Below are 144179 nucleotides of genomic sequence, written 5' to 3'. Positions count from 1 at the left end.
CGTCCCTTTTTTATGAATCAATAATTGCCAATATATATTAACAGATTCCATTTTTATGGTGGTTATCTCTGTTTGTTAGTTTCTGTAAATACTCTTCAGTTTTTACACTTTTACTGAAGTTCTGGATAAACATGCTCTTCAAGTGGCATCAGATTGCAAAAGAATACTACATATGCTTCAAAATTCTGTCGTGTTCTTAAAAACCAGCCGCCTTAGCCTTTACCTATTTGTTATGTGATTAAAAACAAAATAAATTAAATTCCAGGCAACACCGTGATTACAGCTGGTGAATTAAAAAATAAAAACTAATTTGAATTAACATATAATATTTAGTAAGAAATACATATTTTTGTCTCCTCATTTTTAAGCTGAAGAAAAGCAACAAATATTTTTTATGTAATAAAAATATTCATTTTTTTTATAAAAAAAATTAATAAAAAGGTTACAATAAAGATATAAATTTAGTATAAATTTATATCTATATATAAATTTATATAAATTAAATATAAATTTAACCAAAACTACTTGAACACTAAAATAAATTTGTTTGAATGTGTCTAGTTGGCATAGATATTATTGTTTACACTGTATTATTAACTTCTTTTGATTTCGTGCTTTAGTTTCCTTCATTTTTTATTATTACGATATATTATTATTATATTATATATTATTATTGCGATATAAAATAATCATACTTCAATATTTCTATTAGTTATTACATTGCTATTATTTTAATTAAAGAAAAATTATTGTTATAGCTATTCATGCTTGTTCTCTTTGACTTACAAATTTAATATAAAAAGATAAAACATGTGGATCATTGTTTGATATTATTTTACCAATGTGGAATCAAGGTATTTAATCAAACCAGTATATACATGTACATGTATATACATAACAGTACATACATGTACATGTATGTACTGGTTTAAAATTATTTAGAGAAGTTCTTGACATTGTAGGTCAGAAATTATGTTGCATTTCAAAAATGTTTGCCCGAGTTGTAAGAAGAAATCAGTATTTGTCTTGAAAACAAAAGTGCTCATCACTTTGGAGTCTTCGTCATTATTATTGCAGATGTCTTCTGCTACGATGAGCAGACAATACCAGTGTGTCATGTGGAAAAGTGTCGAGCTGATTGCAAGCAACTCAAAGGATGTGACAACGGTCGATGCATAATGGCCTCAAGGTGTCAATGCTACGACTGTCACACGTGTAAGAGCGACGAACACTGCACGAGTTTCTGTAAAACAGTTGGCTATGATTACGGGCAATGTCCCCGCAATGGATTTTATGAAGACTGCGTTTGTATGGATGATTGTACCAGAGACACCTACTGCAAACTCAAATGTAGATTTAGGATAATGTGTAAAGGTGGTGTTTGTAACAATGGCCGCTGCCAGTGTCTGGCTTGTTGACCATATTCATAAACTTATCTTGTAAACTTTTGGCATTTATTTTGCAGGTAAAATAAAACTGCAGTTATTATCTATTTGAATTGATGGACAATTAAAATAGTTTTGCGCATTATTCAATTATTGTTCAACATAGTCATCAAATTTGGTACTAACAATAAATGCTTGCTAAAGTAATTGCAGTATATCTGCTGCATGCAATATTTCTCAACATTTGACTTCACATGTAGCAGCTGTTGGTAGTCTATTTCAGCTGAATTTAACTACTTTTTTATGTTATCAAAGTACTGTATGTTGTAAGTCTACTACAAATACTACAAAAATGTATTAACTCAAAAACTCAACTTATAGAAAGGGTCTGTTGGCATTTTTTTGCTGCATCAATGTTTCCTATTCATTAGGTAAATACAATTTGATCTGTTTATTTTCATGCTAACGTTGTTCAAATAAGCTTCCTTGAATCTGCAATGATGCTATAAACTGTAAAAATGAATCAGTTTTTAAAATTCAAATCTGCAAAAAAATTTAACACCATACTAGAAAGAGACCAAATCGCACTATAAATAACCATTTTATCAATGCTGTTGGATGTTCTGAGCTTTAAAGAATTGCTGCTGTTGCTCTATTTTGTGTTTCTTTAAGGACAAACTGATTTTACTCTCAGAAAGCTGCTCTACTAATGGCGCCAAGGTCAACGGTCTTCTAAGGTCTTCCGTGTTGTATGTCTAGTTGTACACTAGCAATATGAATAGTTTTTTTTGTTTCAGAGGCATGTTTGAAGAATAGAAAAGACAACTATATTTCTTACCTAGTAAAACCATCATGCAAGCAGTTAACATATTTATTGAGGAAGAACTCACCATTTATGATTTATGTACTATATTACACACAATAATTGTTCTAGCACTTAAAATAGCTAACAAAAGGAATAAACTTTTTCAAAGTTTAGATTTTGTTATTTAAATAATTTATTTTAAATTGGCTTATTGTAGTCAAAGGCAACTAAAACAACATTTAGAAAAACTTTTATTGAAAAAGGTGTTTAAACCTAGCATTTTAAAATCATTGTATAATCTGTTCTGTATTGCTTGGAAACTGAAACTGTAAACTAAATTGAAACTGAAACTGTTGTGTTGCAACTGTCAAGGGAGAAATTTTAACTAATTTAATTTATTATATTTATTTTAAATTTATTATAATAATGAATATAAAAAGTAGGCTAATAATGATAATTTGATATTTAAATAATAATATGAAATTTACTGCTTTTGTGAGTTTCCTTTGAGTAAAATACTACAATGGTTCTATGGTTTTATGGTTTTATGGTTCTATGTGTAATGGTTAGCCTCTGGACCTTGAGTTCAATTTCTCCCAAGACAAATTTTGACCGCAGACAAAGTGGCACTTCTGCCCCACAAAAATCAGACCGTTGCTATAAAGCAAAATTGAAATAGCAACTCAATCAAAAGAGATGGGCACTATTATAGTTATCCTTGCAATTTGTTTTGATAGTAAGGCGTTGCTGTATCGATGAGCCCAAGTATCAAGTATTATTGAGATTATGAGGCCTACTATCTCTTGTGGGCAACTCTTTGCAGGTAATTATCTTATAATTGACAATAACACGCCAGTGGTTTGTTTCTAAGCGTCTGTGAACTCTATTTTTCTCCAAAGGTCAAAATAACAATTATTCTGTCAAGGCTTACTAGCTCAAGCAAAAATAACAATATGCTTTTATACTTAGCCCTATTTGTTATGGCCTTACTAGGTTAAATGAGTACGTATCTGTTAGGCGTGTAGTAGTAGCTCTTACTGTAAACAGGGGCGGCTCTCTTCTCTTAGCTCTCTTCTCTCAGGGCTTTATGGCTTCCTGGCTTGCCACCTCCTTTTGAGTGAATCGTGTTTGTTGGGTCTATCCTCGGCGAGCTGGTTGCTGCTGGCTCCTTGGCTATCTTGAGCTTATGTTAATCCTCCTATCTTGGCTCTTCTTCGTGGCTCCCCTTTGCCGTCTGGCTCACTGCCAGCTTCTCCTGCTCCTGCTTGGCTCGCTGCCAGCTTCTCCTGCTCTTCCCTTGATTTTGCCCCTCTTTTACACTTGTCCTTGAGCCATTGTCGAATGTCATTGGTTGGTTGTGTTTTACTTGCGGTCTTTGCGTAAGCTTTTGTGTAATTTCTATTTCAGATTCCTTACAGTGAGCTAAAATTCCTTACTGTGGTTGGGATTCCATGACGACAAGTGAATGAGAAGTGAAAAATATTCTAAGTCCGGTAACAAATTGTACAAAACTGGCCATAACTCAAAAACTAACAATGGCAGCATTATAAAATTAATTTTACAGTAATCCTCGTTCTAAGACGCTACTAGCTAGCTAATTTATATGAAGCAAGAGAAACTATTATCATATTATGCCATTCTTTTTACAACCATTTCATCAATATTTTCTCATAAAATACAATATCTGAGTTAATGAATAATTATGCTATATTTTTCTACTGCTCTACAATACAACATTTTCTAGACTATAATGATGTTATAAGCTATAACTAAATATACTAAATAAAGTGTTGTAAATGGTTCTTTCACTGATGGCTGGTTACTGATCTGGTGCAGGCCGGCTGCTTCTTCGCTCCAACAAGTCATAAATTTGGCTGGCTCCTGTAATATTGGCGATATACCTCCATTTTTGCCTGATACTCTGTAGAGTTGTTTGCTTCGCTGAATATCCATTAATAATTGTTGTAACTAGTTAGTCTCTTTCATATTAAGTGGTGTTGATCAATAATAATCGTGATTTAGTAACAATTTCATGCTGTTTTTCATTCATTAAGCTTTTCATTATAATGATCAGACAACTCCCAATCGAACTGATGTCCCATATATTTACATTGCATCAGCTGTGATGGTTGGACAACTCCCAATCGAACTGATGTCCCATATATTCACATTGCATCAGCTGTGATGGTTGGACAGCTCCCAATCGAACTGATGTCCCATATATTCACATTGCATCAGCTGTGATAGTTGGACAACTCCCATGCTTGATATTTCCAGCAGCATAGCAATTGCCATATATTTCATGTCTGCTTATTGATGCATCACAGTGCTTGCTGCAATGTTTTGCAGCAGTTGTGGTATTAGGTGATCCCACAATTTATTATTTCTTTTGACTTTTGGTCATCTATTGCTTCAAACCCTGACACAACCCTCTCTTCAGTGGTCATAACTATTTATAATCTAAATGAAAACAAAATGTTTCAAGACAGTATATTGGTCTGCTATCATAGTTGTGAATGAAATTGTAGCATTAGCTGATGTTTGTGTTACAGGGTTTGCTAGTTTGTTTTGTTTCTATGTCAGTTTTTTTACTAATTGCATGCTTGTATGGCAATGATCACAAGAAAAAAATTAATGGCAATAAAAATCTGAACAAAAAGAAAATTTTGTGGTGCCACTTTATTGCGGTAGAAAGCAATCTACGGCAAATCAGCCCACAAACTTCAATTTTACAAAAAAGTTGCTCACATTTAAAAGTTATTAGTGAGTAGTGTGGTGTACTATTTTAATCAATGGTTGGCTTGGCTAAAGGCTTCCAGCTGGTGTAGCACCAGGCTTACCTGGTAACCGCAAAAAAAGTAAAATTACATCTGCTCTCAAAATCAGAAATATGATTAGATTTACTGTTTGTTATAAAGAATTTTTGGTGCTGTCACTACACGCTAATACAACGCAAGGCATACACAGTAATATTATATTATTACAGTTATCATGCTATTGCAATTATTATATTTTTGACTCTACAAAAGAAAATAAACATCAGGGTCGAACAAGACTAAAATACTGAAATGTAGTGAAGTGTAACATGATATTGAGGGAACTAGACTCAAACAGATGGCAAGATGTTGCAAAAAAACACAGCTGAATGGAAGTCAGTGATCAAGCTTAAATTATTTGACAGCCATGGTCAAAATGACCGACTGAGAGAAAGAATAAGAGAGGAAAAAAGAGAGAGAGAGAGAGAGAGAGAGAGAGAAAGAGAGAAAAAGTCAGAAAGATAGAGATAGAAAGAGAGAGAGAAAGAAAGACATAAAGGGAGAGAGAGAGGGAAAGAAGGAGAGAGAGAGGGAGAAAAAGACTGAGAGAGAGAGAAAGAGAGAGAAAGATAGAGATAGAAAGAGAGAGAGAAAGAAAGACATAGAGGGAGAGAGAGAGGGAAAGAAGGAGAGAGAGAGGGAGAGAGAGAGGGAGAGAGAGAAAAAAAGAGAAAAAGATAGAGATAGAAAGAGAGAGAGAAGGAAAGACATAGAGGGAGAGAGAGGGAAAGAAGAAGAGAGAGAGAGGGAGAGAGAGAGAGGGAGAGAGAGAGAGGGTGAGAGAGAGAGGGGGGAGAGAGAGAGAGAGAGAGAGAGAGAGAGAGAGGGAGGGAGGGAGGGAGGGAGGGAGGGAGGGGGAGGGAAGGAGGGAGGGAGAGAGAGAGAGAAGGAGAGAGAGAGAGAGAGGGAGAGAGAGGGAGAGGGAAAGAAGGTGAAAGAGAGAGAGAGAAAAGAGAGAAAATAAGACTGAGAGAGGGAGAAAAAGACTGAGAGAGAAAAAGAGAGAGAGAACGCGACAGAGAGGCGGAGAGAGAGAGGCAAAGACAAAAGCGGAGGCTGAGGCTGAGGCTGAGGCGGAGGTGGAGGCAGAAACGGAGGCTGAGGCGGAGACAGAGGCAGAGACAGAGGCGAAGACAGGGAAGAGGCAAAGACGGAGGCGCAGGCAGAGAGGAAGGCGGAGGCGAAGAGGAAGGCGGAGATGGAGACAGAGACAGAGGCAAAGACGGAGACGAAGGCGGAGACAAAAACGAGGAGAGAGTTGCTGTCAGCAGTCATTCATATAAAGTGTCGTACATTCATCACTATAAAGCACTTCTTTTTTCTATACTACAAGTAGTTTTGATTATCATCATACAATTAATATATGCATTAGCACTCCTCTCACAAAAAAAATTTAGAACAAATGTTTTTTCTAAGGCCAGAGAGTGTATACTATGTGATCAGAGTGTATACCATGTGATGAGAGTGTATACTATGTGATGAGAGTGTATACTATGTAATGGGAGTGGATACTATGTGATGAGAGTGTATGCAGTGTGATGAGAGTGTATACTACGTAATGGGAGTGTATACTATGTGATGAGAGTGTATAAAATGTGATGAGAGTGTATACTATGTGATGAGAGTGTATACTATGTGATGGGAGTAGATACTATGTGATGAGAGTGTATGCTGCGTGATGAGAGTGTATACTATGTGATGGGAGTGTATACTATGTGATGAGAGTGTATACAATGTGATCAGAGTGTATACTATGTGATGAGAGGGTATACTATGTGATGAGAGTGTATACTATGTGATGAGAGTTTATACGATGTGTTGAGAGTGTATACTATGTGATAAGATATCTTTTGAGATTTTGTTGGCGCATATATTAATCAGTGAACCAAGCCTATATCCTTTGACATGCTTTACTAAGTTGTTTACATGTACTTTTTAATAAATAGCTGCACACGGGTCTGCTGGTTATGTACAATAGAGACATAAAATATATTTTTTGAAAACACCTACTTGCTATCAAAGAGGATTCAGCAACGTTCTTTTTCATAGTTGCATACATATAGGTAAGAGTTTTTATTTTGAGATTCTTACGTAGAATTTAAAGAATTTCTCAAAGTTTTGCAAACTTTCTCAATTTTTATTATGCCACCATATAACATCTTATTTACATAAAAAATGAAAGTTTTAAAAATTGGTAATTAGTCCATGATATATTGACGATTTTTTGACATTTTTATTATGTATAATTAGCGTCATTGATGCAATTATGTTGTAGAGTTTATGATGGAATAAAATGTGAAGATTATGGAAATAAACAATTTTTATGTAAAATTGCAGGTTGAAGTGTACCTGCAGTCAAGTTTAATTAAAGGCTCTAAAACCTTGAGACTATCATAATAAAAATATTACCTATATGCTTACCTTTTTTTTAGATAGTATATTTCGGTTTATGTTAGAGTTTTACTTTTTATAAAGTATTTTTTGCAATAAGATATTTTATCTAGCATTCGGCAGCATTATACAATTAGTTTTTTTCAATTCTAGTTTTGTGCTCAAACTGGCAGTCAGGTTTTTCTCTTTTTATCAAATAAGATGAATGCTTGGCATTGCTTGGGTATTAACAGAATTATCCAATGAATTTGAGCCACTTAAACCAGTAACTAGTAGCCAGTAACTAATAACGAAAGCTAGTTTAAACCTTTACTATAATAAGAGCCGTGAAGCAAGTTTTTACATTACACATCATGATCTCTCACACAATCATAGTAGTGAATAATAGTATTTTCGCAAGCGCTGTATAAGTATATGCACAGTTGCTCCATAGTTTAGCAAGGACAACATAGCGTAGTGATTAGGTTGCGAGTTAGCAAAATTAGTGATTGCAAGTTTAATTCCAGTGTGATGCTTAGTTATTGCTGAAAGATTTTAATTACTGTAACTAGACACACAAACAACAGAAGACAGACAAACACTGAACAATAATTATAGACTGACAAGACTTATATATACATATATATATATATATATATATATATATATATATATATATATATATATATATATATATATATATATATATATTTTATATGCATAACTTATGTATATTTATTATTTGTGCACTATATGTATAATATATATAATATACATATAAATAATGTTTATATTGTATATATATATAGGTAACAGTAATTTGAAGATGGTTCGTTTTGTTTTTAGATGTATGACAGTGCTTAGATCTTTTACTAAATTTTGGATTTTATGTTAAAACTAGGTGAATATCTGGCATTGCTCGAGTAATAAAAAGGTTTTTGCACAGAAAATTAATTTTATTTCATACATACAACATTTAGTTTAACTTATATGAAGCTGTTTATTTATAAATTTGAATATTTGTAGACATAAATCATTTTCACACTACCCAAAAGGTAGAAAGTAGAAAAATTGTCGTAGAAAAACTCTTTAGTTCTGTTGTGTGAACGAATAAGTCTGTTCATACACTTTTTAAGTACAATGTATATGCATATATTAGTTTCATTTAAATTCAGAAATTCTATCTAGTTGCTACAGATCTTGAAGTCTACAACTAAGCAATAGTCTCATATATGGTACATCTGCGCTAGAAGATGTGTACTATAATTTGCTAACAAAAATGACATTGGCATTTTCCATTAATGCAACTACCTTTGTGACAGTTTGCTCTATATTTACATTCAAAGTAGCAATAGTAGTCTTTATCGCACCCTCTCATGCACACACAATCTCTAGTAGTTCCAGCACCTCTTGGGCATCGTCCACTTATAAATCCTTGCTTGCGGCAACTTTCGTTGCATGAATAATTGTTACAGGTCGGGCATAGAAAGCATTCGCACCTCTGAAACCTTCCACAACTTCCGCTATGGCAACGAAATTTGCCAGTGCAAGCCGCTTCGCAAGTGTTTCTTCTGCAGTACAGGTATCCTTCAATCTCACCCTGAGACATGTCCAAACCTATTCAACATTCAACTGGAACTGTTTATATCAAGTAGGGTTAATGATAAACTTGCACCAAATATTAGAAGAGTTTAACTGTAAGTTTTGGCATTTTTACTACTTCCGGTTGTTTTTGATGTTTGCAGTGATCTGACAGCCCGAGTCAGGGGCGGATCTATTGTGGTGCATATGGTGCAAATGCACCACCCTATATACGGCAAAAAAAAGATTTAAAATCCATTATGAATTGAATGAATTACATTTCATTTCACTGAGAACTTGCTTTGGGAGGGAAGGAACAAAAAAGCCTAGCAGGGCTTGTTATGGCTTGGGGTGGCTCCGCGCACCCTCTCTCACCCAAGATATATTACACAAAATTTTGCACCACACACGTTTTTTCCTAGATCCTCCCCTGCGAGTGTTTATATATGAGCAATTTTTATTGTGGTAATCAATAGTCATATTTTACATGTTTTCTACAAGGTATCACAGCAAATAAATTAACTAAAAACCAGCGTACAAAAAACAATCAAACAAACAGAGAATACAAAACTATAGTCTAACTAAAAAAACTAATGAGTAGTGGTTCAAGACAAAACTTGATCGTAGTAAAAGTACTCAAAAGAAATTTGTGTGAAATGATGCTACTTGCTTTCATTGCCATGGTTGATATCGTCTATTGCATTCAAGTTGAAGCGTTACGTTCCTCTATTCTGTCGGTCTCTTTGCAACTATAGACATCATAATCACACTTTTGCTTGATCTGAACATTTTAACTGGACCAGGTTTTGTTAATCTTAATCTTGAAACATCTTGGTAGTTAGACCTCAAAGATAAAAGACCATTGCAAATAATTGAGAAACTCTGATATTTCTGACATAATCGACTAAAATAATTTTGTTCAAGCTCATTTTTAAAAGCAGTTCACACAGTATTGCAATGTGTAAGTGTAAGTGTAAGTGTAAGTGTAAGTGTTGTTTTTCAGCCACTCATCAACTGTGCACACTGTAGATTGATGATATCGGCCAGGTAACGCAAATATGTTCGGAAACATTGCCGATGACAAATTTGACAACGTTTTACTGTGTATCCGCAACAGTAAGGTGCACGACTTCGACGATGTTGATCGGCTGTTGCAGATTGTTTGATCTACTCTTCCCTTCATGATGTTTGTTGCATGAGAGAATAGTATTTTACTGGTTCAGCGACTGCTTTGTAAAAGGAGAATTTTATAATGGGGCAAGCAAGTCACTTATATGCAGTCATACTTCAACATTTGAGCCTAATGCATTGTGGCAAGAGCTCGTATGTAAATTGCCTCGCACCTCAAGACACTATTTTTTATATAAAACAACTAAATAAAAATTAATCATTTACCTTATTGCGCAAAACCGCCTAAAGAGGACGTTACGATAAAAAAATATTTTTGATTGTAATAATTAATACTTACAGTAAAAAAGTAACAAGTATCTATTTAGTGGTTATGATCTGCAATAAAGTTTAACATCCCCATGTACACTACCGATTGTAGTTTTTGCTTTCGAGACAGACATTGTGGGTAACGGCAGCCTGAGAGACTTGAGAGCAACACGTTTAGTACACTAAACTTTTTTGACCCTACGCAATAAAAACTTTGAGTTTAACTTCAATGAATTTAGCTTACTGAACACACACTTGAAGCAAAGTATTAATCTTTCACTAAACTTACTTAATATCCAGTTCCGATTAGTTTCTTTTGCCTCTCGTTCGCTATAACTTTTAGTCAACTTTCTAATCAGACTTTTTTAAATGATTTAACAAAAAATACCAGGCGATGCTACTCTCACAAGCAGCCTCTCCAATACTCTACCATATTGTAGCTATCGACAACCACTTTGTATGCTTGTATCTCAAAGATTACTCATATCTCAAGGCAGAAACTTGCTAGAAAGTCAGCTCATATCTCAACTTTCTCGCATGTTGAGGCACTCTTATCTAAAGGTATGACAGTATACGTTTTGTGATGGTTGGAAATGCGGATGGATATGAACACTTTTATCAAAGGCGATCATCAGTCTACCGTATGATTAATACAAACATAATGCTATTATAGCCTACACTAGCTTTCAAGGAAAGCATTGCTGAACGTCTGGTAGCAACAAAAAAAATTATAATCTGCCAGAATTTGAAGAAGCTTTCAAATGGTTTAAAATTTTTTGCTAAAAAATATCAGACAAGTTTTTTTAAAACAACGTAAAGCTAGATTTTGATTTAATAAACTCACTGAAACGTGTGGTAGCATTTAAAATTTACAAAATTAGTAAAATGTTATAAAGGATAAACGATGAATCATATTAAGTTATAAAAAATCAAACAATATAACTGATTAAAAAAATAACCTGAAATTCATTATTATTAAAAAACAAGTAAATAATGCTACTCTGTCAACAAATGATATAATATGTGAAATTTTCAACATTTTGTTTGATTTCATTAAAAATCTTTTAAATGCAAGAGGCTACCTTTTCAAAACAACTTTTTAGCTACGTAATTTAAGTTAAACAGAATTTAGGTGACTTAAAAGCTGTTTAGCCTCATAACCAACCGAAATTATACAAAAGATCTAAGTCTATGTCGTGAAAGGTTATTGTGGTGGTTATAAGTGGTCACCCTGCAGCATTAACAAACATGCAGCCATTCTCTTTCAAACTATTTTCTGTCGGTATGAAATGAATAAAGATTTAATAAGGACTGTAAATTGAAAAAATTATCTTTTACAATTTTTTCAAATATGACCCAAAATTTTGGGTCATATTTTTTACTTACTCATTAAAAATAAGGCCAGCAAAAACGTAGCTAGAAATGAGCCAGCCTTCATTTCAGTCGTGTCCTGTCACTGCGTATCAATATCTGCAACATAAATATCTACAGAGGCTAAAAAGCTACAATTATATACACTCTTTAATGGAGTGAAACATAAGTAAAAACAGCGTGCCTAACTGACAAGAATACACAACCTTAATAGGTAAATCGAGTAAAAAAATTCATTTTCAAAGCAAATCAAAACATTTTTGCTATATCAATGTCTTAAAATTGATAGCCTTTGAGTTTGCGTAGTAAAATATTACAAGGTAACACATAAAAATAAATCAAAGATAAACCTATACAACGTTTTAGTAGATTTTATCAAAAATTGTGAGAATTTTTTTATTATTCGCAATTGTTTTGGATGTTTGAGGTGATCTGCCTACCAGGATGTTTCAAGATTAGAATTGACAAATTTGATCGGGATTAAAATGCTCGGTAGAAAACTAAGAGCAAAATGGCGTCACGAGTCACTAACCTTGCTATAGTTGATATCAGCTAATGCATTTAAGTTTTAGCGGTATGCGTCTCCTTACTGTCCTCATGTTTGAAACTATAAACGTCATAATCACACTTTTTTGGTTTGAGCATTTTAGCGGTGATCAACTTTTGTCGATTTTATTCTTAGAACACCCTGGCAACCATATCATCACAAATATCTAAAACAATCGCAAATGATCAAAAAAATATTCTTACAGTCTGATAAAATTTATTAAAATTTTGCGGAAGTTTATCGTTAATTAAAGCATATGTTATAGCAAAATGTAGCAAAATAAATTTTACCTGCAAATGAATGGGGAAGCAAATAATATTTGTCAAGCAATGCCCTTCTCTTTCTAAAAAACCTTCAAACTCACTGAATCTTGAAACAGATATCAAGCGACTGTTCAAAAAAAAGCTTAAGAAAACAGATGGCCGCAGTACTCAATGACTCATGGCACGAGGGTTCTATAAATTAATGCTTTCTATTAGCAACGCAATGTACATTTAATGAGTTGATGATTTGCCTTTGGGATCTGCGGAATTTCAATTCCATCTGGTTCAATGACCAATAGATGGCAAAAATTCAAAGTTATTGTAGTATATCTACTAGTAGCCATTAACTCAGCGTTGCAAAGCATTGCATTTACTTTCAATCAGATAGCTTACTTCAGGCATGTACATGTAGGTCTTCAACAAAATTGCTATACAGCATTTATGACTACCATCCATTAACTTGGAATTACTTGAAATATCTAAGTATCCAATCATAGCTGTAGCAGAGGAAAGATTTAGTGAAGCAAAAAATTTTACCAGGTCAAAAACTGAGAAAAAGCATTAGTTTTGAAAATTAATAAATGGCAACAGTCCAAAAATATCTGACATCTAACCCAAGGTGACTGTTTACTACACTTTGGCTATCTAAAACTCTAAATATCTCTAAGAGTACATGTAACCCAGACATAAAAATATTCTTTAAAAAAATACAAAAAAACAGTATATCAAATTACTAACAAAAACTATTTTTAGTTTAATCAGGAACAGCAACTGCATTGCTGAAAGCACATGTCAACACACAAATAATGTAGAATGCCTGTTCGATATGCTCAGTAAGTATGCCATCTTATGAGACACCGAAAGGCAACAACTTCGTGATGATGCCAAAAAAACTATAATAACAGAGAAGAAGATATTCCTCAATTGTATATGTAGGTTGTTGCTCACTTTTGAGCAGTAACTACACCACTTTATCCCAGAGGTCAAGGTCAAGTAAGTATTTATCTAGGATAACAGAGAAGAGAGCTGAACTCATTCAAAACTAGCTTGCACAGAATTCTATTAAAAAGTATAAGTATTTTCTCTATTATTTGGAATTTTTTTGATGCTTCAGTTAATCTGACTGCTAGGGTGTTTTACATTAATATCAGCAAAACTTTATCGTTGTTAAAACTCTCAAAAGAATATATGACGGAACGGCATCGCTAGTTGCGCAGCTGTCTGTCTCTGTCATTATACTGGCTCTCTCAGCTAAATTGTGTTCAAGTTGCAGTGTTACACATCTCTATTCTGCCGGTCTTTTTGAAACTACTATAGTTGCAAAACTTTATCTGAGGATGCAAAACGCCTAATCTTGATTGTTGTAAATTGCTTCAGTACAAGCACAAACCCGATTTAGTTGAGCTCGGCAACAGTATTAGCAGTATTTTGATTATTTCTGATTTATAATGGTTAGATATCCAACAATCTTTACCAGAGGAATTTGTTTGTAAACATTCAAAATCAAAAAGGTTATTTTGCTTAGGCCGTTTTGCATTGCCTAAAATGACACTTTACTATGCTGGAAGCTAGGCAATCAAAACGCCCTATCACACAGATAGGGTGTATGACTGGATTATTAAGGGATTACAAGTTTCAATCCTGATTATTAATCCAGTCAGCAAAAGGATAAAGGTTGGACTTCTTATTACTAATCCAGCCAACACAAGGATTAAAGCCTTTTAATAACCATCCTTCAGCTCAAAAGTTAGGAGATGATCAAAAATCTAAATCTCACTTAATTCTGATGTTATGAAATGAAAAGAATAAGTAAGATAAATGGTTTTAATATGATCAAACATTTTTATTGAAATAATTTAAAACAAAAAATTGAGTGAAATAACTTCAGTATTTCAAGAAAGCGAAACCTTTCTATGTACATGTAATTAAAACAAACTTCTCATCAAATCTCAGAGTCAGAAGTTGGAATCTAGACTTATGTCACTTAGAGATCATCTGGTCATAATAAATATATTATGACAAAAAATATAGCAATAGGATTGAACTCTTAGAAGTGTGCTAGTGTGTAAAAGCTGCCTCAGAAACAACAAAACATATCTGCTTCAGATTTGCTTTCCATTGTTATATACTATGTGATTACCTAATGCTGCTCATGCAGATAGGGCTTTTTGATTGCCACTTTATGCGTGGTAAAGGTGGATTGGATGTTGTGCACATGGTGAAACGTGCTATTTCTGGTGGTCTCAGAAATATGTATGAAAAAAAAGAAAAAAGAAGAAAGAAATATAAAATTTTGAGACGTGTTAGATCTCAACCTAACTTACATATAAACACAAAAAAGGAAATTTTGAAAAAATTGTCAGATAGGACGTTTTGCTTGCTTAGAGCAATACAATTAAATAATAGACAATACTAGTAATTGACAGCAATATTAATAGACATCATAATTGCACTTCTGCTTGAAATCTGAGCGCTCCAGGTGAGATATTCAAAAAAGGATATCATTCAAGCTATTATATCTCAGGACTGCATAGATCAAACATTACAGAACATTAGATCAGGATTACAGAAACAAACATTACGTCAAATTGAAGCTTGATGTTTTGGCTTTATATTATTATTATTTTTATTTGCATTGCTCTAAGGGTGTGAGTTTATCTTTAACTTGTTATTTCTATTTCCCAAGCTACGGTTCTTAATTACTAATCAAAATTCTATCTTGTTTGTATATTGCTTTTGAGTATTACGTTTTCACAAAATGGCATCAAGTTGTGATTTTCTCCCCAATTTGAAGTTGCGGGTCAGTCATGAAAAGATGTTTTTTTTTCTCAACTGCTTATAGTTCTGTAATGTCTATACCACACAACTGTCTTAGTTAACAGCCACAGCTTTTACTACCTGCCATTTTACTATCTGTCAAAAGTCATTTAAGATTAAATGGTTCTTTGTCACCATCAGCGGCCTTTTCTGGAAATTTAGTCAATAGTTTATTGTACACAGCATACTGTTCATTGTCTTAAGTCTATTTTCTCCTGTTTTGTATTTGTAGTCTAGAGTCTATAGTTCATAGCTTGCAATCTGTAGCTTCTATTGTTTATAGACTTTAGTTTATGGTCTGTAGTCCATTGTCTTAAGTCTATGGTATATGGTTTGTAGTCTATAACTCATAGTTCATTGCTCATAGCCTTCAGTCTAAATTCTGTGTTATATAGTTTATAAAATTTACTGCATATTCTATAGTCATTAGTCTATAGTTTATAGTCTATAGTTTTCCTAGTCTATCATTGCCTGACAAGCATCAAAGCATTTTTAATCTGTTCATAAAATACAGTTTACATGTACAAACACATAAACAGTTCAATTGAGAAATTTTTGCTTGCAGGTTTCACACCTGCAAGCACTTATCCCGCCTGGTTAATACATGTCCTCATATTGTATAGGCAAATTTATTTCCACAAAAATGCTTACATCCTCCTCCTTGATGAAAGGGTATTCGGCAGTGCATACCAGTGCATTACAATACTACAAAAGTTATTGATAGCAGTAATAAATATAGTTAATAGTCTATCGTACACAATATATTGCTTATTGTCTAAAGTTCATTTTCTACTGTTTCATATTTGTATTCTAAAGTCTATAATTCATAGCTTATATTCTATAACCTCTATCGTTTATAGACCGTAGTTTATAGTCTAGAGTCTATTGTCTCAAGTCTATGGTATATGGTTCGTTGCCTATAGTTCATAGCTCATAGTCTTTAGCCTAAAGTCTTAATTCTATAGTCGATAAGTCTATTTAGTTTAGCGTCTATAGTCGGATAAGCGCAAAAGCCATTTTTTCAATCTTTTCATAAAACACAGTTTGTATGCACAAACACATAGACAGTTCATTCGGGAATTTTTTTGTTGTAAATTTCACACCTGCAAGCACTTACCCTGCCTATTTAATACATGCCCTCAGTTTGTATATGTAAATCAACTGCCAAAAGAGAGCTTATATCACTTCTTCTTGAAGAAAGTAAATTCATCAGTATAAATCAGTACATTACAAAAGTACAAAAGTTTTTGATCCAAAAATTGTAATAATCTTAAACAAAGATTTATTTCACAGTTTGTATTTATAAGTTTGAAATTCTCCCAGCATCTTATACCTTGGTAATAATACATGTAGGAAACAAAAACTAAACAAGTCCAAGTATTTTTTTAGCCCTTCTTTAAAAAACCATGCAAGTATTCGTGTTACTTGCTGAGCTAGCACCCATAACATTTACATTTGTCTTTGCTACAGTGACCTTCCCAACATTTTACTAATCTTCTGCACATGAAAGAGCAGTAGCTGTCATCTTCGTTACAGTCTCTCATGCAGACGCAGTCATTGCTTAAGCTTCCCTTTGGGCATTGTCCATTCATAAAACCTCTCCTTATGCAGTCGGCAGCACATCTGGAATCACTGTTGCAAGAAGGACATTCTGAGCAGTCGCAAGATATCGGTTCAGAACATTTTCCATTATTGCAGCTGTATCGGGTGAGACAATCTGATTTGCATTTGTGATGTTGGCAATTCGGTTCATACCAAGCCATCGCAAGATTCAGAGCTGTAAGAATCAAGGGTAGTTAGTATACCTTAGTATTAATCACTCTGTGGAAAGCAACATGATCTTTTTAGCAAACTATCACCAACACGGCCATTACAATCAGAATATATGTAAATAATCTTGAAATGCTTAATTTATGTTTGGTTTTAATTTGCTTTTTTGGCATATTTATTTAATGGTTTTATTATATCTTTTTTTTTTACTGTTGTGTAACTTATTGTTTTATAAACTATTTCATAGTCTTTATATTTTATTTTGTATTTTATGTTATAAAAAGTACATTTTTATTATATGTAAAATAAAATTTTATAAATATACAATTATATTTTATACATATTTTACATATTTTTCTACAATCCAATTTTCTAATCTATCTAATCAATTTTTTTGGTTTCCATCTCATCCCTTTCATGTTCAATTGTTTTAATCAAAAGTAGCATTTTGTTTAAACCATATATCTTGTTTAAGCTAATTTTAAATTATGGTAAATTTAATGACACTTAATAGAACCATACTAGTTAAAGCCAAGACAACTTTTGAATCCGCGAATATAAACTACATGTATTTGTAAAAGGCTTACAATGATTACAAATAGCTCTGAATAATGAAAGTTGTGGAAGATTTTAGTTCACTCACTTTGACATTAAAATAAAGAACCCTAACAAATCCTTTAAGGAGCAGTTTCATGACACTCTGAGAACAACATTGTACTAAGTAAATATTTTACTTACAATGTTTTCAGGATTTAATCTAAAACATCAAAAAGTACATGAGTAAGTACTTACATATTAATACCAGAATTATGAGAGAAGCCATCTTGATTTTCTGGCGCTGATTTTTCCTCCTTTTCAATATGCTAACAGTCTTGCAGATGGTCTACTGTGTAAGTTGATTATCTCGAGAGACAAAAATGACCCATGAGTTTATAAATTACATGGTTAGTTAAGTTTCAATGATCCTTAAACTGACTTAATATGTTCATAATTCATTTCTTTTACTTGTTCCATTGAACCAATAAAGTGCCAGAAAATGGGTGTAGAAAGTACAGAAAAAAGAATACAGTAGACGCCCCATAAAACCCATAGAACTCTGGTATCTGTGTCAAAAGACAGTTGACGCCCCTACAATGTAAATAATCCATTCCAGGACCATTTACGTTATAGGGAATGTATGTTATAAGAACAATAAAATACATGTAAATTGCCTAATCTATTTCAAAATCTTTCTAAACTCTTGCCTTTGACCATGCAAAAGAAACTTGATTTAACTTTTTTACTTTTGGGCTGAATCGTAACAGACAAATTATTGGTTTGCATCAACAACCTTTCTCCTTTTTAAGATCAGTGTCACTATTTTTATAGACCATGATTGCAATAACTTTACAACCAGTTGATGGGGACTGAACATTTCCAACATTTATTTACAACGAGTTTCTTACTTTTCTAAACAAAATATTGTATTCAGCAAATTAAGAATAATAACAAATATTTTGCACACATACAATAATTCAAAACGGAAAAATATTTATATTATAAAAAGCGGTTTTACCTGGCCATTGTCTATCTGTGTATAGAGAGTCAAGATTAGGATATAAGATAACTTTTGGCATTACTCCAACTCATGACATTCAGGTTGGTAGATTGACACTGTATCACCTGCACCCATCAATCATCTTTGTATGTCCGAACAATTGCGCAGATATCCTATTGCCCTTTTTGTTGACACACTTGACGTCCTATTACAACAAACTAGAATGTCACAAAAGTTATACATAACGCTATACGCACAACGGTTATTCTTCTGCAAATGCAACAATAAAAAATGATATTAAAATCAAACTTGAAAACTCACCCAATTTGACACTTTATGTTGTATGGAACTTTTTACGTTGTAGAAAGCAAAAACTTCTTATAAATCTTTTAGGATATTTGGAATTTACGTTATAGGAGGTATACGTTATAGAAGCATCTACTGTACTAGCTGCCGCTTTGATTTGATGCCACTTACAATGTACATCTCAGATAATAATTTAAAGCAGTCAAAATACTTGCCTCTGTACACAAAGTAGCTAAATCAAACTTTTTATTGCTAAAAAAATGTTAAAAATATAGGGTTTCAAAACTTTGTATGGTTTCTAAGAACAAGTCTTTTAAACATCTACCACAGGCTTTCTAATTGACAATGAAATAAACCTCAGAAATCACCCGGTTTACTGCTAGTTCAGACTAAACTCCATATGACTATTAGAGACTTTTTTTATTGGAAAATAAATGTCGTAAATAGAATTTGTATTTGAGCTTAAATGATTTATAGATAGATGTTTTGATAGATCAATATCTAAACACCCCTATCTATCAATGCTATCTCTATATTAAAACCTGTCCATGGAATATACGCAATATTTAAAGATATTTTTGTCAAAGGAAAGGTCAACGGAGGCAAACAAGTTTAAACAAAGGAGTTGCTTGCTCACGCTAAATGACAGGTTAAAGAGTGGGCAAACTTCAAATAGTTCAAAATGTTGTAAATGGGAAATTATAAAAAGTAAATAAAATTATTTAAGCAACATTTTTATTTACAAAGAAAACTTTTGAATAATTAACAAAAACAGATTACAAGCAAGTTATATTTTCAACTCTGTTCACACCCTGAGCAATCTGTAATGTTGGAAAGAACTCTCTGGCTCTATTTATATCATCTGCCATATATTAATATAAATATATATTAATATATTAAATAATATTAATATATATTAATATAATATTTTAATATATTATAATAATATAATATTAATATAATATATATTAGTATATATTAATATTCAATGTATATTCAAGTATATCAATGCGAGGCATGGGCTCACAACAATTTACATAGCTTACCATAAAGACATAACCTTGTCTATCAGTGTAACCTGCTGTTGCCTCAGAGAGACCTCTACTGAATCGCTGCAACCGCCTCACCAAACCCTTGGAGTTCGATTGAACCCAGGTTAAAAACACCCATTTTAAAGAATTTTAATTGCATCAAATAGTTCAGTTGTAAAGTTATCAGGTAAGTTTTCTCCTTCAAAATTTGCTACATTTTGGCATGGATTTGCTGTTTGTTGACACCTCAGAATTATCCTTTGTTTAGCCAAAAACAATAGAACATTGTTTTGGTTGTTAAGAGAAGACAAGTTTTTTCTGTGAGACTATAAAAAAGTTTTGAAGAAGCTCTCACAAATTAGCTTTCTACGGAGGTAAATTTAAAGAATATATATCTGTGCCTTATTATGAACAAAAACAATGTCAACACTATTTCCATGATCTAACTTTGAAAGTAATTTTACTGTCGATTCATTGCACATTGCAAGAGTGGGTACGCAACTTGATCAAGCCTATCTACGCTTTCTCACTGCAAGGAAGTAAGCAAACTCAGGTTCAATCAACAAATCGAAACCATAAACTCAAGGATGCATATCACCATCCACTTCTGTGCTCAATAAGAAACCAACTCTACAGGAACCTGCCAAAGCATTTTTCATGTTTTCAGTAGTTGCAGAACTCAGTTCAGTTGAGCTTTTTCAAAGTTTTCGTGTGGAAATTTCAAATAAATTTCAACTGAGAACGCCTTTTTGGGTGCGGTCAGCACAAAAGTGATTAAGTTGACCTGATGGGGTATGAATGGGTTACCAAAACTAACATTTATTAATCAAACAAACTGGACAGGTTTTTGCAAGGCAATATGTTGAAAATAAAGTACATCGATTTAAGAGCAAGACCAAATGAGTAAAATATTTCTGTTACATTTAGTTATACAAAACATTTTCTAAAATCTCTATTTCTTGAGTTATTTTGAGTTTAAGGTTTGTTTTTGGTCATATGCTAATTTACACCTTTAGGCTAAAACTTACATGTTTTAAAGGTTGTTGTACAGGTTGAGGCATTCTGTGGACCAAATGAAAAATTTAAAAAAAAATTTGAGCTCAGTAATCAAGTGAAACAAGTGGACTATTATTTAGCAAGTTATTAAATTGTAAACATTTCAGACAATATACAAAATATTATGGGGTTGACAGCTTCAGTTTTTTTGTTTTTGAAGTAGCCGAAAATGTCAAAAACTAAAAAATTATTAAATAAAAATAATGTCAAAATTTATAAATAAACTCAAACGTGAATTTATTAATAACAGTTGAAGGTAATCTTATTGTTCAGAAGTTGGTTCCTCGTCCAATGCTGGCTCAGATGGCCTAGGTCCAGTTTCACCAGTTTCTCCTACATCAGCTGAACTTCTAGTTTCTGTAGCTGCTTCATCAGCATCAGCTAAAGGCAATGGTGGGACAGCAGGCTTATCTGTTGGTTTCACTTCTGCTTTGGGTGTTATCTAAAGGGATATTGCATATATGATTACATACATGTTTCTCTCTGTCTATTAGAGGGATAAATTGTAATATACGCTGTCCAAAAATCTTTACTATTATAAAAGCTCTGTCTGTCCATCTGCGACAAGCCACAGTTCAATAATGGAAAAGATATTGCATCAAATGGGACTCGAACTCAGGACTGTCGGCATCTGCATCAATTAACAACCTACCAGGAATTTGGATAGTTTTGAAGATAATGATGTTTGCATTTTATTGGCCCACCTGATAATCTCTCACAGCACACCAGACTGCCAGGAAACTAGTATATATAATTACTTTTTTTTTTTTGGGAAAGTTTATAGTCACAGTAAAGTGCAATGTTGAAAAGAATTGCACTTTATATTACCTGTGAAGGTTGTTAAATACTAACTCTTGAATTAAAATTACATGTAGACTTTTGTAGCCTAAAATATGTCCAACACTTAGTATTAAAGCTTTCATAATTTTGTTTTTATGTACACGAGTTCAAATGCCTTTTGATGTCATCTTTTTTCCAACCTTAAACCATGTTCACGTGGACAGACACGGCTCTTATTATAGTAAAGATTTTGATAAATTTCCGTAATTTTTTTTTTAAATCAATCCGAATACAGTCAAACCTTGACAAAATATAATGAGCTTTCCAATATATGAAAAAATTTACATGATAGGAAACTCTCGAACAAATTTTTGCTTTGAGATGTTAGAGAACTTTGATAAATTAGTGTATAAGACAATTATCAATGCGGCTGTTAGTGGTCGAGTAAGTGAAAGGCAGCTTTTAAAAACAAAATCGCTCGTTTTTTTCCATCGGATCAAAAATATTTCAAAAAGTCTGACTAAAAGTGAATGGGAAAGCGAGGCAAAAAGCGAAAAACAAACTAAATTTAGTGAAAGGTTAAAACTTTATTCAAGTGTGTATTTAATAAGCATGTTTGACTGTATATAAATACAAAGACATATATACTGTACATATTCTTACGTGTGCATGTATAATTATATTTACTTTTAGATATACATGCATAGATGTACATACATCTACTCTTACATGCATGTATATATCTTTATACACATGCATAAAAATATGCAAGATGGGTTAACATATGCATATACATATTATACACACACACACACGCACGCACACACCCATACGTGTACAAGTATATGTACATGTATTTGTACACATATGTGTACACATACATGTAAATGTAAACTATAAATTCCTAAGAATTATGAACTAGTATTACTAAAATTAGAGCGCTCAACAATATATTGGAGCAGCTATATACTAATAAATTATTTAAAAGCAATACTTTTAAATAATTTATTAGTATACATGTACATGTATATACTTTAGTATACACATGCGTATACATGTACATATACACACGCACATACAATTATTATAAACTTACTGATGGCACAGTAGAAGCTAAACTTGCACTGCTTCCAAATGGAATATTGCTGCTGGCAGCAGGGTCATCAGCAGTAGGGTTATCATCCATGTGAACCATCGCGGCATCTCTTTCTGCCTTTGTTACGTTTATGTACTCCTCATCCTGGTAGTGATGGGTGAGTGGGTAAGCAGCCTGCACTTTCTTGGTCATTATCAGCTACAGAAGACATGAAGATGCACTCAGCTAGATCTTTTAGCAGTATTTAAACTTGACTGACATAAATAGTCGTCATAAAATTATTTCATAAAAATTTGGTCATTGGCGATTAAACCAGCTCCCGATCTGCATTTCGGCGTAAATGAGGGGGTAGGTTAACAACCTTGCAAACCTTAAAACAAAACCTGACAAAGGGCGGAGAAGCTCATCTGAGGTAACGGCCAGCTAGTTAGAGATAGTGTCTCAACAAAACACTCAGTAGAATGCTATGGTACACCACTATTGAAACCTGCCAAAAATGGTCATTGTTATAGGAAGGGCAGATAAACCGTGATTGCCTATGTCTTCACAGAACATGGTACTTAGAGAGATAATAAGATCTTTTTTAGAATAATATCAGATCAAACTTGGGTGCTCAGGCTATCACACCAACGATGCTGAACTTTTGAGCACATAAATAAAAATACATGTTGTATAATAATTGTTTAATTAGCACAAAAATTATCTGAAAATAAAGTCTGACAATGACATTTAAATTTATTCATAGTCGAGTAATATTTAAATAATGCTTGAGGTCGTGTTTTTGCAAAACACATAAATTTTGTTGGTAGGAAAATGCATGCATCAATTAAACTATCTTCATGATATTACGGCAATCATTCAATCATCAGAGGATCATCAAAAAAAATTGTAATTATTTTTACAAAACTTTTTAATTATTCACTATTTTCGAAACTCCACTTGTTCTAAGTTACTAAATCACATAGTTTCTAAATGTGGAGGAAGTCAGTGGTATCCTGATAGTGCTAGTTATCCTGATAGTGCTAGTTAATTTGCAATAATTTTTACAATTTGTAATAACTCTATAGAGTAGCACTCTCAACATGTTACAGTGCACAGCAATCCCTCATGTTTCACAGTTAAACTGTCTCAGCAGTTTAACTGCGAGTTTAACTGACAATTTAACTTTCAGTTTAAATTTTCAGTTAAACTGAATACTCGCAAAGTAGAAACTAATAAACTCGAATCTATTAAAATTTTAATATTATAATATAATATATATATTATATTATAGGCCTAATATTATATATATTAATATAATATATATAATATATTATATATATTATATTATAATATTAAATATATTAATATAATATATATAATATAATATATTATATATATTATATTATAATATTATATATTATATATATTAATATAATATATATAATATAATACATTATATATTATATTATAATGTATATACAATATATATATTATTTTAATATAATATTCACAAAGCATTTTACTTTTTTTTTTAATTCGAAAAACAATCTGGTCAAAGAATTTAAGAAGCATGATAAAGCTGGTCAACAAGAGCTTAGCATGTTTACATTTCAAACTGTAACAGGAAAAACAGATAATCGTGGCAACCGTTATCACATTAATGCTTGCAGAAGGACCTCACTGGGCCAGGTCTGAAAGATTTATATTATGTAGTTTAGTTGCTTATTATTCATTTATCTTTTTTTTAATTTCCATAAGAATCTTTTACCTTGCAAAGTGCTGAAGTCATGGAAGCTGAACCGGGAAGTAGCAAGGAATTACTGTAATTATATGAAATCGATATCTGAATAAGTCACAACATACTTATATTATCTGTGGTAGGACTAAATATGGAGCAACTTCAAATACAGTGCTGTGGATAGTTAGGTTGCAAGAACCAGATTATAATGCTTGAGGTAGATCCTTGGTGTTGATAATATACAAAAATCCTAAAGATCTTTTCAAGGTTATGTAACTGTGGTTCAATTAATTTCATTTCAATACAAACAATTAAAAACTCAGTTTCATTTGAAAATTGTTTAGAATATTTATTATGTTAATGAATAATTTTTTGTAATTTCTGATATGAAGTTCTACTTCAAGCATTATGAGAAAGGAAGGGGTTCAACTTTTATAAGGACAACAACATGACATGGTATGTGTTGACAACTCCAAAGAGGCTTTCAATTCACATTGTATTACCTCATGGGTTACCACTATAGATGCTTTACTCTTTCTTGCTGGTGGCAAGTTATATTCCTGTTCAACACATGAAGTCTTAAACATTAATAGCAACAAATTGGTAATCGATAGCCAGGTAATTCTTGTATTTTTAAAGGCTGTCAAGCAAATCATTTATAAAATATATTACGTCCTTAAAATGTATAAGTAAAAATAAACTTTACAATCAAGTGTTAAAAAATAAAGGTATTTTACCCAATTTAAACATTAAATCCACTAAGTTTGCCCTAAGGCACTTTTTAATGTTGTTCAAATAATTGATTTAGTTAGAAATATAATTAAATTTCAATGCATACCTTTGACAATAAAAATTTTGTCAGAACAGGGTGGCGGTAATTTGAAAGCTTTTGAGCTTACATATTTTTAATGCCAATCTATTTTAATTTTTAGCTTTTTGCAAGTATGAAAAAAATATAAATACAATTTTTGCTCCTTTACGATCTATTTTAATTTTTAACTTTATAAAAATTATAAAGCTAAAAATTAAAATAGTATGAAAAAATATAATATTTTTAAATAGTAAGTATGAGAAAATACAAATATAACTATTACTAAATACTTTGCAAAGTTCAACTTAAAAACTCACTAGGTATTCACAAGCAACATGATATTAAATTCCTCTGATTCAAAAACACTCTCTTACAGCATCGAGTACTTAATGGTTTTGGGTTCTCATGCCGAAACTGGTAATACAGTAGTTTAAGTGGTATAGGGTTTGCACAAATCACTTTTCAGTATATACAACAAACTGCAGCATTGGCTGTTGTTGAGGTCCAAAGTCTCAGGCGTTAGCAGATTCAAAGATTGAAAATTTAAAATTTCCAACTCTTGTAATGAGCCCATCTTTTATTCTGCTTTTACTCTTAGCATTCCACAAGTGTGTCAAAAAGGTCACAGGGTCACAAGTGGCCCCCATCAAACTCTATTTATAAAGTTGTTATAGCATTTCCAGGTACCTAAGTCTAGATGATAACTATCTTACCTTCTTTTTGCTGTAAAGACTGTTCATATACTGCTTCCATTTGTACTTTTTGTAAGCAAGTCGAATAAGTACAACCAGTATTATGAGACCCGCGATAGAAGGGACAGCGATTGTGAGTATCAAACTAATAATGCTTCCAAAATCATTTCCTGCGCTTTCTTCTTCTTCTGTAAGCAGAATTTGTATATACAGCTTCAGTTGTTTGCTTAATATTATATTTTACTTTAACTTTATTTGAAAACGACTATTATTATTGTTATTTTTATATATTATAAAAAATATAATAAAAATTAAGTAAAAAATAAATAAAAATAAAATATTATTATTTAACAGTAATATTCTAAAATCTTAACAATAATAAAAGTCGGATCCGCAAAAACTATGGGTAAAAATTGAGAAAAAAATCTCATCACAAGAAACTTTAGCTCACCACTTTTGACAGAATAGACCATTGTGTAAACATTTGCATTGATTAGCAACCTTCCACCATATCGAAATAATTGGACAAAAGATTCTAACACATGGATAGCTTTCACAGCGCACTAGACAACCAGTCTATTAGTGGATAATACAAGTCAGTACCATTTATCTCCTAAAACTTGTAAAACCATTTGGTGACTCATTAATTGATTACTGATGTAAAATAAGTAATTAAAATGAAATAAAATTGCATGTCATTCTAAACTTTTCTTTATTGCATATGCAGTAGAAAATATACCTACAAAATTAATTAATTTCGGATGCAAGTTCGTAAGCAAAAAAAATTCATAATTAGGAACAGATTTTCTTTTATCAACGCCCTAATTTGTTCCACGTCTCAGCAGAATTCAGCCGTAATGTTTTAATATGTTATAAATAATGTTACTATTAAAAACATTTGTTAAAATTAGATCATTGCAGATCAAATAACAAAGTACACATGGAAAACCAAACAGTGAAATAATGACGAAAAATTACGACCAGTAAGCATGTATATCTTATGTGTTGGCCAAAAAACCGAAGAAATTTTTTTAGCACTAGCCAACAGCAGAGCAGCTCAAATGCGATATTTTCAAATTGAGCTGCCCATTAACAAAAATGGCCAGCAGGAAAATTTTTAACTTATTAATTTTTCGCTCTAATATGTGCCATATCTGCCTATTATTTCAATGCCAAATATTTTATTTTTTTATTTCATTTGCCAAATATTTGCATGCATACTTATTCTCTGTACTTTATCTGCACACTTGACCATCTCTCACAGCACATTAGACTGCCAGGGTACTAGTTTAAAATACGTTTAGTTCTGTTACATGTAGGTGTTTGATTGTTTAGATGCTGAGCTGGATGCTCTTACCTGGTGCAGATGGTACATGACTACATGTGAGTGAAACTGTACCAATCAATAAAGCATCAAATAACAGTGTCACAAGTGTCACAAGTGTCACAAGTGTCACAACTGTCACAAGGTGTGTAAGTTACAAAGGATGTTTTAGGCCCTTTAAACTAGGGGTCCCCAACCGGGGAGGGGTTCCCCCCTAAAAGGGTGGGGATTTTGAATATACAATGGAGGGAACAGAGAGGTGTCAGATTTGTTAGATTTTTACTTTATATCCTGCAGTGCCGTGTGACTTTGGTTTTCATTTTTTAACATTTTGGTTTTATCTTCACACTAGTGGCTAATAATGAGCTACTAGTCAGAACCCAGATATTTGTGATCACATCCATCCATATTTTGATTAGATAGTAAGTTAATCTAGTCATCAAGCAATTCACTTCTATGAAAAATGTCATGTATTGTTGTGTTGTATGCGTGCAGTATGAAAATTATTAATATGTTGTTATATGTTTAGATATGTAAAATAAAATAGGATTATAATTTGTATCGATTTTGTTAAGTCATGTGAGTTAAAAGTGCGTGGGGAATCAAACTTATGAAAAGACAAAAGGGGGAACGGAATAAAAAAGGTTGGAAACCCCTTTTATAAACAAACTCTGTTTCCTTCTCCTTACTTGAACAGGATGACTCATCACTGCCATCTCCGCAGTGATCAAAGTCATCACATTCTGTGGTGTGACTATCGATGCAAATGTTCCTCGTGTCACACAGAAGCTGATCGTCAGCACAAGACGGACCTGAAGAAAAATATACGGTGTTTACCCATAAATGAAGTTTTGCTAGCATTTTAAAAACGATTTAGAGATTTAGAACTTTTTCACATGTACGAAAATTACACAAATTGCCGAACTAATTTACAGGAATTTAAAAAATTTACCCAAGTATGTATCAAATTTTAGTTTTGAAAAATTTGCTTTTTTACCTAATATAATATATAATATAATGGCAAAACTTCATCAACATTTGATATTACTGGATTTCAGTTTTCTAATTGCTAGTAAAATTTCTTTCTAAAACTTCCTTCTAAAATTTGCTAATAAATTAGAAAAAGTTGCATCCGATCACTTCAGAGTGACAACACTGGTAATTAAACATCAATGTAAATAATAAAAAGTGTTTACTTTTAAAGATGAACTTTCACAAATTTTTAATTGATTTTATCAGAAATTATTCGTATTTTTTTATTAGTTGCAATTGTTTTTGATGTTTAAGGTGATCTGACTGCTAGAACGTTTCAAAATTAAAATTGGCAAGACTTTGCCGCAGTTAAAATTTTCATATTCAAGTGAAAGTATGATTGGGACGTTTACAGTTGCAAAGAGAATGGCCGAATAGAGATGTTCAATATTGCAATTTGAATGCAATAGTCAATATCGATAAAGAGAGAGAGGGGCTGCCACAAAACCACCGATGTCATTTTGGTCCATATTGTTGTGCTGAGCATTTTAAATGCAATCATGTTTTGTCACTTTTAATCTTGAAACATCATGAAAGCCAGATCGACTTAAAAATCAAAAACAGTGGCAAATAATGGAATATTATTGATAATTGTGGATAAAGTCAAATAGAATTTTGTGTAATTTCATTTATAATTGGAAATCATGAACCATCTGCTGTTTTACAAAAATACAATAACTAACTGTAAAACATTTTTTAAAACTTTTAGAATTTGCTTTTTAAAGCTACAAAATAGGTACAAAACTTTTTATTTCTTTGCGATTTTCGCAACCTAACTTTTTCTAAGTTACATAGTTTCTAAGTGCAGAGGAAGTCAGCTGTATCCTGATAGTGATAGTCAACTGGAAGGTGACTAACCAAGCATGACAGGGATGCCCTGACCCAGAGTAGTTGGAAGAGCCAAACTCTGCAGGCGGTATAAAGACCAGCTGCAGTTTTAGTCAAAAAGGAGTGAAGCGACCAAAAAAAACACCGGTGTTATTTCTTGATAGACTACTGACTGCTGTATAATTTATTGGAGAACAAGTATATTATTAATACTGACCAGCGCTGGTGCTTTCTTCATGTTTATAAGTAAAAGGTCAGTTTAAAATCATTTTCAATATTTTAGCTGCAAATTTAGCAGCTAGCACCAATAAGTGGAAGCCAGTTCAATATTCTATCAACAAACCTTGAGTGAAGGCGAGAAGGAAAATAGCAAAGCCTCTGTCCTTCGCACTTCCATCAGACTTGAACTCAAATGTGACTGAATCCCCAGTTGTGTTGTATTCTGGTTCACCATTGATCTCTCCACAGAGTTTGCTTTCTACAACCGGGCTGGTGCTTGACAAACCATTGTATATGCTTAGGTAGTCGTAGCATTGGTCTCCGGACTTCTCTGTTACGAATCGTCTGTAAAGAAACATGCAATTACACTGAGCCATAGTGTTTGCATATATTTACCTTTGCACCAGCAAAATGCAGTCACATCATTTTCAATTTATTGTTGTAATTTATTTTGGTGTAAGAGCTGGAGAAAAAGTAAGCGAAAATTAATTGAAATTCGACAGCCAAAAGATTTTTTTACAAAAATTAAAATTTTAGGCTGTTAAAAATAACTTTTACAAAGCTTTAGTGGACTTTATAAGAAAGTATCGGTAATTTTTTTCTTTTGTGTTTTTTTTGTATGTTTGGGTTTTCGTTTTTGTAAGTGGTCTGACCGCAGGAAGGTTCAAGGTTAAAACTGACAAAACTTTTGCAAATAAAATGCTCGGATCAGAAGAAAATGTGATTATATCATCTGTAGTTGCAAAAAGACAGACAGAATAGAGACGCGTAACTCTGCAACTTGAACGCAATTGTCGATATCAATAGCAGCGATAGGAACTAGTGACTTCATTTTGCACTTATTTTTCTTGTGAGTATTTTAACTATGATCAAATTTTATCAATTTTAATCCCAAAACATCTTGGCAGTCAGATCACCTCAAACATCAAAAACAATTGCAAATGTTAGAAAAAATACTTATACTTTCTGATAGAATATACTAAAATTTTGTGCAATTTTATTGTGTTTAAGCTAACACCTACGACTACTCTTTTGCTAGTTTACTATAAAGCGAGTTACATACAGTAGAGGCTCTTACAACATAAACCTTCTTTCAAATACATTTCACATAACATTAAAAATTTTGGTATCATTTTTGCAACATATATCTGGCTGTGTAGCAGAAGGGGAAAAATCTGAATTGATTTGACATCGAAAGTGTGTGCTCCCCATAACTTATCAAAAAACTTCAGTAACTCTAATATCAAAAGAGCCAAAAATATAGTAAACTTGGATTCACAGATTGCAATATGCCTTAGCAAGCAATGAGGAGTTGTTTACCCATCCAATTGTTCAAAAGTTTTAAAGTGTCAGCTATTTATCAAAATGCCAGACGAGCCCTTCTGGTATCAACTAGCTATAGATACAAACACACTAGAAAGTTTTGGCACGTGATTTCGCAAAGAGTAAGACTCAGAGAATGAAAACCCAGACATTCAACTAGCAATGAAGTGCTTTTTTCTAAATGCCTGACATTGCATGGGTATTAAAAATGGTTTTCGCAATGAATCTTTATTTTTAATAAACATATGCAACAATACCATGCTAGCTTTTAAATGAAAGTATTCATTTCTGTGTGAGCTATAAATTTAATCAAATTTATGCTATATACATATATTTTATTTTAAGGAAGTCTGGGTTCGTTTTTTTTTTCTTCTAGTAGCTTAGGCATGGGGGAATGGGGAGAAAGCATTCATTTAAACATATTTTAGATGAGCTGCAAGGGACACAGCATGACCTCGCTAAAGTAGTAGCCAATAGGGGGGATATTTCCATTCACTTCAATGGGCATAAATTAATAAAATATTTCATTAACTAGTCGTATTGCGTGATGCTTCAATACAAAGGGCACTCATACTCTTCCCACAGGCAAGAACAGAAATATTACTTTTTCAACTTGTTTTGATTTACCAAATAAAAGTAGATAAAATCGTTTAAATAAGAAATAGCAGTGAAAGATAACGATTTTGTCAAATAATACCGTTGGTTTTTAAGTATATATCTAAGCAAAGCATTTTATGAAAGCTTTTTATCATTGTCTAACTGGTGCGTTTCAGTGAGCTCTGTTCAGTTGCTCAACTTTACAGAAGTATTTTTGTAGCTAGAATTGGTTAGCTTGTACAAGATCTATACTTTGTCATTATTTTAATAAACCTTGAAATTTCCTGTGTTGTAGTTAAGACATAACATACATTTAGTGTAGGCCTATAGCTATTTATATTGCTAGTGATCAACTCAAAGAGGTTCGCCAAGAAAGTATTATAGATTTTTTTACTTTAAATACTTTTTCTATGACTTTGACTATTTTATTACTGTTTCTTCCTCAAAAATTACTAATATTTTCAAATTTTCAGTCATGAAGTACCTAAATTAATTTTTAGTTTTATCACTTACTGAATTTGAAAAAATAATCTATTTCCTTGAGGAGCTGTAAAGCTGATTGTGCAGTCCATGTTGTTGGGATAAGTGAGAGACTTTGAAGTTTCTACAGAGCCACTATGTATTCCTGAGAGATCAGTTGTGGACCCACATATTTCATCCATGTAGTCTACAATAACACATGATAGTCAGTGATTGTCAGCAAATACATCTGGTGGTAGAGCATCAGCCTATTACACTGAAAGCAGTGATTTCAAATCCTACACAAGACAATCTTTCATCTCAAACTGCTACCATGACTGAAGATTGTGACACACAATGAACAGACCTCATCACATCATGTTTTACTATAATAAGAGCTGTGTCCGTCTTTACAAAATGATGCTAATAACATTGAAAAAAAAAGATTTCACCACACGGGAATCGAAACCATATATGCAGATGTCACACCATGTATGCTACCATTCACATCACTCAACCACCTATCAAACCTTAAGAATAACTGTGCACATAGTTATTACGCTTGGCAATATTTCATTATTATTATTATATTATTATTGCATACTGAGTTGCTAGTGCACCAGGCTTTACTATATTAACAATCGTTTTAGTATAGTAAAGCCACTTTAATTTAATTAGGACACGTTAAGTTTGCAAAAAGGACAGCATGGCATAAAATGTAAACTTATATGTTCAGCTTGCTGTTCAGACGCGCTATCTATACCATTCATAATTCTACTCTGACACTCATGTTCAACAACACTCTTATGCTACTCCTTATTCTTCTTATGCCTTGCCTTACCATAAGTCTACATCTACAGCTGGACATCGACAGGTAACTTACCAGTTGTCCAGTGTCTGGAATGATTTACCAATCTCGATCAGGTACATTTAAACTTCAAATAGTTTTAGGATTGCTTTAATGAGGCATCTATTGACTCATTGGGATGGCTTTAGGTCCTAGTATGTGAATATTATTATATTAAGAAAAATGTCAACTTATCAAGGGCCCTGCACCTTGATTAGTCCTGCTACTGTGCACATGGGCCTTCATCACTCCCTGTTGTATTGTGATTGCTCATTCATATATGTATGTTTATTTACCTTGTCTCTGTGTGCATCTGTTTTTATGATGAAAATAAACTCAAATCAAAAATCAAATACCACACAAGCACTTTGCTGCATGGGGAAATACACTAGATGTGTATAGATACTTATAGTCAATGATGATTGCTCACAGAACACTAGACTACCAGAGTGATAGTTTGGGATAATAGAAAGTGTGAATGTACAAATCATATAATATATGATTATATAATTATAGTTGTATAGTTATACATATTATGTATAACTATGTAGTGGTTGACTAACAGGTAAGAGCTTTTATCTTTTACTAGTGAATGCTTGGCATTGTACGGGTAACAAAAAAGGCTTTTGCACAAAAAAATTATATTTAATAAACATATGCAACGCTTACCATTTTAACTTTTAACTGAAAGTCTTTGTTTATTTAAATGTATGCTATAGATTGAATTAGATTTATGCTATATATGCATATATTCACAGATCTTTGGGGAAATCTGGATGCATATTTTCTTTTAGTAGTTCAAACATGCTAGTGAAAAGTGAAGTATGTGTATTTTAACCAATCATCATTACAGATTAGCAGCTGTAATAAGTATGTGCACACTTGTTCTTTAGCATGGCAAGTAGAACTTGTAGCATAGTGAACCGCATGCCTGTTTGTAAAATTGGTGTATTTTGATTCAATTCTGTGCAAAGCAGTTTTTTATTACTGAAACTTCCTCGCTGTAACTGGGCGTACGGCTGACAGACCGACAAATTACAAGAAAACACTAAGATATATATAAATGTAAGGTATATAAAATGTACAAAAACATTTTTGTCAAATGCCAGACTCCATCAAGTAAAATTAAAATTGTATAATTTATGGTGCTGTTTGGCACGAAAGATATTTATCTTTGAGTGGATATGCAAGGAGAAACCGTTGAGGCATATGCATATCAATGTATTTGGAGTTGTCTTTCACGTTCTGCTGCCAGCAATATTCAATCTGTCTATCAAAAATAAGATGCCTTCTAGACAGTCCAAAAAAGGTGGGTCATCAAACTTCCATTATACAGAGAATGATTAGTAGTTGTAGCCTGAATAACTAGCGACTTACAAAAATCTTAAGCTAAAGTTTTCAATGACGTATCACATGACACATGCTAAGAGGGATTCCACATATACATGTAAGTTATCCGACATCGATGTGTTTTCGGATTGTCACAAAAAGAGTCATAGTTATTTTACATTGTTCAAGGAATTTAGAAACAACGCACATATCTCATTGACCAACCCTTAAAATGTAAGGAATCCAAAACTTCTCATACAAGAATAAATGTCTGCATGCAGAATAAATGAATAAGCGTGTGCACCTTTATTGCATGCAGAAAGGTGAAAAACCTTGAAGAACAAACTGCGTATTTTAAAAATATAGTTACAAAGCTCAGTATATCTGTTTAAACTTGTACCAAAAGAAAACTTTGCCTGAGATGATTCAGGTATTTGTGTGCTGCCTGATTCTATGCCTGAGTTAAATTTGTTGCAAGGTTTCACTCTGGTTGTCCATATTTTCAGTTTACATAGAATTGCAAGACTCTGGTGACTTTATGCGCAAAATGTATTCAGCATAACTTCCAAGTTTTTAGCCAATGAAACTCAATTCTTGAGATATTGCCAAAATACTTAGGGCACTTCCATTCAACGACAAAAAGAAAAATGGCTACCAACAGAACATTATTTTCTGATGTCATAGGGATAGAAATTTGAGTTTAATTAAATTTAATGTAAAGAAAAATTAATAGCAGACAAAGCTAGAGAACTTCTTAGCAGCAAAAGCTTTGAACTAACATTATTTGTTTTTATTAATAGCAAGTATACACAGTCTCTCTCTCCCTCTCCTTCTTCTTTTCCCTCTCCCTCTCCTTTTCCCTCTCCCTTTTCTTCTCTCCCTCTCAATCTCCCTCTCCCTCCCTCTCTCTCCCCCTCTCAATCTCCCTCTCCCTCCCTCTCTCTCCCCCTATCTCTCCCTCTCTCTCCCTCTTTTTCCCTCTCTCTCCCACACTCTCCCCCTCTCTCCCCCTCTCTCTCTCCCCCTCTCTCCCCTCTCCCCCCTCTCTCCCCCTCTCTCCCCCCTTCTCTCCCCCTCTTTCCCCCTCTCTCCTCCTCTCTCCCCTCTCTTCCCCTCTCTCTCTCATTTTCTCTCTCCTCTCTCTCCTCTCTCTCTCTCTCTCATTTTCTCTCTCCTTCTCTCTCTCTCCTCTCTCTCTCATTTTTTCTCTCCTTCTCTCTCGCCTTTCTCTCCTTCTCTCTCTCATTCTCTCTCTCATTTTCTCTCTCCTCTCTCGCCTTTCTCTCCTTCTCTCTCTCATTCTCTCTCCTTCTTTCTCTCCTTCTCTCTCCTCTCTCTCTCTCTCTCTCTCTCATTTTCTCTCTCCTTCTCTCTCTCTTCTCTCTCTCTCATTTTCGCTCTCCTTCTCTCTCCTCTCTCTCATTTTCTCTCTCCTCTCTCTCCTCTCTCTCATTTTCTTTCTCCTTCTCTCTCTCCCTCTCTTCCGCGCTTTTTTCCTTCTCTCGCCCTCTCTCCCTTTCTCTCTCTTCCTCTTTTCCTCTCTCTCTCTCCCTCTTCCTCTCTTTATCTCTCTCTCCCTCTCCCTTTTTCTACCTCACTTCCTCTCTCTCCCTCTCTCTCTCCTTCTCTCTCTCCAAAAATTACATGAGTTAGTCTTTAATTGCTACTAATGCTGACAAGAGAGTGTCTGCCGATGTATATATATGAACACACGTTGTATTGAAAATGTTTAGCAATTGTAGCCTAAATAACTATTAATTTACTACGATCTTAGGCTAATGTTTCCAATCAAGAATCATATGCCAACAAAGATTCTACATATGAGTTATCTTGTATCAGTGCGCTTTCCCTACCTCAATAAATGTCTTTTTTTCCCTTTTTCGAATGGCTTCAAAGAAATACATATATAGTATTCACATACTCTCAATATGTAAAGAATCCGAAAAGGCCTGCAGTCTGCTACTGTCATCGTATTCAAAAATATACAAAATATTGAAGAAGAACAGTATTTTCAAAAGTGATTTCATAATTTTCGTACAAAATTTTTTAAGAATTAAAACAACACATAAATATAATTTATACTGTACTTACATACATCAATTGCTCCTTTGCTTAGCTTAAGGAGCAGGAACAAGACGTGTAGAATACATCTAACGCTAAAACCATTCAAAACTGTCATCCTTCAGCGCCTATCTGTTTCTAAGAATCACATTAGTTAGTTTTTAACAGCTAGTACTGCTGATAAGCTCGTATCTCCACTAACTGCTGAGCTATCGCTAGGCAATGCGTAAACAAACCATTTCACGCTGGTCTAAGCCAACAGCCTTGCATAAAAGGTGTAATAGGCTATACAAGTTGTTTGCTCAGCGCATTATGTCATTTGAAAAGCTTTTGTCTAAATTTCCTATAGTATAAAAGATTTAATTTTGCAGCTGTATTACGAGCAGATTTAATGCCAATCAATTTTAGTGAGTCAACTAGAGCGAGCTGATTTATAGTTACAGCTCAAATACACAAACAACTTTTTTCATTCATCCAATAAAAGGGTAACTTTTGTTCTAAAAGTACGTAAGCAAATGTTTAGTTGGAATGTATATATGTACATCCAAAGCGAAGAGGTGACAGCCAAAACTAACCCTTTTAGTGACAAGCTGCAAAACATATTTTTGTCCCCTTGTCAACTGAAGAGTGCAGTTGCATGAAATAGATTTGTGTATATAAATGCATACTTGTATATAAGCCTATAAACACATATATAATTTATGTATCATTTTGAAAAAATTATATTGAATAAAAAATAACTGTAAACTCTGTTGGTTGAATTTAAAATTAGACGACTTTTGACTAAAACTTTTTTGCTGCTGTTACAACAATGTTTCACACTCAGGGTTCATCAGGCCGTAGCTTATAGCTTAAGAGTAATGGTACGGTGTCGTGGCGGTGCTTATGTAGGGGTGGTGCTTATGTAGGGGTGATGCTTTTGCAGGGGCGGTGCTTGTGTAAGGGCGGTGCTTATAAGCTTAGCTTCCCTAGAAAATAACTCTCCGCACGCCTGCATGCTGATGTCAATTTATTCCTTTTGTTTATTGTTGTTAGTTTCGGTTCAAATATTGTGTAATATCTTCAATAGGAACAAGTTGCAGTGTTTTGTTTTGTTGTAGTGAACCGTTGCTCTTTGTTTCCCAAGCAATTTCAATGTTTTTGTTATTGCCTTTCAAATTCCATGTGTTGGCTAAGATCTGGCTAAATTTGTTCATTTTTCTGATTTTACGATTTTTTGTGGTTATTGTATCTGGATTTGTAACCTGTTGCACATAATGCAAAATATAATTGTGTTTTAAGTCAATTTTATTTGTTACTTCAGCTTGATATATTATGGTCTTGGTGATTTTTTTGTTGTCTAGTGGACATTTGTCTTTTTCTCTGTAACGCATTACGTAAATAAAATTTTCTGTTTGGTTTATTCTGTTTTTTTGGGAGTATTCATAGTTCTGTGCATTCAGCTACCATGCTACCATTCAGCCGATCATGCTTTCAGGCCCTGGCATACCTGAGGTTAAGGGTAAAGGTTAAGGGTTAATGGTGTACTTGTTAAAGATTTTGTGCAAAGAATGTTTTTTTAAGCTTTTGATAGCAATTTATTTTTATGTCTTTCTTATGTTGGCTATGACGCTTGCGTTATATGGGAAGCTGTAACAAATTGTTTTGCATTGTCTCTGTTTTTTTGGCTGTTTTTGTTGTGTATTAAAATGTATGGTTATAGTTGCTTTTTAGTGCATTCTGTTACAGCGGTTTCATTTTGTCAAACTCTTGTTTGCTTGACAAATAAACAATATCAAATAATAGAAAAATAATTTCGGATAATTTTAAAAAATTTCTAAAAAGATAATTTCTGATAAAATCTACAAAATTTTGTGTAACTCCTTCACCCCCAAATTTATTTTTAGCTCTGCCCAAATTTTTTTTCTATTCACACAAATGTTGACATCACGTCACTGAATTTGTGATAACTTGAGAAAGAATGAAGATATCTACTTAATTTAAAAAACAGGTTGTTGAGAAAAGATACTTTATTAAGAAATAAATAAAAATCTTGAATCAATATATTGAAAAACAACAAGAATTTTACAAAATTTACCAACAATATTTTGCTAGCAAAATCGAGTCATATTTTCACTGTCACCGTAATGCTCAGTTACTGTTACAGTTTTTCACATGAAACACAAACACTAGAGAGTTACTAGAGTCCCAATAGCTAAGAATGTTAAAAAACTTCTACAGCTATAAATGATTGCCATATTGTTTTTGTCCATGTTTTTTCCGCGGTGAACATTTTGCTTGATAATTAATGAGCCTAGTGAAAGGCATGCTAATTAGTCTGTATTGTTAGCAACAACTTGATTTCATGGAGATCAAATCTTGTTGGTGTATTTGAAACGAAGACTGAGTAATTATAAATAAAATGAGGCACTGTCTAAAAGCCGATGTATCGGCTTCCAGCCACAATGAGAAACTAACCCAGCCGATACACCGGCTTGCGGTCGTGAAAGAGTTAAGCATTTGTTCTCTATGCTTGATCTAAGGAGGTAATCAATGCAAGTACAATATAGTGATTGTAAAGCATGATGCAATTAATTTGTATAACATAACTATAAATTATATTTGCAAACTATAAATTATTTTTCAAGTGAACATGATGGTAAAAAAAGTAATTATTGAAAATATCCATCGACAAAAATTTTGCAGATTATTGAAATAGATTTTATTATCAAAGTACAACCTTCTAGGAATATTTTTTAATTATTAAACTAATTTAATAATTTTTTCTGATGACTTTTTCAAATGATAAAATTATTAGTATGCTGGTCCTCTAATATGCTGCGAGAGATCGTCAGGTTTGCCGATAAAACCCCGAAAACATCTATCTGCACAATTGTTCATGCAAACTGAAAGGTGATCCATTACTGCAGGCTTTTTTACGGTGTTGGTCTAGCAATCTGAATGTCAGGAGTTCAAGACCACGTAAAAGATTTTTTTCTATTCCAACCTATAACCCTAGCTTTATACAGATTTCAACATTATACAGGGACAGAACCCTAACTTGGGCCTTGTTATTGACCCGAAACCTATTATTGATTATTATTAACCTTGTTATTGATTATTATTAACCTGGTATTGATTAAAGATAAACTTGCGCCAAGTTTTAGAAGATTTTATCAGAAAGTATCGGTATTTTTCTATCGTTTGCCATTGTTTTTGATGCTTTGAGGTGATCTGACTGCCAGGATGTTTCAAGATTAAAATCAACAAACCTGCTCAGATCAAGCATAAGGGCGATTTTGTTTTTCATAGTTGCAAAGAGAGTAACAGAATAGAGACGTGTAATGCTGCGACTTACACACAATAGCTAATATCAGCTATAACAAGGATAGCAACTAGTGAGTCCAGTTCAAACCATTGTTATTATAATAAGATAATTATTCTATTTAATTGAATATAATAGTCACCACAACAGACTGACAGGCACCTGCATTGACTGAAGATGGTGTTTCAGCTACTGAAAGGAGTCAGACTCAAGCTCAAGCCATGTGATCAGCGCTGAAAAATGGTTACTGGACTTGGAAACAAAAGACAGTACAAGAATGGCCAACCTCTAGAGAGCTTAAGCAACTGCAAGGCTTCCTAGAAATGATAAGATACTACCGTCCGTAGGTTCCGAGCTTTGTTGGCACAGCACGGCCTTTAGCCAATTGGCTATGAAACGTGAAAGGCAGGTGTGAAACTGCTCCAGATGTAATGCCTTACATTGGAAAGGTGAGAGGCCATATATGTAGTTTATATAGTAGATTTTATTGATAATAAATTTTATCAGCAACCTCATTACTGCTGCACAGTTTGTATATACCATGTCAAAACACAGGCTATAGACGAAGAACTGCCGAGTCATGATTAGTGTTTCAAGCATGTAGAAGTCTCAATTGAATAAATGCTTGCGATAGCTTAACAGTGCAATAGCAAAATACTTTCTAGAATTTCTTAAAATATTTAAAGTTAAAATATGTAAAACTTTTCAATACTGCCAGTTTGAAGAACTTCAGTTTGCCTAGCAATGTCAACTTCATTATCAGTTCTGTGTACAAAATTAGGACAATTCCAATTTGACTGGTTCGAGACTGATGCATTGTAGACTAGCTGTAAAACACATTGCATATTTTCATTGGTCTCTTTAACATTATTGACATGTACGACTGCATATGTGTATGCAGTCAGGTCAGCACAAAAATTTCAGTAGATTGCATATTTGGAGTTGTTTTACAGTATGAAAGACAACTATCAATAAAACTTGCTTTACATAAATCTGTTTCCGAACACGGGTAATGCAGCTAGTTGGCTATGAAACGTGAAAGGCAGGTGTGCAATAGAGCCTCTGGTTGATTAAAGACTAGCTACCAAATTAGCTAGTGACATTATAGCACTGAGCTAATTTGGTGCTATAATTTTATCCAAATATCTGGTAATTTGGATGAGCTTAACATAGCGCAGAAACTATATCAGGATCCTAAATGAACCAAAGAAAGCAGAGCATCTTGAAGTCTTGTATTGTGCAGTTTATTTCATGTGTATTGCATCTTAAGCTTTACCCATATATATGCATGAAATACATGTAGATATACTCATTGCCTTGTACTCAAGTATTTTGATCTTTGGGAAGCAGCAGCTGCGGACTAGAATGAGTTAAATTAAACGCTCGCCTTCAAATGTAGAATAATTATGTGTATGGTTGTTATAATTGGTTGTTCCCTAGCCTTTATTGACACAGGTAACAATCTCTTGTGGCGCAATTGACCGTCATGGTAATAGTTGGTTTTGAAACTAACAGCATATGAGTTTATTAGCTGCTGAACATTTGCAAACTGTGTTGATAACTTTTTAAACTAATGTTGGTTGATTTTGTAAACTAAAAAAATATTTTAAAATTTTCATAGCAGGTTGCCCAAATTCTGAAAGATGTTTACAAAAGCATGATAACAACAAAGAGTGGCAAGAATAACTAAAGGTGCTGTTTTTATGCTGATAAAACTTAATTTCAAGAAAGCATTAAATAAAAGACATGCTAGACCAGGTTGGGTTATAAGTAGTGCATGCATTTTTTTATTTATCGTAATTTTGAAAATTTAAAAAATCATAATTAAATAAATTGAACATTTTAAAAATTCTTTAAATTCTTACTTATGATTGTGGGCTCTAACTTTATTGCATCTACTGTAACAAAGCGAAAGTTTACCTAAATGAAGAGGATAGTGTTCTTCCCCGGAAAACAACCCTACTCGCTGATCTATCATAAAAGCCAGGATTAGTGGGTAGAGGGCGCGAGCTTCATTTGCACTCGCAGGTGGCATAACAGTCTCACAATGCATTACATTTGGCCAAACAAATAATTTGTACTCTTTCAAATGTGTAGAATTAACTAAGTACCCAGTTAAAATTCTAGATTCATGCGCTGTGTACTCAACTTCTTTATCCGGTACCGTAATGTGATTATACAGCCTTTCTCCTTCTGAGTTGTGTATCTCAAAGCGACCTATTTTACCAACTAGTTCCCCATGGACATCTACACACTTCATGGGGAAGCCTCGATTTTTTGCAACGATTGAAGGTTCTTTCAAGTTGTCTATGCTGAAAAGGTAATTTCCAGCAGCATCCCTTACCGTTGCCTGGTTCAGACCTCGAAAGCCATCGGATGTTGCAGTTGGAGTTATTTCAGATGTAAGCAAAACTCTCCAGTTAGATTTGTCAATGATATGAAGATATAAAGTATCAGTGCTGTTGTCGTAACCACTTTCCCAAAAAGACAGCAGTCTGTGTTTGTTCAATTCAGATAGATCAAAGGCTCCGTGTTGCTGACCTTGGTCATACTTGATATAGTGATGGCAGCAAGAACATTCTGGACACTGAAAATCAGCTATGTACGGCGTGTCTAATAAATTCTTAGTAAATAAGATCATGGTTTTGACAAGCTGAACCACAATAATTTTTTTCTGGTCAGTTGTGAGGTTGGTTTTCGTTATTTCAAGTATTCCAAGATGTTTAGCATTGGTGTGATACTTTGCAACAATGTCAGTTTTTGGAGGACTCAAATTTCGAAACTCACGCTGATTCGGTAGAGGATGCATCATTTGAAGCTCAGCACTTGTCAGTCTATCAAGATGAATCTGATAATAATGTTGAAAGCCATAGCTGTAGAACATTTCTTGCATATAACCATTTACCAGTCCCCTCCATTTGTTTTCTCTAATTAACATGCCAGGATGATGGGCTTGCCAAGAATACTGTGCTCTCTTTTCGTAGTCAGCTTCGCCTACTGTTTGTCCATTTTCATATACCATACTTTTATCCTTTGTTACCGAACACTCTAAAATTAGATTTTGTGCACTATCAAGCAATTGAAATGTCGGATGCATCTTATCATCCGGTTTTGGAAGTCTCACAAGAAACTTAACATCCAATGTGTCGATGTCAAATATGGTTGATAGCCTGCACTCGTCGTAGGCCTTTCCAACCCAACGAATACCCAACTTCGAGATATTGTCAAAAGGGTTTATAAGCCGGTTATTAGTGATTTTGCATTCCGAGTTGAGCAGCTGAACATTTACGTCTGCTGACTCCTCACGTAGTTCTCGCAGCTCGCTGTTTCTCACATTCGTAGGTTCTAAAGCAGAAAAATGTTTGGTCAAAACAAGTTGTATGCTCAGACCAATAACTAAAGCTTTCACTTGCTCCGTTTGACCTTTGCTAAAAGCGATGCCTAGGTAGCCATCTGCTATTTCTATATTGCAACCGTCTAGCAGAGTATACTGTATTGCCTGATCATCATCTTGTAGTTTAGTTAAATTTGTCGAAACAGTTTCATATTTTAGTTCCATGAATGTTTCTCCGATAAAGCCAAGTCTAATGCTGTCCGTTACATATGCTTCTATTAAATGGTCCTCAGTTTTCGCTCCAATCAAGCAGTATCGAGGAATATTGTTATCACTTTCTATTAATAAGTCATACGATCCTTTCACATTCCTACATTGGCACATCCAACCTGCCCCAACCAAAAGGAGTGTAGGAATTTCTTTAATGTTTGGATCTTCATATTCTTTCAAAAATATTTTGACTCTGTTTGTATTCGTGAGAAACTGCAGGTGGCGTTCTGGTCTGCGGGCTATTGGCATCGTTCAATTTTAAAAGTTACAATATTTCTTGCGTATTTTGTCTTAACCAGTAAAACGATTTTTGTAAGTTTAAAAATATTAAAGAATGTTTAGAATGAAAATTATTTTTTAAATATTTCATTTCTGCTTAAACAAGGCAAATATTGTAAATATTATCTAAATATATGTACCCAAGCAAAAGCACAGCAAAAAACGTGGCTTCGTGTTACTTTACAATATAGTAATGACAGGGAACACGCAGAAAATGACATTTGTTAACAAAATGGTTTTGTGTCTACAAAGAAAGTGATTATATTAACTTAAACTTTAAATAAAGTTTGGTTTTATATAATGTTTTATTTTATGTTTTTATAAGCTTTCAAACGTTCATGGCCTAGTTTTTTATATTTGTATGCATAAGCTACCAAAACATTGATGTAATTGTAAAAAGTTTGTTTTATAGCTACCCTCGCCAGTTTAAAATGCGCCTGTTATCTAGTCATACAGTACCAGGCTGTCATACTCTGGATTAGTGCTTCTACACTGCAAGATGTAAAAATAGACATTCAGTCTCAAACTTTGCCTGACCAAGCTACAAACAATTCAGCATTTAGTGAGGAATTATTGTTAGTGATAGTTTTGCATTTCTCAAGAAAGAGACATCATAGTTGGCTGTAATCATTCAAATATACATTTGGCCGAGGCTGACAAGCTTGACCTTTTGACCTACCGCAGAATTTACTCTCTGAATATCTAAATATTGGCTACAAAGCTTGTGTAAATAACTGCAAATGCTTTTAATTAATTTGTGGCATTTGCGGAATAATTTTTGTTAGCTTTAAATAAGTTCTGTGTTTATGGACAACTAGTATTTGGTTTGCATATAATACTAGAAAGAATGTTAACTGACAGATCTTTGTCAAAGAAATAAAATATGTGGTAAAGCCACTATTAAGTTTTTAACAAGTTCTATGTAGTTCATTATGATGTTCCCAGCTTGATAGGTTTGGTGTGTTTAAAAATGAACTTTCACAAAATCTAAGTAAATTTTATTGGAAAGTATCAAAATCTTTCTATAATATTGGATTTGTTTGAGTATTTTAGGGGATCTGACTGTCAGAATGTTTCAAGAATAAAATCGACAAAATTTGATCGCACTTTAAGCACTCCCAAGAAAATTACTTTCAAAATGGCGTCGCTATTCATTACAATGCAACCCCGCATTACGATGTCTCTGTTATAAGTAGTTCTTGCTTTACAGTGTAGAACACAATTTTCTTGCCCTGCCATACGACTTTTTTGCCAAAAGGCTTTCTCGAACATCAAATTTGACAGTCGGTGTGCTGAATACGTCAGAATATCAAAGATGTTGATTTTTTATTCGCTGAAATCTTTTCCACAATGTATGAAAGAGATATTGTGCTTTTTTTTCTCTCTAATTGAGTTGAGCATTCTTCGTGTTTTGCGAATATTTTTATTGCATAATCAAAAAGAAGATTAGTAAAATTAATAAAAGGAAAATGAAAGTTTATTGCACATTTGAGCATCTAATATAAGATTTACTATGAGCTTTAATTCATCAAACATATATAACTATATAACTACATATATAACTTTATATCGTTAGCCGCCGGTCGTAAGTTTGACAATGATGTTAAAAGAAGAAGTAAAAAAATAACTATTGCAACAAAGCTAGAGTTACTAAGTTAACAGAAACTTAATTATAGTTACTAAAGTTAATATCATATTTTGATAATAGTTTTAATAATTACAGTACGTATATAAAATTATGATGTTTTTTACCAAGGTGGGTTTGCATTGCATAATTATTATGAGCTTTTATACTTCCTATACGACATTTTCGCCTTACGATGCCAACAAAGAAACGAATCAATGTCGTGCAGCGGGGTATGGGGTAGGGTGAAGTGGGGTGGTATATAAAAATATATATAAAAATTATATAAAAATTATATAAAAATATAATATAAAAATATATACATATATAAAAATATATAAAAATATATAAAAATATATAAAAATATATAAAAATATATAAAAATATATAAAAATATATAAAAATATATAAAAATATATAAAAATATATAAAAATATATAAAAATATAAATATATATATTTTATATATATATAAATATAAATATAAAAATCAATGTCGTGCAGCGGGGTATGGGGTAGGGTGAAGTGGGTGGTATATAAAAATATATATAAAAATTATATGAAAATTATATAAAAATATAATATAAAAATATATACATATATAAAAATATATAAAAATATATAAAAATATATAAAAATATATAAAAATATCACAGAGTAAACACATTTTTGTTTGAAGGTGAGCTTGCATACAGTTTTATCAACTTTTATCAGAAAGTGTTGGTATTTGTTTCATCATTTGCGATTGTTTCAAATGCTTGGGATAATCTGACTGTCAGGATGTTTTAGATTAAAATCCTCAAGTCTTGATCGTGGTAAAAATGCTCAGACCAAGCATGAGAGCTGTTTTGATTTTTATAGTTGCAAACACACCAACAGAATAGGGACGTGTAATGCTGCAACTTACACACAATAGCTAATATCAACTATAACAAGGATAGCAACTAGTGAGTCCAATTTACATCATTATTATTATAATAAGATTATTATTTTATTTAATTGAATAATAGTCACCACAACAGACTGACACGCACCTGCATTGACTGAAGATGGTGTTTCAGCTATTGAAAGGAGTCAGACTCAAGCTCAAGCCATGTGATCAGCGCTGAAAAATGGTTACTGGACTTGGGAACAAAAGACAGTACAAGAATGGCCAACTTCTAGAGAGCTTAAGCAACTGCAAGGCTTCCTAGAAATGATAAGATACTACCGTCCATAGGTTCCGAGCTTTGTTGGCACAGCACGGCTCTTAGCCAATTGACTATGAAATGTGAAAGGCAGGTGTGAAACTGCTCCAGATGTAATGCCTTACATTGGAAAGGTGAGAGGCCATATATGTAGTTTATATAGTAGATTTTGTTGATAATAAATTTTATCAACACAACCACATTACTGCTGCACAGTTTGTATATACCATGTCAAAACACAGGCTATAGACGAAGAACTGCCGAGTTATGATTAGTGTTTCAAGCATGTAGAAGTCTCAATTGAATAATGACTAAAAAATGACTTCTGAACTTGAGAAAAAGAAGGCAGTATGAGAATGGTTAACTCTCAGAGAGCTCAAGGAACTGCAAAGCCTTCTGGGCACAATAAGATACTATACGGTTGATGCATTCTGAGTGAGAAGGCTCAGAACTAACGCATAATTTTGGCACCTGTTATGTGCTAACCCATTATGAGCCAGCTTTACATATTGGACACAGATGCGAGTGGTTGTGGAGTGGTAGCCGTAGTATCCCAAGTTCAAAGCGGAACCAAGCGAGTGGTTGCTTACTTCAATGAGACATTTGGATCTGCAGAGAATAATTACTTGTTCACTAAGGTGGAGCTGTTGGCCGTGATCTAGGCTGTGAAATATGTCCAGCTTTGTCTCTATGGAGAGCAATTTCGGCTCGGCGCTGACCATGCCTCTCGCCACCGGTTGCACATGTAAAAAACTCTGTTCAATTGGGTAATCACATGGCTGAAAGTTTGGGCCAAAATTAAGTACACTTTGGAGCACCAAACCGGTCTGTGTACACTGCCGGGCTAAACCAACAAATTTTCATGGACCATCTCATTGTGACCTCATCCAATCAAGGTATGGCAGACTCACCAAAGAGGAGCTATCCATATAAAGTCAGGTCTTGTTGAGTAGGCTCGAGAAAACCCAAAAAAAGTGTCAGTTGTCAGAACTGTGCGTGAGACGATCGGTCACACGGGCCTGCCCGCTGCTACTACGGCAATGGAGGAGTTGGTTTTAGATCGGCTGAAGTCACCCTGAGACTCTGTGACATGGCCTGGGTAAAGACTTGAGGGGACGTCGACAAGGAACTGACTTGCATTTAGGCTGTAGATTGGAGGCTCGTGGCCACTATGTATCAAGCACATTTTTGGGCATACTAAGAAGAGCATACTAAAAATCGACTAGAGTTTAAGGATCGAAAGCTTTGATAATTAAACAATAACTGGCCGTTTTTTTAATATGGCTGATTGGAGTATTAGAAGCCGGGATATCTTTTCACAATTGGTTTCGGTAGCGTGCAATCTGCACGCCAGTTATTAAAAAAACCACCGTGTGGCAAACAAAGGTGTTTTTGCCCAGTTTAAAGTGACAAAGATGACCAGTTGTCTCTGCCTTACATTGTACTCGCGTAGGATATCAGCGCCAGTAAGGAGACCGGTAAGAGCTGCGAAGTAAGTCAAACGTTAAACACAGAGAAATAAACACAGCGAACAGTTGGCAGAGACTGTAAACAGAACACCCCTAACAGAAAGCAGGAGTAAGCTTTTTGGTGCCACTGCTGACAACACCCAAAGACAACAAGTACAGACTAGCGCTGATTGACCACTTTTCCACATGGTTAAATTATTTGGCCTTCTCAGAAGTCACGGAACCAGCGGTGGCTGGCGCTTTGAACGAGAAAGTACTCTGTTATATGGTCTTGTTGGAACAGACCTACAAAGACCAAAGAGCAGTTTGAGAATCAGTTGATGATTGAACTGTATCGGCTCTGGCATGTAGAAAAGTCACACACCATCTATTATCTATTATCATCACCTCTATTATCAGCAAGCTAACAAGCTAATGGAGTGGCGGAATGTAAAGATTTACAGCTGGGGACTTACTCCAAGCACTTTGCTGACTCGAAGCCAGGAAGTGTAAGACACAATTTTCTCTCAACTGATGAGGGCATACAGAAGCATGCCTTACTCGGCAACAATGAAAACAGCTATGGCCAGCGAGGAGTTGCTCTTACCTGGCTAACTGAAATATTATCTCCCACCCTTAGAAACTCAACCAACCTATGAGTATATAGAGGAGATGCTCAAGCAGGTGGAGCAAATTTGTGCCATCCTCAAAAAAGTAGGTAGCCATCAAACAAGAGGACCAGAAAGAACATCTTCTCTAAGATCCTGGGCATTAAGTATGGCTGGTAAATAAGCATTGACAGAGAGGAGACAACCTCCAAATACAGTTAGAATTTGTTGCAGCGTACCAAATCATAAAGGCTTATCCTAACTATATGTGTCTGATAACATTGCCAAAGACAATTTACTATTCAGAATAAAAGTTTGCTGACTCACTTTAAGTAGAGTATTGTCCTTGGCATAGATCATCTAATGCTAAAATCATACTATGCCTGTTTAAGGGAGCTATTACCATGGCTCATCAAAGTAAGACTATTGATTTGTTAAAGATAAGTTGAGTCAGCTAGAGCCATTAAAAACCGGAAAAAAGGAATGCTGAGATCTTCCTAAACTTAGACGTGGAGCATGTCACAGTGGTTGTGTGTCAGAGCACAGACTCGGCAGACTAGCGTGAGACAGTGAGATCCTTAACAGCAAAAAAGGAGAGCGTCTTGACTAGCCTGTCTCCGTGTGCAATCATGTTTTTAGTGACAAGGAAACTCAAGTTGAGTCACACTTGGATGGTGCAAAGACTTTTACAAACTGTCTGGCAGCAGTCAATATTGTGGCTTACAAAGAACCTGCCAACGCCACTAACCATGTGAGTGAGAGTAAGTCTTTTGCTCTCAAGATTCACAAAAATCTTAACTGGCTAGAAGAGGTCAAGAAGGCTGAACTTGTTGAAACGGCACTGTTTTCTTGTTTGAACAAGGTCAAGCCAACTAGATAGTTGATTTTGACTTGCACATCTGCTAGTATTAAAACACCAGTAGTAGAGGTGGACAGGATGTCCGACCAACCGGCCAAGAAGAACTTCGTCATGAAGGAACAATTTTTCAACAATGCTATGTGGACCAAAATTAACAAGGTCATGCAGGGCAAACCTAGCAAGTTTAATTTGTGTAGTGTTGCCAACAGCATAAGGAGATTTGACAGCACATTTAACAGCATTTCACCATCTTTGTATGTCCCTGGGGGTTTGCAACAGGTTTCACGCAATCAAGTGATGTCACAGCAAGGGGCATATAATGGTGGCAAGGGAGGAAGTACTGGATACTTAGTTGACAAAAACCAGTGAATGGCATTATTTAATATCAGAGGATGGTTTGCCAACTTTCTAATAAAATTTTGTGCTACACTATGATGGAGGCCCACTAGCCCCACAAGAAGCTAGAAGTCGAACCGATCATTATGGACAGGTATGAGACTAAAAAAATTATCCCCCAAAGCAACCAATCAAACCGCCGGAGCCAAATCTGTCTTGGCAATTGTTCAAGCCAGTTCAAGTCTACTGAGTGGACAGACTGGCCCGTGCACTGCTTTATTAATAAATCTACCATACAGGCACCTAACCCGACACTGGCAAAGTCACGCTCGGACCATCTGGCTTAGATATCAAGATGTCCACTAATTGAACAGCCATTCCATCGTGGTTAAGAAAAATGAATCCGGCAGCTTTTGAAAGATAGCCGTCACTAACAGTAATTGGCTATGGGCACTTTTAGCCTGATTAGACCAAAGTAGATGAGGGAGGATGATAGCGCCTTTGCAAAATCGGAGGTCCACCGCCTCAAGTATTAAGCTCAGAAACATTGGTTCTGGTCTCAGTTGAGCTCCTCCCACAAATGTGATTAGGTGGCTTTCAGGGTTTCCACTGAGGGAGAAAAAGTAGAGTGGCAAATCACCAGTTCCAGGGCTGAGCGAAGAAAGAAAGCAGGAAATATAGAGACAAACGCCAGTACTGAGCTGAACCTTGAGTTGATCCTCAAATTGACCAATGGCTCAGCTCGCAGTAGAGCTTCTGGATGATCAAAGACCAAATAACAAATTAGCTCGGCGACTGAGAGGTGAGTATTAACATAGAAACTGTATAAGAAGCCTAAATGAGCCAATGAAAGCAGAGCGTAGAGTTTGTTGGAAACTCCAAATATTGAATTCATTCAGGATTTTAAGAGAGATGACTTCACTGGTTAAGTGCGCGGTTCACAGTCTTTAATTTCACCTTGTAACCTGAAATAACATTTCAGTAACATTTTTATACCAACTTGCAAAGCACAATAATTATGAATGCAATAGAATATGAAAAGTTACAGTATAATAGCAAGTAAAAGTACTGAAATGTGACAAGAAACAATATAACATGGTATAATAAAATAAAAATAGCACATGCAACTAACCTGTAAGCTCTAATAAATAATCCCTTAGCAATTGAAAACTTAATAATTAAGAGTAATGATTCAAATCTGGCTGCCTTCTACAGAAGTTAGAAAAATGTTACGCTATGAGCTGAGCAAAACTTTAGCATATGACTCAATACCGGCAACTATCATTGGTCATCACGTATTAGGCCGATTTGACTTGGCATCAGCTCCAGGAATGCTAAGCTAATAAACTTTTCCTGCACTCCCAACTAAGTTTTTTTAATTTATTGTAATACACAGTTTTTTGCTGCTTGTTTTTGGTCTATTAATTGTTGATTAATTCACACTAAATTATTGATAATGAATAATCCTACTTGATATATAGTTGCTAATCTAAGTACTTAGCAAAACTACTACACTGTGTACCAACTCTGCAGAACAGTTGGTGGGTGCATGGGTAACCCTTTTTTATCAAGAAATCGGTTCTCTATTTTGATTTTTAGGTTGGGCACCAAGCCGTCTGAGCCTGCAATAATTTCGGTCACTCTACCTAGCTTCCAATCAATTTTAGCTGCCTGGTTGTCTTTGACAGTGACAATGTCTCTTTTTTTGACATTGGGTCTCATCCTTGACCATTTCTGACGAATTGTTATGCTGTTCAGATATTCAGTTTACCATGTTTTCCAGAACACCTCTGCTGCTGCTTGGGCTATCTTCCACCGTTTGCTGCTATACAAATCATCTTCGGTAAAGTTTCCAGGTGGTGGTGACAGTAATGATTGACTTTTCATGGTCAAGATACGATTAGGTGTAGTCACATGATCCTTGGGATCGCTTTTTGAGGTGGCGGTCAGGGGCCTACTGTTGATGATATTTCCTGCTTCATAAAAAAAGTTCTTAGGGTTTTGATGTCCAGTTTGTTTTTCAGCTTGAAGGTCATTGCATTGAGTTCTGCTCTAACCGAACGAATCATTCTTTCCATGACTCCTCCTTGATGACTTGCCTCAGGCGAGTTGAATTTGAAATGAATGAGGTTCTCTAGCAAGTATTGCTTAGTTTCCTTACTGGTTATCTCTAGTTGTTTTTCAATCTCATTCTTAGCTCCAACAAAATTAGTTCCATTGTCACAATATATTGTTTGAACGGGCCTTCTTAAGGCCATAAAGCATCTCAGGGCTTGTATTAAAGTGTCTGCGCTCATGTTGTCTAAGACCTATATATGAACTGCTCTAGAGTAGAGGCAGGTTATCAGAAGTCTCCATCTTTTCAGCTCTGTGCATTTGTCCTTCACGTAATAAGGTCTGAAGGTGTCGATTCCATTGTTCGTGAATGGAAGAGTAGCCTCCTTCCTTTCTTTGAGAAGTTCTCCCATAATTTGTGTCTCTGGTGCCTTTCTTAGTCTAGCACATCCTACACACTGGTTAAGCACATGCTTTACCACACCAGCTCCATTTACCATGAATATTCCAGCATCTCTAATTGCTGCGAGTGTGCTTTTCCTTCCTAAATGTAATATTGGTTTATGGTAATGCACTGTCAAAAGATAGGCTAGGTGAGAGTTCTTAAAAATGATGATAGGGTATTTTTACTGATAACTCAATGTTGAAGCACTGGCTCTCTCACCAACACGAACTATACCTTGGTCATCAATCTTGGGGTTGAGCTTGATGAGAGAATTCTCCGTCTCCCTCATAGAATAACTCTCTGCTTGTGCCATTTTTAAGATAAGTACTTCTGCCTCTTTCAGATCATTGGTCTTCAACTCTTTGCACATCCACTATTTCTGTTTGACAAAGCTCTTCAGCAATGCTATGCTGTGCACTAGCTTCTTCCAACTACTGAATCGAGTGAATTTTCTCGCTATGCTCTGTGTGTGGAAAGTAGCCATGGTAACTAGTTCCTTTTTTCACACTTCTGGGTCAGATTCATTGATTGTTGTGTTGACCCAATTTTTCTTAATGAAATCTAGCACATCAAGGTCTTTGAAGAAGGGGAACCATTCTGCCACATTTCATTATCAATGATTTCTTTAGCACTTATTCCACGAGAAGCTATGTCTGCCAGATTAAACTCTGCCGGAACGGAATTCCATTGTTTGGGTTCAGTTGTCTTCCTAATTTTACTTACCCTGTTGGCAACATACAGATGAAACTTTCTGACATCATAGGATATGTATCCCAGCGCTATTTGAGAATTAATCCAGAAAGTTTATTTGTCTACACTAAGCTTCAACTCCTTCCTTAGCACATTGGCGAGGCGAGTTGCAGTTACAGCTCCCTGCAACTCAAGCCTAGGAATAGTGGGATTTTTTAGTGGGGCTACTCGGGATTTGGCTAAGATCAGATTGCACAAAATTTTTCCGCTCTCATTAACCTGTTTAATATATGAGCAAGCACTATAGCCATTCAGACTTGCATCACTAAAGTGATGCAATTCAGTGCTCACTATGTTGATTTCTGTTTTGAAACATCGTGGTATGCTCAATGCTGTTAGATTGGTTATTTCAGTTCTCTAACCCTCCCATTTTTGCTTGTCATCTGGACACATGAGTTGGTCCAATAGTTGTTCTGAGGCAACTACTCTCTAGAGAATTTGCTTTCCTTTTAAAATCAAAGGTGAAATGAGCCAACTGGGGTCGTAAATTTGAGCTATGGTTGAGCTTTCGGTTGATGGTTTGTTTTGTAGTTCTTGGATGCCAAAGTGAAAGGTCTAACCCTCCCATTTTTGCTTGTCATCTGGACACATGAGTTGGTCCAATAGTTGTTCTGAGGCAACTACTCTCTAGAGAATTTGCTTTCCTTTTAAAATCAAAGGTGAAATGAGCCAACTGGGGTCGTAAATTTGAGCTATGGTTGAGCTTTCAGTTGATGGTTTGTTTTGTAGTTCTTGGATGCCAAAGTGAAAGGTGTCAGTCGCCAAGCACCATTTCACTCCAAGCGTTCATTCCCTAGGAAGCGTTCCTGTGACTAAGTCTATAGCTTTCGTCAATTCACCACGCTCAAAAATAGGTACTGTGGCTAGTAGTTCCTTGTTATTAAAGAGAAATTTGTGTAGTCTTATGTTCCCTTTTGCGCACATTTCTCTTGAGGCTGTGATTAGGCCTTTAGCATCTTCAGCAGTAGCAACGCTTGTTACACCACCGTCGACATATAATTCATTCTGTAGGAACTTTGAGGCAAGTGGTGAGAGGGACTTGTAGTCACTGGCTAACCTTCATAATTCAAAGGTTGTCACACCTGATGATGATGTTGCACCAAACAGGTGAAAATTCATTTTAAACTCTTTAACCTCACCCCCATCATTCATCTACAAAAATCGTAAGCAGTCTCTGTGCTCCGAAACTACCAGAAAGTTGTAGTACATTTGCTGAATGTTGCATGTTATTGCTACAGGCGCTCATCGAAATCTGATTAGTATGCCAAGTATGGAGTTGATGTGATCTGGTCCAGGTAACAGCATGTCATTTAATGAGACTCTATCGAACTTGAAACTAGCATCAAAGGCCACTCAAAGTTTTCGTTTCTGTTTATTTCTGACACCAAAATGAGCTATGTACCATACTTGAACCTCCCCAGCAGCCGATGTTGCCTCTTGAGCATGCCCTGCCTTGATCAGGTTGTTCATAAATGTTGTGTATTTGCATTTGTATTCTGAATCTTTGGAGAACTTTCTCAGCTAGATGTGTAGACGATGTTTAGCTTGTCTCTTGTTATTGAGTAATATAGGCAATGGTGATTTGAATGGCAAAGGGATGACATAATTTCCAGCTGTATTCTGCTGAGTTGATGTCTCTAAAATTTTCGTAAATTTGACATCGTTTTGAGATAAGTATGAATCTTCATTTGTGTCTTGGAAGTCTCTTTCCAGGATATTTAGCAATCGTACATTTTTGGACGTGTCTGCTTTATAAGCTGTTTTTCGAGATTTGTAGATGGTTTCTGGTGTAACTCCACACATAGTCCACCCAAATAGCGTTTTTACTCCATAGGCTTTGCCCATTTTTCCATTAACTGTTGGATTTGTTTCTAAAGGCTGAATTACTTCTGCGGAGTTCATTCCTATTAGAAGTCCAACTGGTATGTCCATCAAGGAAGGGAATTGTGTTGCTATGTCTTTTAGGTGGCCTAGTTTAGCAGCCTTTTCTTTAGTGGGTAACTGATTTCTGTCACAATATATGTATTCACCCTTGTAGGCACTAATATGTGCATAGCTATTTGTTAAATAACCACACAGCATAATGTCATCAAATCTTTCGGTGTCTTCAGTTACTGGTTCGTTAATGGTGTGTATAGTGACGTTTTTCTGTTTCACTAGTTCTTGTTTTGAATGTTGCTACTACATCTTTTGATACATAACATGCGTCCGACATGTTGTCAAGAAGAGCGTAAACTAGCATTTCACAACCTGTACCTGCTGAGATATAAACAGGTACAACCATGCTTGTTAAAGTGTTCGCTTCTGTTATTTGACATTTCAGTGCCTTAGTGGTACTGTGAGCTTTCATTGTTTTTTGTGGCTTTGTTTCAACATCAGTCTGATTAGATCCACCAGTGTTTGAAGTTGCCTTGCCATACTGGTAGTTGGAGTCGTGATTAGCCGTGGCATGTCCTTCTTTACACTTCATACATATTATCTTCTTATCATAATCCTTCAATATGTGGCCATACCCTAAACATTTGAAACACAGCTCATTTGTTCGAAGAAGTTCTTCCTTTTCTAGTTTGGACCTTTTTTTGGAGACGGTAACAGTCTGCAGTGTTGTGGTTAGTTGATTTGCAACAAATACATTTCTTCTTTTGCTCAATAAAAGTTGCAAAATTTTTAATGGCTCCTTTTTTGTGCTAGGTTTATCACTGTGATTATGTTTGCTTGGTTTATGACTCAGTGATATCATTGTTTGTGATATTGGAAGTGTCATGATTTGGGCTTCTTCATTAATAAATTCTGCAAATTCTTTGAAGTCTGGATAAGTTTTGTTAGCTGAATCAGCTTTTGCTGATTTGGCCGATTTTGTTATCATGCTTTTGCAGATTTTACAAAAGCATGATAACAAAAAAGTGTTGCAAAAATATTTAAGGGTGCTGCTTTTATGCTGACAAAACTTACTTCCAAAAAAGCTCCAAACAAAAGACATGGTAGAACAGATTAAGTTATAAGTAGTGCCCGCATTTTTTATTTGGTATAAATTTGAAAACTTATGAAATTGTAATTAAATCAATTGTTTTAATTAGAAATTAAATTCTTACAAATGATTGTGGGCTCCAACTTTATCGCATCTACTGTAGCAATGTGAGAGTTTAGCTATATGAAGAGGATAGTTTTTTGTCATGGAGAACAATCTTACTCGCTGAACTATCATAAAAGTCAGGATTAGTGGGTAGAGGGCACGAGCTTCATTAGCATGTTCGGGTAGCATAACAGTCTCACAGTGCGTTGTAGATAGCCGAACACATACTTTGTACTCTCTGAAATTTGTAGAACCAACCAAGTGCCCGGTTAATATTCTGGTTTGATGAGTTGTGTAGTCAATTTTTTTAACAGGTATCATAACATGCTCATACCGCTTTTCTCCTTCCGAGTCTTCTATTTCAAAGTTACTTACTTTACCAATTAGTTTCCCATGAACATCTACACACGTCATGCAAAAGCCCCTTTTTTCTACAATAGACAAAGGTTCTTTCAACTTGTCTATGCTGAAAAGGTAATTTCCAGCAGCATCCCTTACCGTTGCATGTTTCAGACCCTGAAGGCCATCGGTTTTTGCATTTGGAGTTATTTCAGAAGTAAGCAAAACTTTGGTGTTAGATCTATCAATGATATGAAGATAGAAAGTGTCAGTGTTGCTGTCGTAACCACTTTCCCAAAAAGACAGCAGTCTATGTTGGTTCAAGTCAGCTAGATCAAAGGCTCCGTGTTGCTGATCTTGGTCATACTTGATATAGTGATGGCAGCAGGAACATTCTGGGGGTTGAAAATCGGCTATGTAGGGCGTGTCTAATAAAGACTGAGTAAATATGAACAGGGTTTTGATAAGCTGAGCCATAATAATTTTTTTCTGGTCAGCTGTGAGGTTGGTTTTCATTATTTCAAGTATTCCCATATGTTTAGCATTGACATGATACTTTGCGACAATGTCAGTTTTTGGTGGACTCAAACTTCGAAAATCACGCTCATGCGGTTGAGGATACATCCTTTGAAGCTCAGCATTTGTCAGTCTATCAAAATGAATCTGATAATAATCTCGAAAGCCGTAGCTGTAGAACATTTCTTGCATTGCACCATTTACCAGCCCCCTCCATTTGTTTTCTCGAACTACTGGCTCAAAATCATGGGCCTGCCATGGATTCTGTGTTCTCCTTTCGTAATCAGCTTCAGCTACTTTTTGTCCGTTTTCATATACCATACTTTTCTCTTTTATTACCAAACACTCTAAAAGTAAATTTTGTGCACTATCAAGCAATTGAAATCTTGGATGCATCTTATCGTCTGGTTTTGGAAGTCTCACAAGAAATTTAACATCCAATGTGTCGATGTCAAATATGGTTGATAGCCTGCTCTCGTCATAGGCCTTTCCAACCCAACGAATACCCAATTTCGAGATATTGTCAAAAGGGTTTATAAGCCGGTTATTAGTGATTTTGCATTCCGAGTTGAGCAGCTGAACATTTACGTCTGCTGACTCCTCACGTAGTTCTCGCAGCTCTCTGTTTCTCACATTCGTAGGTTCTAAACGAGAAAGATGTTTGGTCAAAACAAGTTGTATGCTCAGACCAATAACTAAAGCTTTCACTTGCTCCGTTTGACCCTCGCTAAAAGCAATGCCTAGGTAGCCATCTTTTATTTCTATGTTGCAGTCGTCTAGCAGGGTGTATCGTATCGCCTGATCATTGTCTTGTAGTTTTGTTAAATTTGTCATTACAGTTTCAGATTTTAGTTCCATGAATGTTTCTCCGATAAAGCCAAGTCTAATGCTGTCCGTCACATATGCTTCTATTAAATGGTTTTCAGTTTTCGCTCCAATCAAGCAGTATCGAGGAATATTGTTATCACTTTCTATTAATAAGTCATACGATCCATTCACGTGCTTACATTGGCACATCCAACCTGGTCCAACCAATAGGAGTGTAGGATTTTCTTTAATGTTTGCATTTTCATATTCTTTCAGAAATATTTTTACTCTGTTCGTATTCGTGAGAAATTGCAGGTGGCGTTCTGGTCTACGAACTATTGGCATTTTTAAATTTTAAAAATTACAATATTTCTTGCGTATTTTGTCTTAACCAGTAAGACGATTTTTTAAGTTAAAAAATATTAAAGAATGTTTAGAATGAAAAATATTTTTTAAATATTTCATGGCTGCCTAAACATGGCAAATACTGTAAATAGTATAGCCTATAAATATACCATATATTATATATAATATATACCCAAGCAAAAGCACAGCAAAAAACGTGGCTTCGTGTTACTTTACAATATAGTAATGACAGGGAACAAGCAGAAAATGACATTTGTTAACAAAATGGTTTTGTGTCTACAAAGAAAGTGATTATATTAACTTAAACTTTAAATAAAGTTTGGTTTTATATAATGTTTTATTTTATGTTTTTATAAGCTTTCAAACGTTCATGGCCTAGTTTTTTATATTTGTATGCATAAGCCACCAACACATTGATGTATTTGTAAAAGGTTTGTTTTACAGCTGCCCTGTTTAAAAAACAACTGTTATGTAGTGCTTATCGCTTTAGGCTGTCATACTCTAGGTTAATGGTTCTACACTGCAAAATGTAAAAATAGACATTCAGTCTCAAACTTTGCCTGACCAAGCTACAAACAATTCAGCATTTAGTGAGGAATTATTGTTAGTGATAGTTTTGCATTTCTCTGTAAGAAAGAGACATCATAGTTGGCTGTGATCATTCAAATATACATTTGACCGAGGCTGACAAGCTTGACCTTTTGACCTACCGCAGAATTTACTCTCTGAATATCTAAATATTGGCTACAAAGCTTGTGTAAATAACTGCAAATGCTTTTAATTAATTTGTGGCATTTGCGGAATAATTTTTGTTAGCTTTAAATAAGTTCTGTGTTTATGGACAACTAGTATTTGGTTTGCATATAATACTAGAAAGAATGTTAACTGACAGATCTCTGTCAAAGAACTAAAATATTATGTGGTAAAGCCACTATTAAGTTTTTAACAAGTTCTATGTAGTTCATTATGATGTTCCCAGCTTGGTAGGTTTGGTGTGTTTAAAAATGAACTTTCACAAAATGTAAGTAAGTTTTATCAGAAAGTATCGGAATTTTTTTGATAATATAATTTTGATATAATTTGATCCGACTGCCAGAATGTTTCAAGATTATTATTGACAAAACTTCATCGCAGTTTAGGCTCTCACAAAAAATACTTGCAAAATGGCGTCACTAGTTATTATTGTTGTCGCATCATTTTGCGGCTCTGCCAGTCCTTTTGCAACTATAAAAGTCATGATGGCCCTATTGGATAAGTAGTTGAACACAGCTCCTATTATAGTAAAGCATAAAGCTACTCAGTGTATTTTGATCTACAATTTAAGACCTACAATAACTATTGGATAGAGACTGAAGGCATGGCATTTCTTTGCAAATGGCTTTAAAACAACCACATTACAACAATACAATCCATCACCCACCCCCTTCCCCTTTACAATGACCCAGTTATACATGTTTGATAGACAGACAAAAAGGGTGCTGGCTTTGTTTTGGCTTTGACAGACCTTTGTCATAGCAATGATTAGGAGAATAAGAATGTTTAATAATTAGCGTGGAGTTCATTAACCCTGCAAAAATTAATCAATTAATTAATCAATTTATTAGTTCATTAGCTCATACTGATAATTAAGTAGGGTACTCAAAGTTTCACTTTATTTCACATCAGTTTGTAATTATATTTTATACTTTAAAAATCAATTTTACGTTTAATACTATTACACTAGTTATAACAGTGTACTGTTCAAAGTATCGCCCAATCCATTGTTTCCAGATGTTTCCATGTTTTTTACATGGAAACATCTGGAAACAATGGATGGAAAAAACATGGAAAAAACCATGAAAACATGTATAAAGAGCCTATATACTCCAGGGCTGCCAGGAGCACTTGCTCCTGGCAGCCCTGGAGCAAGTGCTCGCAACAAGGCAACTCCAAACGAAAATCTATCACACTAGAGGCGATCCTAGATGCAGACTGTGCAAAGATGCACCTGCGACCATCCAACACATTATCAGTGGATGCAAGCAGCTAGCAGGAAACGCATACACTGAGCGGCATAATCATGTCACAGGTTTTGTGTATAGAAGTCTATGTGATGAGTATGGCCTTAATAAACCACAACACTGGTGGGAAGCTCCTGGTAAGGTCAATGAAAATGACCGCGCTAAGATCCTCTGGGACTTCTACATCCAAACTGACAAGCATGTCCTAGCAAACCAACCAGATATAGTGGTGGTAGACAAGGAGAACAAGAGGGCTACTATAATAGATATAGCAGTACCCAATGACTACAATATAGCCAGCAAAGAAAAAGAAAAGGTAAAGAAATATCTCCCTCGGAGAAGAGATTGAAAAATGCTGGAATGTAAGAACAACTGTAATCCCAGTAGTCATTGGGGCACTGGGCGCAATAACACCGGCGCATAAAATGTGGCTTGCCCAAATACCAACAACAATCAACTCAGGTGAGTTGCAGAAAAGTGCGCTATTGGGAACAGCTAAGATCTTGAGGCGAGTGCTCAAACTCCCAGGTCTCTGGTAGGAGACCCGAATTAGATTAGAAACTACCACCCATACGGGTTAACCGGGGTGAGGAAACAATTTTATATATATATACATATAAATATATGTATATATATAAAATCTTTCAGCTACTGTCAGTTTCCTGCTGGCGCATTCTTCAGGCTGTAAGCTTCAACTTGGGCAAAATGGTGACTTTTCGAACATCCCTTTCTTTTACGTGATTGGTGGGTTTTGTCGCGTTCTGATTAACTTATTACTAAAATTGCAGAGAAGATAACTCTTAGAATGAGGGCAGGATGAGGCAATTTCTGTTCTTTTATTAAGTGTTGACATGTCAGGTTTTTTAATAATGTAATATCTTTCAGAAATACATAAACTGCACCTTTTCCTTAAGTTGCTGTAGTATTTGGCGTGTTTTAGTATATTCCACTCAAGTTTGAAATTAATATCTCGGTCTTTTAGTGCCCATATGTGTTTGCTCATTTCTGTAGCATTTCTTTTTGCGCTATTATTTATACTGCTTTTATGGTTGCGGTACCTAGTCTTAAAGTCCATTTCACAAAGTCCGACGTAGGTCTGAACAGTGTGGCTGTCTAGTTTTTTCACTTGTGCTTGGTAGACTATGCTCTTCTGAAGGCAGTTTTGGTTAAGCGGACAGTCTGATTTTGTTCTACAGTTGCATTTTTTGGTTTCGGTAGTTGGCGGTTTTGAAAGGAGCCTGTTGTTATGGTGTTCTTTTTTGTTTTTGATGTTAGGCATAATTGAGTAGCTCAATTTCAGGGTATTTTTGTTAAATATTTTATGTAGAGGGTTTGTCTTCCGGAAGCACCTGTTGATCAAAGTCAGGAATCTTTTTCCTATGTTAGTTTTTACACTTGAATTAAATGGTGGGTAATACCAGGTTATGGTTCGTTGTCTAGTTTGTCTTTTTCTTTTGTTAGTGAAATTTGTATTTTCATAAGTATGTATATGGTTGTATCCACTGTTTGTCAGAGCTGTCTGGTATGGTTGTACGGCCTTATTAAAAATATGTTTGCTAGAGGAAAGTCTGTTCAGTCTTTTATTAATGTTAAGTGGTAAGTTTTTAATTATGCAATGGGGGTGGTTGCTCAATCTATATACATATAAAATGGTGTTGTTGGGTTTGGTGTATGGGCCGTATGAGCCTTTGGTTAAGTCAAGGGTCACGTCTAAAAGGTTGACGGTTGTCATGTTAGCTTCGATTGTTATTTTCAAATTGTTTGCTTTAAATATATTGCAAATCGTCTTTTTCATGTTTTCAACATATTTAGGTGTGTCGTTGCATATTGCCAGTCCATCATCACGGTAGAGTTCAGTATTACTTTTTAGTTTATCTGGTAGTAGAGATAATATGTAAGTTCCCACGAGTTCACAAGTCTCGGCTCCGTCAAAACTACCCATTGTCACATCGAACATGTTAGTAGAGTTCTTTTTAATCCAGGTGGCATCGTTATGGCTGAGATATATATATATATATATATATATATATATATGCATATATATACAGTCCATACGTTATATATGCAGCATCTACCAAATTTATACACCTTTTATAGATGCTATATAGGCCTACATGATATGTATGTGCTATGTACCTGTTGTATATGTGTTATATATGTGTTTTATACAGGCTAAAGACTTACTATATACATGATAAATATATGCCCTATACTTGTTGTATATGAGTTATATACGTGCTATGTACATGTTATATTCAAGCTACATGTGTGCTCTGCATATAAAGCCAAATATATGAGTTAAGTAAGCAGTATATATGTGCTTTACTATATTTGTCTGATAAAACTGCCAGAGACAATTCTTTATTCAGAATAAGAGTTGCTGCCTCACTTTGAAGAGAGGATTGTCTTTGGCACAGATCGTCTAATGCTAAAATCATACTATGCCTGTTTAAGGGAGCTATCACCATGGCTCAACAAAGTAAGACTATTGATTTTTTAAAGATAAGTTGAGTCAGCTAGAGCCATTAAAAACAGGAAAAAAGGAATGCTGAAAACATCTTAAACCCAGACGAGGAGCCTGTGGTTGTGTGTCAGAGCACAGACTCGACAGACTAGCGCGGGGCAGCGAGATCCTTAACAGCAAAGAAGGAGAGCGTCTTGACCAGCCTGTCTCCTATGCAACCATGTTTCTAGCAACAGGGAATTTTAAGCTGAGTCACACATGGATGGTGCTAAGACTTTTACAAACCGACTGACAGCAGCCAACATTGTGCCTTACAAAAAACTTGCCAACGCCACTAGCCATCTGAGTGAAAGTGAGTCTTTTGCTCTCAAGATCCACAAAAACCTCAACCTCTACTAGAGGAGGTCAAGAAGGCTGAACTTCGTGAAACAGCTCTGTTCTTTTGTTTGAACAAGGTCAAGCCAACTAGATAGCTGATTTTGACTTGCACCTCTGCTAGGATTAAAACACCTGTAGTAAAGGTGGACAGGATGTCCAACCAACCGGCCAGGAAGAACTTCGTCAAGAAGGAACAATTTGTCAGTGACGCCATATGAACCAAGATGAATAAGGTCGTGCAGGGCAAACCTAGCAAGTGCAGGTTGTGCGGTGTTGTGATCAGCATAAGGAGATTTTGACAGCACATTTTACAGCATTTCACCATCTTTGCGTGGCCCTGTCAGTTGTAACAGGTTTCAGGCAATCAAGTGATGTCACAGTGAAGAGCACATAATTGCACATACCGCACATTTTGGTATTTTGGAAGATCAGAGAATGGTTTTTCTCAACTTTTTAATAAAATCCTGTACTACACTCTGATGAGGCTTACTGGCCGCGCGTGGAGCTGGAAGTCAAACCGATCAGAATGGACAGGCATGAGATTAAAAAAGTTGTCAGTCAAAGCAACCGACCGAACTTGAATGTATACGAGTTAGAAACATTATATATTCGTTGTAGAACACCTTACTGAGAAGGATACTGTCTGTTTTTGTCATTCCTAAGTATCTACCTTCATTTAGGGGTTCTCAATACTGTCTGAGAATGTTTTAAACTGCAAGACTTTTAACAGGAACATTTCAATTTTTAAAACTGTTTGTAGCTAACAAAGAAACGATGAGTACAGGTCAATTGGAATTCAAATTATTGATTGTATGAATTTACTGCTTAATCCACCTGCTATTATTGTAATATCAATACATGTAAAGTTAATGACAGATTTACCTAGTTGCGACATTGCATATTGACTTCAAGTTTATGTTTGTAGTTATATTTAAAATGACACCTTCTACAAATGGAACTCCAAACTTTGGAGTCAGGGTTCAAGACTACTTGACAACAAATGTTTTGTCATAGCAAGTTTGTCTCAAGCTACACTTAATGAGTCTTTAATCAAAAGCTCTCAGCTTTCTCGGAGTCTGTCGGAATTTATCAGGAAAGTTATGTCATTGGAAAAAAAGTGGTTCAAAGCTAAATGGTTCCAAGCTCAGTGCTATGGTCTGGTTCCTTGATAAATGGCTCTTCATCAGATTCATCTTCTTCTGTCATTTGTGTGATACCAGAGCAGCACAATCCTCTTTCCAACACCATTTTTACATCATCCTAAAATTTGAAATGATTAGTAACTGGTAGTAAGAACTAGAATTACGCAGGAATTAGAGATGATGTTTTTTAGGTTGTGTTATCTTACGAACAAGGAAAGTGGTTAACTTAGCATGTGGCTTAAAAGCTTCAGTGACTTACTTCATAAATATTAATTTAGTTTTTAAACCATTGTTTTCACTTACTGTAAACATTCCTTGACAAAATGGTGATTACTTTTATTTAAGACATCGAATAGATTTTTAAAGTCTGTAATCGAAAAAATAAAATTTTTTTAGAAGACAATAGACAAATTATATTGATAGTACAAATTTGGTTGATGTGGTGAATGGATGTTACATTACAATAGGTTTAATCAAAATTAAATTTATCAGACTTAAATTTAATTTTAATTGAATTGAATTAAATTAATTTAGTTGCCTATTTAATAATTAATTTATTTAATTATTAAATAATTAAAAATTAAAAGTAATTTTAGCAGAGTTAATTTTTGCTGCAATCTTTACTTTAATAAGAGGAAGGGCTGGTCGGCCTGAAACCGCACTAAGAGTGTAAGGAAAAAAATTGCCTCACGTAAGGATTAAACTTGGTCTCATTTTGCAACCAAGCACGCTGCCATATGCACCACTCACCCACTACTCCACACCTAAGAAAAGCTGTGTGCATAGTGTGATAGATAGTAGTTAGCGATTATACGTGAGGATTTCCACGTCGCACGAGTTTTGTTAGTAGCAATTTTTTTCTAAAAGTACAAAAAACTATAACTTTTAACTCATTGCATAGCGAATGCAGCTATACTCACCCTGAAGCTTTTGTTAGAGATCATATAGACGATTGGGGTGAGGAAAGCTTTGCTATTAGCTATTGCCCCAAATATGACATCAATTTTGAATTCTTCTGTTAGGGTGAAGCTGTAGAGTTGCGGCACCATGTAGTGATAGGAGTTAGCCCCAACAACAAGAGCTGTCATCACAGCATCAATGCCCAGCATGAGTGACAACTGAAAACAGGTTAGAATTGGAATGCAAGATATACATGTAGTAGCTTAAAGATTGGAAGCCCAACCTTGTATAACCACCCTGTCCCTAGACTGTGTTGGCAATTTTCAATTGATTGTGAACGAATTTAGCACTGAATTCCGTTACACTGAATAGCATTTTAAAGCTCCAAACTTTAAAATTAAATTGAAATTATTTAAAAATAAAATGATATTAATTTTAGAATAAACAAAAATTATTTTATTTTTATTCTGAAAATAAAATATTGTTGGAATAAAAATAAAGCAACAAAAATTAAATTTAGACGATTTTTTTCCCCACCTCTTTCAAAGATTTGATGTTTAAAAGGTACATTGAGAATAATCATGATTGATGTAGAGACCTGATAGAGTTTGTATATTTTCTATAAATGGAAAAACAAATAGTGTAAAGCTCTCATTTCTGATAAAAAGAAGCATTTTAATTTTATCTATTTTGATATTAATTACTGAAAATTGCAATCGGTATGTTTTTAGTAACTAATGTTCTAGCAGCTGCCAGAACATTAATTTTTGCAGCTGCCAGAACAGCTGCCTTTAATGTTTGGTTTTTTTCCAGTAATTTTTGGTCAATTAAAAGTACCCTCAACCTTGTGGCAATATTTCAAAAACCAACAGCCCAAACAACTTGAAACTTGGAAAATTTTATCAAAAACATATATAAACAAAAAAAAATTTCATTTTGCATAAAAAGAAAGTGCAAAAAACAGCACAACTTTGAAGCTGAGTTTAATTGACCTCTGAATCAGGTAGAAAAACATTTTCCTGCTTTATCTATGACCTTATGACCTTAGCTATGGCTTCGAAGTTTTAACCTTCAATAATTAGTATGATGATGAAGATGCCTCACAGACTGTTTGAGTTAGTCAGCTAAATTCTGTTTTAATTGCACTTTACTATACTTTTCACATTTTAATCTAACAGTAATACTGTAAATAAAACAAGTTCAAAAATTATGTAGCAGAAATTTAGGTTTGTCGGTGCTAACTGCAAAAAATCATGCATTTCATCCTATTTTTGTTAAATTAAAATTGTGAAAAATAATAAGGCAGCATGGTCTTCATTTTTTCAAATTGAGATATATATTGCCTTCGGTTATTAGTTTGCAGCTATATAAACGGGAGGTATTAACAAGTCTATATACAAGCATATTCTTCACAAACTTATTAAAGTTTGGCATAATTTTTTGAGATTTTAGCATGTCGTCATCAAAAGTTGCTGTTGCAGTTTTTCATTGTGAAATCACCTCCAAAAACCTTTAATACTGAAGTTGATGAAATTGACAGTGATGGTTTTGATTTAGACTATATAGCATGTATATGATTTGATTTGCAGATACAATTACATATGGAATCAAAAAGTCATCCATAAAATTAAACACATGCTATAAGCATGCAAAGGTTTAGCACTCTATTGCAAGATGGACTCACAGATTAATTTATTCGTGTAAGTGTTCCTCCGCAAATAAAGTAGTTCATTAAAATTAAGAAAAAATGGCTGCCCAATAAATATATTACTTACATTCTTAAAAATGGTTTTGGTGGCAGACAGAAGGTCTGTGAAGATATGTACAGTATATATGGTCTGAGATGATATAGATAGTGCGTTTATGTATTACGTGATGCAGAAGACAAAAATAATTGATAGGTGGTCACATAACTGCAATCATCCCTAGAGATACTTCTATACCAAATCATAGCATAAATCCTTTCAACCTTCGAAAGGACATATGTACATCGCTATACGGTAAAGTCTCATCTTTGGAAAAGTGTCAATATTGCAATACATCTATGTTAATATGTACATCTATGTTAACATGTACATCTATGTTAATATGTACATCTATGTTAATATGTACATCTATGTTAATATGTACATCTATGTTAACATGTACATCTATGTTAATATGTACATCTATGTTAATATGTACATCTATGTTAATATGTACATTTATATTAATACATCTATGTTAATAAATCTATGTTAATATGTACATCTATGTTAACATGTACATCTATGTTAATATGTACATCTATGTTAATATGTACATCTATGTTAATATGTACATTTATATTAATACATCTATGTTAATAAATCTATGTTAATATGTACATCTATGTTAATACATCTATGTTAATACATCTATGTTAATACATCTATGTTAATACATTTATTACAAGTTTCATCTCTGGAGAAGTGTCAATATCGCAATAAATCTATGTTAATATGTACATATATGTTAATACATCTATGTTAATACATCTATGCTAATACATCTATGTTAATACATTTATGTTAATACATCTATATTAATACATTTATGTTAATACATCTATATTAATAGATCTATGTTAATACATCTATGTTAATAAATCTATGCTAATACATCTATCTTAATACATCTATGTTAATACATTTATGTTAATACATTTATATTAATAGATCTATATGTTAATACATCTATGTTAATAAATCTATTTTAATACATCTATGTTAATACATCTATTTTAATACATCTATGTTAATACATCTATTTTAATACATCTATGTTAATACATCTATTTTAATACATCCTACTTAGTCATTGTGTATTTCTGTCTGTTAGTCTGCACAAACACTGCGTGTTTCCACAACTTTTGGCCAATATCATCTAAACTTTACGCGTACATACCCTGTGCTTTCTGCCAGGTATCCTAAAAACTTGGTTTTAAAACTATGTAGTTTTTTAGAACCAGCCATTTAAGCACCCAGACACAGGTTATCTGATTTAAACTTAAAGAAGTCCCAAGAACTGCCAGGCTAAGTACTCGTTGCTAATATAGGCACATACATTAGGGGAAGAATCATTTTTTTATAAGTTAATCTACCATTTCAACTGTCAGATTATGCGATCAAGCATAATTGATGAAACCAGGACATAATAAAACTAGTTCTGTATGTTATTGTCACAGCTAAGCCGACTCAGTTTAATGGTCGGGTGGAGATGTCACCACAAGCGTTTAGACCTCATCGCTTGCCTTTAATCTCACCAGAAATCTTCACTGTAATACCAGCCAATTTTGTTCATTCGTCTGCCAAAGCCATGGTTTGAGCTTGCGAAAAAAGATTGCATTGCACAGCAATTGAACCCAGGTATTTGGTTCCAAGGCAAGCACGCTACCATATGCCCCACTGAAACACCTCCACACAATTTAGAATAATTGTACAGTTGGCATATCAGTTCTACACATGATAATTATCTTTCATGATGATTGGGACGGCCAGCATAACAATCTTTACTTAAACAAGACTGCATGATGTCTTTCTATCCATCTGTGTAGAGCCACGGTTTCAAGTTGTGAAAAAAAATTGAATCATGCAGGATTTGAACTCACGGAGTTCTGCTGCTTCATAAATTGCAAAATAGTTTTGCGTATCATTGCACAGTTAAAACATGCTATCAGACTAAGAAGTAGCTATAGAAACAAAACGAGTGACACGACAAACATGAAGTCAAAACACAAAAATAACTATTTAGCTATCTAAAATACCTTCAAACATTTTACTGTCTGTTTTCATCCTGGTAAACTCTATAGCATTCAGGGGTTATTCTGTTTATAATAAGGTAAGTGTTGTATGGTTGTTACATTCCACCAATCAGTGTTTAGGTTACAAATTCTTTATAGTCTCAGCTCTAATGAATACTTTTCTACTCCCACAAGCAGGTAGTTGAACTGGAAACAAGTTCCTATTTCAATCAAAAGGCGATTAGCATTTGCTCTTAGCATTTAAACAGTCATTAATCATATAAACAGAATGATTATATGGTTATCAAATCAATACATATTCAAGAAAACAGCTTAAATTCTCTAGCCTAAACAATTCAGTTCAAAGTGAAAGGAACACTAAATATGGCCAATTTTACGAGTTTTAAACATTTCTTAAACAAATGAGCATTTACAATAATATTTAGTGTTGCCGACATATATCTGAGAAAATCAGAAAAATTAAACTTTTAAAATAGTTTACCCAACATTTGAAAATTGCTTAAAAAATGAATGCAGGCTAGTTGATATTAGAAAGTTTTCAATTATTGGAAATGTAGCTTTTATAATCATCGAAGGAATATACGTATTTGCATTCAATTTTTAATACCATGTTGCTAGAACAAATGTAAATTACTAGATGATCGAGCTGCAAAATATCGCAAGAAAATAATCATCGTCTTAATGAAAAAAAGTTTGTTTTCAAGTTATGATAAAATGCAAAGATGCTCAGTAAGGAATGCTTGTTAATTCTCAACTTGGTATACAGGCTGTGTCTGTAAACGTTTTTTACAGAATTTTATAAAAAATATTTTCAATAATGTTTAATCTATGAACTCCAAGCTATGTTTATCAATACTAGTACATGTCATGAGAGATTCTTAGATGTTTTTAGAATATTCTCAGAATGATGAAAGGAATCCGTCAAATGTGAGAGTGCGAGTTTACAGTGCTCAAAGTCGAGAGTTCGAATCCAAAATGATGCAATCTTTTTTTTCCAATTTTCAACTGTGACTTTCAACTGTGACAAACTAATGAATGGAAAAACGAGTATAATAGTAAATATAATAATAGTAGTAATAATATAAGTAACTAGTAATATAGTTATATCATAATTTAACATAATATTCCTATATATAATAATATAATAGTATAACATATATAACAATAATAATAATAATAATATAGTATGATAGTAAGAAATAACTCTTATAATAGAAAATATTATCTTATGTAAATGGTCTGTGAAAAAAAATTATTGGAGATATTGTTCATGATGACAGATTGTTTTTTTAATTTTCTAAAATGTGAAATAAAAACACACACGCGTTTTAGTAGCCTGTCTTGACAAACTGTTGTTTTTGCGAAGTTGTCCCCCGGCAAGCGCGGCGAGCAAAACAACATTTTGTTCTGCCCGCCCCGCTCAACGGGGGAAATTTCTGCAAAAACAACAGTTTTTCAAGACAGGATAGCGTTTTAGTGCACTGTTGTTTAGCAAGGAGAACTTGTCAATGCAATAGCCCCTATATACAACAGCCAAGTGGATTATGAGGTGCGACTAGTTTTAATGATATATATTTATTTCTGAATATTATATAATATCAGATAATATATTATATAATATATTATCTGAATAAAAAAATGATAACTTATTGCAATGAAGTGCAGATTGTTTACAGTTATTTTTTAAGCCCAAAAAATTACTCATTGATTGTAGGAATAGCTTAAAAAACTCAAGTTTAAACAAACATTAACACACGGGACATAGGGCTAAAGTTTGGCCTAAACACATTAAGTCTGCATCAATATATGCTGCATATGATTTTATATAGAACTTTGGCTATTATAGCTTCATTACTAGATATTAGCTCAATATGAACATCCATAAAATAAATAATAAATAAAAAATCACAATGTTATCGGCGGGGCTGTGTTCCTGATTTGATCTTCCTTAACCCCATACAACTCATATAGCTGTTAAAGCTGCCAGTATTGTGATGAGTCATGCTGTCTATGCAAAAATTTCAAAATGTCTATTGCTAATCTTTTTTATACCACTCTTAATTATAATAAAATACAACATTTTAAATGACATATAAATAAAACTTCAAGTCTTTGACTAATAAAACAATAAAAATAATCTCTAATCATTTTATGCATAAAAACACTAGTTAAGACACTGGTGTCAGCAACATCTACATCAGCATCAAAAATAGCGTGATAAGGGAGACAAACGCAAATTTAATTTATTGGTTCGGGACATTGATGATTTTGTTACTTTTTGAAAACTGTGCAAAAGCTTTATAAAAGCTCTAAAAACTTTCCACATCTGAACTTTGTAGAGACCATGCAACACGCAATAAAAAAGTTCAAAAACTATTTGCAAAGACACATTAATCATGCCCTCAGCGAAATTAAAATATTCAATCAATTTCAGGTATTTAAATACTCTAACAGAATATAGAAATATTTCGTAAAGTGTTTTGTGAGTTTGAAATATTCTATTTAGTTTGAAGAAAATTCTAAAATTGACAAGATGTTTGCTATTTTATTATGGTGATGCAAGTTTTGAGCAAATACTGATATTTGGGTGGAGCTATTTTAAACAGCTAACAAATCTAATACAACACGATTTCTGAAGTTTGTAAAACATATAAAAAACTAAATTCCTAATTAATAATAACCATCAATGAGAACTGTAATTCTATGACTCAACCTTATAAAAACTCTTTCAGTTCCTCTTTTAGTTTAGTTTTTCATTTTTTCAGCATGAAAAATTGTTCAGATTTGTGTTTTTTATACAAATGGATAGCATTTTGACTATGAATGTCGTAGCTGTTATTTCAATGTCTGAGTAGATTGGTGTTATTTATGCATTTATTACGTGGTAAATTGAGTTTAACCGAACCTAAGTTAGATGGCATGTGGCAACAATGGAACCGGTAACATAAATTTGAATTTATCTCCCTTGTTATGCTTTTACGTGTTGCTAGTACTGTGTGGTGAGTATGTCTCTGAATGTAATAGTTTCCAGTTGAGCAGCTGTTTTGGCCATATAATGACTTTTTGTATTTGAACGCTAATTGGTATGGCGTAAATCCACATTTGTCAGTTATAACCAGATTTTGTAAGTTAAAATATTGACAAACCATGTTGATGTACCTGAATTACACCGTTTTGATTTTATATCAAACTTGCTGTTTGTTTTCAATTTAGAATGAGACATGGAGAAGATAACTCTCACCGACTAACATGGACAACTAATTGATACGTAGTGATGAGATAAATGATGACTGCCTTTTTTCATTTCTAAAGTTTAAAAAGTTGACAACTTTCAACAAAGGACAAAGTTTATTTACTTAAAAGCTGAACTTTGATCTGATTCCCTTAGAATATTATTTTTCTACCAATACTTCATAATAAACAACAATATTTTATTATAAATAGCAATAATTTATAATAAATAACAATAATTTATAATAAATAACAATAATTTATAATAAATAATAATAATTTATAATAAATAACAATAATTCATAATAAATAGCAATAATTTATAACAAATAACAAATATTTTCTAATAAAACAACATTGTATAATAAATAGTAATAATTTATATTAAATAATAATATTTTATAATTATTAACATTTTTTTATTATAAGTGACTATATTTTAGTATAAATAATAGTATTTTATAATGACAACGTTTTATTACAACTAGAATTATTTTGTAATGAATTTTTGCAGCTGACAGTAAAGAAACGTTAATTTTAATTTATAGGGTGCAAAGGTATGAAAAATTGTGTTGTTATTGTTTTTGGCTAAAACTATTTGCTTTAAGTCACTTTGCATGAATCACTTTATAGCTTTATAAAATCTTATTTTCTACATGCAGTCTATATGTATTGTATGTAACGAAATCGACAATTACTTGTATCTTAGCAATGCATGTGTCAAACAGTATGGTAGAGTACAGGTTGGCCTGTTCTCAGTACCTGAAGGAATGCATTTTGCAACACCCCCAGTCTGATAGAGATGCCCTATGTGTGAGGGACAGAGGTGGATATTTAACATGCCCACCATGTCAGTGTGGTACACAGGGCCTCCAAGTTATGGTCTAGATCCCAAATACCTAGGATGAAAGCTTCATGAGAGCTTTTTGTCAGATTGGCATTAAGTGGGACTCAAACCACCAACCCCATGGTTGACAATCAAACAGGCCACCTTGACATCCTTCTTGTATAGATATCTTGTATCTATACTGGTAATATAATAACTGTTTAATCAATATCTGTTATTGTTTCTGGAACTTTCTGAATAAACTTTAAGGCACACATCTAATGAAAACTTGATATTTAGACTAGTAAATCTCCCTTTTTCACTTTGCGTGGGCTCGTTTGTGAGAACCCTACTAACTTCTACATTTTTTGCCCGATTTTTTCCAAACTTCTCACGCAAATACGTTGTGCCTTTTGCCACGTCACCAAAACTATTTGGTTTTAAAGCTGTATCTGGTCCGGAGAACTAGTCTATTAAACCCTCAGCTGCTGACTATCTAATTGAAAATGAGTTTAATGCTACGAAATTTTAAACTTTAACAGAGCTTTGATGAAGATCTGAATCTGCCACCTGCATTTAAACACAGTATAATCTTTAACATCAGTGTATCATTAATGTGGCATGTTGAATACGTTCTGTTTTATTACTAGATAAAAGTATGCACAAACTAACCTTCTTAATACGACGATCATCCTTGGTGTTTGATATTTGCTTGGCTTTGTAAAACTTGATGAGTACAGATGCATAGACGACAATGACAATAGCTGACGGAATTAGGTTCTTTGCTGTCTGCAGCCACCCATAAAGATTGTTAGTATTGCTGAACAAGACCCCTTCACAAAATCTCATTCCATCCATGTAGACAAACCTCAATCCAACTGAATTAAGTATTTCTGGGCCAGCAGCCAGCAACCATATTAAAGTGACTGTCAGAACTTTGTATCGTGTTGTAAAACGAGGAGAACGATAAGGACAATAACACATGACAAACACTTGAAGACTTATGGCAGCGATACACCACATGGTAGCATGCAGTACGGAAATGGCGATAAACCGGAATGTTCCGCACAAGAACAGATTTGGTAGAACGGAGATTTTCATGAAGATCAAATAGTTCAGAGTTGAATAGAAAATGGAGAAAACAAGATCTGCTGTCGATGAATGGATGAGCTGGAATTTCAACTCATTCTTGATACTTCTTCCATACCTTATAGCAGCCACTGAGATCAAGTTAAGCACGACTCCGGATACAGCAGCAAAGATGAAATATGCTCCAATGAAAGCCTTCCCTAGTCCTGTAGCTGAGTAATGGCTTGTGGTTGTATGGTTGCTAACTGGCAACTCCATGGCTTTCCTATCAGCTAGCTCAGTTGGTGACTACCGAAGCTCTGTTCATAATCTGACAACATTTCCATCAAGAAGAACTGCACTAATCCTGTATCTCTAATTAATATTATTGGTCAATATCATTGTGTCTCTAATATCATTGGTCAATATCATTGTATCTCTAATATTATTGGTCGAATGATGTATCATTTCTAAAGGGCATGTTGCAATAACCTATTAATCAAAAACATATCACTAGCAAGCCATAAATCATGGGAGCGTAGCACAGCCTTTTAAGCAAAACACATAGAGTTACACATAGCAAACACGATGATTCACATTAAAAGGTATTATACCAAAATATGTCCCTGAAACCTGTCTTCATACAGAAACTGCTTAGCTAGCGTAGCAGTCCTTAAACTCTTGGCAATACATAACTAGCAAGTAGGTTTATGAAACTGAAATCGAACCCAGCTTATTTGAATTTCACTCTCCCAGCCGATGAAGCCGAGCCTGTGCGAAAAAGTGCAAATTTGACCGATAGGGGCTTTTGGGAAAGATGATGCAAGCCATGTGTGCGCATGAGTTTTCCGCCACATCGCTGTACTGTGATTTTCATTTGTAATTATTACTGTTACTAGTATTATACTGCATCCTATTACAGGTACAATCATATTTTACTTTCTCATGTATACTGTATATGCATATTGTACCATATATTAGCCTAGGAATATATGTGCGAGCGAGACAATACAGGCTGCTAATTGCACCGTACTCCATTTTTTATGCCCAGACTGTTTCTATGTCCCGACATGGCCCATTATGTATTTGTCCAAACAAATGAGAGTTGTCTGTACTTGTGTACTGACTAGCGGTGAGCTCGGTGATGCCTGTGAAGCCTTCGCACTCTATAATCAAAGCACCTTCACCTTACGATCGATACAATCCTTTTGACATTTTTAAAGCATACTGTGTAACAAACAACCAATTTGGGTAAACCTTAACTCATGATCAGCACGACATACAAATTTTTTTATGATGAAGACTTTGAGCAAACGTTTTCCTCGACAGCTGAAGTACCTTTACAAACCCAAATACAAAATTTCTTGAAACATTTATGTTTTGTAATTAGAGAATTTGATAAAAATATACCGTGAAAATAGTAGAGCACGTAGTAAGTTATTTGATTCTATAGCTAATATAGCTATCTACGTATTTCTGTCACACACCTGCTGAACCCAAGCATTGCTAGGCCAACACTCTTGTTGACGTCTTCAAAGCAAATAAAAAACCTCATTTTATGAGTTATTACTCTATTCTTTTGCATATAAATCAGGGTTTTACATTTATGCCATCTTTATAAACGACTAGTTTTTTTAATACAGAGTGTAATTACTGCATTTTTTGCTGTTTGTTCTCTGGAACAAAGCAAATAATATTCAGTTTATAAGACTATTTGCTCCCACTTAGCACAATTCCAACATGGAGGAACAATTAGAATTGGTAACTGTGTGTATCTGTATTTGTGTTAGAATTCTGATATTATGTATAGGTGGCCAGCTAAAGAGCCAGCCAAACTGAAATCCTTAGAGAATTTGTTGTTGAGGTTGACTAATCCAACCAGACTAGAAATAAGCAGGTGTCAAGCTTTGAAAGAAAACCTAAACAACAAAAAAGGATTGATTATAGTTTGATACCGCTTAGAGAAAGCCACTTGGATCTTTTTTAGGCAGATTTAAATGCTTTGGATTGACATTGCGCAAGAACAATTTTGGCTGGATGCCTTCCTAAAACCACCGTTGGTTGTTGCGCGAGATACTGAGATGGTTTCCCATGGCATGCATCAGGTTTTTTGTTAGAGTTGCCTCCCTTAGCGCAGGAGTAATTGGACACTCTCTCTAACACCACCACCAGCCCTCGTCCGGCTTGAACCACTGACTTATTGATCGTAAGTCAGCATCCCAGCCTTTGAACCACAGCTGCTAATGCATGGTATAACTAACTTTGGTGGAAGTCGAATCATATAGCTCTAGTAGCATGAGTTCTACATTCTGAAACGTCTATGTGGTAACATGTAAAAAACGCTATGTTGGTACAAGCAAAGACACCATTTATAAGACAAACTAGCAGAATTACTGGCGTTGCATGAGTATTAAAAACAGCTTATAAACAGTTGCTGGGGATGGAGTTGCCTGCTAGTTGCCATTAATTAGTCTGGCACATTGCCAATTTGAGTATTTTAGTACCCCTATTGCTATACTTACTACTAAGAGCCGAGAGGGAAAGCTTTACTGACGCTGCAATGTAATGCAGTGTCGCTATTTTAGTCGACATAACAACTCATATCATCTAATTAATCCATCAGTCTCGCGTAGCTCAGCAAGTTAGCCCATCGCCATTTCAAGGTTCGCCAGATTCTTCATTCCAAGAGTTTAATATCTATAGCTGAACACACCAATTGACAAAAACCCCACAAACTTTGAGATTTACATATATATATATAGATTAAAATACCTAAATATGCACAAAATGTTGTTTCATCAAGAACCAGAAACCTTCATAATTTAGGCTCAGCGGCAAGATATGTTCACAAACCTTCATAATGCTCCAACAACATTTATTTGTGAAATGAATTTAGGTAATTTCAATGTTTGAAAGACTTGCCTAGCTTTGAAAGCAAGTTTTACTTATACGTATATTCTAATCTAGAAGTGAAACTTTTAAAATTAACTTCCACCAAACAATCTTTAAAGCTGTTTGATTTCAATGTCAAACATCGCTTAACGCTCCGTGTCACCAAAAAGAGAAAAGCCTGCGAACTAAGCAACCAGATTGTCTAATTAGTAACCGCAGTTCCACCGAACAAACACTGAAAAACAAAGATGCGAGCTTGATCCACATATAGGAATCAATGAACACCTTAGATTTTCAGCCTAAACAAAATTTTTGTTGATAGCTGGTCAACGGAGAAGTATATTCTACGTAGTACCAATACCCATCCCTAACCAACCGCAACATTATAGGCTATTTTTAACTTTATGGGATTGAATTTATCGGAAGAGACTTGTGAAAATGCGACTATGTTATGCTTGGAATTCAGGCTATCTGTAATTTATTGCAGCAATCATACAAGATCGCAAATTCCAAATATCTTTTGTATATAATATAAATAGTGAAATAAAACTTGGAAATAAATAAAGTATTAAACAAATCGACCAATAGCAAATGCTTTAATAAGCTTAAGTTCCAGGCAGTGATTACTCTATGCGATGTGAAGTAATTATATGGATTTCCAAACTTATGATAAAAGTTTGATGTTGAGCTGTGAAAAAATAAACAAACATCTTTACTGCCGACGTCTGAGACTCGCTTCTGTAAAACTGACCGTCTTCTTCAACAGGATCAGAGGTACCTTATTAGGCCTCACCAAGGTCGGGAGTACCTTATTAGGCCTCACCAGGGTCAGGAGTACCTTATTAGGCCTCAAGATTTGTTCCATATCTGAAACAAACAAAAAGTATAAAATATTGTAATAAATTGAAGACAATGCTGTCAAAATTCTGGTACTTTCAGGCACCACGGCACGTTAATGTGACGCTTGATAGTCAGCTTTCAAATATTAATAGATAGTATTAATTACTATCAAAATATTAAATTTATGCAAAATAATTATCAATTTATTGTTCCTTTATCATTATGGTACCTTTATTGGCAATAATCTCATTTCCAACAGAAATAATTTCCAAATTACGCCCTACAAGAATCATCATACGGAAAAAAAAGAAAAAAGTCAACAGGAACTAAAATATTTTTGCGTAAATTTGTCTTTTTTAAATGTAAACCAATTTTATAACTTAGCAAAGCATTTAAAATAGGGTAAATTTTAAAATCTATTTCAACCATGTATTTTTAATATATTGTCAGCATTCATTTCACATGAGGTTTTACAATGTTAACACTGTGCCGAGAATTTAAAATCTTGGCTGAAATTAACTTTGGAATGACTAGCAAAATTTAAAGTGTGCCACAAAAGGGTTTACTTCCTTGCCATTTTGAATTAGCAATCCATAATCCTTGCTGTACTTTTATAGCAATCTAAAGTACCTGTAATGTACCGTACTTTTCAGACTATTAGCCGCTACCTTTCTGATGTTTCGAGCCAGACGGTTTATATAAGGGTTCGGCTATTCTGTGGTTTTTTTCACCGTTAGGGTGCATTAATCGAAATCTCTGGTTAGTGCGCTTCTAGCGGTGAAAGAAAATACGAAACAGTGCCTAACGGTAGTGTTCCGTTTTAAACAGCAAAATTGCTGCCGTGTTAAAAAGAACCATCATGAGTTCTGCAGCCTATACAAAAGTTACGGCCTATGTATTGTTTTATTATCGTTTTTTTTAAATAAAGCAGATGCGGCTTATATAAGAGTGCGGTTTATAGTTCGAAGAGTACAGTAATGCTCCTATAACATAAATAAATCTTATCAGGGGTAAATTCCACCGTAAAGAACAAAGAATTTATGTACAGTTTTTGCATCATATTACCTAAGAAATTTCATAAAATGTAAGTCAGTCTCAAACTCGATTTAAATAACAAGATTTAAATAACAATAATTAGTAATTAATAATTAGCCTTAAATGTGCTGTTTTCTATTTAGTCGCACTGATACTAATACTAATACATCTGATATATATTTTGTTCACTATAGTTTAGACATGCAACAATATTTCTTGGCAGCATAAAACTAGCGAAATTCCCAGCGTTGCACGGGTATTAAAAACAACTTATAAACGGTGACATATAATGCAGTTGCCTGCCACTTGCCATTAGGCTGACACATTGCCAATGACTAAGTTGAGTATGCTGGTATCAATATTGCGAAACTCACCAATAAGAGCTGTGAGAGCAAGCTTAGAGCGTCGGGTAATTCAGAGTGCTATGCGTATTTCAACCGACTTAACGACTCATAAGGTCTAATGAACAGCGTAACTTAATCGGTAAGATAATCGAAGTTAGCATTAAGTGGATCTTTCCTTCCTAGATTTTAATAGCTATAGCTGGACAGATCGAGATTTGAGACTTATATATACAGATTACCTAGCTTTTTGATAAGCAAGAAATAATAAATAACAATTAGTGGTTCTCAAGGCCGGAGATGTCGATGTGTGAAGAGCCCGAGCGACAGCTAACATGTTGAACTTGTTGGATGTGGACATATTGAAAATCTGTCCCAGAAAACCGAGTTTAGAATCTCATTACATGTGAGAAAATTCTTTACCATTTCCTGTTGACTTTCAGCATCTTCTTTGCTGATTGGACGGAATACAAGGTTCTTGTGACTGACTGGTCCACGCTGTTCCTCCTTAATGTTCTTGTGTAATTCTTTGAAACGTTCCAAATATTTCTGGCTTTTCCCCAACACATAGCTTGGTTTCTAGAGGATCAAAAGATGGAATAAAGCCCAAATAGCAAAACACCAAAATGTAAGGTGAACAAAACAGTAAAAAAATTAACATTTTCAACTATTTAACCCGATTCTGTGTTAGTCTTAGTTTTTAGTTAGTTCTTCGTGTATTGAAGGATGCACTTTCTTTGCATAGTGTTGCTGTTCTTTATCACTTTATCTCCGTTCCTCCTAGATCTACCCAATCGTAATGATTTATACGTGTCACTCTGTTTAAGCTGCACGAAGCTTGGTGGTTCACTGACGTTACCAATCATACAGTCATACGCAAAAGTATGTCATTGTCCTAAATTTTTTATACACTTGAAATTTAGGATTCAATAAGTCACATATATAATGAACATAAATCTAACAACGATATATTTCATTTTCATCTTCATAATATGCAATTGTTTGTGATGTCATTTTGAGTTAAAATTTTAATCGTTGTAATTCCATTATAATCTCACTCACTACTATCTGCTCTGTATTAACGAAACAGCAACAGCGATTTGTGGTAACTCTTTATCTCAAGCCATGGTGTTAAATTCTTTTGTTTTCTCAAATGTTTGACATTTCTACTTTCTGAGCGGTATTCAACTCGCTATTTTAAAAACGTTAAGCATTAATTTTACAAAATAGCATTTTGTGAAACAAAAATTACATTTCACACTGCTTAATAACATAACAGCTAGAGTATTGCTTTAGACAATTAGTAAATAAGATGAACAGATAGGGAAGGCATTCTGAACGTTAACATAAGATGTTATTGTATTCTTGTCATTTTTTGAGAAAAATCACAACTAATTATATATATTTCAAAAAATAAATTACTGTTGACGGCTCTATACTTTGGCACTGTAGTTAGCTGTGATCTGAAAGATAGCCTTAGCTCATAAACTATGTTTTCAAACACCTAGAGATGCGTGTAAATAAGCACGTGGAATAGACCATAGTTCGCTGAGGATATCTTGCTGTCATGTAATGCAGGGTCATTGTTCTTTTGTTAAGGGTAATTATATAACCCTACAACTGATTTACTGTCACCTATTGTAACAGTAACTAGTGCACTGGCTGAGAGAAAGAGCCATGTGTAATAGGTATGGGCATAATTATTCTTAGATGTGAAAAGGTGATTGAGTGGAGAATGCTTGGCTTCAAATCTGAATAACCGAGCTTGAATGCCAGGCCAAGCAATAATTTTTACTAACCCTCTTAGCATGGCTTTGGACCGAAGGGCCAACCCAGCTCTTAATATAGTAAAAATTACTGGTATTCTGTATTACACGGCTGTATATGCATAACAATTTGTTTACAACTGATTCAAACCATCTGGATTCTGGCTTTAGCTAGGTACAGTTATAATCGTGACAGGCCATATCATTTTCAATACAAATGAGGTCAAATGAAAAAATTGTTCTTTCCCTCTATATATTAGAGAAATTTATTAGCTTTTCAAAACTGTTTTCGGAATTGAAATCGAAGGAATTCAACCTGAGATACAGTTTTTTATTGAAGTTGGTGTTGGTCAATATGGGTAACACAAAAAACTGAGAAATTTGTCTTCAAAGATGATGGATTTGATTTCAATCAGTACAATTTGTTGACGTTTAGGAAGGTCAGAGCAACCACACGTTACAAACATTACATTGTCATGAATGTTGGAAATGATTTGGCTTAACAAAAGTCTAAGCCACATGGACAAGTTTCACTTTGGAGCCCATTGTGCAATATATGAAATGCCTCATTTGTATTGAAAATGATACAACCTGTTAACTTGTCAGGGTGACATCACAAAGCCTGCATTCTAAAGACCTAGGGCATTCGGGTTAGTTTTACATATTTTGCAAGTCTTGAAAATTTTTTAAAGAAACCAATTTTACAAGATACATTTGTGACTAACTACTTTTACATTCAGGATAAAATTACAAATATATATTCAAACTAATACTAACACTTTGGCGTCTGGCTATAGTCGATAAGATATATAAACAAGTAAAAAATAAAGCTTACATAAACACATTTCAATTTTTGACTAGGTCATCTCAACCCAAGAATAACTTGCTGAACGCTTGAAAAGCAATTTTTGAATAGAGAAAACATCGTTTTAAGCCAAACAAGTACCGTAAATCCTTGTGTATAAGTTATATCTGTGAACCTAAAATTTTGTTTATAAGTTTGGGTGAGGCAGACAGTCTGAAAACTATCTGTAAACTTCTCATTATGTTCGGGGTGAAGGTACCTTCTATAATGTGCAGATGTTAAAAATAATTTATTCACCAATAAGACGCTAGGAAATATCCAGTATTTGTGCTCATACTCGCGTAATCAGGTCCCAAGTCATGGTCGCGCGCGACATTACCAGCATATGATTTCATAGTTCGGGTTGCTTTTCGTTGATGTCAAAAACTGTGGCAGCATTTTAGTTGGTAGTTTCCAAAGCTACCTCCACCACTTTCAATTTAAACATGTTGAAATTTATCCATTTTGCCTTTCTCGATGATATGGGTTACAAAGTGGGATTACCGATTGTAATTTTTTGGAGGTGTAAAAACCTCTCTGTAAAGGTGAGAACATCCATTAGTCGATTGCCACCTCGTCAGCCAACGCATCTGTGAGATGACGGACGGAGACATAGGCTTGGTGAATGACTGATAGGGCTAGGTTAAACCAATTGTACTAAATGAATGGATAGAACATATTTACAGCCAATGCTGGGGGTCCTACCATGTGTTATGATGATTTTGACGACAGGGATAATAGAAAAGTGATAGATGAGATGACCATTTATCACTCTAGGTGACATTGATGAGGTGACCATGATTGTGTAAGCAGGACTAGGACTAGGAATTCCACTGTCATACAGCCCACGACCAAAGTGATATTGGAAAAAAGATAGGGTACTGATGGTTGAGAAATGCAATAATAGCAGTCAAATAGGATAACTGCAATGGTAGCTGTAATGTAATGGGTGTGGGTTTTATTATATACAACAAATAGCAGTAATGAAAGGAAAAGATTATATGTTTATATCTCTCCCCTGCCATAGGAGAAATGCAATATTGGCCAATATTAGAAGTAAAATGCACTGATATTATTAGAATAACCAATATTATTAATATAGTAATAATATAAAACCAAAGCACAATTTTGTTTACATTTCAAAACGTCATAGCTGACAATATCACGAAGTTGTGATATTTATAGATTTTAAGAAAATCTGTACTACGTAGTCATTGTCCTGTAGGCATCCAAACTTATAATTAATTATTGTAATAATCTCATTAGAACCGTTAGAAAAAATATCATCGTCATTCCCTTTACTTACACTGCGTTAGATTTTTAGAAAATCTGTACTACGTAGTCGTTGTTCTGTAGTCATCCAAACTTATGCAACGATTTCTGTACTCCTATGTTAATTGCCGACACCTTGGGAACAATGCTATAGACTGGTGAAAAGTGCACGTTATTTTTTCGTGAAATGCGCAAGACTATCGTTATATTCTCTGTCGCTCGGCGTTTCAATTTTTGGTCTTAACTTTTATTAAACCAAGCTTTTCAAGCGTTTTGTGGCGATTTTCGTCCAAATTAATCTGTCTATTTGTGTATAATCCCATCAGATGGGTTAGTTTTAGGAATTGGCGGTAACCTTTCAAAGGCTTGGTAACATATTTAAATAGGTTTATATGCGTTTTGTATCATTATTATGCTTAAACGACTTTACTGAAAAATAGTTAAATTTGTTGATAGGATTTCGTTGCAAGGGTTTGGTGACGGCCGTTAACGGACAATTTTTCGGGAGTTGTGTGCACATGTGCATTTATCATAAATCTCCCAATCAATCGCTTCGCTCTTGTTTGGTCGTGGGATTAACTGCCTTATTATTTGTCCATAAATCAAAATGATCCAACGAAACTTCCGCTAGTTTCGGTTTGAAATATCTGGCCCAGCATTCATAGACAGACAGGTAATTTATGTAAACAGCTATGAAATGCCACGATACACTGACAGCAAATCCGTTTACAAGTCTGTGACTGACAGTGATTATTGAAGACAATTGCGGTCTATTTTCAGTACAGAAGTGCAGCCCTAAAAACCTAAGACGCCTGTCGCTCTTTGCGGAGTAATCAGCAGCGCTCTCAAACATTACTCAAAAGTTTGTGAAGGTCGCTGGTTGAGCCACGCTTTTGATTAGCAGAAGTTCAAGCTGAGCAAGTTTCAGGTTTTCCTCGCAATCCAGTGCCGCCAGAATGGATATTTGTATTAAAATAACGACTGTGAAGAAAGAGATTGTTTTGATTACCAACTTGAAGATAAAGTTGATCCAGTCATATGATGATTTTCTAAAGAGGTGAAGAAAAAGGTGACGATTGCGACGACAGTAATTTTAAAAGTGACTATTCTGACTACAACTTTGTGTGGTAGGACCCTCAACGCTTAGTTTCGCTTTGAAAACACTTAATTTATTCATCGCAATTTCTTTTTCTCAATGACCAGCGTGTCGGACACATAACTGCTATAGAGGTTTCACCAATCGTAGATCAATTGATTTCTGGTGATTATCTATTGAGCGATAGCACTAGTGACAGTGATTAATGTAATTTTAACAGTAATAATAATGCTGTAAGCGGTAGTAATTACTCATCTGACTCAGAACACGCTGTTACCTATGGTAGTAGCGCAGAAACCAAAAAGTAAGTAAAAGGCTACCGGCCACATGCTTAGCATGGTTTGAGTTGTAGTTGCTCGAATTAAGTTAGCATAATTTCATTTCGTTTGAACACGATCAGACTTGAGCGCGAATAAGCCAACCCCTCAGTTTAGTAATATATTTGCGTTCTAAACTAGGTTTGTATGTGAGAATCTACGGTAAGTTTTAATCAAAGAATTGTTGACCTTCACCTCATCCATAAAGATGATAGTCTTAAAAAGCTAATTGAGTAAATAATCTGAGAAAAAATAATTACTTGAGAAAAATCTGCACTTTTTACTGCCAGACAAACTGGCAGACAAACACACAGCAAGTAAAAACTAACCTTTCTCTTTTTAGTAAGGTCAAATGTGAAATGTTGCTGTTGCTGTATCGGAGGCCTTGCCATGGATTGGCTGTCATCTACAAAAAATGTTTGAATTGTGCGATGACTTGATTGCTCTAGCGCAGAAAGTCAATGAAAATAGCAAAGAACATAAAATGAAGTCGGTACAGGGAGAAAAGGCAAAAAGGAAACGAAATAGTGATAGGGGAGACAACTTCAGAAAGCGGCTGAATGATGAAAATTAAAATAGTAGTAATGAGTAGCGCTACTAAAATAATGAAAGGGAAAACAACCTGACAAGAGATTGGAAAGGAAAGACAACTCCCAAAGACAAAACTTACCAGAAAATTGTGGCTGTGATTCTTCCAGCTCTAGCTGAACTTTGCTATCCTGGGAAAACAGTGCACCAATAATATAAAAATTGTAGCAAATAAAAACACAAATTTGATCAGCAAAAGGTCTATACATTGAAAGATTGGTAAAGGCTCATGTAAATATGCAGCCTTGCTCTGACAAGAAAAACTCACAGAGATGAGAAAAAATTGGCAAATACAATTGTATTTGACCATTACAGTCTTGAAAACAAAAACCGGCCTCGTTGAGAAAACCTTGTGAATAGGGGAAAGTCAGCCATGGAGGGTCAATCCAACATCTGCCAAAGTAGTGCTACCTTGAATTTGTTAGAAAATCTTTAAAAAATACAATTTAACATTTCATCCACTTTAGTTACAATACTTTAGTATAAAAACCCAAAAAATGACGACCAACTACAAAATCATCTTTAGCGTTGCTCTGAACGATATTACCACCATTTAACCAAATGGGTCAGTTTAGCAAACTTATAAAAAGAACAGGCAACTCCAAAGTTACTTGGTAGAAAGGATAGTGATTAAACTTGTTGATAATCAAATATATTTATAAGGGAAATAATGAAACAATAACTAAATGAAATCTCAGTTTTTGAACTTCGCAACCCCTGGTACCGACCTTGACACAAGATTCTTTCTCTGAAATTCATCAATGATTGGAGAAAGACGCCACGAGACGATTAACTAGTGGTGATCTAACAAAGTTCGATGGACCACCAGACAAATATCACAAATTTACGTTTTAACGAAGGCAATCCTCCAGAAGATCGATCTTATTCTGATCATGAATGGTGGCTGTATGACCCAAATTTGATCGTTTAAAGGTTGATCGGCGTAAATATATTGTAGAATTGACTCGCTTCCAAAAGATTCATAATAGTTGAGCCAATGCAACTTTCGCAAAAAAAAAAATGTATTGTCGCGAAAATATTGCTTCTATAATACTAATCGTAAACTCAAACTCAAGGTTGTCATTCATGCTACCGACCTGGACACAGCTCTGATGCAGTTAGCACAGTTATATATGCATAAAATGTGATTAGGAAAAGTTGATCTTCGCAAGTATCATAGACCTACTTAGAAATAAGTTTCGAGGTCAAGGTCAAACTTTGAGAACAACCAAAAAGTGATGACAATCTTGTAAAATTTTGATTATTTTATTAGTGAAAACCCTGAAATGCGAGAGGTGAACTCCTACGGATTACATGAAACAAAGAAAATCTTTATTGAAAGCTAAATCCATGATGTCATCATCGAAACCTGTTGGCAAAGCTTATCGCATAAAAAGTCAACTCAAATAATCATTCATTTTACACAGCCTAGACTTGAATACTTATGATAAACAGCCTTCATTTATAAATTGAGGAATTTAACAATAGAAAATAAAATAATAACACAAAGTTCAAGAACTTACCCTTTGATCCTTAAGCCACGCCTCCCTCTCAGCCCGTTCTTTCTCCAACTTCTCCTGCAGCTCTCGGACTGCTGAGTCTTCACCCTCATTGTCTGAACCGTCTGAATTATCTGACTCACCAGCAGTGTGCTGAATAGCCTCAGTACCATACTCTAGAATATGCAAGCATAGAAACAACAGTGTGATGAATATGACTAGCCTCAGTACCATACTCTAGAATATGCAAGCATAGAAACAACAGTGTGATGAATATGAATAGCCTCAGTACCATACTCTAGAATATGCAAGCATAGAAACAACAGTGTGATGAATATGACTAGCCTCAGTACCATACTCTAGAATATGCAAGCATAGAAAAAACAGTGTGATGAATATGAATAGCCTCAGTACCATACTCTAGAATATGCAAGCATAGAAAAAACAGTGTGATGAATATGAATAGCCTCAGTACCATACTCTAGAATATGCAAGCATAGAAACAACAGTGTGATGAATATGAATAGCCTCAGTACCATACTCTAGAATATGCAAGCATAGAAACAACAGCGTGATGAATATGAATAGCCTCAGTACCATACTCTAGAATATGCAAGCATAGAAACAACAGTGTGATGAATATGAATAGCCTCAGTACCATACTCTAGAATATGCAAGCATAGAAACAACAGTGTGATGAATATGACTAGCCTCAGTACCATACTCTAGAATATGCAAGCATAGAAACAACAGTGTGATGAATGTGAATAGCCTCAGTACCATACTCTAGAATATGCAAGCATAGAAAAAACAGTGTGATGAATATGAATAGCCTCAGTACCATACTCTAGAATATGCAAGCATAGGAACAACAGTGTGATGAATATGAGTAGCCTCAGTACCATACCCAAGAATATGTATTCATAGAAACAAGGATAAAGATGAACTTGCGCATAATTATATTAAATTTTATAAGAAAGTATCAGTAAGTCTTTATTGCTTGTAATTGTTTGGATGTTTGAGACCAGGTAAAATATATCATATGGTGATGCTAAACTTTATAACATTTGAGCTGGTTAATTCAAGTAACAAGTCTGGTACTTAAATATGAACTCACCCAAAATTTTAGTAAATTTCATCAGGAAGTATCGTTGTTTTTTATCATTTGCGATGTTTTACATGTTTCCAGTAATCTGACTGCCAGGATGTTTCAAGATTAAAATCAACAAAACTTACCCACAGTTACAACGCTCAAAAGAAATCTATGTGTGAAATGATGTAACTAGTTGCTATCATTAATATCGGCTACTGCATTCAAATTGCAGCGCTACGAATCTCTATTCTGCCGACATCTTTGCAACTATTATAGATGTCTTAATCACACTTTTGCTTGATCTGGGTGCTTTAATCGCGATCAAATTTTGTTGATTTTAACCTTGAAATATTCTGGCAGTCAGATCACTTCAAACATCAAAAATAATCACAAGTGATAGAAAAATACTGATGCTTTCTGATATCTACTAAAATTGTGTGCAAGTTGAGCTTTGACATTTTTTCACAATTTTTCCTTATAGAATTTTTTTTTAATTTTTTTAACTAACATAATTTTATGTAAAGAACATAAATAAACAATGAAATCGTCATTAGTGGCTTTCCAACAACAAATTTACAAGCTGCTCCAGTAATACCCTAATGTACTAGAGAATGGAGATACAAACATAATCTAGAGAAATTTATCGCCTTGAGATACAAAAAACCTTTGAAATACGTACGAGCATACGAGTCGATTATCGATCGAAATTTAAATGGTCAAGTATGTGATAGGCTGCTCCCGAGAACAACATCGATTGGTCTTGCCTGTTGCAGCAGTTTGAACAAGTTTTATAAGGTTGGCTAAAAGTTGTAGCGAAAGCGACCCAACAGGCGTCAAGCCAGGAACAGATAACAAAAAAATTAACCCTTTCGCAGGCAAGTTTTTTTGTGCTATTTGAGACCCCCTGGGCAGATTAATTTTTTATAAATTGATTTAAAAGAAATCATTAATACACTTTTATTTATGATATTGTATACACGTATTATGTTTTTATTATACAGATAAATACAAATAAACATTTATAAGTCGATTTCTTATATAAGTGTGTGTCTAGCTATAGTAATTTTGAAGCATTTGCCCTTGCAGAAGCCTACACAGCAGTCTTGACATCATGTGCTTATTATTGTTCCTCTTTGCCTTTGCCTATAGCCTTTGGAAGACGCCATGACAGTAAAAGAAAGTTATTGCACTCTGGAAAGTATTCAGAAAGCAGTAACGGAAGCATAAACAAGCTACAAACAAAATTCTCAATTTTATTCAAATATGTTTTTATTTTGGATTTTTCGTTCGTTTAGTATTGCAAAAACAATCGTTTTTTTTCCCAAAACGGCTAATTTTTTGGTTGCTAACAGAGACCAATACTGTAGTTTACTATTAGTAAACAAATTAAATAAAAAAGGCAATAAGCTAACGAGAAATCAATTTATAAAAAGACGTTCGCGTGGCGACATAATAGTCGCTCTGCCCATTGGCGTCAGTATCGCGAAACGACCATAATGTCGCTATGCCTGCAAAATGGTTAAGATGACAAAATTAAAGTTAAAAGTCTAGTGTACCGAACGCGTCGCTGTTAAGTCTCTCTCACACTGACATTGGTCACTACGCCTGTCTTAAAGGTGAGAACTCCATACAGTACTGTACATAACAATGCTACAATTTGTGCAGATCATAACCACTAACTTTATTTGTTACTTTGTGAGCGCGGGTAGTGAATTACAATAATTAAAAACCCATTTTGCTCTCGTAATACCAGATTTATAGGTGGTTTTGCATAGTATGGGAGCATATTAATTTGTATTTAGTTACTTTATATATAAAACATCGCATTGACATACATGCATATTGACATATGAGCTCAGTCCCCAAACGCCTTAAGCTCATATGTTGAGGTATGACTATAAGAGGAAAGAACATTCACATAAAAAGACAAATTATCAGCAAAGAGAGCACAACTCTCCAACTGTCGTAAATACAAAACAACTTGTTAGTTTAACGTTAATTTTGTTAGTTTAATGAGGCAAGGAAGCCATATTAGTTTGTACCAAGGAACACCAATTCTAATGTTTGGCAAGCAAAGGGAAAATAAATCTTGACTCTGAGTAGCAGTGGAACCTACCAACATTCCTCCACCTGAACTTCCGCTGTCGAGTAGAGTCAGAATGAAGGTCGCCATCTGGGAGCAGCATTTCTTTCATGAGCATCACTTCGCGCGCATCATCGTCAAACCGATGCTTTCTGCCAATGAATAAAACAGCCTCCACTTGGAGTCAAGTGACAGAAAAGGGCTGACTAATAGACACAAGCCCGTAGTGTATATAAAAAAGCCCTTATTAGTTACAAGCTGTTGCATGTTCATCATGTATTAGCAACGTGGTTCATGTTGCTGATACATGAAATAAATATTTTTGGCTGACAAAATGTCCTAGCAAATTGTTCAAACTACTGTTTGAACTTGTTCGATTTGCAAAAAGGTTGACCGGTAACCACAACCAATTGCATTAGATTGACTAAAGTTCCGTGTTCTCAAACAAAACTAGCAAAATTTGATATTTTTGGGTGTGGGTACGCGCTCGGTATGTGTGTATCATTAATTGGCGGTGTACAAAAGATGCGATCATTGTGAAGCAAGTTTGCAGCCACAAACATCTGCTGAGGGCTAGTAAGAGATTATTAGCCAGGGTTCTAATTACTATGCTGATTGCTAACTGCATATCGACAGATGGCTTCACGAGATCTTTTACATTCTTTGAGATAACAAAATTATTTCAATAAAATATGTGACCCAGGCAGTCAGAATGTACAATCGTGCTAAAACCACATTTTTGAATTATTTAAAGATTTAAAATCAGCAAATTCTGAGGATTTTAATGCATTTTAAATTTTTTAAATCAGGTTATTTATGCCCAGGTTATGCAAGACTTAGTAGAGAAGGTCTCGTGATGAACTAAAACTGTTGTTTTGAGTTTAATCAGGATAAAGTTGGTAATTCATGAACTGTAAATCATGGTATGTGTTTACAAATCAAAATGCCATAGCAACCAGCCACTTAATCTCAACCTATATTGATGAAACCTGGCATTCTTCACAATAAAACCCTGAAAAAGATGATCGTTGCATTTTTATTCTAATTCGACTGACGGTTGACCTCCCAAAGGTCATGGTAAGGTTAACAATATATGTGGCTAAAAGCTCACCGTCCTGGAGATATTCATTAAAAGGGTATGCTTCAAACTGGGCACTTCTCATCAAGCTATATTGCTATGACTGCATATAATGACAGTCCAACAACTTAACAAAGAGTTGGAAGTGTATTCAGAATTGTCCACCAATACAGAAGGTTGTGGTAAGGTCAACGAAAAGTGACAACAGAAGGCATCAGGGTGCGGAAATATCATCCCAACTCATAAAGTGACCATTCAATCTAGAGCTTTTTTTATGTAGTTTAACACTCACACAGTGTAGCACGAGTACGCTGCAGAGATTTACTGTAGCGCATTGGAGGTGTTTGTTTGTTATGCTAGTGGCAATTTGTCCCAACACAAACATGTCCAATGTTTCCTTCGGTAATCCTTGATACACAGTTCTAATGAGGCTTAATTGTTCAGATGACATAAAACTAGCGCATAATTACCTACATTTGCACCCACCTATTAGTTTGATGTCAACAGCTAGAATGGGAATGTTATCAGCAGTGATAGGCTGATCGTTATTCTCTGTAATTTGATTTAATTCATTCGCATTATCGTTAGCAGCCACATACTGCGTAAGCAGCTGTATTTCTAAGGTTGCCCTATTATCACAATCCTCATCATCACTTTCGCTACGATTTGAGGCTGCTGACTCAGATTATAAGTAGAAATACTCATCTAGCATCTACTAGCCGTAATTTTGCGACGGTTTTATTTTGTTCTAGCCTGAAGCATTAAAACAGGAAATAGCCACATACATGCGCGCACCCGCAGTTAGAGCCTATATTTATGATCTTGGGTTATGAAAGATTCCATAGCAACCACCGATATGGGTATAGTTAAATGGCAATTCTGGCTTTATGATTGGTCAGACACAAAAATAAACAAGACCATGTGAAAGAGCAGGGTTGAATGCACTATAAACCACTGTTTACTGAAATAGTGACGGTGAGTCATATAATAACGTAAAGCACGCTTAGCGCGCTATTGTGAACAATCCAATTACCGCACGATTGTACATTCTGACGCCGGGGTCACATATGCCATTTTGAAAACATGTGCAATGGATCTTTTTAGATTTTACTCACAAAACATATATTATTGTAATACATAAAATTCAGGTCAAAATTGATTCTTAACCACAAAGTTTTCATTAGGCGATGACAGGGCAGAAATTAGGTCGTACATCGATGTCATCCACTGTAACGAATTTCCATAGATCAATGTCAGTCAAAGGTCAAACCATAACCAACAACTATAGTTGAGTTAAGCTTAGCATAAGCTGCGAGAAAATGAGGTTCAATTTAACATTTTCTGGGGGATATAGTAATTATCTCTCCTATCAGTGACAGCTTGTCAAAGATCTAGACTGGTGCGATTCACAGAGCGCAGCAAGGATTCGATGATCAACCTGTTTTTGGATGCTAACTAGTTGACAAGTTTAGGAAAGTTACTAGGCAATTTTTTGACACATTGAATCATTTCAGGGAAGCTTGTTAGGGCTGTTCTGAGAAACTGCGTGTGAGACTCTTGTCCTTTTGAAACGTAAAATATATGGTCACAAAAAATAGTTTCACTGATGCGTGAACCACACAAAAAATTCATTACGTTTCCATGACACGCAAGTTTGAGCCAATCTGCAAGTTAACAGCATCATGTTAGTAATGTCATAAATCCGCAAGCTACGCGAGTTTTCTTGTTCACAAATCTTTATCGAATCCATCATGATTGTTTGCTTGGAAACAGCGCTTGCGAATGATACGCATTGAAATACCGCGCCAGCTATTCAATTTTAAACATTTTCAATACTTCCATTCGTTCTTTCTCAATCGAGTTTCACGTGTTTGCATCACTAATTATTAACTTATAACATACAATTCTTTACCTTGTTTTAACAAGGTGCCGGAGTCAATCCACATCATGCCAATGTCCATAGAAACACTTAATTCGCACGGTAACACAACTCCAAATGATGCGCGTCATGAAAACATAGTGATTGCCATAGCAACTTCTTACCCATTTCCACATATAGTGGAACCTATTACATAATGGCTTTCAGAACAAACTAATTTTCAAGTAAAAAACCTTGAAAGTGTCAACCAATTATATCATATAAAAGCCTTAATCTATTCCTACCATAACAAAACTCGGATATAACTATTGCGCAAAATAAAAATAATAAAATAATATTGATAAAATATAATATTATATAATAAATAAAAAATAGTAAAAGCCTGTAAGGGAAGCAAATGGGCCAAGACATGAAACCAACATACCAAAATATGATGGAGCTTTCATATCTAGAAACGTTTTTCGTAAATCGAAACGAAATTTCTACAGAAAACGTTTCATGGCTCGAAATTTTGTATGTAAAATCTTTCGCAAATAGAGGTTACACTGTACTTGCTATTTCGACCATGCTTCTTACAACCTGTTACCATTTTTTAAATCATTTGGGAATCTCTCAACTGATGTATGCACAAAGTACACCAAAATACCAAGGTATGCTGTTACAAGCTGTATTCAGTCAGAAAAATGAACACTCACGCGTGGGCCTTGGCGATTTGTGATCGTAGCTCCTCCTCATTGCCCATGTGATCAAAATCCCCTTTCTCCAACTCAAGGATGTCCGCTTCCGCACCAAAATCCAGGTCCTCATCCGAGCCTGCGTCATCTCCCGAAAGCTCAGCTTGCTCATCAAGAAACTCTCCCATCATCTTTCTGTCAAGAACGCAGACAAGGTTCCACCTTTGCTGAACACAATAATGCTCAAATACCACACAACTGTAGAAAAAGTCTGTCTTTGAGAAAATGGCTGACATCTCGGTCTAACCTTTAGTCATGTCAGGTGAGTAAAGCCTGGTACTCATATACGTCGCAAAGCATCAGTGACAGCACCGTAGGCTATTAGCGGTGAAATGGGAACATACGCGCCGGGTACCGCCGGTAGTTGCCTGCGGCAACGCAAGTGTTTAGCACTGTACAAATTTCGCGAAAAGCCGCAGGCAAAACCTTCCCAAAATGCACTGTACATGTTAAGATCAGCATTATCGAAACGGCATGGTGAGCGAACATTTTATGCGATTATGCGATTAGTTTTAGCGATGCAGCTTATATGTGAACAGAAGCCGCCAAGCCTAGCGTTGCAAGCGTTCTGCTGCGCAAATTACCGCCGGAGTCTCGCAATCGATATGGAAACGACACTTAACAGAGCTTTCATTTCATCGCAAGATTTATTCTGGAATAGGACTTTTTGATGTGGCGATTTCTGTCACAGGACTTTTTGGCGCAGGCTACAAGTTCAGAACTTATCTTTCGCCGTGACTTATGGCTCAACAAATTTTAAGAAAAATTGGAAGAGAAAAATGTGGACATTGCGGCTACATTTACATATTTGACAGTCGTTTACAAAATCCCATCGCCAAATTTTGGCAATGCAAACGTGAAAAAATTATTTTATTTTTATGTATTTCAAAATAAAAGTTGTGTAGTTTCATGAGTAAAACGTTTTCTGCACTTTTGAGTTATTATTATAATATATACTGTATATAAGCATGACTTTTTTGGTGTAAACATAGCAATGCCACAAAGATTGGTCCTCGAAAGTTTGAGCCAAAAAGTCATTGAATGAATTTATTTATCGGAGCAATTAGTCTGAACCTTGATACACTTTTATATACAGCCCAACCTCGATTTTATGATACAGTGAAACCTCGATTTTCGACCAACCTTCTGGAACGGATTGTGTTTGAGAGCCGAGGTTCCACTGTATAAGAAAATATTCAAAAAAAATAATACCGTGTGATAATGTCATAATATTTCTGAGCCATTGCATTCACGTTTAGGGGCCACTTGGTAATAGACTTTTGTAGTTTAGCATTTATGTCTGTCCAGTGAACAAATCCCCCTCTAATTAGGACCGATAGTTCGTTAAATAAGTGCGACTAATCTGTGAATATATTCACCTGCCTACTACAGCTAACTGTCGGGTGGAATGTTTTCCCATCTACTCGCTTAATAAGTAGTTTATGGTTGGAAAGTACCATAGATATAGTAAACCCTAAATTGGTGAATAGCTATCATTACAATGGAGCAAAAGTGAGGCGTATAATTGGCTGTTGTTTCCACGACAGTGATGTGATGTCGTAGTGATGTGCATCACAGCATCAGAGCCTTCTATCGAGCAATAAGTTTAGTAGTGAATGCATGCTTGTCATATTACTTTTCAAGTCATAAACGGAACAATAAGACCTAATTCTTAGTGAAACGTCATCAGAGGAGACTACAGCACCCCAGGTATATCATGAATTGCCTATAACACGACAGAACTTCAAATCAAAACAAGAAATTATCAACAATATCATAAGCTATCTACACCAATTAAAGACACCAAGCGGAAAGCTGGTAGGGGAAAATAATAGGAAAGCCTTTATCATTGTTTTTGAGTCAGCAGCCAAATATGTACATGGCATTGCTCAATATCTTTTCAGCAACTACCCTTACATCAACTACTTCCTAACCTTTAAGATCAACCAGGATCCCATTGAGATTCTGTTTTCCACGATCTAAGGGTGGCTTTAACAATAACCTGGATGTGCAGTGCTTTTAGATCTGCACTTCGAGCACTGCTCATAAAAGCAGATATCACACAAAGTCCCAATGCTAACTGTATTGATCTGGATGTGAACAGGGCTGAAAAAACTGGCCAACTCCTGCTACATTCTCTGGCTAGAAAGAAGAAGAAAGAGACAAAAGCTGAGGAAGGTGAAGATGAGGAGTTCGATGATGAGGAATTTTTTTCCAACTCAAATGTGGTGACTGTATCAAGTTCTTGACCGATGTAGACATAGTGATGACATAACCCTAATATCAGTTAAACACAGAGGAAGATTGGTGACCCCGTTGATAGGTCGAATATGTATTGCTAATATGAATGTAAGTGGTATGATGTGTATGCATGTAGGTCAAATATGCATTGTAATCTACTCAAAACTACAGTAAATCACTATAATAAAATCAGAATACACTATGCCGCTTCAGAGCAGGAAGCTAGTTCAACCAACCTTAGAAAAAAGCTATCTCGTCTAGTTATTTTCAGTCACGTCTAACAGGTGTTTAATACAGTGGTCCAACTTAACTGCTTCTAAATCTCATTTGATTCATTCGTTTGTTCTTAGTTTAATTTCTATTTGGTTACTCTTTGTATTATCAATGATATAGAAGCTTCTAAATCATTGGTATTATCCATTACCATTTGTCTAAGATTCTTGCCTTTCTCATCCAAAGTCAGTTTTACATATTACCAATAAAATATGCAGTCTCACATGCACAAACTATGGAAAAATTGGGCAGTTTCTAGTGCTAAGTCAATAAGAATTCATAGATCAGCTGATTCACTCTACACATCACCATGACCTTGCGTCATCCTATTTATAGGCCTCACTTATTTTGAATATTCGCATATATAGGATTTACTAATCTATGGAAAATACATATAAATGTAAGAATGATTCGAAAAGTAATTGTCTGGAAACAAAATAAAACTTTTTAAATATTTGCGATGAGAAAAATAATTCTGAAATTGTGACAATTCATTCTCTGAACAGCATCCTGGAAAAGATCATTGTCAAGCTTAAATGATTTTGACAAGCTATAATAAAACATGGTAACATTTAAAATGGGGATCTCAAGTTTGGTCATCAAATCTTGGACCCAAGTCTTCAACTTTGGACCTTAAGCTGAGCAACTCAGTTTTTTGAAATGCTTACAACCAGCTCGACTAGCCGCTACCTAAATTTGCCGAAAAAGGAAATCCCCTATCAGTTGATGTTATCAATTTTCCAATATGCTATGACATTTACTAGCCAGTAAATAACTCACTGTCGTTTGGTCTGCCTAGGCTTATGCAAGAAAAGTGCCTGCCTTACAGACTTATTTGACTCGACAGCAGCACTGTAGGCATCATCTACTCCTTCCTTTGATATCTGCTCTCCTTCCGACTCTTCTTCCGACTACAAAATCGCAAAAAGAGGGTTTACAGTTTTACGTTTCCCTGAAGCCCGACAAAAAGGAAAGGACAGATATTGCCATGTCAAATAAATAATATACCTCATCTTCTAGCTCATCTAATTCATCCATTTCTTCATCTCTAGTTTTATCATCTCGTTCTATGAAATCAAAAACACAAATTTCACAAGTACTCATAAAATAGTACTAAAATCTATATTCAATCAATGAACATAGCTTTACAAATTTATTAAAAGGAGTTATCTACCCAATATCAATAGGAAAAATGTAATTATGTCCCCAAGAAAGTTGAGAGTTAGAGTAACATACTGTTAGAAATCGCTTGAAAAGGAGAACATTAAATAGGAGTTGTCTGTCCGTAAAAAGTACTATGATAATTATAATTTAGTGTGAAGCAAATCTTATTTAAAAATGTTCGTTGCGGCTAATGTTCGTTGCGGCTAATGCTCGTTGCGGCTAATGCTCGTTGCAGTTTCACCGTTTTTGAAGCGCTTAATAATGCTACATAATTCATTTCCATAGTGATGGCCTTTCTTTTTTTGATCCATCAGAAGCGTCTGACTTACGTTTTGGAGCCAAAATGAAGAGCAAAAAGTTAACAGAAACTATCAAACACGTGAGAAAACGGCGAGACACAACCAATATGGCGTACCACTGAAATGAAGTGACGCCATTGTCCTCACCTAGCACCACCTCATAGCGTATTCATCCGCTCCGCGAGAGGAACTAGTTTGCTGTTGGTTACATTTCTTACGATGAAAAGCAGTGTAAGTCAGAAACGCGTTTTAATGTCTTTTTTATAGTTCTCATGGGGTGGTGCATCGTAACGGCGAAACGGTGTAAGTCGGGAACGTCGCAAACCGAGGACTCCCTGTACATAATTTTTCTGCCCATGTAGTACAACATCAGTAGTTATCTACTCCCGACAAAGTGCTATTTCCCCCATAAAGAACCACAGGTATTGCAGTGGTAGTTATCTACTTTTCAGTCTTCCCACAAGAAGGGTACTATCGGTATTAATTTTCTACCTCGGAAAAGGAAGTATTTTAAGTTTTTTTTTTCCAAAGGAAAAGATATTACAATTTTAGTTATCTTCCCTTGACTAGGTAGCTCTATTAGCTGATAGTTCGGTCTAACATAAAGCAATGCTAATCCAACCTGAAGTCTGCTCTGCGTCCGACTCCTCCTCATCACTGAACTGCAAGGCTTGCTTTTTAGATGCAAGCACTTTAGTCATAGCCTCAGATTCCACTTGCTCATCATTGGCAGGAACATGAGTCTGTGAGTCCTTACTAAAACGGATAGATCAAGGGCATTGAATAAGTCAGCAAGTAAAGGCACTACTAACCTGAATTTGTAAGAAACTCTTTAATAAATATAATTGTGGGATAATATATTGTTATAATAAGTGGGATTTCACACAATACAGTTTAAACGCTTCAGTATTTCAACTATATTGGAAAATAGCTGAATAAAATAGATACATAATTAGTAAAATAAAAATCAAGCATTTACAGAACTTTTTACTTTCCATTTACTATTTTTGATATTCGCAACCCAAACTGAATAAAGGTTTGTAGATGAAAATGATCAGACAACTCCAAAATTATTTTTCATTCACCTTCTCAAAGGTAAGTGAAGGCTAAGAGATGTGGGTTTTGAAGCAAACATGTATGGGCAACTCCAAAATTATTTTTAGTTTTTATTATCAAAGGAAAGAAAAAGCTGTGTGTTTAACTATTAGGAACCGCAGGAAGACCCATCACAGGTTGAACAAAACTCAAGTATTATATGCTATGCTTTCCTACCCTTTGCTTAATAGTGATGTTCTAACCACTGAATAAAACCAAGCCTGCAACGCCTGCCACGCTTGCAGAATGCTGCTGGTAAAGATAACATAGCAGTATATGTATATATCTGAGTTGGGATCATGATATTACAGCTTTTCATTAATTGTATTACCGTACTTTTCGGACTATTAGCCACTACTTTTTTCTGATGATTTGAGCCATGGGGCTTATATAAGGGTGCAGCTATTCTGTGGCTTTTTCTTTCACCGCTAGGGCGCATTAACCAGAATCTCCTGATAGTGCGCCTCTAGCGGTGAAAGAAAATACGAAACAATGCCTAATGGTACTGTTCCGTTAGGCACTAGGTTAAAAGCGTCAGTTAAAACAAAACAGTGCCGTTAGTCACTGTTTTGTTTTAAACAGCAAAGTTGCTGCCGTGTTACAAAGCACCGTCCTGAATTCTGCTGCCTATACAAAGGTGCGGCCTATGTATTGTTTTATTATCATTTTTTGAAAAATAAAGCAGATGCGGCTTATATAGGGGTGCGGTTTATAGTTCGAAAAGTACAGAAAAACTCAGCAAGCGCCAGCAGGGGATGTTAATGTGCATTGTTACACTATTTCACATTAACTTTTATACGCTGCTCGTGAATATTATATAATATTTGAGCCATGCTATCGGTGCTATTGAAATCACTGTTATATAACTCCCCTGATTTAGTAACTAATATCATACAAGCATCTGCTAACAACAAAAAAAATGCAACAATCAGGGTAATAACATGACAAATAATATAAACAACTTTGTAAAAAAAGTCAGATCTTTGCATTTTTCCAAATTTAGCACCCGCGAAAAAGATCAAAAGCTCTACATAAAAGCAATCTGGTCTCTGAGGTTGATAGCTTGTAACTGATTGGCTGCATTAGAAATATATTTTATTTACTCACTAGGGTTGAGGAGTTCCAAAGCGCCCCGAGCATAGACCCTCCAACTCATCTTCTGCCTGCTGTGTGCTGAACATGCCTTGAGTGAAGCCGAGTAGGGATTTGCCTACACCTGCTAAAATAATTTATGACTTTGACAGGTCGGAGGCACTTGGTACATTGTACAGCAAATGCTGACATTCTACAAAAAAAGATACAAGAGAGACGGGTAGACGGAAGGGACAAAATGGGGAAAGAGGACTAGTATGGGGAGGGGGAAGATGAAAAGACGGGAGAGAGACAGAAGTGTACACGAGAGAAGGAGAGACAGAAGTGTACATGAGGGAAGGAGAGATAGAAGTGTACACGAGGGAAGGAGAGACAGAAGTATACATGAGGGAAAGAGAGACAGAAGTGTAAATGAGGGAAGGAGAGATGGAAGTGTACATGAGGGAAGGAGAGACAGAAGCGTACATGAGGGAAGGAGAAATGGAAAGATGCAAGAGAAACATAAAAAGTGAGGAAAAGATTAAGAAAGCTGGCGGTCAGAAAGAAAGAGAAATGAATTTTAAAGCAATTGAGAAACAAGGGGAGCTGTACAGACAGAGACCAAAGGCAGAATGCAAGAGATCGCTGAAGGGTTGATCACATCTGCAACTCCCACTGTGGAGGTGTATTCTATATATCAATATGAAGAGGTGTACTGTGAGTCATGCTCTTCAGTCACGGTTGCAGGGTGAAATAAAAGATCGTTATAAGCGGGATTCGAACCCTAGATATTCAGCTTGGTAGACCAACGCTCTAACACCAGCACCAATCAACCGCCTTCTGGCAGCTCAGAATAATCGTGGAGATACAAATTCTCTGTGCTTTATCTGCTCAGCCACCAAATGAAAACGCTGATAAGGTATTTAGGTTATGAGCAAGCACGGAGCACAGCTTAGCACACTTTTGACAGCGCAGCAGACATACAGACACACAGTACAGAATTTTAGCCCAGCTTATGACAGAACTTTGGTTTACTTGAACTTGGTTACTTTGAAGTGAGCAAAGAGTCCTTTATTTTTATATTTTTAAGGTTATTCATTTTATCGTGATACCAATATATCTGATTCAAGAAGTTCTATCTCAAGAATCAAGGTCAAAATGCATTCACAATTAATAAAAACAAATTGTGATACTTTTTTCAATAAAAAAAATGCAGTTTCAAGGTTATCAATTGCACAAAAATGATTAAAAAAAATTTATAAAATTTTTTAAAAATAACAATACATAAAATTAAACAAAAGTTAAACGGAAAATTAAATCCAGTTGTTAAACAAACAAGCAAGAGATGTGTTAACCTAGTAAACATGATATTACATTGAATATACAGTCAAACATGGATAACTCGAACTTCAAGGGACCGAGCAAAAGTGTTCGAATTATCAGAGCGTTCAAGTTATCAGAGCACTGTCACAAGTCCATATATTTACTTATTTATTAGTAGATACATGTACATATACAAACTATAATATAAATCAAAAGCACAAATGGTTTGTTTCAAATTAAATGCTTCTAATGTAACATTTAAAACGTTTTTATCAAAAAGTATAGAGATTTTTCTATCACTTGAGATTGGTTTGTTGTTTGAGGTGATGTTATTGCCAGGACGTTTTTCAGATTGACATTGGCAAAACTTGATCGTTGTTGAAATGCTCTAAAGAAAAGACATTTTTTTCTTTTGGGGTTTTACCCACGATCAATTTTGCCGTTTTTTCTTGAAGTTTATGCAGATTACCTTACTTTACCTGGGATTCGTTAAGAGCAACACTCCGAGGCAGTTCAATTAGAAGTTTTACGAGGTTTTACGGTACATTCTATATCACTCACGCTTTTTTAATAGATACTTATTGAATGTACACACGTATTCTGTGTTTAGGTCAAACGATGAATAGTTTTTTGTAGCTCAGACAACGTATTACAACAATTTTAAGACGTTTTAAACATTCAACACTCCGACGTTGATTCAACACGGAATCAACGTCGGAAAACTATTCATCATGGGCTAGCCGGGTCACGCACTCAAGGATTTTCGCCACGCACATACAAAACAACATGCGATTTTTGTTTTGTATGTGCGTGGCGAAAATCCTTGCGCGCGTGGCCCGGCTAGCCCGTGCTATTCATCGTATCGCAGTATAAATCAAATTTCACCAAACTTTTAGAAAAGTCGTTGACAAAAATATTTTGCCGATGGTGGTAATAACGACGCTTATGAATTACGAAAAGATGAAGTTTACCTCTATGGCTTTGAATAAAGTGATTTTCTAAAGCGATAACAACCGTTTCGTGTTCGAGCTATCCGTGAACGAGTTATCCATGTTTGACTGTATATGATAAAGGTAATGACATTTTTATCCATTAATTTGTTAGATTTATGGCTAACGCAACCGCGTAAACTCTTAAAACGATTCACACAGTTATACAATGGAGGGTGATGAGGGAAACAAGTCTAGATGGAGCAAATAACTCCCAATTACTTATCTGAGGTGAATAGCCAACGCATGCAATTAAGAAACCAATTATTTGTCAGTTTCACTCAACCGCTCAACGTCAGAGAAAAGGCAATAATAAAAACATTATAGCTTTAAACACATGTTTTGAAATTATTATCATGAAAACAATAAATGAATTTATTAAACAATAGACCAAATCACAATAATGACACATGTACAGAGACCACGACTCAATTTTAAGTACAGTGATTGGCTGATGGTCGATATACATGCCTATTGATTGGCTGATGGCCAAGCTACATGCTTAGTGATTGGCTGATGGGTAATCTACTAATTCCCAACAAACAATTGTATGGCAGTTTCCTTGTTATGGTAACTACTACCATGGCAGGCAATCCGGTGCGGCATGAATTATTGTCAGACATGAAAACCATCTGCACAATTACTATATATATTATATATATATAATATATTATATATATCCAAAATGCAGCAATTATAGTAAAGATTGTTCCTCAATTGTCGTTATTCCAAACCATCGAATTATTATTAGACTTTCCAGTGAAATTAACATTCACTTACCATTAGAAGCATCTACACCAGAAGTGAAACCGACATTCACATCTTGTGCATTCTCATCGACAGGATTCACAGGTTTGCTGAAAGTAGAAAATCATTTTACAATAAAACAACAGAGCAATCCTTGTCCTGACTGAAAGAGCTGAGAGCATTTCAAAAGGCCTAGTAAAACGGACAGATCTCTGATGTTATCAAATTATATTTAAAAAACTCCCTTCCTTTGACCTAAATTTACATCTGGCAAATAAAAAGGAAATCGTACAATTGACTGATCTAGCATATTATCAACTAGCCTGTCTTGACAAACTGTTGTTTTTGCGGAGTTGTTCCCCCGTCGAGCGGGCGAGCAACACAGCAGCTTGTCACAAGACGTACTGCACCTGATGCATCAGCTGCACTGAAAGGGAGTTGTTCTCTTCCGTCTATGCGGCTTGGTTGCAATGTTATGTCGGTCGCTCCATTGGTAATTATAACGAATTTCGCGCAAAATTTATGCAGAAAAAACAAGATTATAACGTTTAACCAGCGACCAGTCTCTGTGGTAAACTTTAGTAGAAGTTGAAAGTTTTAGTTGATAAAATATATCTAAGATGCTAATCATCTCTTAGTCTATAATGCTAATTTCTTTGAGATCAGTTCACTTTTTACGACAGTAAAGCTCGGTTTCCATATACGCCGCAAAGCACCGGCGACAGCACCGGCGACAGCACCGCAGGCTATTGCGGTAAAATGAGAACCTACACGCCGCGGATCGCAGTGCACCGCCGGTGGATGCCGGCGATCAACGCAAGAATTTGCGCATGTTCAAATTTCGCAAACGGTCGCAGGCAAAACATTCCCGAAATGCACTGTACGGGTAAAGGTCACCATTATAGGAATGGCATGGCGAGTGAAAATTTTATTTGATTACGCAATTATGTTTACGACATTATCAACGATGTGGCTTTATGTGAACATATCCCGCAGAGCCTAGCGCCGCAAGTGTTTTAATGCGCATGTTACCGCCGGAGTCTAGCAATCGATATGGGAACCAGGCTTAAGGAAGCAAACTTATAATCTCGCTCCATTTATTATATTACATATATAACATAACTAGCTGTGCCACCCGGCGTTGCCCGTGTAATAGAAGAGTATTTGGACAGAAAATTGATTTGCATTTAACATATTACAACATTTGCCATTCTAACTTTCAAACCACATATCATGAGAAGTTTTTTGTCTTATAAACAATGAGAAGTAGTGAGAGTTTTGCTATTAGGCAGTTTAATAATGTGAGCGAACAGCTTCTCATGACGTTAAGCTATGACCCGCGTCATACGTAAAGCAGTTAGGTATTGCACTGATATAATGCCTTATATTGGCAGGCTAGCAATTTGACTTCCATAGTTCAGTGGGCTAGGCGTAAGACTTATAAACAGCTTGGTCCGAGATCGAATCCTCTTTGGCACGGAATATTTAATTCAAGATTTTAAGATCTATAGCCGGATTTCCGATATATATACGACGTACGACGACATACTTTGAGAAATATAGATAAAGAAGATAAGAATAAAGGTAGAAGATAAATAAATGGAATGAGGTTGTATGTTTGTTACATTAGCATTCTTTGGACAAAATTACAAATACTAACTACCAATATAATATACCTCATTGAAGGCACACACAGTTCTCTTATAGATTAACCTACACAAAATTTTAGATAATTTTGTCAGAAATTATCAGTATTTTTCTATAAATTAAGATTGTTTTTCGATGTTTGAGGTGATCTGATTGACAGGATGTTTCAAAATTAAAACTGACAAGACTTGATCATGATTAAACCACTCAGAAGAAAAACATGTGTGAAATGATGTCACTAGTTGTTATCGTTGGGATTGCTTATATCAGCTGTTGTGTTCAAGTTGAAGTATTATGTGTCTCGATTCTGTCCGTCTCTGCAACTAAAAACATTACTTTTGCTTGAATTTCACTTCAAAAAAAGATCTCATTCAAATTATTATAGCCCAGGACTGGATAGGTCTACAAAATCAATAATTACATCAAATTGAAGCTACAGTAGATGTCTTGGCTTTGTATTGATTTACTTGGATTCACATCATTTCAATGGTGCAGATTCACCTTTAATAAACATGAAGATAAACAAGCTGACAGTAGTTTTTATACAAACACCAAGTGCTACATAACTATCAAGCAGTATATACATATTTTCAGCCAAAACTTGTTCAGCTTGAACTTGTCACCTTCCCAAAACACTCTCTTTAGGTGGATAAAAATCACTTTATGATTATGCCCATATTTGGGGATCAAGATTTCACAACTTTTTAATAATATAACCTGGATTTCCCTTGATGCGACCACATTGTCAAAGATACAAGAAAGCTCCTACTGACACAGATTTGTAACATTGCTACAAATCTCATGCTAGGCTTATGACTTTTATGTTCTGTCCTCTCCATTTTGAGATTCTAGCACCATATAACACTCTGCTAACAATGTTCCATTGTAAAAGGTGGAAAACAAACAACAGAACTCTTAGCGAACTCTGGGCTTAGCTGTACACGTTTGATACGCATAGATGTATATATAGTACTGTTATTATTCATCTTTGCTTTTATTTTTAATAATTTTATTGTGTGTGGCCGTCACTTTGTCTTGTTTGTGGATATATATCATGGTTTACTGAGACTACTGCATGGTTGATTTGAATAAGCTCCAATGCATGACTCATAGTTTCACATGATGGCGCAATCGATGGGGAATACCCATGTCTATTCAGGAATATTCTAGAAGTTTTGATTTTGTTTACAAGCAGGCAGTGCTCTGCAGTAAGAATCAACCATAGCTCAGACATTGTCCAATTAGGTTATTTAATATTCTTTGCTGAGACACTATATGTAAATAAGTTTAGTTATATTTCAATGACAGACTAACCGTGTTCATCTTATCGACCTTATGACAGAGGACCTACAACAAACTGGTGTAAACCCTGTTTGAGATTACAAAAATGAAAGCCTAATAAAGAGTACATGCTCTGTTACCAACCTGATATCTCCTATGTCTTTAGTCTCAGTATCATCCACAGAGGTACGCTCGGAATTGAGGGTGTTAGAAGAGGTCTTTGTGGCCAATGGCTGATCACCTAACAATCTGTCAAGACTTTCCGATATGTGACAATCTGCAAAGAGTATTCCACACACAGGTGAAGATAACTGAAAAGAGATACAGTCAAACATGGATAACTCAAACTTCACGAAACCGAGTGAAAGTGCTCGAGTTATCAGAGCGTTCAAGTTATTAGAGCACTGTCACAAGTCCATGTATTTATTAGTAGATACATGTACATATACAAACTATATATGAATCAAAAGCATGAATGGCTTGTTTCAACTTAAATGCTTCTAATGTAAAGTTTAAAAGTTTTTTACCAGAAAGTATAGAGATTTTTCTATCACTTGAGATTGGTTTGTTGTTTGAGGTGATGATATTGCCAGGACGTTTTTCAGATTAAAATTGGCAAAACTTGATCGATGTTGAAACGCTCAAAAGGAAAGACATTTTTTTTTTGAGCACTGTAACCAAGATCAATTTTGCCGATTTTTCTTGAAGTTTATGCCAAGGTTACCTCGCTTTTTCTTGCCTTCGAAGGACCATGGCTAAACGGTTTGGTAAAAATAAAATTTTACCAAACATATGAAAAGTCGTTGACTAAAATATTTTGTCGATGATGGTAATAACGGCGCCTATGAACTACTAAAAGTTGAGGTTTATCTCTATGGCTTGGAATAAAGTGATATTCTAAAGCGATAAAAACCATCTCGGTAGCCGTTGGGCAAAAAACTGTTCGAGTTAACGGAGTTGAGGTCGAGTTATCTGTAGCAATTTATCATTGCGTGGGAACGGACCAAACAAAACCGTTCGAGTTAACCATGTGTTCGAGCTAACCGAGGGCGAGTTATCCGAGTTTCACTGTATATATAATTATATATATCACTTTGGTGAATTATACACTAAAACAAATGATGGATAAACTAGTACACATTTGTGCTCAACAGGCCAAATATCTTTGCTACAGTAAAATTAGTCTTAAACATTTAAATTGATGATTAAATTAGTACCCAAGCAGTCTCATGCTGCCGTGAGAGATCATCAGGTGTAATAACTATGTGCACAATTGTTCTTTGGTGTAAAATGTTGGTCAAGTAGTGCAGATGATAGCGGGCTTGGCCAAGAATTCAAATATCTGGGTTTGATTCCCGTGCGCTGCATTCTTTTTTCTAATGCTCTTAATGTGGCTTCTGACAGATGGACATGGCTCTTATTATAGTAAAGATCAGTTTATAATCTTTACTATAATAAGAGTCATGTCTGTTCATTTGAAGTCGGATCAAGATACACGATTGTTTTGCAAAGCATTCAGACCTATGATATTCTACTTTGCCACCTGAAAAACTACTACTTGTGCCACTCATTTACCTTTCAGTATTTCAGAATAATTGTACACATACTTATTCTATGTGCTTTATCGGCACACCTAATGATCTCTCACATCACACTTTACTACCACTGCACTAGTAATAATATAAACTAGTACAGTGGTAGTCCAGTGTGCCATGAAAGATAGTCAGATGTGCTGATAAAGCACAGAGAATAAGTATGCGTGCAATTATTCTCCAATGTTGGAAGGTGAATGATTGGAGCAGCTGGTGGTGTGTCGGGTGGTGAAGCAGAATGTTGTGGGTTGGAATTCCGTAAGATGCAATTGTGTTCCCCAACCTCTAACCGTACTCTTGTTCTAGTATATATATACTATATTATTACATTTATTATATTACTTATTTATTATTATACATTGTATTGCAATTTAGCGAAACACAGTAAAAGCTTTTTTTCAACAATATGGTATTAGGAAGTTTTTTATTTAAGCTTTCAAATCCCATATGCTTACCACAAGTATTGTAGATGTCAAATTCTTGTTGTGTGAACATTATTTTGGAGCGAGCGGATTTTCCAAGTGTTGATATTATTATCATACTAGCTGTTCAATGAGTAATAAAAAAGTCTTTGGTCAGAAAATTTATTTGTATTTAACATATAACAACATTTTCTATTCTAACTTTCAAACCACATACCATGAGAAAAGTGTTTTGTGTAATTGAAATTAATTAAGAGAGACAATTAAAATAACTGTAAGGGTTTACAAACTTTGTCTGAAAACTTTTAAAATTCATATCATGAGGAAAATGTTTCGTGCAGGTCAAATACTTGAAAAAAATAAACGACTATAAAAAAGTTTAGATGTAAATGTGAAATAATTAGCAGGTAAAAGCTAAATTAAGTCTGTTTTGCTACGATTACAATAAAAGATGATTCGATAATGATACAATTAATACGAACTGAAAAAAACAAAATAAAAATCCTGAATATGTAGAATTAATAACAATTCTTGCATAGAAGGGTGTATGTATAAAAAAAGGTTACTGTTCTACAAGAAGCTATCCCTCAAATTGTTGAATCTGAGGCAATATAATTGTTGAATACGGAGACAATATAATTGTCCGCGTGAGAAGAATTGGCCTTGACCGCAGATATAGTAATCGAACCTTACGAAAAATATTTGTTAACAGGAGCATCGTAACGCGTGATCGCATCTGTAAAATAATCAGCGTGCGCTATAGTCAGAATGACCAATCCACAGACATACTTTGAGAAATATATATATAGACTAGCTGTGCTGCCCGGCGTTGCCCGGGTAATAAAAAAGTCTTTGGACAGAAAATTGATTTGTATTTACCAAAACAGAAAATTTGTACAGAAAATTTGCCATTCTAACTTTCAAACTACATATCATGAGAGAAGTGTTTTGTCTTATATACACTGCACAATGAGAAGTAGTGAGAGTTGCTCGCTATTAGCCAGTTTAATAATGTGAGCGAACAGCTTCTCGTGACGTTATGCTATGACTCGCGTCATACGCAAAGCTGTTAGGTATTTGCTCTCACATAATGACTTATATTGGCATGCTAGCAATTCGATTTCTGTAGTCTAGTGGGTAAGGTGCCAGAATGGTAAACGGCAGGGTCCGAGATCAAATCTTCTTCGGTATGGAATATTTATTTAAAGATTTTAAGATCTATAACCAGACAATCAATCCTACAAACGACAAACTTTGATAAATATATAGATTAGTGAAGGTCCTCAATACAAGAGAGCTATCGGAGCCCATAGGTATCATCCATGATGTATGCAAGTACCTTTGCCATGCAAGAACCTCCTGTACTGTAGTTCGCAGGAGGTAAAAGCAAGACTTACCAGTAAGTGTTTGTCTACTTGGAGGATATGTAGACGGCTGGGTAGATGACTCTACATCCTCTTCTCTTTCTTCATCTGACTCTAGTACAGCCCTTACTCTTCTCTGTTTGCAAAACATTAATAGGGTAAAAAACTCCTCAAATAACAGAACAAGTCCAATCTTCATGATACGAATCTTGGCACAAGAGGAATGGCTGATCAGTGTGTAGGCACCAGCGTTCAAGATATTGGCTTCAAACATTCACTTCGTTCATATTCCAATACAGGTAATATTTAATACCTTACCTTGTCTTTTAAAACAATTTTTATAGATTAATATTCTATTGCAAATATTCTGTAGGCAGTCGAAAAGTAAATGAATGCCTAAAACAACATGAAGAGTCTAGTGGTAAAAGCACTTAAGTCACAATTTTGGTCAACTGCATTCTTCACTGTAGAATGTTAAAGCATACATAGCTAAGTTCAACAACATTAAAAATAAGCACCAAAAAGTATTTGTCTTGTATAAATTACAAAGGCAAACCAAAATTCCCTGTACTGATGCACTAAAAGTACACCAGTCCACGAGCAGCCAATCAGATTGAGGCTATTAGGTCATGTGATTACATGGCTCGGTTCAGAGCTTTCAACAATGGCTGAGCAAGTAGATGAAGCTGCTATTCCTGAACTTTTAACTTCAAGGTCTAAAAAGGGGCTAGAAACTCACCTGAATGGGCTAAAAAATTGGTTTATTATGCAGGCTTTTAATCTGACAATGCTGTTCCTTACATCTGCTGTTCACCTAATCACTCTCATTGTCATCGTACATGAATAAAAATGTGTTTGTCCTTTGAAAGACGCTAGTCATTGCACTATAAGTACTCAAGTCCATAAAAAACAACTCGGCTTTTTGCAGTCCAATAGTAGAAAGAGATCTCAGGAACTTACAATGTGAATGTAGTGACAGTTATGAGCCTGATAATTTAGGTAAAGGGCGCCTAGTGACCTTTTTCTAATTTCACAACAAGTTACTAACTTTAACTTTGCTTTTCTGCAGTTGGCCATTTTGTATCTTGAGAACTTTTAGCACCGGGCTCTTCAATTAAAACTGTTATTTTTTGTTTCATGGTCTAATTTGCTTTGAAGAGCATCGACTGGGGAAGTTCATATCTAACTACATGTATCTATCTATAAGGTGTTATACCCAACGCAAGAAAAAGCAAATCCACAAGCACACCGAAACTTTCAACCATTATATGACTGGCCAAAGCTCTTAATTCAATCAAATAAAAAGAAGACAACTCACAACTATACAACTATTATGCGTATGTCATGACTCATGAGTGCACATGGCCAAAAACAAGATCACAGCTCACATAATTGAATACTGAATGCACTTATTTTTCTAAAATTACTATATGGGCAAAAATATTTCAAACAAAAATATTTTCTCGGTTATGCAATGGAAAACCATAAAAAAATTATTGAAAACGTTACTTAATATTTAATTCCATCACATGACACTACATTTCATTACGTCATATTACGTAACAACACAGTACATTAAATCACACCCCATTACAGAACAATACACTAAATTCAATCACACTGCATTACATAACACTACATTAAATCACACCACATTATATGACAATACAATATGTTAAACTTACCACAGTACATAACAATACACCGAGTTAAATCTCACCACGTTACATGACAATACACCACATTAAATCATACCACATTACATGACAATACACGATGTTAAATCACATTACATAACAATACACCACATTAAATCATACCACATTACATAACAATACACCACATTAAATCATACCACATTACATAACAATACACCAAATCAAATCATACCATATTACATAATAATGCATTATGTTAAATCACATCACAATACCCAAGGTTAATTAATGGCAGCCCAGCAGATTTATTTGCCGATTATAATCAGTCAGTAAACAACAATGATAGATTTTAATATGCTGGCATTTAATTGATATGGCACAGGTCCGAAATCTTTTCTCATCAGCTTTTCATGATAAACTGAGAACACACCAAGTACAACTTGAGGTTTTGCAATTTTATGACAATTATTAAAAGTTAAGAACTTAAGCTAGAGATAAACCAAGTAACAACAAACCATCAAGGCTTCGTCTTTCTCAATTTGACACGAGGAGCGGCTTTCTGTGTCAGAATTACCAAGCACCGGCCCGACCTCTGTGTCAGAATCTTTACATTCCTCCCTCTCCTCATCCGAGAATTCATAGTCATCCTCCAAAATCTCATCCTCTGAATGAATACAAACTAGCCAATGAGAGATACATAAGAAAACAATAAATCTTCATAAAAGATATTAGGATCATAATTTGCATTTGATTTGAAAATGAATAATTTTTAATAATTATTTTTTTACTTTGTACCGAGGGCTAGCAGGATTAGCCTATGTATCATACGAACTAAACAAAATGCTATTAAATCTGAATTTCATTCAAAGAAGGTATAATTCAAATATAACAAAAGTAAACTCTAGATGACTTTTAAATCTGACCAAAATGTGTTGAAAAAAGCTTTATACTCATAATAATTGATGTGTAAAGACAAACTTACACTTTTTCTATCATTTGTGATTGTTTTTAATGTTTGAAGTGAACTGACAGCCAGGATAATTCAAGATGAAAAACCAACAAAAGCTGATCCCGGTTAAACCGGTCAAATCAAGCAAAAGTGCAATTATGATGCCTGCAAAATTTTGCAAATTAATAAAATAGATTTTATTATCAAAGTACAACCTTCTAGGAATGTTTATTAATTATTAAAATTATTTAATAGTTTTTTCTGATGACTTTGTCAAATATTAAAATTATTAGTGTGCTGGGCGTCTAATATGCTGCGAGAGATCGTCAGGTTTGCCGATAAACCCTAGAAAACATCTATCTGTACAATTATTCATACAAACTGGACGGTGATCCATTATTACAAGTGTTACGGTGTTAGTCTATCAATCTGGATGCCATAAGTTCAAGACCACGTAAAAGATTGTCTTCTATTCCAACCTATAACCCTAGCTTTATACAGCTTTGGACAGATCCCTAACTTGGGCCAAACCCGAAACCTTGTTATTGAAGAAAGATGAACTCACACAAAATTTTAGTAGATTTCACCAAAAATTATTACTATTTTTCTATCTTTTGCAACAGTTTTTGATGTTTGAGGTGATCTGACTACCAGGATGCTTCAAGGTTAAAATCAACAAAACTTGATCGCAGTTAAAATGCTCAGCTTAAGCATAAGAGCGGTTTTGATTTTCATAGTTGCAAAAAGACTGACAGAATAGAGACAAGTAACACTGCAACTCGAACACAACAGCCGACACCAACGATAGCAACTGGTGACTTCAGTTCGCAACAACTTTCTTCTGAGAGCTTTAAACCGATGAAGTTTTGTTTACAAAATTCACATTACAGTTATTTGATATCAAAAAATTCACCATGTTTTACTCTGCTGTGTTATAGGTGCAAAATATGTGGGAATGTGATTACAGGCTTTTAAAAGCTCAAAAACGAACAATTAATCCCTGCCATCACGAAAACGCCATAGATTGATATCCCTTTCCAAAACGGCTCAAATGTGACATAGCCGAACACGATGGCTTCTGTTTACACTTTTACACTGTTTACATCTTTAATATATAGGAAAATTTATATTTTTAGTACACAACATTACCTGAGCTATACGTTATATATAATGATAAATATTATATATATATGTGTATATGTATATATATTAGAGCTGCACAACGATTATAAAAATTGATCGCGATTAATAACTGGTCTGAACCAGTTAATCTTCGATTAATCTTAGAATTAATCTAGCAAAAACCTGCATATTCAAAAACAAATAATACAGCTACATATAGATAAATTATATTTTAGACAATTGCTAGCAGTAGTACATGTTATGTACAATGTACATAAGTTACAATGTAATAATTATTATGAGTATGAAAGCTGTCTATGAAAGTCTATAATTAAGTCAGCCAAGAGTTGAAGCAGCAGTTTATTTACATTATCTGAATAAAGAGATGCCCTCTTCCTACATACAATATTGCCAGCTTTAAAGAATAGCCGCTCACAGGGGACAGTAGTGCCGGTAGTCAGTAGTATTAGTTATTGTCTGCGACAGCTGGTGATGATTTCTGCGCGGTAGGATGAGAATTAGTTAAAATATATCTTAATGATGGTGTGCTGTGGTAGTAAGCAAATTCTTTCTGGCATATACTGCGCTTCGCTTTCTTGTTTACGCTTCCAACAACTTACAGAAATGCACTACCTAAGGTGGAAGACATTTTTCTGCTTTCATGTTCCAGTAAAGTGTCAATCTTATATTACTAGTATTCTGAAGCTGAAATATGATTGTGACTTTTTTGAAAAATGAAAATACATGTATAATTTACTTGAGAAAGTTTTTAAAAATAATCAAAAATAAACTGTAAGATACGTATTAAATAATACTGAAATCACTTTTGTTGCTATTACCTAGAAACATGTTCAAACAACTAACAACATGGCCGCTTAGGGCTAGATTGGCACGGCGCATGTGCGTTGTATAAACAAGTTTAATGTTAGCGACTCACTGTGTTTTCATTGTTGAGTGCAAAATAATTGTGGTTTAATTTATTGGTAAGAAAGTGTTGCTTGTCATAATATTTATTTGCTAGTAAATTACATGGTAGTAACCTGCTACATTAGTATTACTAACGTATGGTACTAAACAGTACAAAGGAAAGGAACCACATCAAGATAATCACCTCGGTTGCATTTTAATTGAAGATTAATTGCTCAACTCAGTTAATCGTTTATTTGTATTGGTCCTGTTAATCGTTTAATTAACGCGATCATTGTGCAGCTCTAATATATATAATATATATTATTATATATATATTACCTGGAAGTTCTTCCAATGCTTCCAATTTGATAGTCGCTTCTTTTTCTTTGAGCTCCTCATTCCGTTTTTCTGATATCTTCGCTTTCAATATCTGCTTCAAGACCGCCAACTTGTGTACTAGAAAATTACATTGCAAAGTGTTTTACTAGGAAATTCATACACAAATAGTCTCTTCACTAACAAATTCCAGTCGACAGTATTTGTACCAAAACGTTCTAAAGGCTCAAACCCACTATTGCTCAAATCGACATTTAGCTGTACGATGGACTACAACGATCAGCTAATTATACGTCAAACGATAAAATGTACACACTATGAGCCACAGCTGATCGCTAACCAACAACCAACTAGAAATTACGAAACTGCTTTGGTGATCGAAACTGCTTTGGTGATCTCGCAGGTCTTTTTGTTATCTTTTAATTATCTGGTTATGTAATTCATCACGTGTGTAGTTCTGTGCTAACAAAAGTGAATTGACACCAATCTTCACAACTGTGGAAATGGGATCCGATGCAGTCAAACAGCTAATCAAAATACTAACAGTTGTGATAATCGGGGTCGAAGTTCAACATGTTGCAAGTCCATCGCATCATCGCTAGCAACGATTACATCGGTCGCACATCGCAAAATGACGCCATAGCAGTCCATCGTTGTGGTCAATTGCCCGGCTAATCGTCAATTTGAGTGATAGTGTGTACGGGCCATTAGATAAAGTCATTAAAGATAAAGTGAGAACATTTCATAGTTAAAAATGAACTTACACAAAATTCTAGTAAATCTTGTTACAAAGAATTGGTATTTCTCTATCGTTTGCGATTGTTTTTGATGTTTGAGGTGATCTGACTGCCAGGATGTTTCAAGATTAGTGCTGCACGATAAAACAATATAGTTCGATATGAGGATATATTTCAGTGGATGATTTTATATTTGGTCAGTTTTCAAATCGATATAAATATCGAAGTCGATATTTTATCGAAGTATCGGCTTATTTTGTTTTGCAAAACTGGAGTTGTCCATTCTCCTTATTGTAAAGAGGGGACAACTCCTGTTTTTTTTCAACTATTTTTTAATTGTTTTATACGTTAAAGCCTAACACTATATATCGAAATAAGACAACGCCAATGTTCGATATTTTTCGATATACGATATATTTACAGACCAAATAATCAAACGTACATGCAAAGATATCACGCAGCACAATTCAAGATCAAAATCAACAAAACTCAATCGCGGTTAAAACACTCAGAAGAAAGAGACATGGCGCAACGACATCAATAGTTGCTAAAATTGTTATACTGTAGTTGATATCGGCGTTCAAATTGCGTTCAAATTACAGCGTTACGAGTCTCTACTCCGTCAGTCTCTTTGCAAGTATAGATCAAGTTCACTCTGACTCACTCAAGGGCACTTTCGCTTGATTTGAGTGTTTTAACCATGATCAAGTTTTATCAATCTTAACCTTGAAACATCCTGGCAGTCAGGTGAGCACAAACATCAAAAACAATCGTAAGCGCTAGAATAATACCCGATACTTTCTGATAAAATCTACTAAAATTTTGTTCAATTTCAATCAGACTTTTCACAAAAATATTTCAGGGTCTCTTTACTAAAAAATTCCATAATCACGGTCTTGGCAGCGAAGAGTGTCGTAGTTGAAAACCCTTGCTATAGAGAGTTTCACCGTCACAGCTCCTGCACCCGAACTATATCATGCATGCACACTGTGATAATTGCTAGTACGCTGACTGTTTCGTATGCAGAGAGAGATTGTCATGTGTAACAGCTAAGTCCACAATTATTCTACCATGTAGCAAGGTGGTCGAGTGGTGCGCTTAGTTGGAATCCAAATACTCAGGTTTGATACCCATATAGGACATTTTTCCGAACACTCTTGGTGTGTGGCAACGAATGGACCAACAATGGCTCTAATGATGGGAAAGATTAAATATACATGATATATTATACAAAAATAACTGAATACAGGGCAAAACGAAACGCAGCCAGAAAAGAGTGGCAGAAATCTTACCTCCTCCAGTTTCTTCTGCTGTTTTGTTACTGTAAGCATCCATGCTGATTTCATGCTGTGACCCGTCTGGCAGACTCTTTACAACCCTAACAAGGATTGCAAGGCAGAATGTAGATAAACAAGACTGATTACACAGAAAACCAAACTAATTGGTTAGACCTGACTTTTCGATTACCTGAGATCTATGTATATGAACTATATGCATACTAGCCGGCAAGTGGATAGAACTAAAAACTGGAACGGTCGAGCCTTTAAAACAAATTAGCTTTTATATTTTGACTAGAAAATTGGAGAAAAATTAAGCAAATTTAAGAACGCTCAATTTTAATTTTTCAATTATTTCATTATAACTTATGAAAAAAGACAGCTATGGACAATGAAGGCACTTTCGTTCCAAAACAAACTGCTCAAATTCATTTTTAAATAGCGTAATTCAAATACCGTTTAGTATTAAAATTTTTGTACACAGCAAAAATGTGTAAAAACATTTGATTACAAATTTCAGCGAGAAATTATATTAACAAGAGATAACAACATAGCTGTTATCTTTACAATTTTTGTTTATCCAACAAAATTAGGGAAGAAAACTCCGCAATGATAACAATGCAGCAAATCCATTTTCAGATCTTAAATGTTAACTCGCAACAAAATTCACATCACAGTTATTTGGTATAAAAGATTCACCTTGTCTTACTCTGTTGTGTTGTAGGTGCAAAATATGTGGAAATGCGATTAAAAGCTCTTAAAAGCGGAAAAACGAACAGTTAATCGCCGCCATCACAAAACCGTCGTAGATTAGAATCTCTTTACAAAACGGCTCAAACGGGACATAGATGAACAAGATGGCTTCTGTTTACACTTTCATGCAACCTTATTCGTCGAAATATTTCCGCAAATATACTTCACGCATTCAATAAAACCATGTCTATTGTTTCATCGTCATTGTAATGCTGTCACTTTCAGCACTGATATCTTATAATCTACAGTGAAAATTCGTTTAATTTTTTAATCTTAGCTCGAAGGAGTACATATCATTCTCTGATAAACATGATGAGCCTGTTGGTCACCTGTGATAGTCGAAAAATGCTGTAGAAATTATTCACACTGTTTGGCCGGAAGTATGGGTCACATGATCAGATTACGACTAGAAGATTAGACCAAACCAAAACAAAACTGTAAAGTAGTGAGCATCTATATTTGATATGGGGTCTTCGGTAAAACCCGAAGTGTTTGTCATAAACTAGTGCTACGAGAAGTTTTATATTGAGCCTTTTATTGGCCTTTCAATTCACGCGAGAACAGCACGTGTCAAAACAATAACCAAATGGAATGACTACGTCAGAGAAATAAACTGATTCCGATCTACGACGGTTTCATAATGGCAGCGATTAACTGTTCATTTTTGAACTTTTAAGAGCTTGTAATTACATTTCCACATATTTTGCACTTACAACACTGCAGAGTAAGACATGGTGAACCTTTTGATACCAAATAACTGTAATGTGAATTTTGTTGCAAGTCAACCTGTAATATCGGTTGAAAAACAGGAGTTGTCCCCGTTTAACAAAATGTAAGGGATGGTGAGAAGCTAACACTCGAGTGTCTTCAACTTTGAAATTTATTAGTTTATAATTTACGTTATAATTGCAATCAATCAATACACAATAATAAATATTCTTTAAACACTGTTATTTTATGTTTTACGGGTGCTTTCAGATTCCCCACACGTACCCCAGGTCTTGTAGGTGACCGTGCTTTCTAAATGCAAGTCATGTAGCCATTATTTTGGAGCTAGTAGATTTTCCAAACGTTTACATCATTACGATTATTAGCAATTCAATGCAGTATTTGATACTTAAAAATTGCTGGCTATTCAATTCTATATGGCAATGCTTTCATGGCATGAAAAATCTAAATACTCTAAAGAATTTGTTGACAAGAGTAATGACATACCTGGCAGAGTTTATGAGTGCACACAAGTAAACTGAAACTGCATAGATGATTACCGTACTTTTCGGACTATTAGCCGCTACTTTTTTTCTGATGATTTGAGCAATGGCAGCTTATATAAGGGTGCGGCTATTCTGTGGCTTTTTCTTTCACCGCTAGGGCGCAGTAACTGGAATCTCTGGTTAGTGCGCCTCTAGCGGCGAAAGAAAAAAAACGAAACAATGCCTAACGGTACTGTTCCGTTGGACACTAGGTCAAAAAGTGTCGGTTAATTTAAAACAGTGCCACTAGGCACTGTTCCGTTTTGAACAGCAAAGTTGCTGCCGTGTTAAAAAGCACCACCCTGAGTTCTGCGGTCTACACAAAGGTGCGGCCTATGTATTGTTTTATTATCGCTTTTTGGAAAATAAAGCAGATGCGGCTTAAATAGGGGTGCGGTTTATAGTCCAAACAGTACGGTAAATTAACAGTATAAACACACATCTGACACAAAAATAAAGGAATGTGATGACATTCCGTTAGTATCTTGCAGTAGTGGGCCAAACTCAAATACTAGTAGCTACAGACAGGGTGTGACCTTTATAAAAAATGAAAAATACACACAAGAACTCGGCTAAAAGTGAAGGTGAACTGACTTTAGGTGAAGCTTTGTACTAGTACGTTCTATGGGGTATAATTTGTACTCGACCATTGCCAAGATGAAATCTATATTTACTATTCTCTATATTTCTTTGAATATTCTCTAGCTAGACTTTGTACTAGAATATTCTATACGTAAAGTCTCTGTTCTACAACATTCCGTATGTGAAGTCTTTGTACTAGAATATTCCATAGGTAAAGACTATGTACTAGAATATTCCATCGGTAAGCTCTTGGCTCAGTTCTGAAAACCAGCCACACATTGGGAATCTAAAGGCATCATTAGCAATTGGTTTTATGTCAAGATGTGGCACCTCCAGACATATATAGCCCAAGTGCATTATCCTTGAACTTATAGTAAAAAATACCCGTCTTATAAATTATCCAGGTTTTGATGATTCAATCATGTACTTTGGCAGATAAAACTCACCTGAGAGCCTTCTTTTCCCGCTGTCGTTTCCTTTCATCCTCTAGCTGCTGTGCTTTGGCAGCTTTCTTTTCAAAAGATGTCTTGAACTTTTTAAAGTGATGCTTCTCTGTAACAATGAGCGTGTAATCTTGTGTAAGCAGAAACAAAAACATGTGATTTGAAATTTGAAGGATAAAGAAATGGATCCAAATCTGACCTTGACATTCTCTACCACTTGTTATGTTAATGTCTTACATTAGTATAAAATACTTATAGCCTTCTGTGATCGCATTTACAGATCACAAATAAAAAAACTATTATTTTAGGTTTGAAACAAACCATAACTAACAGTTTCCCTCAAGTCTTAGCTTTACTGGCGTGTCACTTGAGGAACTAGCAACTGGGGGACGGCAACAAGCTCCATTTATTTAGAACAAAGTTGTACCGTTATTACGGTCGTCTCCTAGTTCATAATCATAATAATGCTTTCTAGTTCAAATACAATGTTTGAATTTAATGTGTGAGTAATTAGTACAAGCAATAACGAAATATTCCAGAAAACCTTTTACATGACACCCTCTCTTCCGAGCATACCTCTGTGGATGACACTGAGACTAAAGAAGTCGCAGATATCAGGCTGGTAACAGAATATGTACTTTTTGATAGGCTTTCCTAAGTGTCCCAAGTCCTCTGTCATGAGGTCGATAAGATGACCTTAGCATATAACTAAACTTATTTACATATAGCGTCTCAGCAAAACGTCAAGAGACCTAATTGAATAATTTCTGTGCTATGATTGATTCTTACTGCAGAGCACTGCCTGCTTATAAACAAAATCAAAACTTCTAAAATATTCCTGGATAGACATGCACATTTCGCATCAATTGCGCAGTCATGAGAAATGATGATTCCTGCAGGGATCACGCACAAACCTTTTACATTTTATCTGATGCAGAACTGGCTGGGTTTAGCACTCAACCATTAGTTGTTCTTCGACAGGATTCCAACAAAAAATCCACATTTGAGAGGGTCAAAGGTTATGTTGTCACACAATGCAACGTAAGAGCTGCGGTGACGAAAAAATGTCATAGCGAGCGCAATATTACCGTAAGTGTATAGACAAGCGATTACGATAAGATAATGCTAAGAGCCAGATTGATTGCCGATACTGATACACTAACTCAAACAGTTGCACCAACAACACTGCTACATACCTACGTAGAATGAATGAAATGAGATAACTATACTATACATGAATAGACATACTCAAGTTGCATGACAAAGAGATTTCTAACGAGAGCACAAAACGCTGAGCTTTAAAGACGAACTTACACAAAAATTTTGTAGATTTCATCAGAAAGTATCGGTATTTTTCTACAATTTGTGATTGTATCTGATGTTTGAGGTGATCTGATTGAGAGGATGTTTCAAGTTTAAATCGATAAAAATTGATCCCGATTAAAACGCTCAGAAGAAAAACACGTGCAAAATGACATCACTAGTTATTATCGTAGCTATGGTTGATATCGGCCTGAGTGGAACATGGAAAAGTATAGAAAATCATGTAAACATCGTTTGATATAGAGGCTCACTTCCGGTGGCGACGTACTTTAAAAAAATTTGCATACACTTGCATTAAACTAAATTTCTTTTTACACTTTTTGAAGCTTACAACTCGGGCTAAAAATAAATATAGACCAGAAGACTTTTATATCAATCTATACTAGCAAAAAAGTCTAAATACTAATAATAATTAAAATATTAATTATTACTCAAAAACAAATTTTATCAATTTATTATATATAATTTTGGAGTTATCTTCTCAAAAGTCTAGGGAAGGAAAACTCCCAATATATGGGAGTCAAAAAGTAAAGAATGAAGAAGTAGAATTGTTGTGGTTAAGTAACCCTAGCTATTTTTTTAAATGGGTTTTTGGATGGTGAAAGTTAGTGTCTCAGTAATATGTTATCAATCGGAGGCGTGGCATTTCCACAGCCACAGCTAACTAGCTATGATGTCATAGTTTAAACTCTCCTAATCGTAAACTCAGATATCGGCTATTGTGTTTAAGTTGAAGCTTTATGCATCTCTAAGCTGTCAGTCTCTTTGCAACTTGATCGAGTGTTTTAATAACAATCAATTTTGAGCAAAATTAATCTGGAAACATCCTGGCAATCAGATCACCTTAACCATCCGAAACAAATCGCAACTGCATTGAACTGATAGAAAAATACCGATACTTTCTGATAAAATTGACTAAAATTCTTGTGCAAGTATATCTTTAAAGGATTATAAATCGATCACAAAAATAGTGCAGCTCAGATACATCAACCGGGATCATATCACAAACATTGATATCGATGCCTTCAGGAGTCGTCACTGCTTTCCTCATTGCAAATGACAGTTATGTTGATTAAAACTGGTTAATTTTGAATATTTTCCCGCATCAATTTTGACATAGAATAAAATTATATTCTTCCTATCACTGCGTTTCCATGAAGCGCATAATTCACAAAATTGAGCCAATCCGTAAGTTATCTGTGCCATGGAAAGGACATAATTCCACAATCTAAGCGAGTTTTGTGATCCACAAAACTTTACCGAACCCATTGTGCTTGTGAATAATGGAAACAGCACATGCAAGTCATGCGGATTAGATTATCGCGGGTATTCAATTATAACCATTTTCACGCTTCAGTCATTTTTATTTCGATTTCAGCAGTCTCAATGCGCCAACGTTCCAACCGATTGCTGCTAAGCTTAGCGTGACAAGACTGTGTAGCTATTTATAGAGTCATTAATTAGGCAAGTACTTGACCTATGGGGTCAAGCGCTGGTGTTAAATCCGCATCGACAGGTGTTCATTCACAAGCCTGGTTCTCATATACAGCGACAGCACCGCAGGCTATTAGCGATGAAATGGGAACGTATGCGCCGGGTACCGCCAGTAGTTGCTGGCAGCATCGCAACAGTTTAGCGCTGTTCAAATTTCGAAAACGCCGCAGGCAAAACCTTCCCGAAATGCACTGTACGGGTAAAGGTCACCATTATAGGAAAGGCATGGCGAGCAAACATTTTATTTGATTACGCAATTATGTTTACGGTATTATTAACGATGTGGCTTTTATGTGAACAGATCCCGCCGAGCCTAGCGTCGAAAGCGTTTTGCTGCGCATGTTACCGCCCGGAGTCTCGCAATAGATATGGGAACCAGGCTTATGTTTCCATGATGCGTCCAGTTCCAGTGGCTGATCAGTGCGCAGTGATTTCAGTGCGAAGACGCCGCTTCCATGATTTGGAGAGGGCACAACTCCGAAGTACTGCGCATCATGGAAACAGTGATTGAAACGCTCGATTGCAAAGTAACTCAACTTACGAATCCTTCAAATCATGTGAGTCATGGAAACATAGTATATAGCATGAGTCTGCATTAGAAGCGTCAGCAGATGGGTTGGATGACTTGTCAAGATTAGTACTCAAGACAGAACTCGCACAAACACACCGAGTCAATAGATGAGCAGACATACCCTCAAGGGTCTTATTGTCGAGTATGACGACTCCATCCATGTCACATGTCAACTGAGGAACCATCTCTAAATCTACCGTATCTCCCACCAACTTCCTTAGCTTCAGTTTCTTCGCCTCAATTCGTCGTCGCATCGGACTTGTTCTACAGTTGACAAACTCTAGTCAGATCTGACTAACCAATTCATTAACATCTCTTGCTAATAGAGCGAGATCTCAAATGCGATTGGTTAACCCCAATTTACATGCACACTTGAAGCTATTGCTGAAAAGCAGATAACAGGTGTAAAAAAAACCTTTGTCTTTTGACAATGGAAGACAATTTCTTACTCTTTGCTCTTACCTGAGTCAACCAATTACCTTTTACATATTCTAGTGGTACAAGTACATAGGCGTTTAGTAAAATGAAAGTGGTCTAGGGTCAGTTGAGATCTACACTTACTTTTCAATGACTTTTACAGAACTGATATTATCAGGAGCCTGAGAGTTGTCTGCACTTTGTGAAACAGCCACTTGTTCCTCGAGAGATGACTGAGACTTCAATTGTGAGTTTGTATACTGAGAAAAGATCTGAGATCCATCCTCAGCAGCAACTGAACTCAACTGAGATCCATGACGTTCGGCAGTCAGTTGGGAGTCATCTTCCCTGGCATCATCAGGTGACTTCACTTGCTCTTGGCTGTCTAACTCGGTCAGTTTCTGCAAAGGAAATGAAACGCCAAAAGCTTGAATATGTAATGGTGATCAGATTGTAGATAAATTTTCAAAAATCTTTTCTTACTTTCATGAGTCTAAACATTTTAGGGCATCAAACTCCATATCTATCATCTTTAGATCCTATGCTATTGTTCAAGCCTTTTTAGTTAGCAAACATTCAGTCTGACTTTGAGCAGCAGACGTCCTACTCAGTGTGAAAACAATGATTTCAGAGTTGTCTGACCATGATTAGGCATGAACAGACAACTCTCAAAATCAATTGTATTTACACTGAGTACTGCCAGTTAGATATGTTCCGCAACTGAATTTACATAAACAATTTAAAAAGGGAATGAAAATCCTTTATTACAGTAATTCCAGTCAGTGCTTCACTATTACACAATTCAGTTTTTTCGGCTTCAGTACTTCGTGATACAAACCTAATGTATCACATTAGGCATCATGACTAATGTTCTTACTTCTTACTCCTTTTTTCTGATGGTTTGAGTCATGCTGCTTATAAAAGGGTGCGGCTAATCTGTGGCTTTTTCTTTCACCGCTAGAGGCGCATTAACCAGAATCTTTAGTTAGTGCGCCTCTAGCAGTGAAAGAAAATACGAAACAATGCCTAATGGTACTGTTCCGTTAGGCACAGGGTTAAAAAGCGTCGGTTAATATGAAACAGTGCTCCTAGACACTGTTCCATTTTAAACAGGAAAGTTGCTGTCGTGTTAAAAAGCACCGTCCTGAGTTCTGCGGTCTCTACAACGGTGCGGCCTATGTATTGTTTTATTATCGGTTTTTGGAAAATAAAGCAGATGCGGCTTATATAGGGGTGCAGTTTATAGTCCGAAAAGCACGATAAGTTCTTTTGAAGCCTCCTTTCGCTGTTACTTTGCTTTTGTATATTTGCTTGCTTTTGCTTTATTACAAGATTTTCTTTTACAAAAATTACAAAGAATCACTTGCTAATTAATTAAGTTGACAGGCTCATTTCGACGTGCATTTTCCTTCAAAGTGCCAAATGTTTGGCTGTGTATTGGCGAAGTCATGCATCTTTTCTTGTGGGTATTTTCTTGCCAGTATTTTTATCGTTTTAAGCAGTAAGAAAAAGCAGAACTCATTTTACCGAGTCCAACTAGAGATTTGACTGAAATTTACATTTTCGTGCTTAACATTTTGGGAAACTGTAGACTTTTCGCCACACTATTACTCTATGGAAACTTAGTCCGTGTCCAAAAGAATATGTCAGGAATAGCGCCATAAAAGATGTTGAACATTACTCCAGTGCTCTCGTATGAACTGTGCCATCTTGGAAAACAATAGTCCCATACGTTGAGAGAGAGAAGACAACTTACCTCATTGGACTGATTATCCACTTTAGTGATCTCAGAGAGGAGGTTGGGCAGGTATTCATTCTCCTCCTCTGGTGTGGGTAGAAGCTGGCTACGAAGAGTAGCCTCAAGTTTGTTTTGAGTTGAGGGAAGGATAGGGTCTGTCTCTTCAGCGGGTGGCGTCTCTAAAATCTGTCAAGAATAGAACTAGTATGGAGATGTGCTAACTATTGAGAAATAACGAAGAAACGGCAAACCTATAGAACTGTGGTATCTGTGTCAAAATACAGTATGCGCTCCTACAACCTAAATAGCCCGTTCCAAGAACGTTTACGTTATAGGGAATTTATGCTATAAGAACAGGAAAATACATGTAAATTGCTTAATCCGTTCCAAGATCTTTCCAAACTAACCCTTTTGGCTATACAAAAAGGAAAAGCTCAACTTACTCTTTTAATTTGTGGTCTGCACCGTAACTGCAGTATAACTGATTTGCATCGACAACTTTTCTCCTTTTCTGATCAATCTCACTGGTTTTATAGACAATGATTGCGATAATTTTACAACAAGTTGATGGCAAAAGCACATTTTTGACATTCATTTGCAAAAATTTGCTTATTTTTTTCTAAACAGCCAAGTCTATTCTGCAAAGTATAACTAATAACAAATATTTTGTGCGTCTACAATAAAGCAGAACAGCAAAATATTTTTACTATAAAAACCAGTTGTATCTGTTTGTCATCTATCTACAGTATTCAGGGGCCAAGGTTAGGATAACAGATAACTTCTGACGATACTTCAACTCGTGACATTTAATGTAGATTGGTAAACCGACGTTGTAATACCTGCACCAATCGATCGCCTTTGTGTCTGTACAAAATTGCGTAGCTACCTAATCTCCATTTTGCCGACACATTTAACGGTCTATTACGTCGAACTAGAAGGTCGCGAAAGTTATATACAGTCATACTTCAACTTACGAGTGCCCCAACATAGGCGAAACTTAAGATACGAGTCAGCTTTTGAGAACGTTTTAGCACAAACATACGAGCCATGCTTGAGGTAGGAGCATGTGAGTCAGTTGCCAAGTATGTTGGAGGTGTTTTATGAGAACAGCATCACACTGTATTTTTCAACTGCTCAGGTTATACTTTGGCGTCGTGTTTTTGTACACGTTTTTCAGTGCAGAATCATGTGAATTGAAAGTACTGTTCGGAGACTAAAAATTAGCCGGTATAATGATGGTATAATGCAAAGAAAAAGCGAATGATAAGAATTAATACTAAACTTGAAATTATTTAAAATATGATAAAGGTATACGTGTGATTGAGCTGGCTCGCCAATATGACAGAAATACGTCCGCAATATGCACAATTATCAAACAGAAGGATAACATTAAGGACAATAAGCCTGCAAAAGGACTAACCAGTTTCCAAATGGCATAGCGATCTTTACGACGAGATGGAGAGAGTGCTCATGCTTTGGTTAAAAGACCGACAATTGGGCGGTGATAGCGCAACTGAAACGATACTATGTGAAAAGGCCGGTCCTATTTATCAAGACTAAAAATAGACATTCCGACAAGTTGGCTAGTGGTCGTGCATTAAACCTTTGTGACGACACCTGTGTTCGTCCTAATCGCAACATGTTGAAAGGGCGACAAAGGCAAACGTCCTTAGATAGGTTTATCTTAAAACGGCCGGCTAGTCGTGAAAGCGAAACAGAGGAAAAATTAGCTAACTAGCGAGAAACTTCAAACTATGAACGCCGAATAAATTTTAATTCCGTTAAGTTAAAAATGAAAGTTTGCTTTTAGATTTGCTTCTAAATTTGACTTTTAAGACTTTGATAAAATCCAAATTTATCAAAGTCCACTGTTGTAATGAAGGATAACTTATATCTCTCTCTCTGGCAAATGCTAGCGTTAGCTGCTATTGTATACATGTAATTAATTTTACATTTTAATTAATCACATTTTCTTGCATTCTTTTTTATTTGTTGATTTTTGAAAGCATGTGGTAAGTTAGGACAATAACCAACATGTTTTTTCTGTTACAATATATTGTTTTAAGTGTTTTTGTTAGTGTTTTTAGACTGGAAACCAATCAATATATATTAAATTATTCTGTATATAAATAAATGGCACCAACATGTGAGTAAATTGAATTGGTACCAGAATGCATTAAGCTCGTAAGATGAAGTATGACTGTATAACGCTATTCGCACAGAACTTTTTTCTTTCGTAAGTGTGACGAGATAGATTAACATTCAAATTAAATTTGAAAACTCACCAACTTGACACTTTACATTATATGGAATTGTTTATGAGTAGGAAGCAAAAACTTCACAGAATTTGTTTACGTTATCTATAATTTATGTTATAGGAGGTGTGCATAAAGGAGCATCTACTGTACTTATATGGGAATATACCAAAGGTTCTCCCAAGAACTGCGATATGGGGAAAATTCTTAATACAGTAAGCCCTAGCCTGTCTTGACAAACTGTTGTTTTTGCGGAGTTGTTCCTCCGTCGAGCAGGCGAGCGACACAACAGCTTGTCACAAGACGTACTGCACCTGATGCATCAGCTGCACTTATCGGGAGTTGTTCTCTTCCGTCTACATGGCTCAGTTGCGATGTTATGTCGGTCGCTCCATTGGTATTCATAACGAATTTCGCGCAAAGATTTATGTAAAAAAAAAGATTACAACGTGTAACCAGCGACCAGTCTCTGCGGTGAACTTTAGTAGAACTTAAGAACTTAGGCAACAACAGCGACTAAACATGTCATTATTTGTGCGCTCAGTCCGTTTTATTTCTATTTTTGTATCAATCAGTTTTATTTGTTTTTTTTTTTGGATTTCATTTTTAATTTATTTTATTCTTAAATTCCACTAAAGTTTACCGCAAAGACTGGTTGCTAGTTAAACGTTGTAGTCTTATTTTTTTCTACATAAATCTTCGCGCGAAATTCGTTATGATTACTAATGGAGCGACAGGCATAACATCGCAACCAAGCCGCATAGACGGAAGAGAACAACTCCCTATAAGTGCAGCTGATGCATCAGGTGCAATACGTCTTGTGACAAGCTGTTGTGTTGGTCGCTCGCTCGACGGATGGACAACTCCGCAAAAATAACAGTTTGTCAAGACAGGCTAAGTAAGCCCTAACTACTTCGGGGTTTAGCTCTTGTGACCGCTTCAGTACTTCTAGTGTAAACGGATATTCATTAAAAATTATAGAAGAAATAACGAAACAAATAAAATCAATGCTCAGCTTTCCAGTAACCCGTTGCCCTAGTTTGGTCTAAAGGTACATGTAAAGACTGAGTTATTACATACGAAATTCATGACAATTTCAACAACTGAAATTCATGTAACAATTTAGCGAAGGAGTCATGAGTATATAGTGATCCCTCACTACTCCGCGGTTGAGCTTTTAGGCAGATAGTATTTCGGTAGATAAAAGTATTAATTGAAAGATTACAAATAGCTATTAAATAAGTAAAACAAATGAATTAAAATAAAAACTACAATATATAAATCTCTCTCATACTCTGACCCAGCGAGATCCCTCAAAGCATCATTGTGACATCCGTTTGACTGCTACGTTTTGTGAAGTGTACAAGTGCTTATGACCCCCTTCATCATGCCCCTTGAATACCCTCGGCCTTGACCCTTTTGCACGCATTGCGACATTATTGTCGTTTCGCGATACTGACGCCAATGGGCAGAGCGACTATTATGTCGCCACACGAACACTTTTTATAAATTGATTTTTGGCTAGCTTATTGCATTTTTGTATTTAATTTTTTTACCAATAGTAAACTAAAATATATTAGTTTCTGTTAACAACAAAAAAATTAGCCGTTTTAAGAAAAAAACGATTGTTTTTGAAATACTAAACGAACAAAAAATCCAAAATAAAAATGTATTTAAATAAAATTGAGAGTTTTGTTTATAGCTTGTTTATGCTTCCGTTACTGCTTTCTGAATATTTCACTGTCATGGCATCCTCCAAAGGCTATAGGCAAAAGCAAAGCTATAAAGGAACAATAATAAGCACATGATATCAAGACTGGTGTAGGCCTCTGCAAGGGCAAATGTTTCCAAAATTACTGTAGCTAGACAAACACTTATAAATATAAGAATTTGACTTATAAAAGTTTATTTGTATTTACCTGTATAATAAAAACATAATACGTGTATACAATATCATAAATAAAAGTGTATTAATGATTTTTTTAAATCAATTTGTGAAAAATTAATCTGCCCAGGGGGTCTCAAATAGCCAAAAAAACTTGCCTGTGAAAGGGTTAAGACCCTTCATGTCTCTTAAAGAATAGAGAAAGCATAATATTATTATGCTTTATTATTTATCTTGAGGTGTGGAATGGTGTTTTAAAAAAAGAATCAAGGAGATTGACCAACCAGAAGCTGAGATATAGCCAGCCAAACATAGGTCTACCAAAAAACATAAGTGTTTTGGTAATCCTCATATTAGCATAAAAATATGACGTATGAAATCGACTTGTGCGCCATTGGTCAATCAAGCCAACTAATACGCGCTCCTATAACAATCACGACGGTTTAATTGGTTTAATCGTAGAAAGAATAGACTAATCAAATTGGGCCTAACAATCATTGCTCCAAAAATTCCGAACCAGTCCCTCTGACGTGTAGATTAGTTTTAGCATGAAATAATTACACGCATCTATGATCAGTTCAGTAAGTAATATATTAAATGATAAGATATGAACTTCAGCATAAGTATCTGCATAGTATTTTCTTCAATCAATCATCAATCGCGATTATCATTTGGAATTTTCTACAAATTATATTAATTACATCGTTAATTCTATACAAAGGTATATTATTATTTTGTATAATATGCATTATGATTATATTAATTAATCATAAAAAACAATTATAGATAACATAGACAGAAGAATCAAATCAAAAGTTGTTTTCTTTTCTTACGACAAGAGCAGCACGGTCAAGTTATTCTTTTCAAAAATATGGCTGTAGTGAACTTACAGTTTAATTAACAGTGACAATAATCCTAAAAATCAACTAAATGCTGCAGTAGGTACAAAGATGAAGAAGGAACAAAGATTTACACCCGCGTGTCTTATTCGACTGATAAACAAACTGCGAATAGCGGATATTGTAAATTATAGACCGGCATAGGCTATACACGCGCCGTTTGTTCAACAGACGATCTTCGGTGCATATAGAGTTGAAGTTTGAGGCACAATAATCAAAATATCCTCTTCTGTTTTGACAAATCATGGCAGGGGGTTGTGGGCAGTTGCCTTAACCACACAATGTTTGCTTGATTTTTTTGAGAAACCAAAGCTTGTCTGTAAATTATTTACTACCGCGAGAAGCGTTTCGCATCTCACAGCCTAAAACAATCAGTATACGCAATGGAGGTAAGGGTGCGCAACTCCGGCACATATCCAATAAGTCGATTTTATACGTCACAACTTTTGGGGTTTTCGAGGGGTTTTTCCTCCGATTCGTTTTTAGGTAGACCTATGTTTGGCTGGCTATATCTCAGCTTCTGGTTGGTCAATCTCCTTGATTCTTTTTTTAAAACACCAGTCAACACCTCAAGATAAATAATAAAGCATAATAATATTATGCTTTCTCTATTCTTTAAAGACCCTAAAACCTGTCTAATGAACTTAAGGAAAAGGTGACTGTATTAGATATGAGAATATTAGTTTCTATTTTGCAAAAATTAAGCGTTAAACCGCAAGAAATGAGGAGCTTCTGAAAGCGACATTTAATTTATTATTGAGGTCAAAAACTAACATTGTAACATTCAAATACAGTCATACTTCAACTTACGAGCTTAATGCGTTCCGAGACTGAGCTCGTATGTCAATTTACTCGCATGTTGGTGCAATTTATTTATATATAGAACATTTAAATATATATATTGATTGGTTTCCGTACTCTAAAAAATGCAAATAAAACACTCAAAACAAGATATTGTAACAGAAAGAACATGTTGGTTGTTGTCCTAACTTACCACTTGTTTTCAAAAAGCAACAAATAAAAAAATAATGCAAGGAAATGTGTTAAATTCAAAAAGTAAAATAAAATACATCCAATAGCAGCTAACGCTAGCATTTGCCAGAGAGGGAGAGATAAGTTATCCTTCATTACAACAGTTGACTTTGATAAGTTTGGATTTTATCAAAGTCTTAAAAGTCAAACTTAGAAGCAAATCTAAAAGCAAACTTTCATTGTAACTTTACGTAATTAACATTTATTCGGTGTTCATAGTTTGAGGTTTCTCGCTAGTTAGCTAATTTTTCCTTTGTTTCGCTTTCACGACTAGCCGGCCGTTTTAAGATGAACCTATCTAAGGACGTTTGCCTTTGTCGCCCTTTCAACATGTTGCGATTAGGACGAACACGGGTGTCGTCACAAAGGTTTATTGCACGACCACTAGCCAACTTGTCCGAATGTCTATTTTTATAGTTTTGATAAATAGCACCGGCCTTTTCAAATAGCGTCGTTTCAGTTACGCTGTCACCGGCCAATTGTTTATCTTTTATCCAATGCCTGAGCAGTCTCTCCACCAGCGGTCGTGAAGATGGCTGCGCCGTTTAGAAACTACAATTAGTCCTTTTGCGAGCTAAATGCCCTGAATAAAATCCTTCTGTTTGATAATTGTGGATGTATTTCTGTCATATTGTTGAGCTAGCTCAATCACGCATACACATTTCGCATATTTTTCAATAATTTTCCGTTTAATATCAATTGTTATCATTTGCCTTTTCTTTGCATTATTTTTCATTTTACTGGCAAACTTTCGGTCTACGCGCAGTACTTTTAATTCACATAATTCTGCACTAAAAAGCGCGCACAAAAACACGGTACAAAAGTATAACCTGAGCAGTTGAAAAATACAGATTGATGCTGTTCTCATAAAACACCTCCGGCATACTTGGCAACTGACTCACGTGCTCGTATCTCAAACGGCTCGTATGTTAGTGCTAAAACTTGCTTAAAAGCCGGCTCGTATCTCAAGTTTCTCGTACGTTGGAGCACTCGTAAGTTGAAGTATTACTGTAGATGGTTTGGCATGAAAAAATACACTGATTTGAAACATGTTTTTGAGAAAAGACAAACAATATTTTTTCAAAAATTAGCAAAAAATCAGTGTTTCTTTACATCAATCTTCTTTTGATGTTTGTAACACACCTGTGAACACTCCTCTGTCATGAATTAGTAAGTGTGATGAAGATATTGACCGCATGCATAGTACAATGCTACAGAAAGACGTCTGAAGTTAAGACCTATGAGTTTAGTTATTAAACCTCAAAGCAGAATTAATTGAAACTTAAAAATATAATAATATTAATTATAATATTAATATAATAATTAATAGAAACTATAACTGGTAGTTTTTCCTCACAAACCTTTTTATGTCTTTGACTTGTATTCGTATTTTGGGTAAAACTGCTAGTAGCTCTAGTCCACTTGAATGTAGTTTTCACATTATAATTTTATATCACTGTTAAATGTAACAAATATAAGAACTTGCCCAATAAAAGCCTGTAAGTCATCAAAACTGAAAAGTCGGCTCATCAGCATTCTGATGTGCGTTACACTACACAGACAATTCCCATGAGCAAAAATGAATGAAAAGATAAAATATCAAAAAAAAATCATAAATACTGAAAAATAATCAATTTGAATAAAAAAATTGTTTTTTTTTTATTTTTGATTTTTTTTGAAATAGTTTGATACCACTACTTATATACTTGGCAAGAAAGTATCGTAGCAAATCAGACCTTGGGTGCAAATAAGGCAAATAGGCATGATAAAACAAGATAAGCATGCAAACTGCTAAACTGGCGTCATTTAATTTTCTACAATCACCACTTTGAGCCTAGCGCAACATCGAGTATAAGTCAGCCTAACAAGAAGTAAGACATGAAGTAACTCGACATAAGTAATGCCGAGTTAATTACCTCCTGTTATGCGGCATAACAAAAAGTAATTTAGCATAACAGGAAGTAACTCGACAAAACAGGAAGTAGCATAACAGTCAGTGTTTCAACATTATATGAAGCAACTGTCAAAAATTGGAATATCTCGCCATGGCAACAACTACCTCAGCTACTAGACACAATTCATCAAAATAGGAAGTAACTTACCACATCAGCTTTGAAAGAGCGCTTGTCAGGGGTATACAATATAGAGTCACTTTTCAGATAGTTTAGCTCCTCCAGACGCTTTGGGGGTCTGTAAGGTTTCTCTGAGTGTCTCCGCTTAGGTACTGAGTCTAATGGTTTTTCTTTTGGCTGATTTCTAAGGGAGTTGAGTAATTGTGGTGCCTGCTCGCCAAGGAACTCTCGCAATGATTTCTTTTGAGGTTGGTAAACCGGAATAGATACCTGCTGCTCTGCAGACAAGGACAGTATTAAAGGTAGATTAAAATGTGAGAAATAATGAATAGAGACAGACAGAGTTATGCTTGCCTGAAATAAAGGCTTAACACTAGCCTAACAGCATAGCCTGTGGTTTAGTGAAAGCTGAGAATGCAAAGAGCGGAGAAAACACTCAAGGTTGGCTCGCAACAAAATTCACATTACAGTTATTTGGTATAAAAAGATTCACCATGTCCTACTCTGTTGTGTTGTAAGTGCAAAATATGTGAGAATGTGATTACAAGCTCTTAAAAGCTAAAAAACGAACAGTTAATCGCAGCCACACGAGACCACCATAGATTGGAAAGAGATTCTAAACTACAGCGGTCTCGTGTGGCTGCGATTAAAACTGTTCGTTTTTGAGCTTTTAAGAGCTTGTAATCACGTTCTCACATATTTTGCACCTACAACACAATAGAGTAAGACATGGTGAATCTTTTAATACCAAATAACTGTAATGTGAATTTTGTTGCAAGTCAACCTTTAAAGCACATAAATTACATAATTTTTTTATTATATATTTCAATACATCAGAGTCTTGGCTTTCGAATGAGCCTATATTCAATACACAAAGAATAATAGAACTATGAAAAACGGGGTGTCAAAAGTACGTTCTGCAAAAAAAGGCACTCGGTTCAGGTACTCAAAATGTGGCGTCATAATTCTCATTTAGCCTTAGGTCGTCGATCCCTTTCGCTGCCATTGAGGCTGCGTTTTTCTGTGACCTTCGGTGCTGTTAAACCCGGAGAGCGCTAATAATAAACTAAGATTCTAGATAATCAACAATGCCCAATACAATGACCAATACAAACACATGTTCTGGGTTAATTAATTATGCTTCAATAAATGTACTGTCGTCGATAAAGGTAATGAAATCACATCAATTAAATTATTACCTGCGGTTGCGTGGCCCTTGGACTAAATGTCAATCACACTTTCGCGAGATCACGCAATGCTTGAAATTAATTAGTCTCAGTCGTCACCCTTAACATCGCATTAAAAATAAAGAGCTAGTGCATAATATCATCGGGAAAATTTAGTATGGTTATTGGAGTCTGAGGTACTTATCATAAAAATAATATGTACATGGAGAACTAATGATACTGATTCCTTTGTCATCTTCATTCGTCCTCTAGAGTTGTCCTACCTTCGCCTGCCACTAGCGTCATTATCGTCACTTTCGTAGTTGATAAATAAGCGGTAAGAGCAACAACAACGAATATGAGAATTGTGACGTCACAATTTTCAAGACTATGCCAGTAAACTTTTTCGCGGTAGAGCTCTGGGGAAATCCTATAAACACCAACCAATGTCTGTTTCACCATGGCAAACAATAGCTCATTCGACAGCCAAGACTCTGATGTATTGAAATATACAATAAAAAAAGTATGTAATTTATGTGCTTTAAGGCTACAAACACCAACAAATGAATCACCAACGCGTAGTGTAAATACTTGCTGCAGCTCCACACAGATGCTGCTAAACTCATGTTATCTTGTTGATGCACAGATTGACCAATAATATTTAGCACCAGTCGTGTGAAAGCCATGACATAATTACTAGATTTTTTAATCCTGTTAGTGAAGTATCTTAACAATATTTATATTGTAACATAACATGGATCATCAACAATTTGTGATAGCAATGATGTTTGTGCAGCTATTTGCATACCGTACTTTTTGGACTATAAACCACACTCCTATATAAGCCGCATCTGCTTTATTTTCCAAAAAACGATAATAAAACAATACATAAGCCGCACCTTTATATAGGCCGCAGAACTCAGGACGGTGCTTCTTAACGCGGCAGCAACTTTGCTGTTTAAAACGGAACAGTGCCAAACGGGCACTGTTTCGTATTAACCGACGCTTTTTAACCTAATGCCTAACGGAACAGTACCGTTAGGCATTGTTTCGTATTTTCTTTCACCGCTAGAGGCGCACTAACCAGAGATTATGGTTAATGTGCTCTAGCAATGAAAGAAAAAGCCACAGAATAGCCGCACCCTTATATAAGCCGCATGACTCACATCATCAGAAAAAAGTAGCGGCTAATAGTCCGAAAAGTACGATATATTTTGTACATATGCTTTTTAATTTTCATATTTAATAATGAAATTGCATTAATAAACATCAAACAGTGTGTTAGATAACATTTCACATCTACAGTAAAATATCAGTGCTTGTTGAAGACATCATGTTAACACTGATAAGTAGAAGGTCACAGTAACTGAATAAAGCAGCAGATATAAAAGCATACCTCTGATCATACGCTGTTTTTCGCTGTAAATCTTCATTTTTTCATCTTGTTTTACCGTCCGCCTGGCAGCCTTGGATTCCTTCTTGGCAGCAGGCTAAAAAATGTACAGTAAATAATAGAGATACCCTGAAATTTTGACATTTATAAATATGATGATAATGCTGACGAATAGCCAATGCGTGACAAAAGCACTTCTGTTTATCACCATTCTTAAACACATTCCCTATCTAGTCACCTCGTAATGACTACCCAACATGAGGGATAATTATATGGCAAAGTCAAAGCAAATTGCACAAATACCGAAAGGCTGTGCCATATTTATATGCGCAGCTTTAATTTTTAAGTGGTTGTGGAATTACACCTATCAGCTCGAGCGTACTTCTTGTGGAGTGTGCTAGTAAAACATTCTTCCTTCTCACCGATAGAAATTTATAAAATTGCTTTTACAAAATTAGCTATTCTCGGAAATCATACGTTTAAAACCTATCAACCTATCAACTCCACGTTTATGAATTAGGATTTTAAGTGAAGAATTTGCAGACAATTTAGTCTAAAAACCGAGCAAAAATTTTATTAAAACTATATACCGTCGCAACTGTTTCTGGTTGCTACTTTGCAAAGATCATGAATCTTTCTGTTCATTTTCACAACTTAAAAATGTTGATGAAACCTGCTATTTGGTCGAAATAGCACAAAAATATCTTTAAACCCAAATATCTGCTAAGTACTGCTCATGCAATAATATGTTGCACTGTCTGTTAACCTTTGAGATAAGTTACTTTCTTCTTCCCAATTAGACAAAATAAACTCCACTTCTTGGTTGCCGTATTCAAAACATGAGCTAGGGACAAAGCATCTTCTATAAATATTTCCTAAAAGTTTACCTAAAGATCCAACCAATACAACTGGCTGCGTTCGTCATACAGTGACAGACTGTAACCTAGAAGCTAAGGCTAATCGCTGTGGTTAACCAATTTCTTCTGTTTATTCTTCATTACGCTAGCAAACCCAACTGTATCTCATCCTTTTAGCAAATACTACATCATTCGGAATTCTGAGCGCAAGGGTTTCGCAACTTTATAGAGAGGCAAATGTCCACAAATAATCCTATTACTCACCAGTTATACTCTACAGAAACACTTGGACCTAAAGCCTGGTTCCCATATCGATTGCGAGACTCCGGCGGTAACATGCGCAACAAAAACGCTTGCGACACTATGCTGGGCGGGATATGTTCACATAAAAGCCACATCGTTAATAATATCGTAAACATAATTGCATAATCAAATGAAATGTTCGCTCACCATGCCGTTCCTATAATGGTGACCTTTACCCGTACAGTGCATTTCGGGAAGGTTTTGCCTGCGGCCGTTTGCGAAATTTGAACAGCGCTAAACGATTGCGATGCCGCCGGCAACTACTGGCGGTACCCGCCGCATACGTTCCCATTTCATCGCTAATAGCCTGCGTGCTGTCGCCGGTGCTTTGCGACGTATATGGGAACCAGGCTTTACCCATCATCGAATGGGAAACCACAATGGCTCTACAGTTGATTGTTAAGAAAACTTGTAGTGTAAAACAAATTAAATGTTATAATATTGCCATATTATAAAATTAGATAGATTTAAATGTTTTCCAGTGGACCTCTCAAACTCTTCGTAGATGGTGCTCAATGGCTCCCAGAAATGTTCAATTATTGGTTATTTTTCGCTAAAAAGCTTATCAGTTTATTAAGATGTGGTAGCACTCCGTTATAATGAATTATGCAATCCATGATAGCTTTAGGAATCGATTTAAGTAAAGAGATTAAATTTTTCCAGTTGCGACAAATTTTGATGACACTTTCTACCCGAGCGATATAGAAAATGGATCAATTCTCTCATCGCTATCGATGCAACCAAATACTCAGCCATATTAAACAATAATTTTGGTCTAGATAGCTGATTGGTTGATGCAAGTTATTACACCTGGCGGCAGAAAAAAATATTGTTGTATTTCTACTTACTTTTAGATGACTAATTATCGGTGCTTGATTATACCGCCGGTACTTATTACCGGCGGTAATAATTAATAACACTGGCGGTTATTAGTACCGCCGGTGTTATTAGAAAAGTAAGGGATGCTCTGGTCTACCTGTTAAACCTGTTGTCCTGCCTCCTTGACAAACAATACTGTTTGTCAAGAAACACTGATTTTTGCAACATTGGCCAACATTATGCAAAAATCGAAATAGAAATTATTTTTGTCAGTCAAAATCAGACTTAAATGGTTACATCAATGATTTGAATCATTAGTTTGTCATGCCAACCCTGATACATGGTTGAATCAAGGCTCATACACACTAGCGCTCCAATCGACGATTAGCTGCGTGATTGACCACACCGATGGACTGCTATGAGGTCATTTTGCAAGAATGCCCAACCTAATCGTTGCTAGCGACGATGCACTTTCAACATGTTGAACTTTGACACCGATGACCACAACTATTAGCATAATTATTGATTGGCTGTTTGTTGATGAGCGTGAGGAAGAGCTACAGTCATGATGAGTTGCATAATCAGATACCGTACTTTTCGGACTATAAACTGCACCCCTATATAAGCCGAATCTGCTTTATTTTCCAAAAAACAATAATAAAACAATACATAGGCTGCACCTTTGTATAGGCCGTAGAACTTAGTATGGTGCTTTTTAACACGGCAGAAACTTTGCTGTTTAAAACAGAACAGTGCCAAACAGTGGCACTGTTTCGTATTAACCGACGCTTTTTAACCTAGTGCCTAACGGAACAATACCGTTAGGCATTGTTTCGTTTTTTTCACCGCTAGAGGTGCACTAATCGGAGATTCTAGTTAACGCGCCCTAGCGGTGGAAGAAAAAGCTGCAGAATAGCCGCAGCCTTATATAAGCCGCATGACTCAAACCATCAGAAAAAAGTAGCAGCTAGTAGTCCGAAAAGTACGGTAATTAAAAGATAACAAAATCACCAGCGATATCACTTATGCAATTTCTAATTGGTTGTTGGTTAACTATCACCAACAGCTCATCGCTCATAGTGTGTACACCTTATCTTTGGTGATGACGTACAAACAGCTAATGGTCAATCTCACAGCTAAACATTGATTTGAGTGATAGTGTGTACGGCCTTAAACCATAACTGCCACGAACAACTTTTATCGTATTTACTAGGTAAATCAGACATGCTGATTCCGATTTTGTAATCAAAATAAAGATTAGGCCACTAACTTTCAGAGTAATAAAGGATTTTTCATAGCGTTTTAATATCGGTCTCGAAAACAACACGATCGGCATAACAAGCTCCGCCCATAAATACTTGACATAACCTAGCTTTTTAGGAACAGAAGTTACGTAGAGATGTTTAGACCGATTTAGAATAATAGAAACGGGTGTTTTAAAATCTATTAATATCTAAATCCAGCTTTAAAAATAATATCAGTCTTTTCTGAAAGGTAGATAAGCTATTTAGCATTGCATATTTAAAAAGCGCGATAACAACGCTAGCTCGTGATAAAACCGCGCTTTTTGAGCTCATTTTTCTCGGCGTCCAGCCCATTTAAACGTCATGTAACAAGCTGCGAGCAATTTTAAATAGTTTATATCCCTTTCATAAAAAACTGAAATTATTTTACAGGCTGGATTTAGATAATAATGGGTTTTAAGACACCCATCTCTATTATTCTAAATCGGACTAAACTTTCCTAACTTCCGTTTCCGAAAAAAAGCTAGGTTTCGTCACATATTTATGGGCGGAGCTTGTAATGCCGATTGTGTTGTTTTCGAAACGGATATTGAAACGCTTTAAAAAAGCCTAAATGACTTTGAAGGTTAGTGGACTAATCTTTATTTGGAGTACAAAATCGGAATCAGCGTGTCTGATTTATCTAGTAAATACAATAAAAGTTGTTCGTGACAGTTATGGTTTAAGTCTTGCACTTGAGTACCTCTATGGAGTGTGCTAGTTAATCCCTCTAAAGATTATGCTCTTATTAACTCTAAGGATTTATTGAATGACCCCTAAATGACCTCTTACCCCTGAAAACTTGGAGCTGAGTTTGTTCACAACCTCTTCTTCACTCTCCTCATCGCTGCCGGCTGAATTTTCCTCATCACTGATCGCTGACTTCTTTTCGTCGTCACTCATCTCAGCATCGAACAAGTCGGGGTCAAGAGAAGATGTCAACTGGTGACTGGACTAGACGTACAAAAGAATAACACAAACATAAAACGAAATACAGTCAGTCGTACCTCGACATATGCCAAATTTGACAATTTTTGTGTTGGGTTGAGATAAGAGACACACTTCAGATAAAGTGCATCCCTGTTAACATTACCCTGTTATATGGTTTTTTCACCTTACGATGTGAAACATGTTTTTCACCCCGACATAGAAATTTTTTTGACGTACGATATCAACGAAAACCTGTCTCAAAATTGAAATTTGGCAGTCGGTGTGCTGAATACGTCGGAACAACAAAGATGCCGATAGACTAATCGCCAGAATCCCTCCAACATCGCCTGAAAGAAATACAATGTTTGCTCAGTCTCAGTTCAGCATTATTTGTTATAAGTTATAGGAAAAACGAAACCGGAAACATATCAGTGATAAAATTTTAGCCAATGACTAAGATGATGTTTAGTAAAATACATATTAAAACTGCTTTAAGCATGTGTTTAGTAAGCTAAATTCATTAAAGCTAAATTCAAAACTAATGTTATATGTCTATCTCGAAGGTAAGAACTCCCTATGATATGTACTGCATATAGTACATTGTAATGTTACATTTTGTTGCAGATCATAACCACTAAATACACTAAAGCTACCGTAAGTAACTATAGTTGCTAAGAATACCATATTATTTTGTTAATAATTTTTAATAAATACAGTTTATATAAAATTTTGATGTTTTTTACCAGAAGTTGTTTGTATCAGATCATTACTAGAAGTTTCTATACCCCTTTACACGACATTTTCGCTATACAAAGCCAACACTGAAACGAATTAAAATAGTACAACGAGGGTTCACTGTACTGTATGTGACGGTTATCGATGCAGCCCTAAAGTATGCGAGAGACTGCTTATGAAAACAGTATCACTCGGTCTTTCTAGTTAGATAAGATCGTTTTAAAAAGGCCGGCTTAAAGTAAAGGCTGCAAGTGAATCAAAAAAACAAGGCAAAAAAATCCCAACAGGAAGAAAAACAAAAACAAACTGAAAACAAAAACCAAGTTGGAATTAGCTGTAACATGAAATACAACTTAGTTTCAAGTTATTTTAATTTATTATATAGCGGGTGTTCGGTAGATACAAATTAACACGCCTGGATCACAGTGCCTAAAGATTGAGCCTACTACATTGAGGCCTTGGCATTCAATTAAAACGCTCCTACTGCATAGTTGTGTGTTAAACTTCCTCAGAGCACTACGAGAACGTTCCAATAAATTTTGACTTTATGTTAGATGTTATCGTTCGTTATTCGTTAAATGAAATTCAACTTCCCAAAACCCTGAGCAGCTACTTAAAATATTGAACGCCACCCTTTTATTGAACGTCACCTGTAATTAAACACCATCATAAAAGATGGGTAGAAACAACGTGGCCTTTCAAAGAAAGGTTTTACGGCTTCAAAGTAACCAAACTTGCATCGATTTTTAGAACTTTTTTACATTTTGTTTTCATCGATTTTTACCTTTATCTACAAAACTGTGATATTTTGAGAAGCTTCGAACACCTTGTCTTGGAAATTACTACAGCTGTAGAGTGAAATTTTACATCAAAGGTTGGAAAAGTTAGGGATGTTTCACTGTACTGTCAGCGTGATAATTTATCCCCTAAAAGTTTGATGTCAAAAACCAAATTAAAAATTAAAGCTAAAGCTGCAACTCATTTATATTAACTTTTTAAAACATCTGCTGAGAAAATATTTTTTCGACAATGCTCTGAAATAAAAGTAACACTGAATACAGTATGACAAGTACAACAGGAAGTGACTGACTGTGTCTGGCAAGTGGCTCTGCTTAGAGGCTGAAGAAACATCATCCTCGGACTCCGAGTCACTCTCAATCTTAGCTCGTTTCTTTTTCAGTTTCCTACGTTTAATACTTGCACGCGACCCTTTAGATGACGGAGAAGTGCTGGACGCCGAGTTATGACTCCCATTGTCAGAATCTGATGAAATTGAGGTTTGCCTGGTTTGTGAAACATTTGCAGTTTCCTCATCAGAACTAACGCTGGTATTTCTTTGGTGGGCCGAAAGTGGTTTTGTCTCGGAATCAGAGCTATAACCAGAAAGGAGGAGATATCTATAACATCACGTTATGTAACACAGCACGTACAAAGCACATGATTGCAGTAAACACTGCATGATGAAGTAGACCATCATTAATTATGTTTAAAAACATGCGGACTATGTATTGAAACACAAACTTATACATGTAGCTACTCAATAACAAGTATATATGTAAAAGCAAGTATAGCTCATGGTACTACATGTATATGTGCTTAGCAATGCTCCTTTATTTCCACAGCTAACTAGTATCGGTGTTATCAGGTTGCAGTAAAATGGGAACATGGCTCCGCTAATGCGCACTCATCTAGTACAAATTGGGATCCACTAACAACATGACAGTTCCATGGCTTTGAACTATTCATGAACCCATAATCGAGTTGATTTCAAGGGATATATCTTGGTTGATCGATATCATTGGTTCTTTAGCAATATTTTTTTGATTGTTACTACAAAATGACTTTATTCATCTAAGTTTCAATTATTGAAAATAATCAAGGAAAATACTAATTCATCTATCCGTCAGTTTCCTCGGTTCATCTAGAGCAATCTGAGTTCAGAAATTTCGTTTGCTGTCCCTATCACAGGGATTCAAGTATTTAGTTTGAACTCTCAATTTGATGTTGAGATGAGACATTCAGAAATTGAGATTGCAGACCACTGCTCAAGAAGGACATATGAGACTTTCACACGTATTCATGAGTCGAATAAATAACCTGGTGGACGATTGGTATCAACTTCATATCAATTGCGGCATATAAGAAACTATTTGAAGGCGGAAGCATTTATAAATAAACAGCAGTTCTGAATAACCGCGATAGGATACTCAGACCTTGAGGTGTTATAGTAAAAAATAATCAACAGCCACTTTAGCAAGCAAGATATGATGATGACCAGTATGATTATGCCGGACTTTTGAGCAAAAGACATCTGGCAGACGCACGTTTGGTTGATGTCTATTTGACCTAACAGAAATTTAGTCAAAGTTTAGGAACAGCCAAGGATATGAGTGTCGCCACGCGAACACTTTTTATAAATTGATTTTTGGTTAACTTATTGCGTTTTTTTATTTAATTTTTTACCAATAGTAAACTAAAATATATTAGTCTCTGTTAACAACAACACAATTAGCCGTTTTGAGAAAAAAAACGATTGTTTTTGAAATACAGTGAAACACGGATAACTCAAACTTCAAGGGACCGAGCAAAAGTGTTCGAGTTATTAGAGCGTTCAAGTTATCAGGACAGTCATAAGTGCACGTATTTATCAGTAGATACATGTACATATACAAACATATATCAATCAAAAGCATAGATTGCTTGTTGCAAGTTAAGGGGTCTCTCGTGTGAAGTTTTAATTGTTGAGGTGTTATTGCCAAAAAAATAATCAACAGCCATACTTTAGCAAGAAGATATGTTGAAGATCAATCGGTATGATTATGCCGGACTTTTGACCAAAAGACATTTGGCAGACGCACATTTTGTCGATGTATATTTGACCTAACAGAAATTTAGCTGAAGTTTAGGAACAGCCAATACTTGAAAGTATATTGTAAGTCCTTATTTGATGGAGATGTTTATTGCGGAGAGGAACTTCAATAAAGAATAAGATTAAGCAAAGTTAAATCTATGTTTGATGTAGAAATTCAATGCAGAAAAAATCAATGAAAGAAAAATTTGTATATTTTGTGCAATCGCTGTCCAAAAATCTACTTTTTATAAGGCTAATATTTCTCAATAATAAATCTTCATATTCAAGATCTGATATTTTTATTTAGCCATCAATCAATGACTTTCCTCATCCTGGTATAGGCTAATTTCTACGGTCTGTTAAAACATCCATGAAATCTAATGTCTACTCAGCCAAATGTCTGTCCCGTGCAGTCGGACGTTTCAACAGCTCGTGCAGCAACAGCCTATGGTTTAGGCTTTTTCTGTCATTTCTATAAAACTGCAAGCAAAATGTATTAAACCATAACTGTCACGTACAGCTTTTATCGTATTTTCTAGGTAAATCAGACACGCTGATTCAGATTTTGTATTCAAAATAAAGATTGGTCCACTAACTTTGAGAGTAATGAAGACTTCTTTACAGCGTTTTAATAGCGGTCTCGAAAACGACACGATCGGTGCAACAAGTTCTGCCCATAAATATGTGACGTAGCCTAGCCTTTTACGGAATGGAAGTTAGGAATGTTTAGTCCGACTTAGAATGATAGAGATGGGTGTCTTAAAACCCATTATCTAAATTTAACCTTAAAAATCATGTCTTTTCTAAAAGGTAGATAAGCTATTTAACATCGCACATTTAAAAATGAACTCAAACAAGCGCGATAAAAACGCTAGCTTGTGATGTCATCGCGCTCTTTTAAGCTCATTTTTCTCAACATTCAGCCTATTAAACATAATGTAACAAACTATGAGCAATTTTACATAGTTTATCTACCTTTCATAAAAGACAGATTATTTTACAGGCTGAATTTAGATAATAATAGGTTTTAAGACACCCATCTCTATCATTCTAAATCAGACTAAACATCCCTAACTTCCGTTCCTAAAAGGTTAGGCTGGGTCACATATTTATTGGTGGAGCCTGTTGTGCCGATTGTGTTGTTTTCGAGAAGGATATTGAAACGCTTTAAAAAAGCCTTTATGACTTCTAAGGTTAGTGGACCAATCTTTATTTTGAGTACAAAATCGGAATGAGCGTTTCTGATTTACCTAGAAAATATGATTAAAGTTGTCGGCCTACGTGACAGTTATGGTTTAAGGAACACTAGCTTTTGCGTTGCTCGAGTTCCTCTCTCAGCAGTACAAAGATGTAATCCAGCGGGCCGGAATAGGTCCCGACATACTGGCATCTTTAATCTGCTGCAGCGGCTAACTGGAGAAGTTTATTCCCGCCTTTGAGTGCAGCCACAGCACAGTTTAGGAAGTCTATTCTGAGTCGTCTTTGGAGAGTCTACTTGGTTTCCACCATGATGCTCAAATTTACTCTCATCTTAGAGCTGGTGTTGCCAATTTAGTCGCCAACAATCTGACCTATGATGCAGGTTGCATCGGTCTTCCCAGTTATCCGATAATAAATAACAGTACCCGACCTGACTACATTATGTACAATTAGTCAAATGTCCATTAAGCCAA

The 144179-nt window shown here is 35.2% G+C and overlaps 3 protein-coding genes and 2 long non-coding RNA genes across 5 annotated transcripts in view; 1 reads left to right on the top strand and 4 right to left on the bottom strand.

Moving 5' to 3' along the window:
- LOC137396882 (uncharacterized) overlaps positions 1–1592 on the top strand; it is a 3025-nt gene extending 1433 nt beyond the window's left edge. The window contains exon 3 of the mRNA XM_068083185.1: positions 1078–1592. Coding sequence (XP_067939286.1) covers positions 1078–1418 — 341 coding nt within the window. The 3' untranslated portion in view covers positions 1419–1592. The remainder of the gene's footprint in view (positions 1–1077) is intronic.
- Positions 1593–8384: 6792 nt separating this feature from the next.
- On the bottom strand, positions 8385–12685 carry LOC137396941 (uncharacterized). Its single transcript, XR_010978669.1, has 3 exons — positions 12603–12685; positions 11781–11864; positions 8385–8993 (listed from the first exon to the last, which is right to left on the bottom strand). It is a non-coding gene; the product is annotated as an uncharacterized lncRNA (long non-coding RNA).
- A 3892-nt stretch (positions 12686–16577) lies between these two features.
- Positions 16578–18057, bottom strand: LOC137396906 (uncharacterized). The gene is made up of 2 exons (XR_010978653.1): positions 17955–18057; positions 16578–17169 (listed from the first exon to the last, which is right to left on the bottom strand). It is a non-coding gene; the product is annotated as an uncharacterized lncRNA (long non-coding RNA).
- Positions 18058–63564: 45507 nt separating this feature from the next.
- Positions 63565–73920, bottom strand: LOC137396571 (rhodopsin-like). The gene is made up of 3 exons (XM_068082885.1): positions 73204–73920; positions 64714–64911; positions 63565–63911 (listed from the first exon to the last, which is right to left on the bottom strand). Exons 1-3 carry the CDS (start codon positions 73876–73878, stop codon positions 63780–63782), a joined length of 1005 nt encoding a protein of 334 aa, XP_067938986.1. The 5' UTR covers positions 73879–73920; the 3' UTR covers positions 63565–63779.
- A 3048-nt stretch (positions 73921–76968) lies between these two features.
- On the bottom strand, positions 76969–140835 carry LOC137397140 (claspin-like). Its single transcript, XM_068083427.1, has 26 exons — positions 140746–140835; positions 138783–138944; positions 134732–134825; positions 132200–132447; positions 124045–124212; positions 122433–122689; positions 121993–122135; positions 118487–118592; positions 115468–115553; positions 113442–113558; positions 110638–110786; positions 108498–108600; positions 105231–105363; positions 102192–102268; positions 99136–99244; positions 97556–97689; positions 96479–96537; positions 96251–96381; positions 92918–93091; positions 89299–89417; positions 86114–86265; positions 84673–84721; positions 84332–84408; positions 79131–79286; positions 77330–77358; positions 76969–77299 (listed from the first exon to the last, which is right to left on the bottom strand). Exons 2-25 carry the CDS (start codon positions 138891–138893, stop codon positions 77341–77343), a joined length of 2970 nt encoding a protein of 989 aa, XP_067939528.1. The 5' UTR covers positions 138894–138944; positions 140746–140835; the 3' UTR covers positions 76969–77299; positions 77330–77340.
- Between the last annotated feature and the right edge of the window lie 3344 nt (positions 140836–144179).

This window comes from Watersipora subatra, chromosome 5, assembly GCF_963576615.1.
Source record: "Watersipora subatra chromosome 5, tzWatSuba1.1, whole genome shotgun sequence".
In the NCBI taxonomy this organism is placed as follows: Eukaryota; Metazoa; Bryozoa; class Gymnolaemata; order Cheilostomatida; family Watersiporidae; genus Watersipora; species Watersipora subatra.
Note: the sequence above shows the minus strand (reverse complement) of the source record. Positions and strands in the feature narration are given on the sequence as shown.

Excerpts from the sequence above, each read along its gene's own strand:
- LOC137396571 (XM_068082885.1), bottom strand. The coding sequence starts at position 73,878 with ATGGAGTTGCCAGTTAGCAACCATACAACCACAAGCCATTACTCAGCT. Across the intron at positions 64,912-73,203 it reads ATGATCGTCGTATTAAGAAG|TTGTCACTCATGCTGGGCAT; the intron begins GTTAGTTTGTGC and ends ACCTGTTTTCAG. Across the intron at positions 63,912-64,713 it reads TCTCTAACAAAAGCTTCAGG|GATGATGTAAAAATGGTGTT; the intron begins GTGAGTATAGCT and ends TTCAAATTTTAG.
- LOC137397140 (XM_068083427.1), bottom strand. The coding sequence starts at position 138,893 with ATGAGTGACGACGAAAAGAAGTCAGCGATCAGTGATGAGGAAAATTCA. Across the intron at positions 118,593-121,992 it reads CGACAATAAGACCCTTGAGG|AGAAGCATCACTTTAAAAAG; the intron begins GTATGTCTGCTC and ends TCATTGTTACAG. Across the intron at positions 96,382-96,478 it reads TAGATGAGCTAGAAGATGAG|TCGGAAGAAGAGTCGGAAGG; the intron begins GTATATTATTTA and ends GCGATTTTGTAG.